Source organism: Pygocentrus nattereri, chromosome 16 (genome assembly GCF_015220715.1).
Source record: "Pygocentrus nattereri isolate fPygNat1 chromosome 16, fPygNat1.pri, whole genome shotgun sequence".
Classification (NCBI taxonomy): Eukaryota; Metazoa; Chordata; class Actinopteri; order Characiformes; family Serrasalmidae; genus Pygocentrus; species Pygocentrus nattereri.
This window is the reverse complement of record NC_051226.1, coordinates 25,794,049-25,938,227: the sequence shown is the minus strand read 5'-3', so window position 1 is coordinate 25,938,227 and position 144,179 is coordinate 25,794,049. Positions and strand designations below refer to the sequence as shown.

Genomic DNA, 144,179 nt, shown 5'->3' with positions numbered 1-144,179 from the left:
TATCTGAAAAATTCTTGCAAAATCCATCTGATGCTTCTAACTTATCAATTTCTATTTCAGTTGTTACAATTTGAACCAAAATATATTACATAGTGCAGCTTTCGTAAATGGTAAGTTTATGGTTTTCAGATATTACTTACCATCTCCTGGTTTTGTGCAGGATACCTGGAAAGTGCTAAACTAAGCAGTGTGAAAAGTCAAGTTCTACCAAAACAGAGAAAGCTTGAAAAAATGATGAGTAATCTTTTCACTTATGTTCAGATGCAAATGCTGGTTTGTTGTTTGTAGCTGTGAAAGTTGAGCTTGGGGTGGCAATGCTAACGCCAAATTGAGAGCAGGGAGCATTTTAAAGCCTCCTCGCCCTCAGGCGATGCAGGCCACGCAAGGAATTGTGGGTATGCAGAGTTCTTAACCTCCCTTCTCTTTTCAAAACCCAAAACTGCAGTTCTACCAAGAACCCTCTTCACTCTTCTCTCTCTCTCTTTCTGTACAAGCATGATAGAGACAGAGACACCTGTGTAGCAAAGCTTCCATAAGAACGTCTTTGTTAATCTTATCAGATGAATTTGTGTCTTTTTTTTTACACACATGGAGAACAGTGCCCTTGGCAATAGGACGTGTGCATATAGCGTTAGAGACTTGGCATGGGGGGGAGGGGTGCATTGCTGTGTTCGTGGTCTTGGTATGGAAAAACAGGAAAGGTCTTACCCAGCAGAACCTGCCCCTCGCTTCAATGTGCCACAGATTTCAGAGAATCCGACGTGAATCATGTATACGTGGCTTTAGATGGCAAGCAAGGCAGAACAGAATGGCCTGGGGGACTTCTCTGCTTCTAAATTAGTGGCCACTGAAGGCTGCATTACGGAAGACTGCATAATCAGCCTTCAAGAGCGCCTAGTTCAGTGCTGGCCATCTCTAAGAGGCAGCCGTGTGTGTATGTGTGTTCAGCGTGAGCTTCTATGTACCTACATGTGCAATAAATCCCACAAAACAGTGCCGATGTCTCCATATGCACTGACGTTTAAATAGATCTAAGCATTAAAGCTTGGGGTTCCCTGTAAATGCTGGAAAAAGCAGAGGTGGCAGCACTCGATAAATCTTGATAAGTGCAGCCTAGCTCCCAGTCAGTGCAGGCCACCTAAGCAAGAGTGGAGCAGCTGCCTGCAGAACTTGGCGCTCCCCTGGTGCAACGTTTTGCCGTCCCATGGCTCTGGCTCTCGCAGCTGTTCTTGTAGACCACCCGTGCCTGAGGAGAGGATGGCCAATGCATACAACCCAACCCCCCCACAGGGCATGCAGCTCTGGGCCAGCAGATGAGGCAGTGGAGCGGTAAACATTTACATTTACATATTTACAATCATTTCTCGCTGCCATCTCGGATGCCACTTGCTCTACCATAAGTCTGCTGAGTTGAATGTTGGTTGGCCTCAGATGGCCTCTAACTATTTACTGTGATGTCCAATGTCAGATATCTGCATGCATCACTGTGGTCTCATCATTAGATTCTTAATGAGGATATTTTTATTACAGCATAATTAAATCAAATAAGATTTAGAGGGGCTTCATGTGAAATTCATACCAAGTCAGAATTGTCCACAATGGTAGTGATAGGAACCAGACTCCCACAGAAAGCAATTACATTAAATTGTTAGGAATATGATACTTGATGCCTGAAACATTATTTTACATTACTTTTATGAAAAGCTTTGGCCTAAATCATATTTCTTTTAAATCTGTTCATGGTGGAGAGGTACATGTGGCTGTAAAACAAAAAGTCCTCAAAGATTTACAACTAATTTTCTCACTATCATATATATGAAAACTCAAAAGGCATGTGTAGGTTAACAAATATATTTGTATTTTGGACGTCATGAGCCCTGGTTCCTCCACCACTACTGTAAAGAAATTCAAGTCCATAAGTTTCTCTAAAATGAACCATGTCATAAATCATTCTGAGTGACTTTTAGAGACGGCAACTTGACTCACAAGTTGACTGACTCATGATGTAAGATTTAGGCTCAAGAAATTTCAGCCCTAAGGAAAAACTGAAGTAGCATCAGGTGTGATACAGCATTTTGATACAGCTTACAATTTGATACAGAGTAATAAGCCTTACATCAAGGGGAGACCTTCAACCTTCAGAGACAGAATGAATCCTTACATGCAGAAAATGGGGAGTTTAAAGGAAAGAGGCAAAACAGCTTAAAACTATTGGCATTTAGCTTGTCCTATAGAATGTCCTTTGGATAGTGGAAGTGCACTAGCTAATTTAAATAAATTACAGATCACATTCCTACAGAGCCCTACTGTTGACATCGTGTATAAATAAAAATAATGCATGACCACAACTTAGAAAATTGTGGGAACAAGATAATTACATTGTGGCCATGATTTAGTAAGGTGTGGCAACGAGATCTTAATGTGTGCCCACGACTTAGTAAGGCATGATCTCATTCCCACAGCTTACTAAGTCGTAGCCACAACTTAATTATCTCATTCCCATGCTTTACTAAGCCATGGCCATGCATTAGGATCTTGGTCCCACACATGAATAAGGCATGGCCATGCTTTATTTTTGTTATATGGGATGTCACCAGAGGGGTTCCGAACAGTCCCTACTAAAACTTACTAAACTTCAGTTGGATTGACCTTTACCTCTGTGCTTTTACATTCCAATGATTGAATTATGCAAAATGTGGATGTGTTTTTATGTAAAAAAAAAAACTTGAATTAGTATTGAATCTTTATATTAAGTTATGCTCTTGAGAGGTTCTTTAGAAAATCAAAGAGGGTTTATGACATCACTCCAAAGCACCCTTTTCTGGCACTTTAACTTTAAAAGTGCATGCAAAAATTCTGATATATAAGCAGCTAAAATAAACATCTACAGAACTTTTGACCTTCATGCAGCATTACTCATAGCTGACCTAATACATTCCATTCAACCATTCAGCTAATTAGCCAGCCATTCATGAGTCAAATCAGGTGTGGGCCTAAAGTGCAATTCTTGCCCACCCTCCCTCATGGGATGTGATTTGAGTTAAGCCTTGGAGGGAAATTAGCAATACCGGTCAGCTCTTTAACCGCTAAGAGTTAGATCATTTGATGTTATGGTAAATTTGTTATGTATAGTAAAATTCTTGGTCATTAATATGGAGAGTGTGTACAGTACATGAGCATGGAGGAAAAGGGAGAGACTGTTGAAATGGTGATGAACAGCCATCTCCATACTGTATAATGAGCCCCTTTATTTTCTGAGAGAAATCATTGAAATTCATCATCCAGGGCCCCATGGCCTTGTCTTGTTATGGTAATGACTTAACAAGGTTGCTGAGCAAGGAACATGCAATGATTCCTATGACTAGCCTTCTGTTATTACAGGGAGGTATAGGAGTCACCTCCGGCCACACCAGGAGGTTACTTTGATGATTGGTGAGGATCTACAACATGAGTTACCTACGTAATTTTAAAGCACGCCTCTTTATTGCAGAGTGAGCTGCCTCAGTCGTCCTTGAAGAAAGGGAAAGATTTATGTCTATTAATCTGTTTACGTTATGAGTCCATATGCCAATTTTACAATGTCCATGAAGTTTTATCAGATTTCCGGATGATTTGCGAATATTGCTCCTTGATTGGCCTCAGAACAGTCAAAGGGCAAAGTAATAAAAAAACTGGGTTCATCTCAGAGAGACACTGCTCGTCTGGGACCATCTCTCCCCCCTAGTTATCCAAGCGTACTGGCTGGGACATAAAAGTGAAGACCTGAGCAGGATTTAGCATGCTTACTCGGGCTAAACTCAAAGTCAAACTCAACACACTAATCTACAGAGCAGTCCCCATGGCCTCCAACGAGGCGACCCCAGCCAGAACCGACCGTCATTCCCGACATGGGCATACCTCCAAACACCTGTCCCTGCGCCCCTCCCCGTCTCTCGCATGCTATTTTTATCCTAATGTTATAGTGAGTAATTTATCTTTGGGAGTTTAATTGACCTTACGGGAGGGGGGTGTCCCAGGACAAAGTGGTAGTAAGATTAATGGGTCGGGATGCTCAGTGGGCTGACGATGGAGGACCCTCAAAGGACTTGCTGAGTCTCTACCTTGACCATTCCCATTTTGTTAGCCTCCCAGTGAGGCTGGCCATTTCTGCTTCTGTTGCAACCATATCACCCACTGGACTGAGACCCTATCCACATGTATGCTTTTATTTTTGACAGATCATTTTTCTGCATTTTGGCCTCTTATCCACATGAAAAAAGCATTTTAGATCACTGAAAACTGAGCTTTTTGCAAAATGCTGACCTTGCAGATATCATTTACCATCTCCTGGTTTTGTGCAGGATACCTGGAAAGTGCTAAATGAAAGCAGTGTGAAAAGTCAAGTTCTACCAAAACAGAGAAAGCTTTTCTTTTTGAGTGTGCTTCTGATATGGATTGTTTCTTTGTGGCTGATGATATCCCATCTAAAACAGCGTGCTCCATATTTTTCTCATAATAGGACTCATTCACCAATATCTTCCAAGGTTTTTGCTTTAATTTGTTCTTGAGAAAGGTTCTAAGAAAAAGCCTATGTCAGAACATAAGATGTATTCTTAAACAGAACTGTTCACACCTAAGCATTCTTGTGTGTTTAGATTATGTTCTTACCTAAGAATAACACAAATGTCTGGTTTTTACATGGTCCAAAAATGGTTCTTCTGTGGCATCACTCAAAGAGCCCTTAGTGCCAAGTTTTTTAAGAGTGTATTTTTTGGGCTAATGTGTTCATGTGAGTGTTTCAAATCGCTTTCGTGTTCTCCTGTGGATGAAGACTTTTTAAAAACCCTGTTGGTGTGGATGGTGATTTTTTTTTTTTACTATGGAAGACAAAAGATGATAATTTTAGAAATATCTGGATGAGCCTTTTTGGACATGTCTGAACACAGCTTTGGTCTCCATTGGTGCTGAAATTACCGCTGCCCCTCTCCCCTCCCTGGTTTCTTTTGTTTCTGGTTTAATTACACGTCGAATGAAAAGAAGCTTGTCAGCTTGCCGTTTTGTCCTCCGAGTGCCCTCTTGTTTGGGAATGCCTTTGTGGTCATCAAGCCCTTCTCAGATTTGCTCCTCATAACGAAGCACTAGCCAACACATTTCCAGTCTGTCTGGGAGCAACAATGACTGTGCTGTGGTCTTCAATACAACTTCAGGTTTTCATGCTTTTTTTTCTTATCAGGAACGGATGTAACAACTTCACCCCTGAGGTCTGTTGCTTACCTTAAAGATGACATCTGCTCACGAAAGAGCAAGTCCATAGTTTCAGAAGCTCACACGTCACATCACCCAGCCAAGCTTTTGAAAGCAGGTCATGAAGCGGGGCTTCTGAGATGAGAACCACTGGATAGGATCCCAAGTGCTGTGGGCATGGTTCTCCACTGCAAGAGCATCCAGCCAATTAGGTCAAGAGATCAGTCATAAAAATTTCAGAGAATGCAGAGATTGCACTTATGTTTGCATGGCAAATGGAGAATGAATGCATGGGGTGGGCTTGGGGGTCCAGAGGAAGGTTGATACTCCACTCAAATATAATAACATCTCACTCATTCATTCTCTCTTTTTCTGTCTTTCCTGTCTCTGTGTCCCATTGAAAAAGTGAAAGGATGGGGGCAGGTTTAATAGCATTCTGCAGCAGCTCAGTAAAAGTACACCAAACAGGACTGTGTCTATTTTTAAGTATGATTTCCACTCAGTAGACCAAGTGCCATGTTCTTCAGCACGTCACATTATAAAATAATTGTGCCAAAGCCAATATGTAGTGCTAATACTGTTATTTAAAAACTTCCTTGCTTTTTTCTTTCTTTTTTTTTTCTTTTTTCACCATTTGAAGACAGTAATACATGAATACAGCCAGACAGGAAAGAAAACTATTAAATAACAGTCATTAAGCTATTTTGTAAATGTAATTACTGTGCAGAACCTTACATTTTGTTTTTTATTTTTTGCCAGATTTTCTTCCACTTTAGTCATGGTCTATTACTAGTTAGTATTCCATAGATCATATAGTGCCTGAATTGCACTGGAGGGATTTACACACACAATATCATGATGATTGAGAGAACGTTTACACAATTGCACTACTCACAAACATCAATACTGTTTGTAAGTGGGAACAATTTGCCAAGAGCTGCAAGTAACATGTAAGTCTAATGTAAGTCTACATGCACAGCAAGTACCATTTTCAGGTTTTCATGCAAGTCCCATGCTGAACCTTAAGTTAATACAGATGAGTCTCCATTTACACTTCGTCAAGTCCTAAACTTTGAGTCCTAAACAAGTCAGTGTACATTCAGCAAGTTCATCAAAAATGATCACCAAACATGATGGTTACAGCAATGTGGCCTATTTAAAAATGTAGCATAACATCTAATACACACAATGGCTGAATATCAGATTCATGTATAACCATGTTGGACACAATGGTCCACACAAAAGGTACTGAAACCACATATTAAAAGATATCATTTTCAAAGTTGCACTAAATTTAATTGAAAAAACATCATAATAGCAGATGACTATGTTGATGATTTGTGCACCCTTTTAAACTTCCTCAGGAATTTCTTTAGTTACTTGTCTGCTAGTGTCACACAATGCTGCTTGTTCCAGTAAGTAATGCAAAAAAACAACATAAGCAATTGAAATGTGGCTTAATGGCAAAAATACTGCATATTTCAAAGTGACAAAAGTAGCTAAAAAGAAACTAAAAATAAGTGCTAATCTGAACTGATGTTTGGACAACTGAAGGTCTGTAAATGAACCTGGTACATTACTTTTTTAAAGGTGCAGTATACGATTCTGTGTTTATATTTGAATTCAACAGCAATCAAGTGCATTCCCACCTTCAGTCCTCCTTCGTTAGCCCTGCCCCCCAAATTCATGGATATGATAACAGATTAGCTATCATCTGTAAAATCTAAAAACTAAATCATTAATAACATTATTTCATCCATTAACTATTGTGAGTTATTGAGGAATAAACTGACACATGGATGTCTAACACTGGCTTCAACAAACAAACAAAAATACATTTGACTTCTATTAATTAACAGCAAATCACAGTTTTTATATATTTACGTTTTATTGCTGTTATATAAAAAAACAGTTTCAATATTTTCATCTGTTTTGTGAGATTTAAAAAAAAAAACAGGGAAAAAAGCATTTTGACTGTGAAAAGACATCATTTGGTATATGCTAACATTTCATAATGAACAGACCAGAAATGACATGGTATATCATTACATTAATGTACATTAAAGTGAAAAACACCTTCTCTTTCTCAATAGCAATATCTTGTCTGAAGATGCATTAATTTGTGTGCAGACATGTCCAGAAACACTCCAGCACTTTCTCCTTTCCATCTGTATGCCTTCGAGGACAGATGCTTCCTGTGATGGCTTCATACAATCCATCCTTGCTTAGAACCGCTTGTCAAATTAATGAATCATCAGTCACCAGGTATTATGTATGGGTGGAGATGGTCCCTTGGGCTTCTCTTCTCTTCCCTCCTCCCTCCTTTCTCGTCCACCCCCCTCTATCAATCCATTCATCAGGTTCAAACTGGATCTACTAGACTGGAAGAAGCTAGATGAACATTGCTCTGCATCTGGACTCTCAAACTACCAGCCCAGGGGCCACATCTGGCTGGTGAGACAGCTTCATATGGTTACTGGCAAGTTTAAAATTTTAAATCTTTAAATGTGGCTCGTAAATTTTTTCACTTTCTGTGTTTTGGTTTTATTTCTAATATGATGGCATAGTTTTAAAACACCACACTTTTAAAAAAGATGGTTCTTCAAGGGACCTTTAGTTAAAAAAAAGGTTCTATATAGAACCGTGAACACTCAAATAACTCTTTGCAAGATTAAAGTGTTCTTTGCATCATGAAATGGTTCTTCAGATTGATGGAGTATATTGTAATATGTCATACTGACTGCATGTGACCAGGTTTCATTCATTTGTTAAGAATGGAAAACAGCAGGTGTAGCTCTATGTTTGAGCTTTTTACTGAAAAAGTCAAAACAGCAGCATACAAGGTAAAATATATCGCTGCTGTCAGAACAAAACCTTGTATCTCCATTATTGTCATTTTTCAGTTTTTGGCCCAATTTGAAAAAGAGCATGTTGCTCTTTATATTGTGTCCCAAAATTATTTGGAAAAACGTCTTTTTCCATTGACTTATACTAAAAGTAAACTAAGTTTTTTCCTTCACCTGTAAGGTTACCATTACAAAATATCTGTGTTTACTGCCATCTGCTTAGCATTAATATACTTATAGAAATCCCACACTCATTTTCATTCTCATTTTTGGTCCAAACTTATGATCATTCATATGCCAGTATTACATGTAAAAACCACATTTTCTCCAAATGACCAGGTAATTTGAGTTTTTAACCCCTGGTTTACATACTAGATTACAGTCATGCAGGGTTACTACTCTAAATCTGTGGTGTTATAGGGGTTGAGTATCAATGTAATAGGTCACAAAAGGACATGCAGTACAGTGATCTCACTACAGTTTTGGAGGTTTCACATCCATAACATCACAGTAATGTGAGGTCTCTCATGGTTTATTGCTTGTGTAAAATGACAACAAAACACAACGCGATGAAATACACCAACTATTGTGCATTCATGTGTGTGTACTGAGTATATTCAATGTAGCTCAGCCAATCAAGTTTTAGAACTGGAACTATCCATTTCATACATGCTAAATAGACAAAGTCATAGCATTCACTATATAGTGTTTCTGTAGAGCTTATAGTTAACACATGGGAGATTCCTACCCTTTAAAAAATTACAGAGAAGAAGCGAACAACATAAGCTTTTTCTGGCTAGATGCCAGTCAGTCTAGCTCACCTCTCCAGGCCTCCTTCTATCTTTTCCTCCGTCCCTCTTCCCCTCCAATCCATCCCTCTCCCCCCCCCGCCCTCCATAGTGCCTGTGGAGAAATGTGAAAAGCATGTCATCACTGACTAACATCTCCAAATATAGCCGAGCTCACACTAGATGCAGATGCTATGGGAGAGAGAGAGTGAGAGGGAAAGAAAAAAAGAAAGGGAGATAGACAGACTGAGACAGGGACTCCGCTGTCATGAATGACCTCATGGTGAACGCAGGCCCTGGACTCGAAATCTCCCGCATACTGCCTGCCTATGACCCATGCACAGTGCACAACGTCAAGAGCGCTTGGTCAACAAATGATGCATAGCTACGGATGCATCTGCAATCACAATCGCATGATTGTGCACAAAATGTACCAAGAGTATTTATAGCTTCACTGGCGCACCAGAAATAGGTCCTCATGCGAGAGATCTGTGAATCTTGATGGTTCCTCTGATGTGTCTGTGTGCAACTGGTCAGATCCCATTAGACTGAGCTGTTCTGTAGGCTACTGTATGTTTATACAAGCCTCAGACTGAAAGACAATAAAAATACATTTCAAGTAGAAATACATTTGAAGCAGGAAAGCATTTCCAGTGCTTTTTCACTGCTATATATTTAGAAACAGTCAACACATCGAAACAAATTATTTTATACTGTGATAATACAGAATATTACATTACTAAAGCATTTTGACAATTACACAAAAATAGCCAATGTTCCTAACTAACTGACACTGCTGAAACACACATGCATGAGGGTATTAAGGGCTGTGTTACAGTCAATGTGCTGGCATTTTGGCAGAAAGGGACCCTCAGTCTTTCAGTCTTCAAGTCTGGAGTCTCAGGGGTTTTAGTCCTGAGTTTCTGAGGTGCTAAGCAAAATCCAGTCTTGGGTCTTTGAGGTGGAAGTCCAAGTCAAGATATTAATCTCTGGGATCTGAATCAAGTCTTGAATCTCTGAGGTGCGAGTCTGAGTCCAATGTTGGGTCTATAAGGTGCCTGTCCAAGTCAAGTCATGAGTCTCTGGGGTCCGAGTCAACTCTCAAGTCTCTGAGGTGCAAGTCCAAGTCAAGTCTCAAGTCTCTAAGGTCTGAGTCAAGTCTTGGGTCTCTGTGGTCCAAGTTAAGTTTCAAGTCACTGGGGTCCTCTGCAGATCTCCCTCTTTTGGACTTGTTGGCAAGTATAAAGTTTCTTTTTGTCAATATATGTACATTTCTATATATGGTACTGTGCAGACATCACTTCTCATTAATTTAACATAAATAAAGAATAATTAAGTACAAGTTGTCTATTTAGTTGTTGAGGATTTTGTGTAATTTTCTGTTAAATAAGTTAAAATTAATAATTTGCGCTTATTGGAAATTAAATAAGTATGCTCTCTCACATATGCACTGAACATATATTTCCTAGAGTGAAATAAAGGCCTGCTTTCTGTTGGTTAAATAAATGTACGTTTATAGTATTTCATAGCCTATAGATGTCACATTCATGTGAGTCACTGTTCCTACATATTTTATAATTAAAAACATTGCCTCATGCACAGTGTTTGACTACCTTTTGTTTTTTGGTCAGTGATGGATTTTATTCCTGCTGCAGAATTGTCAGCATCTTTAGAAGCGGTTGCCTCTTTCAAAGGCGTGAACTGAATGTTACATGATTAATTTTCTGAACATGTGGAACACTGAAGCAGTGTGCAGGAGTGAGTGTGTGTGTGTGTGTGTGTGTGTGTGTGTGTGTGTGTGTGTGTGTGTGTGTGTGTGTGTGTGTGTGTGTGTGTGTGTGTGTGTGTGTGTTTGTGTGCGCGCATCAGACTGATGTAGCAGGACAAACATGGCAGCGCTTTTACATTCCTCGCCGCCAGAAGTGCTTACTCTGCGCTCTTGCCATGGAGCCACGGCCCTTGTAAACAGGAGGACAGTAAACGCTACATTTTCCTGTTCATCTTCTCTGCCAATGAAACATCCCTTTAAAAAAGCAGACATACTGCTTTGTGAAGTTGTGAGGAAGAAGAAAGTCTACTGCTTCGCTATGCTATCTTGCTCGTAGCACTGTCAGTGTGCCTGGCTATAATGAATTAGAACAGCAACCGTAGGAAAACAAAAGTGTGATGTTGAGAAGTGTTCTTAATGAAGGGGACAAGCACACTGGTCAGTAAATTTCAGAGGATATGTAAATCATAAATAGCAATAAATAACCAAGAGTCCTTTAAAATCGGGTGGAATTTACAGTGTGTAGGCCTCATTTTACATCTTATTTGATTGTAATTTCCATGTCCGAAAGTTTATGAGTCCAGTTACAAAATGTGTTTTTTTTGTGACCCCTTTGACCCTGACTGTATGACCCTGGGGACCTTTGGAGACTGATAATGAATCTTTGATACAAATGAAATGAGAAACACACACACACACACACACACACACACACACACACACACACACACACACATACACACACACACTTTTAAATATAATTTCTTCACTGTCCGAACAACATCTAATGGTAACTTTACAGGAGAATGGATAAAAAGTTGATCTGTTCTTTATGACATTTTAATACAAGTCAAACTGGAGTTTCAAATTATGCAAAAATGAGAATGATAAAATTTGAAGATACAAGATTTTGGAATATAAGACTATATTCTGTATGTGTTACATATATGTATATCCATATTGGCCAGCCACTTCATTAAGTACACCTCCTTGTTTCTATACTCATTGTCCGTTTTATTAGCTCCACTTACATTTAGGTGCATTTGTGTGACTGTAGTTCGTTTTTTGCATACTTTGTTAGTCCTGATTTACCCTGTTTTTCAGTGGTAAGGACCCCAACAGGACCACCGCAGAGCAGGTATTATTCGAGTGGTGGATCATTTTCAGCACTGCAGTGACACTGATGTGGTGGTGGTTTGTTAGTGTGTGTTGTAATGGTATGTGTAGATCAGATACAGCAGTGCTGCTGGATCATTTTGTTGGTCTATTATTGTAGATAAACCCTGTTTTTCCACTTGTTGGCTGGGTCTCCTAAAGGTGAAGGGTAAAACATGATTTCTCTGAGATGTGATGCCACCATATCCATTCCACAAAACACATATCATTGGACAGTTAATCATGACTGGAGCAGAACATTAATTCTGTCACTGCAGCTAACAGATACCTGTACTGGCTGGCAATGTGCTGAGTGATTGAAGGGAGAGGGAGGACCGTCCTACACACCCAGGAAGAGTGAGGCCAGTTGGACTCTTGGACTCAGACACAGATGGATATGTCATTGTCGGGGATCAAACTTGTGATAACACCCAACAACCTGCAATGTTATTGGAAAATATACAGGCATGTGCAAATGTATAGGCACCCCTGATCAAATTACAAAATTACCAACCAATTTGTCTGACATCAATGAAATAAATTAGAAACAAAAGGTGCACATTCTCTACAGAGGACATACTTTTGAATATTTGAATGCACAATTACTGTTTATTTTATATGAGTTTAACATATTGGAGAAAAACAAAACAATGTACAAAGGCTATGGTATATGGAATTTGTTTTTTCGCCAATATGTTGAATTTAGCAAATAAAAAGAAATTTTACTGTAGAATTTACAGACAATTCCCATATTTTATTGTGTTCTCTGTAAGGCTTATGGTAACCCATTTTCATTTAGAACAACAATATTTTTTAGCATTTAAACTGTTGCATATGACTGTAAATGAATAGTGGCATATTGTGTGACTTTAATCTCCAGAGATGTACAGTTTTGATGTGTGTTTGGGATTAGGACTGGCTCGAGGTGAAATAAAGGATGTCAATGCAAAAAAACCACAAAGACAGGAATACAAATGTGTGTGTGTGTGTGTGTGTGTGTGTGTGTGTGTGTGTGTGTGTGTGTGTGTGTGTGTGTGTGTGTGTGTGTGTGTGTGTGTATGTGCGCGCGCATTTGTGTGTGATGAGCTAAGGCTTATTTTGATCTGGTAAACGTGAAAACAAATATCATTATGGTAAATATAACAAATACCATTAAAATGCATTGAAATCTAATTTTACCATCATGACAATGTGTTATTGTCTAAAATGAATTTTAATAGAAAATAACTGGAATGATGTTTTTAATGTCCACAGAAGCCTATAAACCACTAAGAATGCTAGGAAGTTTCATCTCTTCTAAACCAAAACTCTACTTAGTAAAAAGTAAAGAAATAAAATGTTGAACACACTTGATAGGTTTACTGTACAGTTGCTATTAAAGAATGCATTTGTAGGTGGAGCACAGTAAGGTCAAGCTTGATTAACCAATGATGAACCTTTTCCTCAGCTGCAGCCTCAGCATCACGCTAGCTGTACCCTCGTGCCTTAATGCCCATGATGAACATCATCCACGCATACACATAGTGTCCAATTAGCGTCAGATGATAGGCCTTAAAATAGACATGGAAGGGGCATTTCATGGACCACTGCCTCACTTCTCTCCATATTTGCCGATGGACTCGTCGTGGGTAAGACAGTGACATTTCTTGTATGATTGCAATCAATACAGGCGCCCTCTCAAAACACGCCTCCATTGACTCCCTTGACGTCATGCGCCAATGAGCGAAAATGAAGTTGTGAGGCAATGTCGCCTTGGCCCTTTAATGGACGCTGAACAAGACAAGACCCACTGGGGCCAATCCAGTGGAGAGATCGCATATGTCAGACAATGATGTATGACGGATAACAAGACACATGGCACAGCAATGGTGATTTAAGACCTGTACAATCCCTAAAGCGCATAGACAGTATGGTGCTCTGCATAGAGGAATACACAGGAGATATCAATGCCATGCCGCTCTTTTCTCCTTGTTATCATAGCTACGAGGAATGGTCCTTGTTGAGATATCAGTTGATGGCCACTATGGAGCAAGACAATATATCCAGAATGGTCTACAGTTATGAAAGCCCTCAGCACATGTTATCATCATCGCTCACGCAATATCAAATGATCCGTGATTGGAGCCCATCAACTAGTGCAGCCAATCATGTGATTTCTTACTGTTTTTGTGTCAACATACATTAAGTCATTTTCCCATGCATTGTCCCATACATTAATTCAGTGCATTGGTGAACACTCAGTCTTGTTTATGGGCCCTTAACACCAGCTCCACTGCTGAAGGTCACTCTGTATATGTGGGTGTGTATCATCTACTACTAAATGTGGCATAATATTACATACATCAGTGCTGTCATATCAAATTTAGATTTTTAGTTTTTGCAATCATTTACAAGTATCAGTTGCCTTTTACATTATGTGAACATTTCTCGATTAATATCCTAGATAGAAACGGCCAAAAAACTGCTTGGAATAAATATCATTAGATTAACATTACTTGTACATTAATCATGATTATAATCTTATACACACACCATTTTAGCAGTAAGAAACCCTCAGTAAAAGGCATATCTGTGATTTTTTTGTTTCTTTTCCATTTAAATTTAGTTCATTTCCATATAGAATCATCACACTTGTTATATTTAAACCTATTGTGGCATCAGCAAAGAAGAAGACATGGGAAGTATTGTGCTTTAAAGGCAAATGTTCTTTTATTGAACAGAAACAGAGAACTGCAACTCAACTTTACTGAAAGTGATTTCTAAACATACAGTTCCCCTTCATGGTAGATTCTAACCTACACAGATTACCCTACAACCCAACATAGAATAGCATGTACAACACAGGCACATCTTTAACCAAACCACAATTTATTGACAAAGAATGCCTCTCCTACTGTGACCGCAGCACCTCCCAAGAACCTCCTTGCACAGCCAGTTGGCATAGCCTTGCCACCTATTCTCCTATGCAGCATAAGCCAATACTGGAACACTACACTTTATTTCATGGTTACATTTTGTTTGTAAACAAAAGGGTTAAAATCTTTCCTTCTGCTTTTCCACTGGTTAGGCCTTGAGGAGCTGAACTGAAGGGCTAATGAGTTCAGCTAACCATCAATATAATTAAGAACTGACAGAAGAATCAATCGTGTTAATATTTTCAATCGGTGGAATCAAGTTTGTGAGAAATAACATCACTCTAGGTCTTCTGGGAGTAATAAATACATCTGTGACTGTGAATATAAGATGCAGATTAACCAGATTAGTTGTTAGAAATACAAAACAGCAGATCTTTACAGAAGGAGCCAAAAAACTCCAGTAGTCATTTCAGAGTTAAATAAAGCCATGAAATGGATACAAGTTTGATTTAAGCACAATATTTACCATTCTTTAACATACAACAAGTAAGTAAAGAGCTGAAAACAGAAAAAAACAGCCCATTAATGGGCAATATTAAACATCTCTAAGATCACACCTCTTTGGGGAACCACAAGTGATTCCTCTACAGCAGGGGAGTTCAGGCTTGGCGATCTATCACCCTGCAGAGTTCAGATCCAACACACCTATAGCCCTAATAGTGAGAACACCATAAAAGCCTTCTTTGCCTGGATAAGGTGTGTTAGATTAGGGTTGGAGCTGAACTCTGCAGCATAGTAGATCTCCAGGCCCAGGATTGGGCACCATCAAAGAATCTTCTTTGTCACCTTTATTTTTGAATGTACTTGCAAGCATGAGAAAATTAAAGCTAGGGACCACAGTAGATTCCAAGAGGGACCTCCTTATTTTGGTCAGGGAAGGTGAGTTGTAGGATATTTTCTGAAAGAGAACAGAAAAGGAAGAAAGACATCAGTAGTTTCTAATGCATTCATTCCGAGTATAGCATGCTGTATCAGCTGTGTTTGTAATGAATGGCGTTCCTGCACATTTTCCTAACGCATACCCCGCCAGTGGCCTCAGGCACAAACGGAGGGATTGTGAATGTGTCCAGGGTTCAGCTTCATAATGCTCGTCATTCAGGCCGAATGGCAGTGCAGCCTAGGCAGGAAGGAGAAGAGCAAGAGGTTGGAAGAAGATGGAAGGACAGAGAGAGGAGAAGAAGAGGAGAGGGGGATTCTCTGTGCTCCTTTTTTCCACGTCATCACAGCCCATGGTTCTTCCCCTGCCTCCTCTCTCTCTCCCTCCCTCCCCGTCTCTCCCCCTCTCCTGCTCTGTTTGTCTCCTTCTTTCTCTCTCAGTATCACTCTCTTTGTGAGTATATCTGTCTCTCTATCTGTTCTGCCCTCTCTCCTTTTTTTTCTATGTGGCTATCTCTCTCTCTCTCTCTCTCTCTCTCTCTCTCTCTGACACCATGCCTCAGGTCCTCCACATTGCCTGTTAATTCATATATTTATAGGTTTGTCTTGCTCGCTTTGCCTTGATTTTTTTCTCCAAATAAGCAGAAGCAAAGCAGTCTCAGAGCCAATAAGACAAGCCTAGTATCAACAAGACACCAGATTTCAGATTTGCCTTCTCCAGCAACGCAGCGTAAACCTGCTTTCATGAACACATGTTGAGCATATCTCTGGTTCATCTTGCAGAGAGAGAGAGAGAGAGAGAGAGAGAGAGAGAGAGAGGTAGAGCACAGATTGACTAAAGGGGAGCTGGGAAGGGTAGTATTGGGTGGCTACTTCTTTTTTCCCAGTGGCTCAGGCTTTTGTGGATTTTTTTCACCCACTCTCTCTCTCTCTTTTTTAATTCTTAAATACCAGCTATGTGTGCTTTGAAAGTCAGTGCTCTCAGAATTTTAAAATACCTCTCACTCTATTGTTCTCTCTCTCTCTCTCTCTCTCTCTCTCTCTCTCTCTCTCTCTCTCTCTCTCTCTCACTCTGTCTCTCACTCTCTCTCTCTCTCTCTCTCTCACTCTGTCTCTCACTCTCTCTCTCTCTCTCTCTCTCTCTCTCTCACACACACACACACACACACACACACACACACACTCTCTCTCTCTCACTCTGTCTCTCTTCCCCTCCTCTTCCCCGGGAGTACCAAATACAAGCTGCAAGCAGTCACGCAGCTGTTTCCATGGCAATATCTATCTGAGAGAAGGATTCGTTAACCCTTTCTAGAAAGGCTTTCCTTACACTGAGCCCACACAGTCTTGCATGCAGGCAAAGCAAAAATCAGAACTGCTGCTATTTACAGCCAGCAAGCCACACTTCAAACAACACAGGCTATACACACACACACACACACACACACACACACACACATATATATATATATATATATATATATATATATATATATATATATATATATATATATATATATATATATGTGTGTGTGTGTGTGTGTGTGTGTGTGTGTGTGTGTGTGTGTATGTGTGTGTGTGTGTGTGTGTATGTGTAGGGCTTTGAGTTTTACATTGTAAATATAGCCATTTTCTTTACTGCCTAAAACCACAAGTGAACCTACATTTTGAATGGTAAATAAAGTTCTTTAGTTCAAAACCTTATGACAAACCTATCACAAAACAATGTATCATCACACAGTAGATATCACATCATCTACTCATAAGCATTTCATGTTATTCCTGTTTGTTAGGGAGGCATTAAACACTATGGACATCTGGTTCCTATCATCACCACTGCAAATGATTCAGTCTCAATAAGGTATTCAAGAATGAATCATTTTACATCAAACCACTCTGAGTGAATTTTGTTTACATCATAACCATTTAATTACACAGAAAATTTGAAAAATCAGTGGGATTCCCCTTTAAGCAGAGAGTGAGTGAGAGAGAGACAGAGAGAGAGAGAGAGAGAGAGGGAGAGTCGCAGCCCAAAGCGGGTTTTCCCTGGCCCAAATATGTGAGGGGGAAATCAATTAGCGACAGCTTTATTTCAACACCACTAGCCCATTTATAAGAAAGAAAGAATGAAGACAGGAATTGTCTAGAGTGGCATTGCTTAATGAGGGAGAATGATGGAGAATGAGCAAGAATAAAGGAGAATGAGCAAGAACGAAGAAGAATGAAGGAGAATGAAGGAGAATGAGAGAGAATGAAGGAGAATAAAGGGGAATGAGCAAGAATGAGGCAGAATGGCTGAGAATGAGGAAGAATAAGGGAAAATGAAGGAGAATGAAGGAGAATGAAGCAGAATGTGTGAGAATCAGGGAGAATGATGAAGAATGAAAGAGAATAAGGGAGAATGAAAGAGAATTTGGCATAATTGGTGAGAATGAGGGAGAATAAGGGAAAATGAAGGAGAATGAGGGAGAATGAGAAAAAATGAGGGAGAATGTTGGAGAATGATGGAGAATGAGGAAGAATGATGAAGAATGAGGGAGAATGAGTGAGAATGAAGGAGAATGATGGAGAATGAGGCAGAATGGGTGAGAATGAGTGAGAATGAGTGAGAATGAGTGAGAATGATGGAGAATGAGTGAGAATGAGTGAGAATGATGGAGAATGAGGGAGAATGAGGGAGAATGAGTGAGAATGAGTGAGAATGATGGAGAATGAGGGAGAATGAAGCAGAATGAAAGAGAATGATGTAGAATGAGGGAGAATGAAGAAGAATGAATGAGACTGATGGAGAATGATGGAGAACGAAAGAGAATGAGGGAGAACGAGGGAGAATGATGGAGAATGCAGAGAATGAAGAAGAATGAGAGAGAATGTTGGAAAATAATGGAGAATGAAGGAGAATGATGCAGAATGATAGAAATTGAGGGAGAATGATGAAGAATGAGAGAAAATGAAAGACAATGAGGCAGAATGATGGAGAATGATGGAGAATGAAGGAGAACAGGTGAAAATGACGTAAAATGATGGACAATGAGGCAGAATGGGTGAGAATGAGGGAGAATGATGGAGAATGAAGGAGAATGAGGGAGAATAAGGGAGAATGAAGGAGAATGATGGAAAATGAGCGAGAATGAGAGAGAATGAGTGAGAATGTGGGAGAATGAGGGACAATGATGGAGAATGAGCGAGAATGAGTGAGAATGAGGGAGAATGATAGGGAATTAAGGAAAATGAAAGAGAATGATGAAGAATGAGGGAAAATGAAGGAGAATGAGGCAGAATGATAGAGAATGAGGGTGAGTAAGGTAGAACGGGTGAAAATGAGGGAAAATGACGGAGAATGAGGCAGAATGGGTGAGAATGAGGGAGAATCATGGAGAATGAGGGAGAATGATGGAGAATAAAGGAGAATGAAAGAGAATTAGGGAGAATGAGGCAGAATGAGTCAGAATGAAGAAGAATGAAAGATAGAGAGAGAAGGAGAGAGAATGAGGCAGAATGGGTGAGAATGAGGGAGAATGAGGGAAAATGAAGGAGAATGAGTCAGAATGATGGAGAATGATGGAGAATAAGGGAGAGCAGGTGAAAATGAGGGAGAATTGATGGCGAATGAGTGAGAATGAGAGAGAATGAGGGAGAATGAAGGAGAATGAGCGAGAATGAGGGAGAATGAGGGAGAATGAAAGAAGATGAAAGAGAATTATGGAGAATGAGAGGAAATGAGGGAGAATGTTGGAGAATGAGGGAGAATGAGGGAGAATGAAGGAGAATGATGGAGAATGAAGGAGAATGAGTGAGAATGAAAGAGAATAATGGAGAATGATGAAGAATGATGGAGAATGATGGAAAATGAGGGAGAACGAGGGAGAATGAAGAAGAATGAGAATGATGGAGAATGATGGAGAATGAAAGAGAATGACGGAGAATGAGGGAGAATGATAAAAAATGAGGGCAAATGAGCAAGAATGAAAGAGAATGATGGAGAATGAGGGAGAATGATCAAGAATGAGGGAGAATGAGCGAGAATGAGGAAGAATGATGGAGAATGAAGGAGAATGAAGGAGAATGAGGGAGAATGAATGAGAACGAGGGAGAATGAACGAGAATGAGGGAGAATGACGAAGAATGATGGAGAATGATGGAGAATGAGGAACAATGAATGAGAATGAGGGAGAATGAGGGAGAATGATCAAGAATGAGGGAGAGTGAGGGAGAATGAGGAAGGAAGAATGAGAATGAGGGAGAATGAGGAAGAATGATGGAGAATGAGGGAGAATGAGGAAGAATGAATTAGAATGCGGGAGAATGAGGAAGAACGAATGAAAATGAGGGAGAATGAGGAAGAATGATGGAGAATGAGGGAGAATGAGGAAGAATGATGGAGAATGAGGGAGATTGAACGAAAATGAGGGAGAATGAGGAAGAATGATGGACAATGAGGGAGAATGAGGAAGACTGATGGAGAATGAAGGAGAATGAAGAAGAATGAGCGAGAAAGAGGAAGAATGATGGAGAATGTTGGAGAATGAGGAAGAATGATGGAGAATGAGGGAGAATGAGGAAGGATGAATGAGAATGGGGGAGAATGAGGAAGAATGAATTAGAATGAGGGAGAATGAGGAAGAATTAATGAAAATGAGGGAGAATGAGGAAGAATGATGGAGAATGAGGGAGAATAAGGAAGAATGATGAAGAATGAGGGAGAATGAGGAAGACTGATGGAGAATGAAGGAGAATGAAGAAAAAATGATGGAGAATGAGTGAGAATGAGGGAGAATGCGGGAGAATGAGGGAGAATGAGGGAGAATGAGGGAGAATGATGGAGAATGAAGGAGAATGAACGAGAATGAGGGCGAATGAGCGAGAATGAGCGAGAATGAGGAAGAATGATGTAGAATGATGGAGAATGATGGAGAATGAGTGAGAATGAGAGAGAATGAGGGAGAATGAAGGAGAATGAGCAAGAATGAGGGAAAATGAGGGAGAATGAAAGAAGATGAAAGAGAATGAGGGAGAATGAGGAAGAATGATGGAGAATGAGGGAGAATGAGGAAGAATGAATTAGAATGAGGGAGAATGAGGAAGAATGAATGAAAATGAGGGAGAATGAGGAAGAATGATGGAGAATGAGGGAGAATGAGGAAGAATGATGGAGAATGAGGGAGATTGAACGAAAATGAGGGAGAATGAGGAAGAATGATGGAGAATGAAGGAGAATGAGGAAGACTGATGGAGAATGAAGGAGAATGAAGAAGAATGAGCGAGAAAGAGGAAGAATGATGGAGAACGAGGGAGAATGAGGGAGAATGTTGGAGAATGAGGAAGAATGATGGAGAATGAGGGAGAATGAGGGAGAATGAGGAAGAATGAATTAGAATGAGGGAGAATGAGGAAGAATTAATGAAAATGAGGGAGAATGAGGGAGAATAAGGAAGAATGATGGAGAATGAGAGAGAATGAGGAAGACTGATGGAGAATTAAGGAGAATGAAGAAGAATGAGGGAGAATGAGGAAGAATGATGGAGAATGAGTGAGAATGAGGGAGAATGCGGGAGAATGAGGGAGAATGAGGGAGAATGGGGGAGAATGATGGAGAATGAAGGAGAATGAACGAGAATGAGGGAGAATGAGGGAGAATGAGCGAGAATGAGGAAGAATGATGTAGAATGATGGAGAACGAAGGAGAATGAGGAAGAATGATGGAGAATGATGTAGAATGAATGAGAATGAGGGAGAATGCGGAAGAATGATGGAGAATGAGGGAGAATGAATGAGAATGAAGGAGAATGAGGAAGAATGATGGAGAATGAGGAAGAATGAGGAAGAATGATGAAGAATGAGGGAGAATGAACGAGAATGAGGGAGAATGAGGAAGAATGATGGAGATAGATGGAGAATGGTGGAGAATGAGGGAGAATGAATGAAAATGAGGGAGTATGAATGAGAATGAGGAAGGATGAATTAGAATGAGGGAGAATGAGGAAGAATGATGGAGAATGAGGGAGAATGAGGAAGAAAGAATTAGAATGAGGGAAAATGAGGAAGAATGAATGAAAATGAGGGAGAATAAGGAAGAATGATGGAGAATGAGGGAGAATGAGGGAGAATGCGGGAGAATGAGGAAGAATGAATTAGAATGAGGGAGAACGAGGAAGAATGAATGGAAATGATGGAGAATGAGGGAGAATGAGGAAGAATCATAGAGAATGAGGGAGATTGAACGAGAATGAGGGAGAATGAGGAAGAATGATGGAGAATGAAGGAGAATGAAGAAGAATGAGGGAGAATGAGGAAGAATGATGGAGAATGAGTGAGAATGAGAGAGAATGAGGGAGAATAAAGGAGAATGAGCGAGAATGAGGGAAAATGAGGGAGAATGAAAGAAGATGAAAGAGAATTATGGAGAATGAGCGAGAATGAGAGGAAATGAGGGAGAATGTTGCAGAATGAGGGAGAATGAGGGAGAATCAGGAGGAATGATGGAGAATGAAGGAGAATGAGTGAGAATGAAAGACAATAATAGAGAATGATGAAGAATGATGGAGAATGAGGGAAAATGAAGGAGAATGAGGGAGAACGAGGGAGAATGTTGGAGAATGAGGGAGAATGAAGGAGAATGAAAGAGAATGATGGAAAATTAGGGAGAACGAGGGAGAATGAAGAAGAATGAGAATGATGGAGAATGATGGAGAATGAAGGAAAATTAGGGAGAATGATGAAGAATGAGGGAAAATGAAGGAGAATGAGGGAGAATGATGGAGAATGAGGGATAATGATTGAGAATGAGGGAGAATGAAAGAAAATGAGGGAGAATGAGGGAGAATGATGGAGAATGAGTGAGAATAAGAAAGAATGAGGGAGAATGTTGGAGAATGAAGGAGAATGAGTGAGAATGAAAGAGAATGACGGAGAATGAGGGAGAATGATCAAAAATGAAGGCGAATGAGCAAGAATGAAAGAGAATGATGGAGAATGAGTGAGAATGAGGGAGAATGAGGGAGAATGAGTGAGAATGAGTGAGAATGATGGAGAATGAGGGAGAATGAAGCAGAATGAAAGAGAATGATGTAGAATGAGGGAGAATGAAGAAGAATGAATGAGACTGATGGAGAATGATGGAGAACGAAAGAGAATGAGGGAGAACGAGGGAGAATGATGGAGAATGCGGAGAATGAAGAAGAATGAGGGAGAATGTTGGAAAAAAATGGAGAATGAAGGAAAATGATGCAGAATGATAGAAAATGAGGGAGAATGATGAAGAATGAGAGAAAATGAAAGAAAATGAGGTAGAATGATGGAGAATGAAGGAGAATGAGGGAGAATGAGGGAGAATGAGGGAGAATGATGGAGAATGAGCGAGAATGAGTGAGAATGAAGGAGAATGATAGGGAATTAAGGAAAATGAAAGAGAATGATGAAGAATGAGGGAAAATGATGGAGAATGAGGCAGAATGATAGAGAATGAGGGTGAGTAAGGTAGAACGGGTGAAAATGAGGGAAAATGACGGAGAATGAGGCAGAATGGGTGAGAATGAGGGAGAATCATGGAGAATGAGGGAGAATGATGGAGAATAAAGGAGAATGAAAGAGAATTAGGGAGAATGATGGAGAATGAGGGAGAATGAGTCAGAATGAAGAAGAATGAAAGAATGAGAGAGAAGGAGAGAGAATGAGGCAGAATGGGTGAGAATGAGGGAGAATGAGGGAAAATGAAAGAGAATGAGTCAGAATGATGGAGAATGATGGAGAATAAGGGAGCGCAGGTGGAAATGAGGGAGAATGATGGCGAATGAGTGAGAATGAGAGAGAATGAGGGAGAATGAGGGAGAATGAGCGAGAATGAGGGAGAATGAGGGAGAATGAGGAAGAATGATGGAGAATGAGGGAGATTGAATGAAAATGATGGAGAATGAGGGAGAATGAGGAAGACTGATGGAGAATGAAGGAGAATGAAGAAGAATGAGCGAGCAAGAGGAAGAATGATGGAGAACGAGGGAGAATGAGGGAGAATGTTGGAGAATGAGTGAGAATGAGGGAGAATGCGGGAGAATGAGGAAGAATGAGGGAGAATGGGGAGAATGATGGAGAATGAAGGAGAATGAAGGAGAATGAGGGAGAATGAGGGAGAATGAGCGAGAATGAGGAAGAATGATGTAGAATGATGGAGAATGAAGGAGAATGAGGAAGAATGATGGAGAATGATGGAGAATGAATGAGAATGAGGGAGAATGAGGAAGAATGATGGAGAATGAGGGAGAATGAATGAGAATGAAGGAGAATGAGAAAGAATGATGGAGAATGAGGAAGAATGAGGAAGAATGATGAAAATAAGGGAGTATGAATGAGAATGAGGAGAATGAGGAAGAATGATGGAGAACGAGGGAGAATTATGGAGAATGAAGGAGAATGACCGAGAATGAGGGAGAATGAGGGAGTATGTTGGAAATGATGGAGAATGAAGGAGAATGAGGGAGAATGAATGAGAATGAGGGAGAATGAAGGAGAATGAGGGAGAATCATGAACAATGAAGGAGAATGAGGGAGAATAATGAAAAATGAGGGACAATGAGGGAGAATGAGGAAGCATGAATTAGAATGAGGAAGAATGATGGAGAAATAGGGAGAATGGGGAAGAAAGAATTAGAATGAGGGAGAATGAGGAAGAATGAATGAAAATGAGGGAGAATAAGGAAGAATGATGGAGAATAAGGGAGAATGAGGAAGAATGATGGAGAATGAGGGAGAATGAGGGAGAATGCGGGAGAATGAGGAAGAATGAGGGAGAATGATGGAGAATGAGTGAGAATAAGAAAGAATGAGGGAGAATGTTGGATAATGAAGGAGAATGACTGAGAATGAAAGAGAATGACGGAGAATGAGGGAGAATGATCAAAAATGAAGGCGAATGAGCAAGAATGAAAGAGAATGATGGAGAATGAGTGAGAATGAGGGAGAATGAGGGAGAATGAGTGAGAATGAGTGAGAATGATGGAGAATGAGGGAGAATGAAGCAGAATGAAAGAGAATGATGTAGAATGAGGGAGAATGAAGAAGAATGAATGAGACTGATGGAGAATGATGGAGAACGAAAGAGAATGAGGGAGAACGAGGGAGAATGATGGAGAATGCGGAGAATGAAGAAGAATGAGGGAGAATGTTGGAAAAAAATGGAGAATGAAGGAGAATGATGCAGAATGATAGAAAATGAGGGAGAATGATGAAGAATGAGAGAAAATGAAAGAAAATGAGGTAGAATGATGGAGAATGAAGGAGAATGAGGGAGAATGAGGGAGAATGAGGGAGAATGATGGAGAATGAGCGAGAATGAGTGAGAATGAAGGAGAATGATAGGGAATTAAGGAAAATGAAAGAGAATGATGAAGAATGAGGGAAAATGATGGAGAATGAGGCAGAATGATAGAGAATGAGGGTGAGTAAGGTAGAACGGGTGAAAATGAGGGAAAATGACGGAGAATGAGGCAGAATGGGTGAGAATGAGGGAGAATCATGGAGAATGAGGGAGAATGATTGAGAATAAAGGAGAATGAAAGAGAATTAGGGAGAATGATGGAGAATGAGGGAGAATGAGTTAGAATGAAGAAGAATGAAAGAATGAGAGAGAAGGAGAGAGAATGAGGCAGAATGGGTGAGAATGAGGGAGAATGAGGGAAAATGAAAGAGAATGAGTCAGAATGATGGAGAATGATGGAGAATAAGGGAGAGCAGGTGGAAATGAGGGAGAATGATGGCGAATGAGTGAGAATGAGAGAGAATGAGGGAGAATGAAGGAGAATGAGCGAGAATGAGGGAGAATGAGGGAGAATGAGGAAGAATGATGGAGAATGAGGGAGATTGAATGAAAATGATGGAGAATGAGGGAGAATGAGGAAGACTGATGGAGAATGAAGGAGAATGAAGAAGAATGAGCGAGCAAGAGGAAGAATGATGGAGAACGAGGGAGAATGAGGGAGAATGTTGGAGAATGAGTGAGAATGAGGGAGAATGCGGGAGAATGAGGAAGAATGAGGGAGAATGGGGAGAATGATGGAGAATGAAGGAGAATGAAGGAGAATGAGGGAGAATGAGGGAGAATGAGCGAGAATGAGGAAGAATGATGTAGAATGATGGAGAATGAAGGAGAATGAGGAAGAATGATGGAGAATGATGGAGAATGAATGAGAATGAGGGAGAATGAGGAAGAATGATGGAGAATGAGGGAGAATGAATGAGAATGAAGGAGAATGAGAAAGAATGATGGAGAATGAGGAAGAATGAGGAAGAATGATGAAAATAAGGGAGTATGAATGAGAATGAGGAGAATGAGGAAGAATGATGGAGAATGAGGGAGAATTATGGAGAATGAAGGAGAATGACCGAGAATGAGGGAGAATGAGGGAGTATGTTGGAAATGATGGAGAATGAAGGAGAATGAGGGAGAATGAATGAGAATGAGGGAGAATGAAGGAGAATGAGGGAGAATCATGAACAATGAAGGAGAATGAGGGAGAATAATGAAAAATGAGGGACAATGAGGGAGAATGAGGAAGCATGAATTAGAATGAGGAAGAATGATGGAGAAATAGGGAGAATGGGGAAGAAAGAATTAGAATGAGGGAGAATGAGGAAGAATGAATGAAAATGAGGGAGAATAAGGAAGAATGATGGAGAATAAGGGAGAATGAGGAAGAATGATGGAGAATGAGGGAGAATGAGGGAGAATGCGGGAGAATGAGGAAGAATGATGGAGAATGAGGGAGAATGAACGAGAATGAGGGAGAATGAGCGAGAATGAGGAAGCATGATGGAGAATGACGGAGAATGAAAAAGAATGAGAGAGAATGAGGAAGAATGAAGGAGAATGAGAGAGAATGAGGAAGAATGGTGGAGAATGATGGAGAATGAATGAGAATGAGGGAGAATGAGGAAGAATGATGGAGAATGAGGAAGAATGATGAAGAATGAAGGAGAATGAACGAGAATGAGAGAGAATTAGGAAGAATAATGGAGAATGATGGAGAATGATGGAGAATGAGGGAGAATAAATGAGAATGAAGGAGAATGAACAAGAATGATGGAGAATGAGGGAGAATGATGGAGAATGAAGGAGAATGACCGAGAATGAGGGAGAATGAGGGAGAATGATGGAGAATGATGGAGAATGAAAGAGAATGAGGGAGAATGAATGAGAATGATGGAGAAGGAAGCAGAATGAGGGAGAATCATGAACAATGATGGCGAATGATGGAGAATGAGGAAGAATGAATGAGAATGAGGGAGAATGATGGAGAATGATGGAGAATGAAGGAGAATGAGGGAGAATCATGAACAATGAGGGAGAATGAGGGAGAATGAGGAAGAATGAATGAGAATGAGGGATAATGAAGGAGAATGAAAGAGAATGATGGAAAATGAGGGAGAACGAAAGAGAATGAAGAAGAAGGAGAATGATGGAGAATGATGGAGAATGATGGAGAATGAAGGAAAATAAGGGAGAATGATGAAGAATGAGGGAAAATGAAGCAGAATGAGGGAGAATTATGGAGAATAAGGGATAATGATTGAGAATGATGGAGAATGAGCGAGAATGAGAGGAAATGAGGGAGAATGTTGGAGAATGAGGGAGAATGAGGGAGAATCAGGAGGAATGATGGAGAATGAAGGAGAATGAGTGAGAATGAACGACAATAATGGAGAATGATGAAGAATGATGGAGAATGAGGGAAAATGAAGGAGAATGAGGGAGAACGAGGGAGAATGATGGAGAATGAGGGAGAATGAAGGAGAATGAAGAAGAATGAGAATGATGGAGAATGAAGGAAAATTAGGGAGAATGATGAAGAATGAGGGAAAATGAAGGAGAATGAGGGAGAATGATGGAGAATGAGGGATAATGATTGAGAATGAGGGAGAATGAAAGAAAATGAGGGAGAATGAGGGAGAATGATGGAGAATGAGTGAGAATAAGAAAGAATGAGGGAGAATGTTGGATAATGAAGGAGAATGACTGAGAATGAAAGAGAATGACGGAGAATGAGGGAGAATGATCAAAAATGAGGGCGAATGAGCAAGAATGAAAGAGAATGATGGAGAATGAAGGAGAATGATCAAGAATGAGGGAGAATGAGCGAGAATGAGGAAGAATGATGGAGAATGAAGAAGAATGAAGGAGAATGAGGGAGAATGAATGAGAACGAGGGAGAATGAACGAGAATGAGGGAGAATGACTAAGACTGATGGAGAATGAGGAAGAATGAGGAAGAATGAATGAGAATGAGGAAGAATGAGGAAGAATGAAAGGGAATGATGGAGAATGAGGGAGAACTATCAAGAATGAGGGAGAATGATGGAGAATGAAGGAGAATGAGGGAGAATTATGAAAAATGAGGTAGAATGAGGGAGAATGAGGAAGGATGAATGAGAATGAGGGAGAATTAGGAAGAATGATGGAGAATGAGGGAGAATGAGGAAGAAGGAATTGGAATGAGGGAGAATGAGGAAGAATGAATGAAAATGAGGGAGAATGAGGAAGAATGATGGAGAATGAGGGAGAATGAAGAAGAATGATGGAGAATGAGGGACATGGAACGAGAATGAGGGAGAATGAGGAAGAATGATGGAGAATGAGGGAGAATGAGGAAGACTGATGGAGAATGAAGGAGAATGAAGAAGAATGAGGGAGAATGAGGAAGAATGATGGAGAATGAGGGAGAATGAGGGAGAATGTGGGAGAATGAGGAAGAATCATGGAGAATGATGGAGAATGAGGGAGAATGAGGAAGGATGAAAGAGAATGAGGGAGAATGAGAAAGAATAATGGAGAATGAGGAAGACTGATGGAGAATGAAGGAGAATGAAGAAGAATGAGGGAGAATGTGGAAGAATGATGGAGAATGAGGGAGAATGAGGAAGAATGCAGGAGAATGAGGAAGAATGATGGAGAATGAGGGAGAATGAGGGAGAATGATGGAGAATGAAGGAGAATGAAGAAGAATGAGGGAGAATGAGGAAGAATGATGGAGAATGAGGGAAAATCATGGAGAATGATGGAGAATGAAGGAGAATGAAGAAGAATGAGGGAGAATGAATGAGAATGAGGGAGTATGAACGAGAATGAGGGAGAATGAGGAAGAATGATGGAGAATAAGGGAGAATGATGGAGAATGATGGAGAATGAGGGAGAATGAGGGAGAATGATGGAGAATGAGTGAGAATAAGAAAGAATGAGGGAGAATGATGGAGAATGAAGGAGAATGAGTGAGAATGAAAGAGAATGAGGCAGAATGAGGGAGAATGATAAAAAATGAGGGCGAATGAGCAAGAATGAAAGAGAATGAAGGAGAATGACACAGAATGATCAAGAATGAGGGAGAATGAGCGAGAATGAGGAAGAATGATGGAGAATGAAGGAGAATGAAGGAGAATTAGGGAGAATGAAAGAGAACGAAGGAGAATGAACGAGAATGAGACAGAATGACGAAGAATGATGGAGAATGACGGAGAATGAGGAAGAATGAATTAGAATGAGGGAGAATGAGGAAGAATGAATTAGAATGAGGGAGAATGAGGAAGAATGAATGAAAATGATGGAGAATGAGGGAGAATGAGGAAGAATGATGGAGAATGAAGGAGATTGAACGAGAATGAGGGAGAATGAGGAAGAATGAGGGAGAATGAGGAAGAATGATGGAGAATGAGGGAGAATGAATGAGAATGAAGGAGAATGAGGAAGAATGATGGAGAATGAGGGAGAATGAGGAAGAATGTTGAAGAATGAGGGAGAATGATCGAGAATGAGGGAGAATGAGGGAGAATGATGGAGAATGAAGGAGAATGAGAGAGAATGAGGAAGAATGATGCAGAATGACAGAGAATGAGGAAGAATGATGGAGAATGATGGACAATGAATGAGAATGAGGGAGAATGAGGAAGAATGATGTAGAATGAGGGAGAATGAATGAGAATGAAGGAGAATGAGGAAGAATGATGGAGAATGAGGGAGAATGAGGAAGAATGTTGAAGAATGAGGGAGAATGATCGAGAATGAGGGAGAATGAGGAAGAATGATGGAGAATGATGGAGAATGATGGAGAATGAGGGAGAATGAGGAAGACTGATGGAGAATGAGGGAGAATGAGGAATAAAGATGAAGAATGAGGGAGAATGATCGAGAATGAGGGAGAATGAGGAAGAATGATGGAGAATGATGGAGAATGAGGGAGAATGAATGAGAATGAGGGAGTATGAACGAGAATGAGGAGAATGAGGAAGAATGATGGAGAATGAGCGAGAATGATGGAGAATGAGGGAGAATGAGGGAGAATCAGGAGGAATGATGGAGAATGAAGGAGAATGAGTGAGAATGAAAGACAATAATGGAGAATGATGAAGAATGATGGAGAATGAGGGAAAATGAAGGAGAATGAGGGAGAACGAGGGAGAATGATGGAGAATGAGTGAGAATGAAGGAGAATGAAAGAGACTGATGGAAAATTAGGGAGAACGAGGGACAATGAAGAAGAATGAGAATGATGGAGAATGATGGAGAATGAAGGAAAATAAGGGAGAATGATGAAGAATGAGGGAAAATGAAGGAGAATGAGGGAGAATGATGGAGAATGAGGGATAATGATTGAGAACGAGGGAGAATGAAAGAAAATGAGGGAGAATGAGGGAGAATGATGGAGAATGAGTGAGAATAAGATAGAATGAGGGGGAATGTTGGAGAATGAAGGATAATGAGTGAGAATGAAAGAGAATGATGGAGAATGAGGGAGAATGATCAAAAATGAGGGCGAATGAGCAAGAATGAAAGAGAATGATGGAGAATGATGGAGAATGATCAAGAATGAGGGAGAATGAGCGAGAATGAGGAAGAATGATGGAGAATGAAGAAGAATGAAGGAGAATGAGGGAGAATGAATGAGAACGAGGGAGACTGAACGAGAATGAGGGAGAATGACGAAGAATGAAGGAGAATGACGGAGATTGAGGAAGAATGAATGAGAATGAGGAAGAATGAGGAAGAATGAAAGGGAATGATGGAGAATGAGGGAGAACTATCAAGAATGAGGGAGAATGATGGAGAATGAAGGAGAATGAGGGAGAATTATGAAAAATGAGGTAGAATGAGGGAGAATGAGGAAGGATGATGGAGAATGAGGGAGAATGAGGAAGAATGAATTGGAATGAGGGAGAATGAGGAAGAATGAATGAAAATGAGGGAGAATGAGGAAGAATGATGGAGAATGAGGGAGAATGAGGAAGACTGATGGAGAATGAAGGAGAATGAAGAAGAATGAGGGAGAATGAGGAAGAATGATGGAGAATGAGGGAGAATGAGGGAGAATGAGGGAGAATGAGGCAGAATGAATTGGAATGAGGGAGAATGAGGAAGAATGAATGAAAATGAGGGAGAATGAGGAAGAATGATGGAGAATGAGGGAGAATGAGGAAGACTGATGGAGAATGAAGGAGAATGAAGAAGAATGAGGGAGAATGAGGAAGAATGATGGAGAATGAGGGAGAATGAGGGAGAATGAGGGAGAATGAGGAAGAATGATGGAGAATGATGGAGAATGAGGGAGAATGAATGAGAATGATGGAGTATGAACGAGAATGAGGAGAATGAGGAAGAATGATGGAGAATGAGCGAGAATGATGGAGAATGAGGGAGAATGAGGGAGAATCAGGAGGAATGATGGAGAATGAAGAAGAATGAGTGAGAATGAAAGACAATAATGGAGAATGAGGAAGACTGATGGAGAATGAGGGAGAATGAAGAAGAATGAGGGAGAATGAGGAAGAATGATGGAGAATGAGGGAGAATGAGGAAGAATGCAGGAGAATGAGGAAGAATGATGGAGAATGAGGGAGAATGAGGGAGAATGATGAAGAATGAAGGAGAATGAAGAAGAATGAGGGAGAATGAGGAAGAATGATGGAGAATGAGGAAGACTGATGGAGAATGAAGGAGAATGAAGAAGAATGAGGGAGAATGAGGAAGAATGATGGAGAATGAGGGAGAATGAGGGAGAATGCCGGAGAATGAGAAAGAATCATGGAGAATGATGGAGAATGAGGGAGAATGTAGAAGGATGAAAGAGAATGAGGAAGAATGATGGAGAATGAGGAAGACTGATGAAGAATGAAGGAGAATGAAGAAGAATGAGGGAGAATGAGGAAGAATGATGGAGAATGAGGAAGACTGATGGAGAATGAAGGAGAATGAAGAAGAATGAGGGAGAATGAGGAAGAATGATGGAGAATGAGGGAGAATGAGGAAGAATGAATTAGAATGAGGGAGAAGGAGGAAGAATGAATGAAAATGCAGGAGAATGAGGAAGAATGATGGAGAATGAGGGAGAATGAGGGAGAATGAAGGAGAATGAAGGAGAATGAAGAAGAATGAAGAAGAATGAGGGAGAATGAATGAGAATGAGGGAGTATGAACGAGAATGAGGGAGAATGAGGAAAAATGATGGAGAATAAGGGAGAATGATGGAGAATGAAGGAGAATGAACGAGAATGAGGGAGAATGAGGGAGAATGAGGAAGAATGATGGAGAATGAAAGAGAATGAGGAAGAATGATGGAGAATGATGGACAATGAATGAGAATGAGGGAGAATGAGGAAGAATGATGGAGAATGAGGGAGAATGAATGAGAATGAGGGAGTATGAACGAGAATGAGGAGAATGAGGAAGAATGATGGAGAATGAGGGAGAATGAATGAGAATGAAGGAGAATGAGGAAGAATGATGGAGAATGAGGGAGATTGAATGAGAATGAGGGAGAATGAGGAAGAATGATGGAGAATGAGGGAGATTGAATGAGAATGAGGGAGAATGAGGAAGAATGAGGAAGAATGATGGATAATGAGGGAGAATGAATGAGAATGAAGGAGAATGATGGAGAATGAATGAGAATGATGGAGAATGAGGAAGAATGAGGAAGGATGAATGAGAATGAGGGAGAATGAGGAAGAATGATGGAGAATTAGGGAGAATGAGGAAGAATGAATTAGAATGAGGGAGAATGAGGAAGAATGAATGAAAATGAGGGAGAATGAGGACGAATGATGGAGAATGAAGGAGAATGAATAAGAATGAGGGAGAATGAGGAAGAATGATGGAGAATGAGGGAGAATGAGGGAGAATGCAGGACAATGAGGAAGAATGATGGAGAATGAGGGAGAATGAGGAAGAATGATGAAGAATGAGGGAGAATGAACGAGAATGAGGGAGAATTAGGAAGAATGATGGAGAATGATGGAGAATGATGGAGAATGAGGAAGAATGATGGAGAATGAGGGAAATTGAATGAGAATGAGCGAGAATGAGGAAGAACGATGGAGAATGAGGGAGAATGAGGAAGACTGATGGAGAATGAAGGAGAATGAAGAAGAATGAGGGAGAATGAGGAAGAATGATGGAGAATGAGGGAGAATGACGGAGAATGCAGGAGAATGAGGAAGAATTATGGAGAATGAGGCAGAATGAGGGAGAATGAGGAAGGATGAATGAGAATGAGGGAGAATGAGGAAGTATGATAGAGAATGAGGGAGAATGAGGAAGAATGAATTAGAATGAGGGAGAATGAGGAAGAATGAATGAAAATGAGGGAGAATGAGGAAGAATGATGGAGAATGAAGGAGAATGAAGAAGAATGAGGGAGAATGAGGAAGAATGAGGAAGAATGATGGAGAATGAAAGAGAATGAGGAGGAATGATGGAGAATGATGGACAATGAATGAGAATGAGGGAGAATGAGGAAGAATGATGGAGAATGAGGGAGAATGAATGAGAATGAGGGAGTATGAACGAGAATGAGGAGAATGAGGAAGAATGATGGAGAATGAGGGAGATTGAATGAGAATGAGGGAGAATGAGGAAGAATGATGGAGAATGAGGGAGATTGAATGAGAATGAGGGAGAATGAGGAAGAATGAGGAAGAATGATGGATAATGAGGGAGAATGAATGAGAATGAAGGAGAATGAGGAAGAATGATGGAGAATGAGGAAGAATGAGGAAGAATGAGGAAGGATGAATGAGAATGAGGGAGAATGAGGAAGAATGATGGAGAATTAGGGAGAATGAGGAAGAATGATTTAGAATGAGGGAGAATGAGGAAGAATGAATGAAAATGAGGGAGATTGAGGACGAATGATGGAGAATGAAGGAGAATGAATAAGAATGAGGGAGAATGAGGAAGAATGATGGAGAATGAGGGAGAATGAGGGAGAATGCAGGAGAATGAGGAAGAATGATGGAGAATGAGGGAGAATGAGGAAGAATGATGAAGAATGAGGGAGAATGAACGAGAATGAGGGAGAATGAGGAAGAATGATGGAGAATGATGGAGAATGATGGAGAATGAGGAAGAATGATGGAGAATGAGGGAAATTGAATGAGAATGAGGGAGAATGAGGAAGAACGATGGAGAATGAGGGAGAATGAGGAAGACTGATGGAGAATGAAGGAGAATGAAGAAGAATGAGGGAGAATGAGGAAGAATGATGGAGAATGAGGGAGAATGAGGGAGAATGCAGGAGAATGAGGAAGAATTATGGAGAATGAGGCAGAATGAGGGAGAATGAGGAAGGATGAATGAGAATGAGGGAGAATGAGGAAGTATGATAGAGAATGAGGGAGAATGAGGAAGAATGAATTAGAATGAGGGAGAATGAGGAAGAATGAATGAAAATGAGGGAGAATGAGGAAGAATGATGGAGAATGAAGGAGAATGAAGAAGAATGAGGGAGAATGAGGAAGAATCATGGATAATGAGGGAGAATGAGGGAGAATGGGGGAGAATGATGGAGAATGAAGGAGAATGAACGAGAATGAGGGAGAATGAGCGAGAATGAGGAAGAATGATGGAGAATGATGAAGAATGAAGGAAAATGAGAGAGAATGAGGGAGAATGATGGAGAATGATGGAGATTGAATGAGAATGAGGGAGAATGAGGAAGAATGATGGAGAATGAGGGAGAATGAATGAGAATGAAGGAGAATGAAGAAGAATGATGGAGAATGAGGAAGAATGATGGAGAATGAGGGAGAATGATGGAGAATGAAGGAGAATGAAGGAGAATGATGGAGAATGATGGAGAATGAAGTAGAATGAGGGAGACTCATGAAGAATGAGGGAGAATGAGGAAGAATGAGGAAGAATGAACGAGAATGAGGGAGAATTAGGGAGAATGATGGAGAATGATGGAGAATGAAGGAGAATGAGGGAGAATCATGAACAATTATGGCGAATGAGGGAGAATGAGGAAGAATGAATGAGAATGAGGGAGAATGATGGAGAATGATGGAGAATGAAGTAGAATGAGGGAGAATCATGAAGAATGAGGGAGAATGAGGAAGAATGAATGAGAATGAAGGAGAATGATGGAGAATGACTGAGAATGAGGGAGAATGAGGAAGAATGATGGAGAATTAGGGAGAATGAGGAAAAATGAATGAGAATGAGGGAGAATGATGAAGAATGATGGAGAATGAGGGAGAATGAGGAAGAATGATGGAGACTGAGGGAGAATGAATGAGAATGAGGGAGAATGAGGAAGAATGATGGAGCATGAAAGAGAATGAGGAAGAATGAATTAGAATGAGGGAGAATGAGGAAGAATGATGGAGAATGAGAGAGAATGAGGAAGAATGAATTAGAATGATGGAGAATGATGGAGAATGAATGAGAATGATGGAGAATGAGGAAGAATGAGGAAGAATGATGGAGAATGAGGGAGAATGACGAAGAATGATGGAGAATGATGGAGAATGATGGAGAATGAGGAAGAATGATGGAGAATGAGGGAAATTGAATGAGAATGAGGGAGAATGAGGAAGAACGATGGAGAATGAGGGAGAATGAGGAAGACTGATGGAGAATGAAGGAGAATGAAGAAGAATGAGGGAGAATGAGGAAGAATGATGGAGAATGAGGGAGAATGAGGGAGAATGCAGGAGAATGAGGAAGAATTATGGAGAATGAGGCAGAATGAGGGAGAATGAGGAAGGATGAATGAGAATGAGGGAGAATGAGGAAGTATGATAGAGAATGAGGGAGAATGAGGAAGAATGAATTAGAATGAGGGAGAATGAGGAAGAATGAATGAAAATGAGGGAGAATGAGGAAGAATGATGGAGAATGAAGGAGAATGAAGAAGAATGAGGGAGAATGAGGAAGAATCATGGATAATGAGGGAGAATGAGGGAGAATGGGGGAGAATGATGGAGAATGAAGGAGAATGAACGAGAATGAGGGAGAATGAGCGAGAATGAGGAAGAATGATGGAGAATGATGAAGAATGAAGGAAAATGAGAGAGAATGAGGGAGAATGATGGAGAATGATGGAGATTGAATGAGAATGAGGGAGAATGAGGAAGAATGATGGAGAATGAGGGAGAATGAATGAGAATGAAGGAGAATGAAGAAGAATGATGGAGAATGAGGAAGAATGATGGAGAATGAGGGAGAATGATGGAGAATGAAGGAGAATGAAGGAGAATGATGGAGAATGATGGAGAATGAAGTAGAATGAGGGAGACTCATGAAGAATGAGGGAGAATGAGGAAGAATGAGGAAGAATGAACGAGAATGAGGGAGAATTAGGGAGAATGATGGAGAATGATGGAGAATGAAGGAGAATGAGGGAGAATCATGAACAATTATGGCGAATGAGGGAGAATGAGGAAGAATGAATGAGAATGAGGGAGAATGATGGAGAATGATGGAGAATGAAGTAGAATGAGGGAGAATCATGAAGAATGAGGGAGAATGAGGAAGAATGAATGAGAATGAAGGAGAATGATGGAGAATGACTGAGAATGAGGGAGAATGAGGAAGAATGATGGAGAATTAGGGAGAATGAGGAAAAATGAATGAGAATGAGGGAGAATGATGAAGAATGATGGAGAATGAGGGAGAATGAGGAAGAATGATGGAGACTGAGGGAGAATGAATGAGAATGAGGGAGAATGAGGAAGAATGATGGAGAATGAAAGAGAATGAGGAAGAATGAATTAGAATGAGGGAGAATGAGGAAGAATGATGGAGAATGAGAGAGAATGAGGAAGAATGAATTAGAATGATGGAGAATGATGGAGAATGAATGAGAATGATGGAGAATGAGGAAGAATGAGGAAGAATGATGGAGAATGAGGGAGAATGACGAAGAATGATGGAGAATGAGGGAGAATGAACGAGAATGAGGGAGAATGAGGAAGAATGATGCAGAATGAGGGAGAATCATGGAGAATGATGGAGAATGAGGGAGAATGATGGAGAATGATGGAGAATGAAGGAGAATGAAGAAGAATGAGGGAGAATGAGGAAGAATGATGGAGAATGAGGGAAAATCATGGAGAATGATGGAGAATGAAGGAGAATGAAGAAGAATGAGGGAGAATGAATGAGAATGAGGGAGTATGAACGAGAATGAGGGAGAATGAGGAAGAATGATGGAGAATGAGGGAGAATGATGGAGAATGAAGGAGAATGAACGAGAATGAGGCAGAATGAGGGAGAATGATGGAGAATGAAGGAGAGTGAAGGAGAGTGAACGAGAATGAGGGAGAATTAACAAGAATGAGGAAGAATTAGGAAGAATGATAGAGAATGAGGGAGAATGAGCAAGAATGATGGAGACTGAGGTAGAATGAGGGAGAATGAGCAAGAGTGAGGAAGAATGAATGAGAATGAGGGAGAATGATGGAGAATGAGGGAGAATTATGGAGAATGAGCGAGAATGAGGGAGAATCAACGAGAATGAGGGAGAATGTGCGAGAATGAGGGAGAATGAACGAGAATGAGGGAAAATGATGGAGAATGATGGAGAATGAGGGAGAATGAGGGAGAATGGACGAGAATGAATGAGAATGATGGAGAATGAAGGAGAACAAAGGAGTGTCATGAATGACCCCTCACTGTCCTGTCCTCGTGCGTTTGTTTTGCTTTTCTAGTCCTGCCCCCTTGTTTCATGACTCCACCCCTGATTGTCTCCACCTGTTTTTTCACCTGTCCCTTGTTACCCTTATGTGTTTACGCCCTGTGTTTTCCCCAGTCTGGTTACTGGTCTTTGTTTAAATCTCTGTCTGTGTTGTTGGTGTTTTATGCTGTGTTGGTTGTACTGGCGTTGTTTGTTTTATTCTGGTTTATGTCATGTCTGGTCCCCGACCTATCCGTGTTGGCTCATTGACCCTGGACTGTCATAATGCTGATAAATAAATAAATAAATCTTGCTTATCTCAGCACGTGCGTCTGCCTCCTTGCCCCCCGTCACCAGGAGAATGAAGGAAAATGAGGGAGAATGAGGGACAATGAGGGAAAATGAGGAAGAATGATGGAGAATGAAGGAGAATGAGTGAGAATGAAAGAGAATGAGCGAGAATGAGGAAGAATCATGGAGAATTAGGGAGAATGAGCAAGAGTGAAAGAGAATGATGGAGAATGAGGGAGAATGAGGGAGAATGAGGGAGAATGATGGGGAATGATTGAGAATGAAAGACAATCAGGGAGAATGATCGAGAATGAGCGAGAATGAGGGAGAATGAGGGAAAATGAGAGAGAATGAGGAAGAATGATGGAGAATGATGGAGAACAGAGGAGAATGAGGGAGAATAGTGGAAAACGAGGGAGACTGAGGAAAAATGAGGAAGAATGAATGAGAATGAGGGGGAATGAGGAAGAATGCTGGAGAATGAGGGAGAATGAGGGAGAATGAACGAGAATGAATGAGAATGATGGAGAATGATAGAGAATGAGGGAGAATGAGGGAGAATGAGGAAGAATGAGGGAGAATGAGGGAGAATGAACGAGAATGAATGAGAATGATGGAGAATGATAGAGAATGAGGGAGAATGAGGGAGAATGAACGAGAATGTGGGAGAATGATGGAGAATGATAGAGAATGAACGAGAATGTGGGAGAATGAACGAGAATGTGGGAGAATGAGGGAGAATGATAGAGAATGAATGAGAATGATGGAGAATGATAGAGAATGAGGGAGAATGGGGGAGAATGATGGAGAATGATAGAGAATGAGGGAGAATGAGGGAGAATGATTGAGAATGATAAAGAATGAGTGAGAATGAGGGAGAATGGGGGACAATGAACGAGAAAGAGGGACAATGATGCAGAATGAAGGAGAATGAGGGAGCATAATGAAAAATGAGGGAGAATGAGGAAGAATGAGGGAGAATGATGGCGAATGAGGAGGAATGAGGGAGAATGAACGACAATGAAGGAGAATGAACGAGAATGAGGGAGAATGAGGGAGAATGAGGGAGAATGAGTGAGAATGAGGGAGAATTAACGAGAATGAGGGAGAATGGGGGAGAATGAGGGAGAATGAACGAGAATGAGGGAGAATGAGTGAGAATGAGGGAGAATTAACGAGAATGAGGGAGAATGAGGGAGAATGAACGAGAATGAGGGAGAATGAGGGAGAATGAGGAAGAATGAGGGAGAATGATGGCGAATGAGGGAGAATGAGGGAGAATGAACGAGAATGAAGGAGAATGAACGAGAATGAGGGAGAATGAGGGAGAATGAGGGAAAATAAAGGTGAAGTAGATTAAAAAAGTGCTTCCTAATTAGGTCTATAATCAGAACTTGTAGCCGGAAGATAACACACGACACGTCCAGAAGGCATAAATAGAAAGAAGACAAAGCATCTCTGTGTAACAGATAAAAATAGGCATCCATGTTGGCAAGAACACACATGTGCATGTGTTTACACCCACCCAAGCATTGATACACGCTCGTGCATACGAGAATAGTAACACGCATGCCATAATATCCACACAATTGGCTACAAAGAAACATTAATGCAGCACACAAGTTCACCATCCATTCACAGCCACATAGCACTCCCTCTTACATGTACAGCTCTCTCTGTAATTCACACAAAAGTCAAACATAACATTGTGGCACATTCCTTTTAAGACGGCTCTGCAGATGTGCTCGCTTCAGCTGTGCTCGTACGCGTGTGAATGAGCTTCACAGGTATAAAGGCATGTAGTTAGCAGCCTAATTAAATGACATAAACCACATCTTGCGGATAGTAGAATGGTTCGATAATGCTATTATGTAAATGAACCTTCTTGGTGCTCTCTACAAGCACCTAATTGACCATGTGTGGTAGATTAATGAACGTCATGTACCTTACCACAGGTTAACAAATACAGAGAAGGGGAGCAAAAGACTTCCCTTTTCTACTGAGAATAATTGTCATGTACTCACTGTTTCGTATAAAGGCTAGATGTTCAGTGAATGATATTATGGTGGCATGATATAATTTGGATATTTATTCTCACCATAATTTTTAATTAAAAGTTGTGATTACTTAATAAGGAACATCTACTCCGACAGATTGGCCACTTTATTAAAACACTGTTGTATAGGTGTACAGATTAGGCTTGGGTGATATCTGTAAATAATCAGCATGATATTTTCTTTGTTTCTATTTTATTTGGATAGGCCCAACTCACAATATTTGATTACATCATTGAGAACACCACATTTTGGTAGGCAAGCAGTAACTCTGATAGAGTTCATCTTGTTGCTGTTGCTGCAGCTACAACCCTGCAGGTGGATGAAGCAAAACAGACAAAAATGACCAAGAAAAACTTGTAAAGATAGTTTCCCTGGCCATTAATGCTCTGAAATCATCCACTGATTTAATTGTAAAAATGGATAAAGTACATACACTTTAATTAAATTAGCCTTTTCTAACATGCTGATTATTGCCTCTGAAGCACCATCAAGTCACTTATCATTCATCATTGATATCCAATTACAGAGCCTAGGTCTGTTGCAGACTGTAGCCCATTTCTGGCCAGAGGTCTGCCAACAAGTCCAGTCAAGAGCAGTTAACATAAACATCACATAGATTTCAACTAAAGAATTCTGCAGAATCTTGTGCATTGTCTCAACCTACTGAGATCAATGGTTGGTGCTTAGCAGCCTTTTGTTTGTTTATTTTTTACATAGGTGTTTGTGTTTTCTGCAGTAATATGAAGAAATTCATTCATATTCTGTGCATTTTGTATTATTTGTATTTTACATTTAATATTTGTGATCAGTAAATGGCACAGCTGGAAAGCTTTATGGTCCTGAGTGGTTGTTAAGGTATTGCTAGGCCATTGCAATTTTATTCGAGGTGGTTGCACGGTGTTGTATGGCCATTGCTATGACATCCCAGGTGGTTGTTAATGTGTTTCCAGGCTACTGGTATGGTATCTCAAGTGGTTGCTAAGGTGTTGCTAGACATTTCATTGGTATCCCAGGTAGTTGCTAATGTGTTACTTGGCTGCTGGTATGGTATCCCATATATATAACATATGACCAAATTACAGTCAAAAATAGAAAGATATGCTCAGGTAGCCACTCCTGGGCTTAGGTCATAAAGGCTGAGATGTAGGTGGACCTGAAAGGTATTTCTCATAAAGTAGAAGATATGAGTATAAAATATGTAATACATCATGCAAGCACTATATTTCACACATGACAGCTTTTTCCACCAAAGAAAATCTAAGAGAAGGTTAATAAATTTGAGTATCAGCGCTGACACAGCAAGAATGCGTCCCCATAGAGCTCATTGGTTTGACCTGCCTAAATGGCATATCCAGCTGTAGCTCTCATGTCCCAGTGACCTCTCCTTTCCAAAGTTAAAGGATGTGGAACAGTGATGGGCTATGCCACATGACATGGAGCAGTGGTGGAGCTGTCATATCAGGATGCGCAAGGTGGAGGTGTGGGAGATATGTGAGCTATTGATCACCACCATGGTAATTGCATTTGCATGTGAGAATCAGGCCAGTTCTGCTACAATGTGTAGGATGGAGTGACATGAGAAAGAGAGAGCGGATGATAACTGGGCAGGTAGACACTGCGTGAAAGCTTTGATGAGAGGGAAAGTGTTATTATATGATTTGTAGGTCCTAATTCAATGAGATGTCTATGTCCGTTAAAGGTTCTGCTGAGCGCTGACATGAAATCAGTTTGTCATTTATTTCATAAAGCGGTTGTACAGTGTATACCATTGTAAACGTATAACATTATTACTTGGCTTATAAAACACTACAACATTAGATTAAATACAAAAAAATCAACAAGCAGCAAAAATATCTTTTTTTAACCCAATACACTACAATGTTTTCAGACATCTTGTTTAGAAGAACACATGTACTGATGTTTCACTGCAGTGATTTCCTTTTTAATTCCATCAGCAGCAGTGGTTTAATTCAATGAAGGATTAATTAGCTGATGCAGGTACATTTAAATGCATTCAAAAGTTAATTATACTTAATATGACATGTACATGCTTTTGTTCATACTTTAAACATGCTTTAATAAAAACTAAACCCTTTGACAACTTTTGTATATTCAAATTGTAATTAAGCTGCAGATAGTTGTATTAAATGCATTTAGTTGTGCTTCTAAATACTTTGCTAATACATTTGAAATTGATTATAAATATACTATTACTAATATAGTAATAAAGTGCATATAAAATATAAATAAAATAATATTCAGTGCTACTTAGTGAGTTATACTGCAACTAAAATACACTTAAATGCACTCAACAAGCACCTTATTAGGAACACCTCCTTGTATCTACACTCATTGTCCATTTTATCAGCTCCACTTACATAAAGATGCCTTTTGTAGCGCTACAGTTACAGACTGTAGTCCATCTGTTTCTCTGCATACTTTGTTAGCCCCTTTTACCCTGTTCTTCAGTGGTCATAACCCCCACAGGACCACCACAGAGCAGGTATTACATGAGTAATGTATCATTCTCAGCACTGCAGTAACACTGATGTGGTGGTTGTGTGTTAGTGTGTGTTGTGGTCAGAAACGGCAGCGCTGCTGGAGTTTTTAAACACCTCAGTGTCACTGCTGGACTGAGAATAGTCCACCAACCAAAAATATCAAGACAACAGCATCCTATGGTCAGTGATGAAGGTCTAGAGGATGACCAACACAAACTGTCTAGCAACACTTGAGCTATCATCTCTGATTTACATCTACAAGGTGGACAAACAGGGTAGGAGTGTCTAGACACATAGAGTGGGGAGTGAGCAGACACAACTTATGTTACAATGAAATTAATTCAATGTTAACTTATTTGATTGTTGATAGACAAATTCTGCTTCACTTGACAATTCAAAATTCTTTTGTTTAACCTCTTAACAGATCAGGGCCCACCAGCAAACCCAATGTTTTTTGCTCCCGCACTCCCTGATTAAAGCCATGGTGTTGTAACACATACAGAATATGGTTTTTGTTGTCTTGTTAATATAAACATGGAAGTCCTTGAAAAAACAGCATCTAAAAGGCAGAAATGTTGCTCCAAAATGTGGTCAGTGGTAATGGTTCCTTCAGAGATGTGAAAGTAATTTATGGTTATTAACCATGCCATGACATACCTTGCCTTTTGAACTTTACTCTTGCAACAGTCTAGATGGTACTTTTCTTCTTTGGACTAGAGAATACAATGTAAATTATTTTCATGAACAGTTTGAAAGGTTAACTCATCCGATAACAATATACGTGTTTCCACTGTCCATTTCAAATGAGCCCAGAGAAGTTGGCAGCATTTCTGGACGTTGTTGACATATGACTTCCACTGTGCATAGCACAATCTTAACTTGCATTTGTGAATGCAGCAGTGAATAATGTTTATTGATAACAGATTGTCAAATCATTCCCCAGCCCAAGTTGTGATATTCATCACAGAAAGGTAATGATTTTTTGATACATTCCAGCCTGAGGTCTTGAAGGTCATGGGCATTCTTATCCTTTATGCTTACATGTCATTTAATAAAATGGTTTTTTGAAACAATCATCCACCGAAAAGCTTAAAATACTTTCTTTAATGGAACTATTTTTGGCACCTTTATTTTTATAAGCATAAGGCCACCTAAAATGGGCTATCTGGACATAAAACATTAAAATTTTGAAAAAAGTCACACATAAATAAAAGGTCACAACCTGTATTTTTGCATCATGTTCATTTTTGACTTATTTAATCTGCAGGGCTCAATTGTATAGCAAAAATAACACTGACTTCAATGTTCCCAGCAGTCACAGAGGGCACACTAGGTGTTCTCTTACTTTTACTGAACTGCAGGCCGAATTTAATTTCCGACATGCCGATCGTCTTTCAGGACACAAGTATGATTTTCATCACTCTTCCTCGAGAATGGAACAGAACACTCTGGGGCAAAATTTGAAAAAAAAATATGCAACCTTCCCTGAGCCTCACCTTGAGGTAGTGTGGCATGGGAGATGGCTGCAGGATGTGGAAATCAATGGCTGTATAACTGATGAATGCGTGGGGCCTTCACTCCACCATCAACTCGCTGATGACTTTCTGCCAGGCTCTCACTCATCCGCTCTTCACCAGGCCTCCTTCGCAAGGACTGATGGGATATGGCCAAGCCGTATCAATGGAGCTCGGAGTGATAGAGTGGGTCGATATCTTCACGTTCAAAGCTGTGTAACTAGCAGTAACCTCATGAACTTTATCTGGGCAGCTCTAGTACTGACACTGATAATCATAGGAGGATAGAGGGCCAGTGTATTATGCTGTGTCTGCCCTGCTTAGATAGCGTGAACAATGTGGATGCTCAGTTAACCAGTGATGTTTTTGAAACCAGTGGCTTCAGTGCAGTACTGCAGACAAATGGCCTAGCTATAGTAAAGAGGGTTGAAAACTCAAAAAAATCTCACCTCTTAAAACCAGGTGTAAATTTGTATTAACGTCTCAAGAAGTGTGCTTTTGAGACTTCCTATGAAATTGGGAGCAGACAAAGTGGTTAGATGGAGACATGCACATTGAACATGTGATGTAAGAGTGTTTTCTATCAGAATATCATTGTTTAAATTCTTGCGACCAGATGTACATGTGTTAGAAGACAAGGTGCAAAACATGCCATTATCCATGATTATGTGGCTGCATAAAGTCTGCATTATCATTTCACCAACTCTTAGCCAAAGTAAAATAACAACCCATCGAATGTTTTGGTTTGTTTTATTAACATCACAAATGCTCAAAGTCTACTGAAATGCTCTTGTAACATAAATAAGCTAAGATCTCATTTTTACTTGGAAATGCTCTGTTTTGCTAACTATCCAGCCAGTGAAGTAATTAACATTGACACTGATAATAAATTCAAATTCACTCCAGTTCCCTTTATATGGCTCTATTGAGACATGTAAGACACAAAGACGTATGATACAAATTAGCACGTAGGCCTGTATAAAATGATCAAAATGTAAGTCGCTCTGGATAAGAGTGTCTGCCAAATGTCATAAATGTAAATGAATTAAGTGAACATGAACTGGACGTCATAGCTTTCCATATGACGTATTTCTGAGTGAACAGGTCATCAGGACGGGTCTCTAAGCTAAGAGAGCATTTTCGTAATTCACTGATAGGTGGGGATGTTGGGTGAGGGAGGTTAAACTCAATATCATTTTCCCTGCCTGCTGGTGCATGGTTACGTTTTTTTTTTATGAAAAAAAAAATGAAATATGAAATAACACATTTCAGGAAAACAACTTTGTCTTTTAAATTGTAGAATTTAATAAGTCATGCTTAATATAAACAGGGAACTTAACTAACAAGGTACAAAAGGTCACATTTGATTTCATATTGCTTTACTGAACGGCTAGAGGGTGGCTAAAACCCAAACTGTGCATCAACGGGTGGGCTACAGTCTCTAGCTGTACACCAGAAAGCTACAAAATAAGTGTTTTCAAAAAAGTGGCTGCTGACTGTTGATGAGTTGTATTGTTATTAGTGCACTCACTGTAACTTTCGACTGACCTCTGTCACCCAGCTAAATATAACTACAGACATGTACCCCACCTACCATCCTTCCTGACCTAAGCCTAGACTGAAGTGATGTGTTTGGTGTGAATGAACTGAATCTGTTAAGGAAGAGCTTATGGGGGCTGAATGGGTCTCAGGCATGGACACACTGATAGGCATGGACAGTCTGTCCAGAAAGAGTGCCAGGGAGATCCCTTGAGCCTGGTTCTAGCAGACCTCCGATCAAGCCATACACTTCCTTCCTGAAGCCCATTCATGCGCATTCTGACTCACTGCCCTATAGTCACCTGACCAGGGCTCCCCTCTGCTGATTGGCTCTTGAGCTGTGGACACAAGAAGCCCTAGAGGTGTAGGTATGCTCAGTTTCTGCACAAGCACCATGTAAACGATGACACACACACACACATATACACACATATACACACATGTTGCATAAGACATGGGAGTTACTAGGTCACTTTCACTTCTTTGATATAAATAGCATCACATGCTTAATGTATAGCTAGCTTTGAGACACTTGCCTGCCCTTTTTTCCCCTTACTGTTCGTCACTGACAAAGGCTTAAAATATCACTAGCTGAATGTTTGAAGGCCCACTGAAATGCATTTTTAAGTGCTATTCATGAACCAGGGGATCATAAACTAAACAATGATCAGCATGTGTGATAAAGGCCTGCAAGGACTGAGGCTATATAGTACATTCATGTTTTTTTCCACTGGATTCTTCCAGTAAATATCTCCCTAGTTGCATTACATGTACAGTGACAGGACAAAATGGAAATTCTAACATCATGAACATAGAAGATTTTGTGCTCACTGATCACTTTGTTAGAAACACTAATAAAGGGTCATATAGGCCTTCAAAGCATAATAACATGTGAGAATTAAAAAAAACATGTTGGTAGTCTATGGCTAATATCTTTGTTAATTTTTACTTTTACTATCATGATTGTTGTATTTAAAATGTGCAGGTACTGTAGTAATATTCTTATTTAATTTGTTAGGTTTTGCTAGGAATAAAGCAGTTTAGATTAAAAACTGTACAATTGGAATTTTTCCCTGAATGTATTTAAGCAGATGTAGCCAAGTGAGCTCTCCCATTACTTAGGTCTTCAGGAGCTGTACAGAAGGCATTACATATTAGATTAACCAGAGGAATCAACAACCACGTTTTGATTTACAACAGGTAAGACCAATTTCATGAGAAAAAGAATACTGGCTGTAGAATGAGAATCAGTCACTATAGAGTTCCAAACATCCTCTGGAAGCAACATCAGCACTAGAACTGTGTACCAGTTCATTGTCCTAAAATGGACAATGGAAATCCATGGATAGATGGAATATAATGATCCTCAAACTTGGATGTTCTGAATGACATTTCATCTGACCATGGCTTTATATCTTCTATAACAATGCAAAATGTATCAAAAAAAAGTCTCAAATCCTTGTTTGTGGAGCATTCCAAAAACTGAGCATATTTCATCTTATGCTGGACATCAAGGCTAACTTCAATAGCAAGACATGTACACAAGTTGCACTGTTTCAAGGATGTCCTTTCAATAGGATCATGCCACAGTGTTCTTTTGGGATCTGTACACAGGGACAACAATGAAAGCAAAAATCTTTAATTTGAACAAACCCTCCATTAAACTGCACATTGTGCAAGAAGAAGTGCATTATTGCCAAAAGCAGAGATGTATTACCACAGCACAAATACAGTACTTCATCAATGTAGCACAGTCTCATAATGGAGAGAAATGTCTATCTAAGCCGGTTCAGGCCCACATTCCTACAGATAAAGCAATACATCAAGCTGGAAAACCCAAAGGGAGGGAGCTGAGGAGGAAAAAACTTAATTAGCCTTCTACAACAAGAATGAGTGACATTTCTAATAAGAGAATTTGTTGGCAACAAACAAGAAAACGTAGCGTAGCACTTCCAAAGCGCATGCTCTGCGTTTTCTTACAAGTCAGCACAGGAAAATTGCTGTGCTTACTGTGAGACTCAATTTTACCTCTCGCTTGCCTTTAAGTTTCAGGACATTTAAATGGAAAGAGAGGCTCTTCTACTTTCCCCGTGTTTTGCAATATGGATATGACACTAGGAATAGGGAAAAACTCAAGTTGTTGATGATTGTGTTCAAAAAGCACGTAATCTATTGACTTTTACAAGCTTCTTTGACCAGTTTATTAACTGGAATATGACTTAATATGCAACTTACTTTTGCAAGTAATCAGAATTACAGTGCTGTGGCAAATTCAGTTGACCTTCATTTATTTAATTTCCAGTCAAAACATCATTCAATATAATTTATTGAATTTCAGGACACATTTTTGAGAAGATAATATCATCACTGTCCAAAGAAAAACAAGTATCACCAAAATGCTAACTTTGCAGGAGAAGGCAAAAACATTCTTTACTGTCAATGTAATGTTTTCACACAATGTTAAGGAAAGCAAATTTGCTGCTGGTGCTCTCAGAACAATGGACTGGCCATCCTAGAGTCCAGACCTCAACATCACTGACTATGCTTTGATTCGCTTGGATGGTGAGAAGCAGAAAATGCAACCAACTTCTAAGACTGAAATTTGGAGGTGTGATATAATGTCCCAGCAGATTTCTCTGAAAAACTGAAAGCAAAACACCTGAAAATAATGAAAGCTGTAACAAAGATCAGTATCTGTCCACAGAGTCACTTTTGCCAGGACATTTTTGAGTCATGGACCAAACCTAGCAGGAACCCCAGCAACAATACTGCACTATTTACACACTATCATACCACTACAATGTCAATGTGGAGAATTATCCACCATCTAATGCATATCTGGTTGGTGGTGGTCGTATGGTGGTCCCTGTCCATAATTGGAGAGGAGGTGGCTAGGGAAAACTGTGCAGCAGTAGTGGTACCCCTGAATCTAAATGTACATCTACATATTGGACCGATAAAGTAGGTGGATCTCATGAAGCAGCCAATAAGAGGAAGAAGGTAGGTGTTCCTAATAAATAGATAAGAAAATAAAAGATTCTTTATCCTTTCTACTGATATGCCTCAATATCATAGCTGCTGTTCTAAAACATTAACATGGCTAATAGTAGCTGGACAGCCTAGAGCTCTTAGTAAAGCACCTCCTCGTAATGACATGATCATAAAGATGCCTCTCATTGTCAGTATGAGGTCACACAGAGTGTGAGGGACAAGATGGATGGACAGTAGTATCTCACTGGCCTCCTATGTTCTTACCCGCCATGCACTAGAAAAGACAATGTCACCTGTTTCTCAGCCCATTTTCATAGTAGTAACTAAATAATTAATGCTAAAATGAATAGGACTCATGGCTAAATAATAAGGCTGAATTTTAGGCTTTACCAATAAACTCTAAGAGACAGGTACTGTATGCAGGTCCACACTTCAATTCCTCTCTGTCATAACCACATAACTTACATATATGTACAAAGTAGAAGTGACCAAATAATTTATAAGTTACCAAAAAATATACAAAAGATACTTCCAGTGCTAAATCTGATTGGCTGACAGCCATGTTCAAAGCTACAAATTCTGCACCCATATGTTGAAAATATTTCCCTTTCAAACAATTATAACCTTTTATAAACAAAACAAACCTGCAATGAGAATGGTGTTGGTAGTAAATTAGTCAGAATTATAATAAAGGACAGTAGAAAAGGGGGGAATTGGGGAAAGGCATTGATAAGGAACTTCTAATCTACACTCAAGCTCCTAATTCACAGTGGGGAACCCAAGAGGCCTTCTAGGACTTCAGAGAAGGTCTAATTACTTCTGGCAACTGAAATATAAATGTGTGTAATTTTTTGTTCATTTTATTCAGCAGAATCATGTTCACATTTAAAATCTGCAAGTTTAAAAATACTACTTTTGTTTCATTGTTAAATACAGGATGGAAACAATTGGGTTAAATTCTTGAAATGCATACAAAAAAATTGATCAATCAGGAATTGTTTTTCTTCATGGTATAAAGGTAGCTGAGCAAGCTCTGCCTTTGGGCTAAAGAGAGCCAAAAGTACATGGACACCCCTCCTAAGTGGTGAGTTTAGGTGTTTCAGCAACACTCCTTGTTAACAGATGTGTAAAATAAAGCATAAGCCGTGCAATCTCCATAGAAAAACACTGGCAGTAGAATGAGTAGCATGTTGCCTTTGCCAATTGCCTTTGCCTGAAATTTCTGTCCTGCTTAATATGTCCTGGTCCACTGTGAGTGTTATTATTGTGAATTGAAGCAAATGGAAGCAAATAGAAACAGCAACTATGTGTCAGAAGTATCATGAATTGGGACTCCAGGGGCCGAGCAGCTGTGCACAAGCCACAAGCTGTGCACGAGTTCATCACTGTGATGGTCAGCTGTGCATATACTTTTGGCTATTGACCATATAGTGTATATGAATTGGAAATTATAAAAAGGATATTAAAAAGATTATTAAGACAGAATTAATTTAAATTCTAATGACACACTCATATCAAAATAAGACTGAGTTGTGTGTTCGCTAGTTGGTCAGTATCAGCATAGCACAATTGACCTGCTGATAGCTGTGCTGTTGTACTTGCAGTTGGCTTTCAGAATTATGCTGGCCTACTGCATCTAACAGACTGGTTAAACATCACCCACAGCTAATCAGATAATGACTTCCCCACACCAGTGACCCTTCTGAAATTGTCCTGAGGTGAAGTCAGACATCTGGAGAACTATCAGAGGTCAGTTGAGACCAATTTCTTTCATATGAAACATGTCCTTATATGATCACCATGGAATTAGTCCTACATATATACTCCCATATTTTAACAATAGAGTAAACACAAACTTTAAAGTGAAAGCACTGTGGCCTACAAATGCACATTTTTGCAACTTCCATGATTATTACAGTACATTCATGAATACGCATGAAGAATGATGCACCAGTGGCATATAATATACTAAAATCAGGGTGTGCAGGGCAGCAAGACTGACAATACACTGTCCTTTAGTTATTTTAATACATTTCCCATATCTGTTGCACTTCATTGTGTCCAAAAGGCCACATTTAGAACAACAAGCACAGCACAGCATTGATATCAGATGCACTGCAGGAAAGAGAGATCCATTGCAGTGTTGGTTTTCATCAGTGAGAGCTAAACAGTCTCTCATGCAAACTGATATGAACAGGCTTTAAGATTAAGACTATATTAATCTTATTTATATGCATCTTTTCTAAAGTAAGGATTGTTATTTTGTTGGGTACACATGGGGGGCCTTCAGTTTTATAGTGTGATTGTTGGCTCTATCAGAGGTCAGTCACAGTGAGAGTTAGTGTTGCCAGAATTGTTGTCATCCAAAGTTGTGAATACACATTTTAGATGGATTGTTTTGTGCATGAAATATGGCTGTGGTGCTGTACATGGTACTGAAGCCTAAACCGGATGCTGAAGATTACTGAAGTTGGCTCTAAAATTAAGTCTAAAGATTAGAAACGGCACCGTCAGTGGTACTCAAAACTGAAGCCAAGGCTAAGATGCTGCTGTCCGTGGTGCTGAAAAACCTGAGCTGACGCTTAAGGCTAGAGGTGCTGCTGTCCGTGGTGCTGAAACACCGGAGCTGACGCCTAAGGTTAGAGATGCTGCTGTCCGTGGTGCTGAAAAACTGGAGCTGCCGCTTAAGGCTAGAGATGCTGCTGTCCGTGGTGCTGAAAAACTGGAGCTGCCGCTTAAGGCTAGAGATGTTACTGTCCGTGGTGCTGAATACTGGATGCTGGAGACTGAAAGTGGTGCTGACCCTGGTGCTGAACATGTGCGGTGTCCATGGTTCTGAACAGGAAGCTACCTTACTTTCTCTCAAATTAACTTTCTGTCTATTCACATAAACAGGTCTCAGGTTTTATTGACACTTATATTGTCAGTTTTATTGTTCTAGAACACAGGTGCTTAGTTCTGGGAGAGATCAAATCCAACACACCTGGCTCTGAAATTAAGATGTTCATTAGCTGAATCAGGTATGTCCAATTTGTACTGGAGCTAAACTGCTCCAGGACCAGAACTAGGCACTCCTGTTCTAGAAGGTTAAAAAATACAGGTTTAAATGATCACAATTAAGAAAGAGCATTGGACAGGTCAGGCCTGACTGATACCTGAGATGTTAAACAAGGCATCAGCACCCACAGTAATCCATATCAGCTTGTTGCATAACTACTACATTTACATTTACATTTGCAGCTACTACTAATAGATCGAAGGCATTCAGTTTGTTTTGACAGCTGAGAAAGCATATCTTTCTGACTGTAGGTCTGATCAAAGTGACCACAGTCTAGCAGCACATCTAAGCCCATTGTTGCTCTGCATCACACGTTGTGCAGTAAACATATGATGTACAGTGAGTGGAATGTGAACATGCTGATATGGCTCGTAATGCCTCATTAAACTAATCTTGTAAAGCGCCCCTGAACCACTGTAGATAGCGTTGATGGCCGTCTGTCTCTGTCCCGCGTATCACACGTCACCTCTATTCCTGCAGGAACATTATCGGTGAACGGAAGGGCGCAAGCCAAGCCAGAGCGGGGCTGGTTGTCCTATTAAGACAGTTGTCTTTTTTTGGGGGGGGGGGGGGGGGGTTGGGGCGGTTATTGTGATGAAGGAACAGCTGCACACATGCAGACATCACCGTTTGCCCTCCTGTCCCGCCTTAGTTCCTTTAAATGTGCCATATCGCGCGCAGCCCCTTCCCCTCCAAACGCCGGCGCTGCATCACTGCTCGCAGGGTTGCCTAGCAACTAGGCAGCACACAGATCCCTGCAGAAACCCTCGTCTTCAGTGGAGAAGAAAATAAAATAAAATAATAATAATAATAATAATACAAAAAAGGTCTGTTTGTAGTATGTGTGTTTATGAGTTTGTAATGTGAATTAAAGGGACGAGGTTTTGAAGAATGAGCGCCACATTCGCTCCTATTTACACGTGAACATGTGTAATTGGATTGGAGGAAATTTACGGACATGCTATGCTATGAATGTGAATTGAATTCAAAGTGGTGTGCGCTGTGTGTGTGTGTGTGTGTGTGTGTGTGTGTGTGTGTGTGTGTGTATATATATATATATATATATATATTATATGTGTGTGTGTGTGTGTGTGCATAGCATGACAAACTGTAAACTAAGCATGAAAATATGAATCGATTTTTGCTCGCGTGCTGAAATCTGTGCCAGAATGCTGGAAACGCAGCGGAACGCGCTCGGCGCATTTTAATGTGGGTTGTTGCGGGAGAGAACTGGCTCGTGCAGACATCAGTCCCCTCAGCGACAGGGCGCATGCGGACCTGCCTTCTCCTCTTCGGTTCTCTTTCGCTTTTATTCGGTTTCTTTCTTTTTCATTTATTTATTTTCATTTTTTATCCTCCCAAAAAAACAAACATCTAAAAACCGACCGGTTCGTGTCTCTCACCCACTCTCTCTCTATCTCTCCTCCAAGCTCGAGTGAGCTGGACTTTTTATCTCTCACTCTCTCTCTCTCTCTCTCTCTCTCTCTCTCTCTCTCTCTGTCTCTCTCTCTCTCCTCGTGTCGGTTCCTCCCCACTGAAGTGTGTCATCACTCGGGCTCCGTCTCTCCGCCAAGGCGAGCGAGCGGGACATGCAGGACTGACGGCGCGCGCATAAAGGGATTCTGGGGGGCTTCTTCACAGCAGGGCACAATCTTGGACTTTTCTACCTGTTCCTTCTTTTTGTATCGCGACCATTTGTCCGTCCGGTCTTCTAAGTGTTTTTCCTCCTCTTTCTTCTTCTTCTTTCTCGCGCGCTCGTCATTTGCGCACAGTTTGTTTTTGTAGCTAACGCCGACATTTCTTGGTCGGTCGCGATTTTTGTGAAAAAATCTTTTTTTTTTTTTTTTTTTTTTTTTAATTTGTTTTGTTTTCAACTTCATAACGGGGGCCACCACAGACTCCACTCTCTGACGTCCGCATCTGGCTTTTTTAATGTGCATTCCTCACTCTCCTTCTTCACCATCATCTTCATCATCAGCGAGGAAACCAATCTCGAGCATCGAGAGCGACTGCGAGGGGGATGCAGCTTTCATTTTTCTCCCTTTTTGCTCACCGCACCCCCTGACACCCACCTCTCGACACCAGCCCGACGTTTCCAGCTGAAGGAGGTTTAAAAAAGAAGGCAAAGGAAGAGAAGAAAAAGCCCTTAAAACAACAGAGAGAGAGAGGAGCATCCCCCCCCTCTCTCCCTCCCCCTCCTCCTCCTCCTCCTCCTCATCATCATCATCATCACCAGCATGGCTCATCCGCACCTTCGGACTGGGAATCCGCAACAGCGAGAGTAAAAAAAGGGAAGGAAGAAGAGGAAAAAAGAAGAAGACGGTTCTTTTCTTTCTCTTTTGGTTCTTTCCTCTCCCTCTCTCCCCCTTTCTTCCTCCTCACCACCGCTAACCCCCCCCCCTCCTCTTCCTCCTTGATTTGCCTTCGTGCTTTGGCTCCAGGAGACTTTTTTTTTTCTTTTTTTCAGCACTTTTTCAAAACTCCCCTCCATTTACCACCCCCCCCCCCCCCTTCAAAAAAGGAAAAAAACAACAACAACAGAAGAAGAATCTGAGGAAGATGTGTAATGCTGCTGTGGCCGAGGGGGTCTGGGACCTGCACGGATTTCCATAGCCGAGGAAAGGAAAACATAAAAAAAAGAAAAAGAAAAAAAAAAAACAGCTGGGACCCATCACACCTCTGTCTCCACTCCAATGCCTCTTTCTGTTTTTTAATATTTCCTTTTCTTTCATGGCCATCACACATGTGTGTGTGTAGTTGCTTGGGTTTTGATTTAAGCTCTTGATTTGGCCTCTTTTTTATTCTCCTTCCCACTGTGTGGATTTTTTTTTGTTTTTGTTTTTTTTTTTTACTTTTTTTTCTCTCATTTATTAGTAGAATTCCCTCTCATTTTGGAACCACTGGAGGCTGGATTACTGAAAGTGCATTAAACGGATTTTTGTGGAAATGTTGGGTCCTCAGGAAGACAAACTATGTGGATTGCTTTCTGCTCTGACGGTGCTGTCATCTATCTGCTTCATACAATGGTAAGAAAAAATGGATTTAGTGAACAGGGCTGGTGGGATTTCTTTTTTTCCCCTTTTTATTGAAACACATGTGGTCATTCAGCGCTGATCGTTCACTGATGGCCAGTGGCACATAGCTGTCACTGGCATAAACACTTGAGATGTGCATTTGTATGTGTGTGTGTGTGTGTGTGTGTGTGTGTGTGTGTGTGTGTGTGTGTGTGTGTGTGTTTGTGTGTGCTCACACGCACCCATCTGTGTGTGAAGGGAACATGAGTGCATGCACCCTGGATATCTTCTAAATCTACATAATGCTCATATTTATACGTGAACATGGTGCGTTTCTTTAAGAGCTCTGGCTGCATCAGCATACATGCCATTTCCACAAAAAAAGAGCCAAACATACACGTTTTTGATTACATTTAGTGCCATTCAATCAATGGAGATCAAACACTGACGACGCCTATCAGCAGCCTAAATAGGCCTGTTGCCTCATGACACGGAGGCCTGTCTGTCTGAACGGCATCAGAAAGATTCTCACCCTCTCTGAGATTTGTTAGTACGCAATCTTTGCTCCTTTTCCAGTGAGCTGATATGTGGGCCACCTGTGGACGTAATAAATAGCCAGCTAGTGGCCATCATAATCTGGTGGCCATCGTGAGGCGTTCATGCTTTGTACGCCGTTTTGCTTTTTATTTTTAGCCCGAAAGATAGGAGCTGCCGGCAGGTGGGCCACAGTCTGGCCACCGTGATCGATCAAGGGCTATGGCTGAAGCTGCTAATCCACATCCCTCTCAATGGTTCTAACGGTTCAGGATGTTTTCTCATGATCTCATAGGGGAAAAGCTTGATTTTCAGTCACAAACCATGTCAGCTAGGTTGGGTTTAACATGCATGCTTTATGGCTGAAACACCCAAAGTGAAGCAAGCTAATGAGCCATGGCTTCAATGAAAGCTGACAATGTGGTGATGCTCTTTAGACCACATCAGCAACTGAATATAGATGGTCATTCTGGGGGTTTACAGTAGTTATAATAAGCCTTTCATAACTGACACAAACCTTCACAAATCTTAATAAAGTAAAGGTTGCTTTTGTCCAATTTGATGCCATTTCACTTTAGCAAATGAGACTCATTGGAATACACATTTATAAATGGCTATATAGGTTTGTCTCTTGTCAGACTTGTACAGGTGTGGCTGCCACACTGTAAGGACTTACCCAGGGTTTATTGATTTGCATGGTAAAGAGACCAATAGAGCTCAACAGTCCACTCAGTGTAGGTGTTATTCTACACGTTTGATGGTCACTAATATTTTTTTATCATCTTCATCTTCAGTTTGACACTGTGTCTTTTTCATGAAGTGTCACACTTATAGGTCAGTTTTCACTCTCTTTCTCAAAACAATACCAAAAAAGTAGTGGACAGCTGCTCGAGTCCTGAGTTGACCTATTGCCCAAGCAAGCTCAATTTCTCAAGCAATACTGACCACTCATTTGAGAAATATTTCTATGTGGTGCCTCTATTATTATAACTAAGTGATCTGAACTGTCTGTCCTATAGCACATCCACTGGATCTGGAATATCTGTGGCCAAGTCAACAGTGGACAAACTGCTGAAGGGGTATGACATCCGTCTGCGGCCAGATTTTGGAGGTATGTCCACTTGTCTCATCACCATTCTGGAGCTTTTCTGCTTTACCTGTCATTGGTGATTTAAACTAAAAGTCCATGTTAAATGATGCTAGGTTCTACCAGATGCTGCTTTCACTGTGTAATCAATGGATCTTGTGATTCTGAGTGTAGCTCATGTCACAACCAAGTGCCACAAGAACTGAAATATAGAAGTACTGTGATGTGTTTTGAATGTGTGATGTTGGCCTCACACTATGGCAGAACCAAACCAAAGATTAAGATGCAGCAGAGGTCAGGAATGTTCTCAGGAGGGTTCACAGTAAGAAAAGCTCAAAACAGACTGCTTTGAAAGAGCCTCACAGCAACATTTGGTTGATCTGCCCTGCACCCCACCAATTGCCATTCCAAGGATATAACAGTACCGGTGGAATGTTTGGTTACACTGACTCCACAGTCTTTGTCTTTGCCTTCAAAAAAGGCAGAAACTGTTGAAGGACTTTTAAAGGCTGAGCACACTGTTTCAACTCCATAGTTCTGTACACGTTCACAACTTTAAAGCACCCCAGAGATGCTTCTCCAACCACAGAACACAGAAAAACTTTGCATTGCCCACAAAAATGCGTTGTTTGAAGGACACTGTGTCCAACCATTCATCACAGGTCTCCAGTTCACCTCCTGATATTGCAAAGAGGCTGTAAATTTGCTACCGAAGGTGCTTTTTTCGATTTAGCCATTCAGCTCACCCTCAGCAAATTAGCCTGTATTTCACCAAAGAAGCAAATCTATGCTGGGAAGTGTACAGAGCACAGCACTATCAAATTCACTAGAGGTCTGAGCAAGCTGAATATTCGTACTCGCTAGACAGTTTCTTTTTCTCTATCTATCTATCTATCTATCTATCTATCTATCTATCTATCTATCTATCTATCTATCTATCTATCTATCTATCTATCTATCTATCTATCTATCTATCTATCTATCTGTCTACATACACATATCCATCCACCCATCCACCCATCCATCCATCTACCATCAATCCATCCCTGTACTATTCCAACTATTATAGTACTATTAAAAATAAAAGTTCCTACATAGTTCTTAGCTTGGAGGGATAAAACTTTAATTGGTGTAGACCCTTTACATTACGTTTAGGTTCTTTAAATGTTAAAAAGGTTCTTTAGAAGCACACATTTCATGTACTAAAATGTCTCTCTGAAAGAACCAAAGTTATTTTTTGTGGCATCTGTTTGGAACCATTACTTTTAAAAATGCATTAGTCTTCTACTTTAAACAATTATTCTTATATCATTCATTTTTTATTCACAGCTGATATTTGATTTTATATAACTCTGTCTTCACAATATGCCAGCGCAGTGACCATGTGTGCATTCATCCTCACTTCAATTTGAATTGGAATTATTTATTGAATTTTTCTAATGAAAGCAAGATTACATGGATGTAATAAGGGAGCATAGTACATTAATTAAGTTATTACACTGTAATTAATATATAAATTCCAAGCGCTCTCAATCATGTACCCAACAAAGGAGATATAAGACGTTCTGCTTGATGCAGTGAGAATCAAGAACTATTGGTGCCTTGTGTTTTGTGGTGGGAGAGGCAGCTGATCTGGCAGTAAAATTAAGCTTCCTAAATGGTTCTAGGATTAGATGCTTGGTTCTAGGAAAAAAGGTTAGTTGGGATAGAACCTCTAGATTACACTCTTACCAAGTGGTCCTTTAAACAATGCCGTAGAAGAACTATTTTAATTCCCTAATAAACTATGTTTGTAAATGAGATTTGTGGCTGTGAATCACCTTTTAAGTGTATGAACTTCTTTACCAATTTAAGGGTTCTTTCTACAACAAAGGAGGTTCTTTAAACTTTAAAAAGGTTCTGCACAAGGACAGATTGTGTTTATAAAAGTGGTTCTCCAAAGAACCATCCACTGAATGTTTCTTTAGGGTACTAAAAATGTTTCTTCTCATCTTGCAAGGAACCTTTGCTGGTGCCTTTTATTTTCAAAAGTGTTTGTGGAGGCTCTTCAGCTCTCCATGTTCAAACATGGATAAGGAATCATTAATTGAAAGGTTCTTTAGGAAACCTAGTGGCAATTCAAAGGCATCACTCTAAAGAACCCTTTCTGGCACCTATGGTTTTAGTGATATCACACTAAATCATTCCATCATCATTCAAAGCTCAGTTTTCCTTAAACAACTACTGACCACCTTAGTTGGGGACCATGCATGCATTTTAATTGGACTGGAAATGTAGCTGAACTGGCCAGAGAGAGAGAGAGAGAGAGAGAGAGAGATGGACTAGGTAGTGGAGAAACCAAACTGCCATGAAAGTGCTCAAGCTTTCCGCTGGGCTGGGGGGAAGCAGCAGGGTCCGGTTAATGTGAGTATGTGTGTGCGTTTATGAGTATTTGTGAGAGTGAGGGACAGAGAGTGTGTGTGAAAGTGTGCACACAGGTCTAACATCAGACCATACCATCCGTGTGAAATCCAAACCAACCATGCTTTTTCTCATAAACAAACAAATACATGTACACACAATAGGGGTCACATTTACTAGTTGACAAGTCGAATAATAAATCCACTGTTTGGCACTGTGGGCAGCAACTGACTAGTTCAGAACAGAGCCTAAAATACAGCTGTGGTAAAAAGTGCAGTGATCAGCCAGGTGGAGCAAAAACAATTCTATTTTTCTGCTAAACACAAAACCCGAAGTACTTCATTAGAGTGGAAATACTACAGAAAATTAAACCAGTTCCACAGCAAGCTGACAGTGCAAGTTCCGGTTCCACTGCAAGATTACAAGTACCTTTCGAGAACCATTGTCCCCGATTAGAAGGAATGATTTAACTGACATGCACATTGACACAGAACATTTATATTAACAGGTGCACAACAAAAACAAACTCATGTTAAATAAAGTGGAGTACCAGTTGCAAATGAGGAGATCTTGTTTATTTGTTACATATGACTTCAAACTAAATTCAGGAAGCGCTTCAGAAAACAAGATATCGTAAATGTGTCTTGGCGTGCGACAAGGCCTATACCTGGCTCTGAAAGGCTTATTGGTGAGAAACGCACTTGCTACCTATTTGCATTTAGCTTGATATGCAGTTGTTTGTTTTCTATCAAACTGATAAAAGAGAGGTAAGACTCCAAGGGCTCTGGTGATTTTAGCATGCAGTTTACATCAGACACTCTGCGTATTTCTATAGAAAGTGTCCAAGGCTGAAATCCAACAAAAACTCGTACTCAAGTACGATAGTGGCATAGTAGTTGGAATAGCAGAAGGATGGACTGATGGTAGATGGATGGATGGGTGGATGGAAATGTGTATGTAGATCAATACTCCAGTGGTTTGATATCCATGGCATTGCTGAAGATATTAGGCCTGAATTCTTATTTGATCATCACCATTGTCATTCCCCATGAAACATAGCACATTATAGCAATGGAATTGTCTTCTTGACTTCAGTTTGCTGTGCTGAAGAACGTGAGCACCTTGTTTGTGAATGATAATTCTTTACTTATTGAGATCCGATTTCTAGACCTGTCACCTTTTCATTATGATAAGCAATCTTACATAGTCTTAAAGTGCTTTGCTTGTAATAAGTAAACATCTGCATCATGCAAGTTGTAACCTCATGATGAGTTCAGATAGGCCAGGCTCAACCTATCTGACACAGCAGCTTTGCTCTCATGTCTTGTGCGCTGTTCATTGTTTTGCCAGTAGCGAATGATGAGCCTTCGTGTTTCGTCTTTGCTCTGCTCTCGTCTTTGCTCGGCTTTCTTGTTTGCGCAGTAGTTTATTGGCTTTGGCTCCAGTTCCTCAACAAATAGCCCATGGATGGTAGTGTGCTATCTGAGCTTGAGAGAGAGAGACAGAGAGATGGAGAGAGACAGAGAAAGAGAGACAGAGAGAGAGAGAGAGAGAGAGAGAGAAAGAGAGAGAGAGAGAGAGAGACAGACAGAGAGAGAGAGAGAGAATGTGTGAAACCTGGCTGAGCAGAACTCCAAACCACCAGGGTCCTCTACACAATTGCAACATGATGAAGAGGATACAAAGGGCTTATGGGATTCATGATGCGAACTATGGTGGAGATGATGGCCCACATGATGATAATAATGATGACCATGATCATCATCATCGTCATCATCATCATCATGCTCAGTGCAGTTTTTATGCTGACTTTTTGAACGCCTGATTTCTCGGGAATCATCAAATAACATCAGGCGAATTTTAGGCATTGCAACTCCACAGTCTGAAAAACAAATGGTTCTTGGCTTTCTGGTTCAAGGAAAAAAATTCTCTGGTGTAGAACATTTATACCATGTAGGGTCTTTAAATTTTAAATATCGTTGTTGCCCAAAGAAAAATAAGTATCTCCAAAATGTCAACTTTATAGAAGAGGCCAAAAACGTTCTTTACTTTTAATGCAAGCTAATATAAAGACAAAAATGGTAGTTTAATGAATTATCCACCGAAAGGTGATTTAGGGAACTTAAAGAACCTCTATGGTATCACTCCAAAGAACATTTTGGTATCTGTATTTTTAAGAATGTATAAGCTTTAGGATGGCAAACTGTTGAAACCCAGCAGTTCCACTTTTACCATATTCTCCAGTGCTGGTCCTGATGTGATGTTTTAAGTGTAAGGGCATTTTCTTGGCTCTTGGTTTGCCTTTTGGTCTGTAAATGGGGACACTTTTATGTCTGGCTGTTAAAAGTTATGGTATGGACTTCATATTCATATCTCAGCATTATTTAATAGTGAAGTATAGCCCTATAATGGTTTATTTGGTTTATCATTTTATTTCAATTATTAACATTTCAGAAGCAATGCAGATCCACCATGGACACAATATCAAGAACAATTAAAACATATTGGTATTCAAAGGCATTTTCAACATCTTCCTTGTACATCTGCTGTTATGGAGGTTCTTCAGTTTGTCTGGCTAAATAAAGTAGGAATAGTGTCTTCTGGTTCTGGACATTACATCTCATATGCATATATATTTGCTGATCTTTCAGCTGAACTAATTGAAGGTTTCTATGTAGGTTTCTCAAATTTATGGAATTATTTTATAGTTAAGCCAAAACATTACAGGTGAAAAAGATTTTTTTAAATAATAGATATTGTAACTAATATTTTACTTATATTCTTACAAGATATTCTTACAAATACATTTAAATGCAAATGAGATGTTATTTAATTGAATATGCTTACATTTGCATAATTGTAAAAACAAAAAGTAGCCACTGGACAATGTTAGAATTAAAGTGTGTAAATCATTTTGAAAACACACTCTGAGAAAAGATTTTATAGAACAAACTGCTGGAACCTCATTGTTTAAATCAAGAACTGATTTGCCAGGTCATTAGTACAAAATCTAGCATTAATCCTACCTGCAGTGCTTTCAGTAATGTCCTTCAGAATAAGCTTTAAAATGAACAGGTACCATTTCCTGAATACAGATATTCTAGGAGCAGATTGTTTTGTTTCTGAAAGTAAAGAAATGCTGGTTTCAAAACATCCACATTAAAAACCAGCCTGAGAATTGCATCCTCCAGTAACATGTCAGAAAACATGTACCTTTCGTGTGAATGTTAGCATTACTACAAAGGAAATAAGATACATTTTGACATGCTTGATAGATTAAAGTTGCTAACTTTTGGAAAAGACAATCACAATCAGACAAGAATTGGTGTACAATGCTTAATGTTTTTTTGTTTTTTTTTTAGCTGTGAAATTATATCATTTGAGTTTAAGCGCAGACATGCAATTTGCCCAAAAATCTGAAAAACTGACAGGGTCAAGGTTTTTTCTGCCTGTAGGATCTTGACTTAAATTGATTACAAATGACATGATTTTGGTATCTTTGCAACTGCTTTCACTGCTTAGGAAACCCTTATATTGCTGAACGTTATGCTACAGTAGCAACTACTTTATTAAGGTATGGAAGGTACACTGTGCAAGATTGCTTTGTAAAACTGAAAGAAGTAGCATTATCGAGTCAGGAGGGGAAAAAAGCTCAAATATATTGCGGGTGCGCTGCTGCGAGTCACCTGTAAAGACAAAAATCGTATATTTAAATATTTAAAATGTTTAATCATCAAGTTGGATTTTGCATGGATTTTTTTTTTAGATCACATCATACATCTTTAGGCACTAACATCGCACACACACAGGGTCAAAAAGAAGATGTGGCATGATGTTTAGGCCTCAAGTGCAAAATCAACATTATGCTCAAAAGGATTCCAGTAGATCATTCATTTACATCTTTGGAAGACAATCAGCAAGTTTTGACTGAGTCTTCTTTGAATACTCATTAACGCACTCACAATCATCAGATTCAACCACACACAGAAGGGGTCTGAATCACAACCAACATTGCAAAATGTTCTTTAAATTTCAAAATTTCCACCAAAGTGGTCTCCAAATCCCCAAACCTTATATAATGCAACTTTTATTTTGCTTTCATTGGTGAAAGTGAGCCTCTGTTTTTGAAATATGTCCATCACATTTGTTTGACACTGTTGTTGACCCTTTGCCCCATAAGAAATAACAGCGCTACATCCCTCTATATGTTTATTTAATGCTACCACCATCTGTAAATTAAAAGTAGGAAGGTGGGAAAATTCTGGAACAAGATAGGATCGAGATAGTGGAGCCAGATGAAAGATAAATATTTTGATTTCATTATAAAACTATACGTTTCAGGGATGTGTACAGGTGCTAGAGTACACAGTTCACTTTGACGTTCCATTATTTTAATTCTAAAAGCATGACTCTAAATGTGATTCTTTTGCTCATTTTCGCAAACATGTATTGTACTACAATAAAAATATCAAGCATGTTAATGTGAGCATATTGTCAAGGATACATTGTTAAGGACATGACTGAGACAGAGAAGCAGCACAGCGTTATCACTGATAAGACCAGATGTGTTCGTCTAGTTGATGTTAGCTAATTCCAGAAAACAACAAAAATGCTATTTCTCTTACACACTGTTGGCACATTGTCCACTGAAGAGAAAATACCACATGCAGATGATGTAGGTCTCTTCAGCATCATCTGACCATGTACCTGTCAGCTCTAATTTAACTTATTAGCTCAAGGCAGCCTCTTTTACTCATACAAAATGAAAACCAACCTCAATATTTTTGAATAGCGGATGCTGACTGTTAAATAACAGTACTTTGACAGTGTTGAGTAGTTAGCCTAGTTGGCGACAGCTAATAGCTGGATGCACATTCTGCCTTCTCAATCACATCCTTAACAACACACCTTTGGGAACCCACTTGCATTTTGTAGTAGCAGAGTGTTAAATAATGTACTGACTCACAAATATGAGTGAACTCGCGTTTCACTGAATGGTGTGTATATCTTCCACACTAAATCAGAAGGAACGTCTGAGTAGTGATTTCAGTTTACTGGCATCTTGAAAGGTTAACCAAGTATTTGAGTACCAGTGCACATCATCACTAGTACTGACAAATTGAAGTTTGACAGAAATTAGATTTCTTTTCACAAAACAAGACTATACACAAATAAATTCTCATAAATTTTAAATCATGATAAGATATCTCCTATTTACAAAGACAAAATGCCTTCTACTTACAGACACAAACGTGATTTTGATTGAAAGTCCACATTTTTAAAAGATGTGTTTCAATCATCTACACAAGAAAAGTAATTCATATTACACATTACACCATGCTTTTGTTTTTGCTGGCGACAATTCTGACTTTCAAACTCTCATATGCTTATAAGAGTAGTATCTGGTTTTCATAGGTGTATTTCTTATTTGTGACTCTGATAGGCCTTAACTGTAGTCAATGACAGTAACAGTGACTGTAACAGTAACACTGAAACACTGTTACTAGTCAGTAACAGTGACCAGTTTTCATGAAGCAATTTCGTCTTTGCTACTCAGACAAGACTCTATCAGTAGTCAGTAACACTAACTGTAACAGTACTGCTGTAGCACTGTTACTAGTCAGTAACAGTAACAGTACTGCTGTAGCACTGTTACTAGTCAGTAACAGTAACAGTACTGCTGTAGCACTGTTACTAGTCAGTAACAGTGACTAGTTTTCATTGATTTATTTCCCATTTCTTACTATGATGGGCCTCTAACAGTAGTCAGTAACTATAACAGTAACTCTGTTACTAGTCAGTAACAGTAACAATAACAGGACTACTGTAACACTATTATCAGTCAGTAACAGTGATTAGTTTTCATAGATCTGTTTCTCATCTGTTACTCTGATCGGCCAGTTGTCATTGGTTATCAATGGTAAATCTAACAATGTCTGACAATGACAGGCTCATTTCTTTTTTCTCTATTCACAGATGTATATTATCTGTCAAATCTTTCTTGCCCTCTTGTCAAATTGTTTTTTCATGTTATTCTTATTGTATTATTGTTTTGCTTTTTAGTTTCAACCAGAGGAGGATGGGTGCTCCTTTTAAGTTTTGGCTCCTCTCAAGCTTTTTTTCTCTTGCTGTTAGTCATTTTTTGTTTTGCCACTGTCACCACAGGCTTGCTCTTTTGAGGCTTGGACTCATATTATTATATGTATAATCACCAGTTTATTTACAATAACCAGTGTAAAAATTGCTTTATAAATTCATCTTGAATTAAGCTGAATAAAAAGTGAAGTCAGTCAATATTTTTGTTCTGTTGTTCACCGCAACCTGTGAAACAGTTTGTACCTGCCAAAGAGAACCAGCCATTTTGGTTCATGTAAATGAAACAGAAGACGCCGGAAGAGGAAGACACAGGATTAATTACACCCGCAAGGGTCTTATTTACGACCTCAATAATCAAGTCAGCCTCCAAGGACCTCGATTTTACGAGATTGCGGTTTCTCATTTCCAGTCTTCCTTCAGCGAGAGGCACCTCCGTGTGTCCAGGTCCTGCCTCAGCCCGGGCCCGTCCATTTATGTTCCGCCCATAAAAATCACGTTGAAACTTTAATTAACGGAATGGAGCAGGGAAGCAGTTGCCTGGATACGAAACATGTCACACCCGAGGCCATGAATCATCAGGACTCCATGTGGCAAGATGTTTTTTTATTTATTCATTTTTTCATCTTTTTTTTTTTTAGGTTTTCCACTGATTTATGTTTTTTTCCTGTCTTTGTTGCTGTTTGGGTGGTGGTGAGAAAGATGTGGTGTGATTTTTAGCTGTGAGTAATGAGCCATGCTGCGGTTCATTTTAATTTCCACAATGTGAGGACACATCGTCAGCCCACTGTCACTGCAGGGAGTTTACAGTATTGTGAGCATGTGGTCAGCACTGCAGCCTTGTGCCAACACATATACAAACACACAGACATACCTGCACACATACATATGCATTTTCACCAAGGCCAGTTATTGCTAAGCAATAAAAGCAGTTGCTTAGGGTTTTATGGTCACACTTCATTTGAATGGTCCCCTATAGATGCTCTACAGAGATTTAAATCATTAACAAAGTTTCTGGTGATGTTCACTTGATTGCCAACAATGTTATGGTTAGGGTTAGAGTCAGGAATATGTGTAGGTTTTACCTTGAGGTGAAGGTGAGGGTTAAGGTGAGGTTTAGGGTTAGGGTTAGATTTAATACATTCTTTCACACTAAACCTGAAGTTCAGTTGAACTTAATGGATATTTAATTGAATGTTACTTAATGGCCAACTGAGCATTTGCAAAGCATCTACAGTGGCCCATCCAAGTTACAAGTGTACCATCCAAGTATAATTTCTGTTCCATTTTCACCTGCAAAATAATATGACTGACATCAGTAAAAGGGCGTCCAAGTAGCATGATGCTTAGGGCCTCCAGATTTTCAGAAACTGAGCTAATTCTCACATAAACAATTCTCTGCATATGCGCATGTGCAAAAAGACCCCTGGTCATATGACACAAAAAAAAATTGAAAAGAAAAAAAAAAGGTTAACGGAGCATGACACTTGACAACGGAGCATGACACTTTTTAGTGTGCAAATTCTGCTTATTTGCTGAATTGAATTTCTTGGGGAAAAAACATAAAGGGTAGCCTGTGCAAAAGTTATGGCACCTTTTATATTGCATGTTTTTTTTTCGGTAATATGTTACACTCAGCAAATAATACAAATTGCAAGAAAATATTTGCAAAAAAAATGCCATATTTAAGTTTGTTCCCTGTATTTTCACCTTGAAAATCAACAAAATTCATGTAATTTGACAGGGGATGTTCAAACCTTTGCCTGTGACTTTATATACCTTCACATTCCCTAAACAGCAGGGGTGAAACAAAAACATTTTCTAATCACAACACTAACAGTGTAGCAGCCAGGATCTGTCTGGTTGTCATCAAAAAGGAAAGTGGTTAAAAAAAAAAACAAAGACGTTGCAAATTGATGCACTTGTTTTTTGAATGTGGGGCTATACATATAGATCTCTGAAGTTGTGTGTCATTCTGTAGTCGGTGCCATGCTCATATTATAAACTGGGGGTCTAACTGCTGGATGTCTGTATGGTAAAAAATGAATGGAAAATGATGTTATGATGCTCCCTGGTACACAAAAGGATCCCTGATAAATTTTGTCTGCTTTCTTACTGAATGTCACTGGACGCTCTGAATTATGAGGGCATTTGGAGTCAAAATATGACTTTTGTTATATCAATGCTAATAGCAAATTACCACTTTGGCACACTCAAATGACATGAAAATAAGTCTACTGTTAAATTTTAACACTTTTATACACTAAAACCAGCTACTTGTGTTGTATGCTACTACTGCCAAAGCAATATAATTACCACATTTGACAAAGCTCACTGGTTTGTGAGGGGTATTTTGGTGAGGTTGCCAGTGTTATGGTGTCAGTTCAGGAACATTACCTCACATGTAGCAGTAGTCAAACTTTTTCCTAGCAGCCGCACAATTTAGAGTATCTGGCATCATTCAGAACTATGTATCTAGGAATCATTTTTTTAACCACAAGACCTGATAGCAATTTTCAAAAATCCCATTCTTTTTTGCCTTAGAGAAATCCAGCTTACTCCATGCTCCACCTGGAGTTTCTAATATAAGCATTACTCTGACGACAAAAATTCCAACATGACTCCATCTGTGACATTTACTGTAAAAGATGCCAGCTCAACCTGGTTTTGTCACTTTTAAGGCTCCCTATTTTGCAAAATACACACGATCACAATGTTCTTCTTGAAGCATATGTCATTCAATTTTATGAGGTCCTTTTGCCGTCCACAGGGCTGGCATGTTCATGTGAAAGTTTCTGAGTCAAATTTCCAAAAAATGCTATTTGTTTGAAAAAGGAGAAAAAACAGAAAATGTTCAGATACATGTGGACGAGGCCATGGTCAGATATCTTGCCCAAGGAACTGTACACACACACTAACTCCTGCACACATCTCTTACCTCACCCCACCCCCAGAGATCTATCCACCTATGCTGTGGTCAAGTGTTGTAGCGGTCAAGTATCTCCCTCCATCGCACTCATTGGGCTCAGTCTATTGCACTGGACTGTTGTTGCACAATTAAAAGCCTCTCAGGCAGTGAGCCTTCAGTTTTTCATCCCTGCTCAGTATGAACAACGTCACAGATGCAAATGGCATTATAACGACCTCTGGAATGCACCAATGAATTCTAAACAGCCAGTGACTAATACAGTGACCCTCAAATCCGCATTGAGTGGCAGGCTGTGATAAAACACTAAATAGCTAATAAATGTCTTTTACAGTGTGATGTATTGTTTTTATATGGGATGGGCATCAAAATTTAAATATAAGGATATTTGAGCTCCACTTAGCCTTTGTCTACTTAATGCAATATTTTATCATCATCATCATCGTCGTTAACTGCTTAATCCAGATACGGTTGCGGTTTTATTATATATTTATTATAATATTTTGAACTAAATTAATATAATACATTAATAAAAAGTCAAATAATTGTGTAATTAATGTGTAATTACTTATACATTTAAATAGCATAGCAAAATGTATGAAGTAATCACCTGAATGGTAAAACCTTCTGTGCTTTCATTTATTATTCATGATATCGAATTTCTTGTCACTCAATTCAAAATTGAAAATGCATGTATTTGAATAGCAAATGTCCACCACTAGTTTTCACGTCTCAGATCTTTGCACTGAGCTTCACCGCCAGTCGTCTTAGATCCTCTTCTTCTCAGAGCTTGGGTTCCTCACCCTCAGATTGCAGAGGCACATAACCCTGGTATGGAGAAGGAGGATGTAGGAGTCGATGGCTGATGAAGTACTAAGCCCCTGGTTTTGGAGGGGAAACGCCACCAGAGATCCCAGTGAAATTAAAGCATGAACTGAAAGGCCGCTAATTACATTATCTTTGAGGAGCTCACCATTTCAACTGAGTTGTAAGTGGCCTCTGCGGACTGCAGGGAAATCTAATAAAAAGCAGTGGCCTGTAAATTGTATCAGTAAGTGTTTTTTTCTCCCTTGTTTTCTATGTTATCTGAATTTCTTACAACTTTAATGCCTTTGGCAGTGCTTTAAAAGCTTTGTTAAATGAATAGTGAACAAATCAAGTTGGTGTGAGACTAGAGGATTTCAAATTGGGGCTCGAATATGTAGTAAATATATAATAACTTGATACAGTGTCACTTATAAAGCATTTATAGATGGTTTGTGGTCTGGCGTGTCCTATGTATGGATTCATTTTATAGCACTTTCTGTCAAAAATGAAAAAGACACTGAATCTAAGGCTCTATCCACACACATATGTCCATCTTTGAAAATAAAGGGGTTTTTGTCTGTGTTTTGGCCTCCTATTCCATGAGTGAAAACACTTGTCATGGTGACTTTTGTTTAGCACTCAGTTTTCAATGTTTTCATTGCACGTAAAGTGTATCTCTTTAGAAACACTGATATCAAAGCCTCAACTTGCACATCATCATTTCTGTTTTGCTGTGTTGAGAATGCTTCTCTACATATCTGACATAGGTGACGACAATTGGTTCTGTGTGGCTTAGATAATTGCATATTTACTTATAGCTTCATTTTATACCAGTCCACTGATAATTATTATATATTTATCATATTATATTATATATAAATATTTTATACTTTTAGGCCTGTGATGGTCTCTTGATGGGCTAACCGTTTGAAAATTAGCCACATTAAATGATTAAACCAGCTTGAGGAATAGTACCTTTTCCACTGTTTTACATTTCTCTCCAGTATTTTTACTCTAACACTGAAGCTAATGTACACAATAATACCATTTGTTAATGCTTAACATTTTTCAAATAAAAGAATGTGTAAAGTTGTAGTGTGATATTATCTTAAATTTGGCCACAAAACTGTAAATAATGTGAGAAAAAATGAATTGCGAATGTCAAAATGAGGTTTCATATCAGACATCCAAGCCTTCTTCGCCGAAGCCATTTCACCATTTCAAGCAGCCCGTTTTGCCTGATATGAGACGTTTTTAATCTTTCAGAAGCTTCAGTTTTGTCTGATGTTTAAAAGTTGACACTATGGTCTGAGGTTTTTCTGAGATGTACAGAGTAACACAGATGGCTTTTTGTACATGCATGATATCTGCTTGCAGCACAGAGCATCTATGACCAATGAAGTCACTTTTAAAACAATCTCATGTAAGTTAAGTACAATAAATGTGGCATTAATGTAGAACATCACATCTCCCAACATGTGTTCAGTTGTGCTCACATTTCATAATATTATCAGCTTGCTATAGTTGAAATAAATCAATAAATTAAAATTTTTATAATGGGCACTGTTACCGTGGTAACTTTGTTAACCTTCACTGGGCATAGGACTAAATACCTCTTAATACTTTTAAACATGGCTTTTGTGTTAACAGCATATGGTCCTCTCAAATACTTGCTCCAAACTCTCCTCTATGAATTTGACATCAAATTTTTTGACACATAATTGCAATTTGCTGAGATTGCATGCTTTTGCATTGCAATAACTCGCTTTTGCATAATTATGCACAAATTAAGTTAGTATTTGATTGTATTTAATGCACAAATCAGTTACATGTGTACTGAAGCCTTCCTTAGTACAGCATTGGTCATGCAATGAAAATGTCTGTACAAAATTTTCATTAGCATATGCCATTTCAGTTTGACCTTCGATTGGGTCTCGCTTAAACTTGCAGTCATATCGTCTATAGTCACAATTCTATTAAGTGTAGAAATCCAAAAACTTACTTAAAAGAAGTGAAGTGAAATATTGGCTTTCAAGCTGCAGTAAAACCAAAGGATAGCATTCAGCATTGATCAGATGTCATAATTTCACCATCATTCAGTAAACAAAGAGCTGGGTTTGGGATATAATTGAGATTCAATACATTTTTAAAAGTCTGTAATATTCTCACATTCCAAGTACATGCTATAAAAACATCATCTTGTATCTTCAAAAAGGTAACTTTACAGGAGAAGCAAACCTGTTTTTCACTTTTCATAGTAAATGTAAAAGGGAGATTTTTTTTTTTTCGATTGGTCTGTTCATCATGAAATTTTGCCACAACATAAAGGCATAAAGACAACATAAAGAGTGGCCTTTACAGAAATAAGAAAAAGGAAAACTTACAAACAGTCAATAATAAACAATGTAATTGGAAATCAGACACATTTGGTAACATCTGTACGGTGTGTCATAAAATTTGTCTATAATTTTATTTTGAATCATTGAACCAGCTACAATTTTAGAGTTAAATGAGATTTTAGAGTTTCAAAAGCACTTCTATCATGGAGGAAAACGGAAAGAAAAAAAATGTATATTTAGAAATATCCACGTACATGTAGATGAGGCCTTAGTTAAGACTGAAGGATCAACATTGTGTCCCAAAGCCTTGAGGCATATTTGACCTGTAACTGCAGTTCCTCATTCATTCCGTAATGCCTCTAGAGGTCTTTGAAGGACAATAGAATTGAACCTGGGCAAGGCATGACAGCACATGTTGGACAAATGTGGTCATTCACATTGTGGGGCTCAATATGTTATCCAAAAGGTTGGCAAGTCGCTGACAAATAGAAGTGTGGAGTGGCCAAAGGGCAGACCATCTCATTAACAGGGTGATTTAGTAGCACCAGGCTTAGTTGAGACTGTGAGCATGTGCATGTGTAAGAGAGCGTGTGTTGATAATCCCTGTGATGAAACCTGAAGGCTGACATTTATCCTTTTTCTTTTATGCTTTATTGTGCGTTACATGTGACTGGCACGGTCAAGGGGGCTTGGAACGAACTCTGATTTGACAGGATGTTCATGTCTGTGGGATGTCTAGTGCCCGGTCACATGTCGTGGTGACACACCGCTCCCCGTGACTCATACTGGCTGGTTAGTAATAGCTAGTGTACAAACATTTTGTCTTAATTGGTAAACATGGTCCCCAGTCTATCTTGTGCATTTAGTCAGAATCATCCAATACTTGCCAGGACGGAATTAGAATCAGATTCGTTGTATTAGCCAAGCATATTTGCATGTGAATTTTTCTTGGTGGATAATAATGGACAACACAGAATGCAAACAGTAAATGCATTATAAAAAAACACAAAGGCACAGTCAGATCCTCAGAGACTAGAAACTGTGATTTCCTGATAACTGGACAAAGAACGAGTCTTTTTTTCTGCCTTCCTAGTGTTATCAACCCTATAGGTGTCTTATAATGTATATTCCTTGAAATGCCATATTTTACATTTTGGTTAATTATTTATCACTTACTTCTCATTGACAGAAGTGTAGAAATTCTGTTGAAATTCTATGCTTTCAATCAATACCACATTCATGTTCATGAGCAGAAAATGAGAGCTGTTTTATTATGACTTGAATTTGATGAAAAGTTATTGTTGTGTATATGGTCATTTAATGATAAAACACATGCTTTGTTTGTTATTTCTTAATATCAAAACAAATGAAAACACTGCTGACCTGATATAGAATTTTAATTGATTGTAAATACAGCTCTACGTAATCAATAATGTAATCATCATGTAATTATTATGTAATTACACTATTACATTATATTAAAGCAAAATATTCATCTTTCTAGATACACTTATAAGGGTGAATAGTGACTAATTCCAAGCAACAGTAAAGCAGCATCTGCTCGACAAAATGGACAGGTTCGTTGGTAGCTAAAACAGTGAAAGGCTGTTGCTCCGTTGTTGCCATGTTTTTCTCAGGCTCCTCTGGGCTATGCGGCATAAGCAAAAGATGAAGGGAGAGAAGCAAGGGACGAAGGGGTGAAAGCGTGGCCCCCGTCATTGATTTGTGCAGGCAAGGGGAAGCAGTGAGTCACCAGCCAGAGATGGAGCTCCCAAACCCCAAAGAGTGGGGGGGGGCACTGTATAATGATGTTGCGAAGAGAGGCTTTAAACAAAGCTAGGAGTGAGAAAGAAAGAGAGAGAGACAGGCATATAGTATGACCCCCCCACCATAACCTCCTCAACCCCTTCCCTTTTCCAACACCACACCCTGGAGACTGCACTTTAAATCTAGCTGTCATCGCCACTGGAATTGAGGTTTTATTGCATCGGCTCCCGGCCGTTAACAAAGCTTGAAATAGCCGCCACATGTCCGTGGGGCTGTGAACACAGGATCTCTTTACCCTGTAGGCCTTTCGGCAGCCCCTCCCCACTCAGTATGAGGCTGTGCAGGTTCCAGTGCAGGAATATAGTCATTTTATTGGAAGATATTAGATTTGTTGCTGAACCTTTGTGGATGTCTCATGATTTTATTCCACTTTTCAAACATTTCTAGTGGTTCATTCATCACAAGATTGATTATTATATGATTAACCTTTTTGCAGGAACTTTAGTGACCATTCCACCACCAGAATTGAAATTGACTCAGATATTTTGAATTTATAAGATAACATATTTTCCCTTAGAATCATCAGAATAACTGAAATGCTGTTGTTCTGAGTGTGTAAACTGTGACACTGTTGAGCTGCTAGTGAGCAGTGAGGGTTACATTAAATAATCAAACTATTATGTTTTCTGTGATTTCTTCTAATTTGTCTTATCACAGCACCACCGTCATTGGTGTGCATATGTAAAAGGTTATTTCCTCTTTTATGGTGCAGTGAAGCTGTATAAACCATACCAATGCTTTCTGTAGTGTATTGCAAACTGTCAGAATAACTATATCCATTAGATTAACATTATAGGCCATATTAGACTAAAGCCAGGCTGAAGTGGCACAAATCAGATTTTTTGCCCTAATGTGACACCAATCTGATGTTTTCAGAGCTGTGTGGACATTTTAATTTGAATTTAATTTAATCTAAATTTGTTTTAAATCCAAACTGAGACACTTTCTAGATTGTATTCTTAGATTGGATACATATCAAATTCATGCTCGTGCAACCTTATTGAGAACACTCAGATCAGAATTCATGAATTTCTTTTTCACTGTGCTTGCGGCATCATTCAGCGTTACCCTGGCACCAGCGTCGAACCAGAAGTTCGAGCCAGTAAATGCTGCAAAAGCATCTGACTCTTTTCCAGCTTCACCCAGTGACAGTAAAGAAAAGCTGAGAGGTGCAATTTATCTTTGCAGTGAAGGCTCATTTTACTGTTTACTTAGTTTGTTGTTCATGACACACATGATTCATTCACATGACTATTGATTAGAATGTGTATATGAGGACAGATTTGAGTCACTTACAAAGACGAATATGAACCATTACATTAGAAAAATTGGATCTGAGCAAAGTAAACTATGTGTGGATGCACCCATCCATTATTGACACTGATTGCTAGTTGCTACTAAGTGCTGGTTGCTACTAATAGCTAACAACTAACTTTGAGTAGTGATGCATTAGTAACAGGTTAAGGTGGTAAGTTATTAATGATACTATTTTTTGTGACATTAATGCGTATTCACAGTTTAATCATTCAAGCCATCCATAAAGGTGGAAAACTACAGTTCCCCACAATACAAGATGTAAAGTGATGGTACATGAGCAAGAGGGCTGAAACCACTGAGAAGATGGAAGGCACCTCTACTGACATTCTTGCTGGAAGTCAGTGATGTAAACTGCATTATCTAAACTGGAAACCGCATTGAATTTCTGAAGGTAATAAATACATTCTAATGACACTCACAGCTATAACAAGATATGCTGCTCCTTAGAAAAGCATTGCCAACACCATGCTTAATACTAAGAGTTAACCAGAGGGGTATAATGCCCCCCAGTACTGGGAAGGAGCAGTGGAATCATGTTCTCTGGAGTGATGGAGCACCATCTCATACCTCTGGGATAAGCTGCAGTGGTAATATCATTACCTGATCTGACTAATGCTCTTGTGCCTGAAAAAGCATTCAAATCCTCGCAGGCGTCTACAAACTTTTGGACATTTTTGGCATAATTTAAATAAAATACTGTGTGAAGGTTTAAGGCATCTAAACAAGTTTTTAAACAATTTACCTCAGCAGTGAGTTTATCACAATATACATTAGAATAAAGTCATGTTCATAATTCAAATAAACATAAAAACAATGAAAAGTAACAAGAATTTCTTGGGTCCATATTTTTCCAACACCTTCACAGCCACCACAGAGACTTGTTAATATCATCAATTACATCATGAGCTCAATTTAATGAAGCACTGATTGATCAAACCATCCATCCATCCATCCATTTTCTAAGCCGCTTCTCCGTCAGGGTCGCGGGGGGTGCTGGAGCCTATCCCAGCAGTCTTCGGGCGGAAGGCAGGATACACCCTGGACAGGTCGCCAGTCCATCGCAGGGCTGATCAAACCAGCAGTTGCTTTATAACTACATATAATACTGGGTAAAATCACTATACATATATATATTATATATAAACATTATTAATTTTCTATGAATTTTGTTTATTCAAATATTATTTTTTTCAGCAAATAAACACATACTAGACAAATAAATAGATTTTGAAAGTGTGTCTTGGGTGCCTAAGACTTTCACACAGTACTGTAAATCCTTTGTATTAATTCATTCATTTCTGTTTTTTTGAACAGCCACGTTGTAGTGTCTTTCCCTGTGAGTCTGCTTATGTGTATGTGGGAGTAGATGTATACATGCATGTGTATTTAAAGTTATGTCAGCGTCTGAATTTATGTCTAGCCATTTAAGGGTAACGCATAAAGAGCAAGTGCTCAATTATACATACGCATGCTGTAAAACATCCAATCCCATGTATTCGGCCATGGTCAGTGAGCACGGCACTCTTTGCACGTTTTGTGGAGCACGAGCTTATGACAGTTCAGATAAGCAGTACGAGACAGAGTGAGAGAGAACAAGAGAGAGAAAGAGACAGGAAGACATCAGAGAGGGGAAGAAACGTAAAGGACAGAGGAAAAAGAAGGAAGAAACGCAGAGGGAGGAGTGAGAGAGTCAGGCTCTCTCTGATGTGTTCCCCATTACATCATGTTGCTGCAGTCAGTTCACTCCCACCTGAGCTTTAGGTTGTCATGGACACCAGCGCCTTCTCTAAATACCTTCCGCACAGGCGCTAACGGCTAGCGCAGCCATCTTACACAGCGGGGCCCTGAGTTGTGGGTCAGGCCGGAGGCAGGCGACCGAGGCTGTGATGGAAAATGCCCAAAGGGCGAGGTGGAAGGGAGGGAGGAGGAGGGCACTGGGTGTATGGAGTTTGCATGTGTTTAATCTAAGGAATGGTTTTGCCTAATATCTTTCGTTTATACAACAGGAACTGTCGTGAGCCTGGGAAAGCTTTAAGGAATGGTGACAAACCATGTTCAGCCAAACAATGTGATCTTACATAGGAACTGTTGTGAGCCTGGGAAAAGTTTATGGAATTTTGACCTTTCCATATTCCATCTACAAATGCAATCTTTCATAGCAACTGTTGTGAGATTGGGCAAACCTGAAGGATCTGTTTCCCTTAAAAATGCAATCTTTGGTAGTAACTGTTGGTAGGTTGAGGAAGCTTTACAGAACGTCAACCTATCCATGTTCTGCGCACAAATGAAATCATTTGCAGCAATTGTTGGGCAAGCTTTTAAAGAATGTTGGCCCATCCATGCTCTGACAACAACTGTGATCTTTCACAGGGTGGTAGATTGTTGCTAGATTGGGCAAGCTTAACAGAATTTTGAGTTGTCTGTGTTCGGCCCAAAAATGCAAGATTTTGTAGTAATTGTTGCTGTATTGGGCAAGCTCTAAACAATTTTGGCCTTTCAATGACCCACCCACAAATTCAGTCTTTTTCGTAACTGCTGTTAGGTTGGGAAAGCTTTATGGAATGTTGTTCTATCCATGTTCCAGCCATAAATGCAATCTTTTGTAGAAACTATTATAAAATTTAGCAAGCTCTGTGCAACACTGGTAAAAAATGCCTTCAGCCTAAAGGGAAACTGTGGAGCACAACCCAGTTTTTTTGTTAAAATATAAACATATAGAGTTTAATATGAATTTCAATTTATGTTTATTCCATATGCTTGTGAAAGGTATAACAGTGGCATAGCCATGTTTTGAGGGTGTAGGATGCTGGTTTGGGGGGGCCAAAAAGCAAATAGAGACATCGCTACGGTGAAGCTGACAACTGCAAACTAGCCAACTTCACTGTAGCTACCATAACCGGGGAGAAACCTTTAAACTAACACAATTACTGAACTCACATTTAACTGCCTAGTCGCTATAACAAATGACAGGTGCTGGCCATTTAACTTAACAACTTAACTTAAGGGTGAATGGTTAAAGACTGCAGTTTTATCTTTTTTCCAGAGAAGTTCAGACAATCTGCAGAAGTAGTAAAGCAGGGTGATGCTGTGTTTAAACATTGGCATTAAAAAAATAGTTTGATGCATTATTGCAGAATTGGTTTAAAATTGCAATATTACTTAACCAACGGCATTACACTGCCATGGTGATGACGGCCACTGATGATCAGTGCAATTTAGTGCCACTCACTTCATCTTATAACAGCAGAGGACTAATTGCAATTTGCATTTTCATTGGCATTAGAGGCTTTTTTTCAGAAATTTGGGCCCCCTGCATGTACTCCCCTGGGGTTTAGCCATGTAAACGAGCTAACAATAACTATGGAACATTTATCATTAAAGCTTTCAACATGCACAAACATAAACTAGAACAATGTAGTCCAGTTCGGGCACATGAAATTCAAAATTGCAAGGACTAAATAAAACCTCTTCAATTTGAACAAGATTTTTGTAAAGCTTGTCCAACACTTCCTATTACACAACATTTGTGGGTGAAGCATGGGTGTATCAATTCTGATAACCAGTGGCAACCAGAACAGGACAAGTTCATCATGCATTTTAATGAGTTTTCCTTGTACTGTTGCTATTGGCTTGTTCGTTGGGACTTTCAGCCCAGATTTCTGTAAAGACACGTAAGGCAACATTTAAATTAAACTGAACTGAATTGAAGAAACAATGTGAGTACATTATATGGAGGCATACGTGGAAGGGCTTGCTTTCTTTCAAGGGTGTTGAGCATAATGCAATCAGAAAAATATTTCATATGTTTTAATACAGTAGGAATCTCAGTCCCTGTCCTACAAGTTACATGTTTGTGTTTTCCTGATTTAAAATTTGTGAACTAACTGCAAAGACCTTTATGAGGGCTAGTTAGAATTAGCAGGAAAAACAGACAAATTTACAGGGCACTAGTCTCCAAGACTGGAACCAAGAAAAACTGTAATGTTTTGTTATCCATGTTGTAAGACCCAATCACCAGATTTTGCGAGAAATCACAGTATCATAATATGGTCATCATGTGTGTGATGCAGTGCAGTCATGTAGGTGGCTTAAAAAGCATATGTGATGACATTGATTCATATAGCCATGACAAATGGTGATTGAAGGAAGTCAAGGAGGATAACTAGTAATACAATCTGTATCCTAGGTGAAAGAGGCTTCTCTCTGATCATCGAAAGTGACTGTGGTGAAAGGAGGATTAAATAGACACTAATAAGGAAGACAGAATAAGGAAGAGGTGTACCACTCTAGAACACACCAATGCCTGCTACAAAACAGGTTTACAACTCATTCAGACCACAATCTAAACATAACATTCTTGGCTGCAAGCAGAAGAAAAGGCAATAACCAATGACAAGCTATACAAAAGTGATTTTGTGTGGGATCTGTCTGGGGTTGCCACCCATTGAGAATTTTTCTAAATTTTGTCCTAAATTTTGCTTGTCTGTCCAAGAACAAAATGAATTCCATTCCTGGAGAGAAAAATGTTCCCGGAATCCACACATTAGCTTTTCTTAAAATGTTCACACCGCTCCCTTGTTTTCTAATCAGACCAGATGTTTATAAAGAATGGGTCTGATTGGTTCAGACTGCCCTCAACATTGAGACAACTGTTTCAGAAAGGTACACGTTTGTAGACACTTAAGCAATAGGCAACACTGCAGCCTGATAGCAGAGGTAGATTAGCTTCTGTAGCTGAGTTGACATCTATTTGCATCATGAGTCAAACTACCCTTCCACTGAATTTACTGAAGAGAGCTCAAGTCACTGATGAAGTGTCCAGTGATGGAGATGGCAACCCTAGATCTGGAATTTTTGTTCTGTTTACAGCAATGAGTTTGTCATAGAAGACACACAAATATCAATTTATTTTCCTCTGATTTTATTCCCATAACATAGAATAACAAAATAATATCACTCTAAATCTAAAAGCGTTTTATTTTTGTATTTCCAGAAGGATTCAGACAAGTCCAACCCTTGAGGGTTAAGGTTATTAGGGCAACTCTGCTACAAAAGTGGGAAATTCATCTCACCTTTTATTTGTTGTTGCAACATTTGCAGACAAACTGCTCCCAGATTTGTCAAATGCAGCAAAAGTGCTGCAGCATTAATCCACTCTACATTTATGCCGCCACAAATGCCTGCATATCTTTCAGTTGGATAGACATCAGCTCCTGCAGCACACATTCCACCAAATGAGGAGAACTCCCCTCTTCGCTGCCTCCCCACTAGGCCTCCCAGCTGCTGACTTCTTCCCTCCCACCTTCCACAAACCCTGTCTATTAATAATAAATGCATCCAGTCTACCTGTGAGCTTTATAAATTAACCAGACAGCTGCCGTGCAGTTGGGCCCCCCAACGCTCGCCACCACCTGAAGGCCATTTTGCACACATCTAGCCGCATAAGCAAAAAAAGGGAGCGTTGTCAGAGGTGGGAGAGGATGAATGGGCAAGCAGCACAAGAACGATCTGTATCCTGACGAGGAGAGAAAGCCTCGCTGATTTATGAAGCGAGCCAGGGACCCAGGCTGGAAAACGTTTAAGGAGGCAGGCTTGGTGCTCGGCCTTTTCTCAACTCCATCTATGCATTCAGACAGTATGACTGCGTCTCCTTCAACTCATTAAAATCTGCTGCCAGAGAAGTTGGGATGCGTGTCCACATTGGGCAGTAAAATGTATCAGCATGTGGAATTGGAGCTTTCTGTGTGGTACCATGTTCCCTATCACAGTGTGAAAGAAGCATGATGCTGTCTTTATTGTTGAATGCACTGTCATAGTCTCTGAGTGTTTTTAAACATTTTTGGCAAAGGGTCAATGAGATAAAACAATGGTTTGGCCAAAAATCTCATTTACAGTTCTACACTAACCTCAGTCATAGTCATTCAGCCAAGACATGTGTAGGGTTCAAATTTTGCTTATTATTTTGCTACAAGGCTAATGTTGCTAACAAACACTAGAAATTAATAGTCACCCAAATTGTTTTCATAAATCCATCCCTAAAATGTCCAGCTCTTTAAGGTTGCACAGACTTGTAGATGTGGTATAGGACAAACTTTGGCTTACTGTAAAACGTAAAAATGAACAAAACTTCACTGTGTAGCTGAACAATGTAGGCAGCCACTTCAGACAGTAGGGGTTGTCCTGAATTCTGACTCCCCTTTGTATGCACATGTGTGACGCAGGCATTTGGCCAATTCCAGTTTTCCTATTTATAAATAACTGTTCAATTGGAATTTTTGAGCTAAAGATGTATAAGTAGAAACAGGAGAAATTGCTAATGTGATGTAGCATCCATATGCCAGTGCATAAAAATGTGTCTCACTGCGTTTAGCATTCTGCCTGCCTTTATGGCAAGTTTTCAGAATCAGAATCAAGCTTTGATTACATTATCATGTCTTGGTGGGCGGGGGAAAACAAAATGAACTAATATCTTCCACCACCTCCACCTATCATTGAGCAAACACGCTCAGCTAACTCAGAGACCCTCCCAGATCCCAGTGTTTTACTCAGAATTATGTCCCAGTACAGAAGGACCATGCATTATTATGTCCAATACCGGTTGACTTTACATTGTGCCTGTGAAGTGCTTGGAAAGGCAATCGAGAGTCCAGTTTTGCGTGTACAGGACCAGAAAAACTGGGCTATGCTTTTCAAAAAACTGCATTTTTCAGCATCTTTGCAGAGTCAGAGTAGAGCAAAGGGGGGGAAATGATGCTGGGTGAAGCAAAAAAATGGGCCCCGGAGGGGCCCCGGGGGGCCCGGGGTCGGACGCGGTGCGAGGTGTCCCCTCTCACGTGAAAGCGTTTTCCCCTCCACTGCTCTCCAGGTGCCCCATGGGTGATTGATGGGGCAGCATGTCCTTGGGAGCCAGGAGGGACCTGCCAAGGGCGGCATGGGCCCTGCGATTGTCTCAGATAAATAAACACAGGACAAAGATGTCATTTATGGCAGGGGCCCGAGATTGATGCGGTCCTGCCAGAAAGTATGTTTAAAAGCCCATCTCATTATTGCACCTCAGGAGAGCGAGCAGGCCGAGCGCCGAGCCTTTGGAGAAGGAAAAGCTTTTGGTTTTTTGGCTGGGCTTAGAAATTGCTCACTGGAGGAACGGCAGTCTCCAGACACCAAATTATATGACCCAGAATTCCAACCTGAGCCATTTGGGAACTGGTTAAAGTGGTCTCAGATCAGTGGAAAAGGCACTTTCTCTATCTCTGTCTGTCTCACTCTCTCATTCTCTCTCACTCTCTCTCTCTTCCTCCCCCCCCCATGTGCACACACACACACACACACACACGCTCCATCTTTCTGCTGTGTCCTCTGACCGGTGACTCTGGAGTAATGGTCTCCCTTCATTCTTCACGCGTCAGGAAGTGTCAGAAGCCTCTTTCGTCCACCGCAGAAATGCTAATTACCGTATCCTTTAGCGCCCCAAAGCTGATGTATTATTCGGCAGCAGTAACTAAGGCAATTCTCTTGACCATTCCCTCTATCGATTGCCAAAAAGGATGATAATGACTAAATAACAAAAGGCATGTCTCTGTTATTTGCATGAGACAGTGTGATGGAGAATTTCAATTTAGGAGCCACAGTGGAATATACTTCATTCAATAAATGTCCACTAGAAAGGTCAACCATATAGCTGTGAGGTTTTTTTTTTTCAAGTTTTTGATTATGTTATTAAATGAACATAGTATCAGCTAATTTAGATTTTCAAATCTGGTCAGTTTTGATAGTAGAATTACATTTTAGATGAATATTCAAACCTGTATGCTATATTATTAATAATGCAATAATTACTATTATTATGCCAAAAAGCAACAATAATAATAACAGTTATAACAACAGTTGCACTGTGTTGTGTGTAATACTAATGGTACTATATGATTTAATAATTTATACTTTCAATTATTTGAAATATTATTATTGTTGTTGTTGTTGTTGTTAATGTATCAACAACAACACTAATAAAAATAATTGTATGTGATTATTTTATTTTAGTTTACTATTACTTAGGACCCTTATTGTTGTGTGGTGATGTGCCCCTTCATTATCTGTCTGCTTCTTTAGGATGGGCAGTGCTCTTGTTAGTGTGGTTCCCATTGACCATTAAAGCATAATGAATAGGCCGTTAGTTCTGACTCACCGCTTCCACTGCCACATTTATAAATGTCAAGAATGTGTTAATAACTAAAAATGTCAGGTAAACGAAAGTATGAATATCCTAATTTCAGCACAGCTCAGAAAAATGCTTTTTGCATCAAAGATGCAGTGTTTGCTGCATGGCTCCAAAGTGTGTAGAAATATGTGGATGTGGCGCAACCTCTAATCATTCAACAGTGAGGAGCCTCACACTATGACCTTATATAGATGTTCCTTGCTTGAGAAACAAGACAAAAAAACAAAACAATAAGATACAGTGCCAGGATTTGTCCATTGAAGATGGGAGGGAAAAAAATGGGAGGCAGATTGAACGCAGCATATGAAAAGCAGTGTGTCTCCCTTTGCAATGTTAAAGTGACAATGCCGCCCTGTTGCTATGGAACCCCTCTGTTGCTAAGCAATGAGTTGATGATTAGAATTTTGAATCCGGAGGAAGAGTGTTATTTTCTTTTTGCTGCTGTGTTTTTAGCCAGCCGTTGCCTTTGCCGGGCTTGCTGTGTGTGACTGCTTCAGTGGAACGCATGTGACCCCAGCCTAACCCTAATCCGTGTGGAATTAGCCAACCGCAGCACAGAATAAACACATATATTATTAAAACCTATTTATAGTGTCAGTAATATAGAATGGTGCTTGTGCGCAAATATGGATTTTGAAACACTTCCAACACCAGCTGGATAGAGAGATCTTGAAAACGATAGTTAGGATCCTTGACATGGCTTAGGGCACAAAGAGGACTGATGTTCAAATAGCTTAGGAGAGATTTAGGGATTTGGAGTCCATACAAGGTTTATTAAATGCTCTTTGAGTGCCAGTAGAGGGCACCCACCTGACGTCACCCAACGCAGATGGAGGCCCCTGCGCTCAAGGTGTGTATTTGTTTAGCGCGATGTCAGGCATACTTATATTACTCTCCCCGATGCCATGATAGCTCATCAACCCTCAAAACTAATTGGGGTAATAAATCCTTGGCAATCCACTGCTAGGCCCGAGGGCTTGCAGCTATATATCATACAGATGGATGCTGCACCTTCTCCCTGGGCCCCCCTACCGGTAAGCACTTTGAGCTCCCTCCCTCTTTTCCCAAAGACAAGGTCCAAACACAAATGCGAGGCATTAGAGTCATCATTACCTGCAGGAAAGAAACATTGCAGTGTCAGTGGAAATGTATTTAAGGAGGGAACTGCTGGCCGGTGAGGATCAGGGGCCCAGGACAAAGCATCCTCACCGTTATTTCTTTGTTTGCAAGTGTCGCTTACCACTGCTTTTCACTGGCAGCTTATTTATGGCTCAACATAAATGTCCAGCAAAGACAGCTTTCAGGGTAAGATTCCAGGTGAAACCCCAAGCTGCTTTGGCCCAGTTTGAGGTGACATGATACCTCTCTTTATTTTCCAATGTTGCGATACTAATATTGAAATCATTACTTTGCATATCAGCCGATTCGATATTTCTTCCTTAAAAAATAATAAGCTTTAAAATGAACTATTTATAAGGGAAGTGCTTCGACTCTACGTAAGATTTGGTGATTTGGAAATGTCTCCAGTGGAAATGTGGAAATGCATGCAAGGTGAAGAAGAATACTTTGTAATGTGGGCTGTGCTTTGGGCCCCTTCCCTGAGCGGATGAATCTGAACCCAAGTTAAAAGACTTTTGAAAGAGATCTCAGTCAAAACTTGATGAACAGCACATCTTCCTGTTATAAGTGAATTACTTGGTTGGTTTCAGAAAGCCAATTTACTGCTCTTTGCTTTTCTTTTGTGTCTTAGTTTGCAGATCAGTGTTGCCAACTTAGCGACTTTGTCGCTATATTTAGCGACTTTTCAGACCCCTCTAGCAACTTTTTTTTTATAAAGCGACTCGTGACAAATCTAGTGACTTTTTCTGGTGTTATTGGAGAGTTTTGGAGACTCTGAGGTGAACTTCAGTTACAGTCCTCAGCGAGCAGCGGGTGCTGCCGTGAGCCACAGCTCCCGCTACAGTGCTCAGTCTCACAGTCAGAGCAGAGCCACACCGCTCCACGTCCACACTGCAAATGAACTTCGCATGCCCAAAGCCTCCACTGACATCACAGAGCGGGATGTAAATATAAATAAAAAAGTTGAAGAAGGAAAAAAAAAAGACAGAAAACAAAAAAAACTAAGTAACTCTGCCAAAGTGTCTCTTTAAGGTCACTTTGCTGATCCCAAGCCTGAATAAAGGAGGAGGGCTGAACGTAGAGTAGCAGTTCCACCCCACATAACAGTATTTTAATGAAATTTGATATGCTAACATTTAACAACACAGGACAAAATTGATTTATGTAATTTACGTAAAAATTATTTATGTAATGTGGGTCTAGACAAAACACTAAAGTCATGAAGGTTTTGAGAGTTTGAGAAGTGACGGCCTGTTTCAAAAAGGCAAAAAAAAAGAATCAACAGAAAAAGTTCATTTATTCAGAGTTCATTTGTAGTTCTAACATATTTGGGGTGTTTTTTACTCACTTTTTTTTCTCCCACAGCGTTATTCCCTACAGCTTCAAATACACGCAAACGGACCATTATGCAAATTAGGTGATGGCGTCATTTGGCGACTTCTAGCGACTTTTAGGACAGCCAATAGCTACTCTCCTTACTGAGGCGCTGGCAACACTGTTGCAGACCAGTAAGCGAAAAGATCCAAACGCAAACGTGAAGCATTAGTGTCACCATTACCTGCAGTAGAAGAAAGACTGCTGTGTCAGTGGAAACACACATAGGGAGAATCCCGCTAGGCCGTGAGGATCGGGGATCTGGAACAAAGCATGCCTGCCGATCTTTCTTCGCTCGCGAGGGTGGCTTTCACTGTTTTTCCCCTCTCTAGCACTCCACTCTCTTTTTACCCCTCCCCACCGCGTTGGGCTCTCTTCCGTGGGATGGGCTCCCGGTGATTTGCCCGCTGTTTAGGAAAACAATGGCATCGGGGGAACGAGCCAGTAGTCTGAACAGAGTCAGCACCTCCAGAGATGCCACCTGCCTTACATTTGTCATTTAAATATGTACACAGATGATAGTGCCATCTGGCTGCGGAGGAAAAGAAAGGAAAAAATGAGCGGAAACGCACAGGATTCTGTGGGAGGGGGGGTGACGGAGCAGCTCGCAGGGATCCCAAAGCACTGAGCAAATAGATGCAAAATGTCAAAGTATGCAAAACGAGAAAAGGCACAAAGAATAATCTAGACATTTGGGGCTCCACGCACCACGATTTGTCTTAGTCAACTAGCTCAGGAATGCTGCGAGTCAGGGTGGGACACCGTGGCCTGGTGGCTTTTTCTCCTTTCCGTTCTATGGATCTTTCTGAATTTCTGCATGATTAAATTGATAAGATGTAAAGAGTCATTCGGAATGGTTTGATGTGAAATGCACCATTCAAGTCAGAATCGTTCATGGTGGTGATAGGAACCAAACGTCTGAAGGGTTTAAGGCTTCTAAAAGCTCGCTCACTGACAATAATTCAATGATTGATTTTGAGCACACTGAGCCAGGCCTGTGACATTGCTTTGCAATAGTTCTGAGATAAGATTGTGGCCTAAAACATAATTTTAGAACACATTCATGGTGGAGGGATACATACAGGGTGTTGTAAGGCAAAACAGTCCACACATAGAACCTGCTTTTCAGATTTATCCTTCTTTGATCCTCATCAACATTATTCATAAAAGCTCAGAAGGTTCACTGGTGGTTTTGGATTGTAAATAAAATGGCTATATTTGTGTTGTAGGCATAGAGATCCCTGGTTCCTATCACCACCACTGTAAAGAAATCCGAGTCTGTAGATTTTTCTAGAACAGAGCATTTCTCATCATACTATATCGATACACTGAAGACTTTTGATTTTACATTTCAACCACTGAATCATGCAGACAATGTAAAATATCAGTCAACTGCCTTGCCTGTAGATGATTTAACATTTTAGATTAGGCATAACCTAATTAAATGATACTTGAGGGCTTATTGCTTATTCTGTGTATGTCAAACCAGCCAGAGTGCTGAGCTTGACAAGCACTCTGTTGTCTTGATGTATGTTCTGCACATTAAACTAATAGTCTTATATACTTGTTGCACTTAAAAAAAGTTTCAGATGTTCTTTTGGAGCCAGTTTCTTAGAGTCCATATTTCCTAAGTCATGATAATAATCAAATAAATGAACCTTATTCAGTGCATGCTGATGAACACATGTCATTCAGTTTGTTCAACTGAAATAGTATTTTGTGTTTCTAGTCTTTAACAAACGGATAAAGTCTGAGGCAGCAGCAACTAAAGAGCTGCAATTTTTGCAATCCACATAAAAGCTGATTTAGCATAAGTGAGGTTCACAGTAGGGAAAACAATGCCAGATAACAGCGCCATTTGTCTTTGTGTATATGTCTTAAACAGCAGTAGCAAAAAGCTAACTCACACACACTTTTATTGATTTGTTAGCATGAAATTCTAATCTTGTCCTATGGGACACTCCAGCACTATAAACATGCAAATGGAGGGTTACCAACAAGCTCTGAGGAAGTTGGAGCTGCCTCTAAGTCTTACCTTGGTGCACAAGCATTTCCATCGAGTGCATCAGCTAGAATCAAAGAGATGGATACAGACAGTTCGACTCCAGATTAAGCCCCATGTTCCATGCTTGTGTTTGGGTTTAGATTAAAACCTCAGCAAATTGGAAGCGTTTGCCGAGGCCTCCTGCGAGGTAGTGTCTCCTCCGGCGGCGGGAAATGGTCGAGATCTGAGGAGGAGACTGGCAGACAATCAAAGATCAAGAGATCTTTCTGCATGCGCCGAGTTGCCTCAGCACTGAGCTTGAGTGAGCCGGACCTGAGTGAGCTGGAACCGAGCCCGACTTTATTAGAGGCAACCCCCGTACTGCCCTTGTCCTTTGCACTTTAACATGTCTCATCAATACTCAGCAAGTTATCTGCCTTGTGCTGAAGCAAGCAAGAATGGGGTCAGGGAATGAAGTCTATGATCAGTGTTGGGTCACTGCACTCCTCACTGGCAGCTAATTTCTGGCTCAATGTAAACATCTCGTAATGAAACGACAACTTTCAAGTTAATGTTCCAGGTGAAACGTACACAGCTGCTTTGGCCCAGCTTGAGTTGCCATTAGAGATGGCATAATACCACATTTACTTTTCTGATACCGATACCAGTATTGAAACCTTAAATATCAGCGATTAGATTTTTCTTCTTCAAAAACTTAATAATCTTTAAACTTAGTTACTTTAAATATTAATCATTCATTTAAAGCAACATCTAAACATTGACCCAGACCTTGTTTTCGAGCCTGTGCATTTGATATGAATACATATAGATGAATGATGTGATGCAAAATGTCCACATCTGACCCAACACCTGACTTTTAAATGACTAATTCCAGTTTTACAGGGTGATTCATAGCGGCACACACCAAATATTACCATGTTTTTTTCTTTAAAAAACTTTAGCTTTAAGATTAGTTTCTAAATGTAGGCTCAAACTACTCAAACTTTCTACTGCCAACAGGTCACTGCTGTCAGAGGAAAACCTTGCATCTCCTATTTTTGTCGTTGTTTGGTTTTTGACATAATTTGAAGATACCTGTTGCCTTTTACATTGTGTGAAAATTTCATGAATAAGAATAGGCCAAAAGAAACAGCCCAAAATGACTCAGAAAAAAGGTCTGGTTTCATTGACTTACATTAAAAGCACAGTAGGTTTTTCCTGTAAAGTTACCATTTTAGAGAAACAAGGTTACAGCCTACAACATCACAACATACAGTGTGAGGGTGCAGCATTCTACGCTGGATTTGTTCCATGATTGGATCAGATTTTCCTTTTCCTTTTCCTTCCAATACCCGACCTAGCATTTTCGGCTGATATCAGCCTGAAACCGATATGCCATCTCTAGTTGACATTACATATGAGCATCCACAACCACATGGAAGATGATGCCACCCCTCATACAATTACATGGACAAGGCAAGAACATAGGCAACTCATTCAGCAGCCTCAAAATGGAAGCTGTTCTGAAGGTGGGGAAATCTATAGAGCAGAGCTTTCAGTACACTATAAGAGGCTCAGATGCAGGTAAGTGGTTTTATTTTGAGCCAAATTGTGGAAGGCCTGAGGGAGCGAGCACATTTCTCCCTCCGTCTCATGGAAGCCTATGCAGGAATATGCAGAAGGAAGAGCGGCCGAGAGATCCCGGGGCTCTCACTGTTTACAACAGGCCGATGAATGTACTTTGACATCTCCTGGGAAAATTGTTGCTGGTTGCCTTCACTACAGCGCAGTGGAAAATGGCTCCACTTATTTTTCCACTGCCTTCGCTTTTTCTCCCTCTCTCTCTTTTTTTCAGAAGGTAGAGATGGGTCTCGGGATGATGGAGATGCAGGGCGTTTGGGAGGGAGGTGGGCTGCCATGTCAATGTGCCAGCAGTAGGTGAACGCGAAGAGAAGAAAAAGACAAAGAAGCATTATAACAAAAGGTCTAAGAGGAGGGCAAGCAAGAAAAGAAACAGAATTATGCAGACCCAGGAAATCCCAGCTCTGAATGTGCTTTATGGTTAATGGGATGGCAGAGTTAAATTGTGACATATGAGAAATAGTATGACTGTATTCCTGGGTTTAGCATGAAGTGTAGAATATTATTTCTCAATACAATGACTGTATTAGTTGTAAATTCACAGCAGTATGGTTGAATTTACATGTACACTTACCATCCAATTGATCAGAAAGACCTACCTAATGCTCATTGGTCACTTTGTGTGGTTTACATAAGGTCTGTCCACTGTCATGCACAATGAGTCTCACACCATTAGAGGTGGGAAGATTTCAGGATTGTCTGCAAATGTTAAAAAAATGGTAACATGATAATCAACTGTTGCTTTTAAATAACATTCAAGTAAATATTTATTAAATTCACTTGAATTTTCCCTAAATCCTAAGCTTAACCTAAACCTAAAACCTAATCCAAATCCTAAACCTGGTCCTAAACCTAATCCTGGTACTAATCCTAACCCCAAAACAAAATCACTGTTGAGAGTTTCACCAGATAGTTTATTAATACTTTGAACACTATAGAAAATCTAGCAGGGGTCTCCAAATAAACTGGGAGCAAAATAATAACTAATAAAACAAAACTATAATAATAATTTGAGCACATTTATGTGGGCTTGTTTTGGGTAGAGTTTGCATTTTTCTAGCAGGTAACTGAACTATTTTCCTTACCAATTGTTGGCATTTTTGAGGTGTGCTGCTAAAACACAAGCCAGTTGAGCTGTTATAGTAGCAGTCGTAGGCTAGTTCATGGCCTGATTTTGCTTTGTCAACTTAAAAATTCCACTAGCACAATAATGCACCATGTTTTCAATATATTGCCAACATGTATTTCAATCATTATATCTCTTGCTTGATTTAGTGTGCATTTGAGTATTAAATCTCAGCGTGCAGCTTGATTAATGGCATGACACAAGCGGTTACTGTGCCACATACCAATAATCTGATTGGTCACTGCTCATCTTATTTGCACAAAGTTCATCCAAAAGGATACAGAGCAGAGCGAGCAGGATGTTAGTGGTTTAATGGCTTGGTTATATGTGCACACTGTTGTCACATTCTTGCACATTAAGAAATCCAAAAACGAGTAAATAAATAAATGACTAATAAACATTGCATGCCATCACTATGTTTTATAAATGTTGCTTACAATTTTAACACCCCCAACTTTCAACTTAAAACAGTGTGTCAAGTCCCTGCTATCTACCTCATTCATCATTGTTTAGATATTATTTGAATAATAGACCATTCTAAACACAGCAGTAACACTGATATGGTAGTTGTGTGGCAGTGTGTGCTGCCAGTACAAGTGTATCAGTTTCTCAGTAAGTGGTGTTGCTGCATTGTAAAAAATAAATAAATACATTTGGTTTTGGTTACAGGAGTTCACAGTGCACAGTATCAGACAGACACTCACATGTAGAGAATAAAATAAAATAAATATATAATCTAACAAAATAAAATGAAATAATACATGCACAGTCATACCTGTAAACCTTACAATGTGCAAAGTATGGGTCTAAAGTTAAAGTGCTGAGTGCAGGGTGTACAGTGGCAGAGAAAGGGATCAATGAGGTGACAGTCAGATAAGTGGGGTCATATGGCAGGTATTTAGGTGCTAGTATAAACACTGGTTTGAGACGGCAGCTCCAGAGGATGGAGTTGAACTTGGTACTATATACCAGTATTTTTGAAGTGCAGTTTGAAGCTGGAATATTGTTTCAGTGTAATATTTTAACTGTTCAAGTGATGGCTTGTGGGGAAAAGCTCGTTTGTAGCCTGGATGTCCTGATCCTCATCTGGCTGAAGCGCTGGCCTGAGGAAAGGAGCTGGAACAGGTGGTGTCCAGGGTGAGAGGGGTCTGTGGAGATCTTCTCTGCATGCTTCCTGGTTCTAAAGGCATGCAGTTCCAGCAGTGTAGGCAACTTAACCCCAATTGTCCTCTCTGCAGATCTGATGATGCACTGCAGTCTTGAGAGGTCATGCTTGGTGGCTGAGCTGCCTCACACAGTGATGGACGTGGTGATGACAGACACTATGATGGTGGTGTAGACCGCACCATCAGCTTCTGGGGCAGGTTGAACTTCCTAAGCTGACGCAGGAAGTACATCCTCTGCTGGGCTCTCTTCATGATTGAGCTGATGTTGCTGTCCCACTTCAGGTCCCTGGCGATTGTTATGCCCAGGAACTTGTAGGACTCTAATGCCATAACAGTTCTGTCCAGGATGGTGAGTGCTGACAGGGCTGGAGGGCTCTTCCTGAAGTCCGCTGTCATCTCCACTGTTTTCACTGTGTTCAGCACCAGGTCGTTGTGGCTGGACCACCTGTTCAACCACCCATCTGTAAGCAGACTTGTCACCATCTCAGATGAGACCAATGACTGTAGTGTCATCTGTATACTTCAAGATTTTGACTGAGGGGTCCATGGAGGTACAGTCATTAGTGTACAGCAAGAAGAGCAATGGTGAGAGGACAGAACCATGTGGAGTGCCTGTACTGATGATCTGGGTGTTTGATGTGAACTTTCCCAACCTCACCTGGTGCTCTCTGCCAGTGAGGAAGTTGGTGATCCACTGGCAAGCGGGGCTTGGATTAGTTTGTTGTGTAGCTGTCCTGAGATGATTGTATTAAAGGTTGAGCTGAAGTCCAAGAAAAAAATTCTTGCATATGTTCCTGGGTGTTCAAGCTGTTGAAGAATAAGCTGGAGTTCCATGTTCACTATGTCGTCCACCGACCTGTTTTCCCGATATGCAAATTGCAGGGGGTCTGAGCAGAGGATATGTGATGTTCTTCAGATGGGAGAGCACCAGTCTCTCAAAAGATTTCATGACTGCAGAGGTCAATGCAATGGGTCTATAGTCATTCAATCCTGTGATGGTTGCTTTCTTGGGAACTGGTACTATGGTGGACCGTTTGAAGCAGGAAGGTACGACACAGCTCCAGTCATTTATTAAAGATACACACACACATGCACATACACATACACATACATATATATACACTGCTCAAAAAAATAAAGGGAACACTCAAATAACACATCCTAGATCTGAATGAATGAAATATTCTCATTGAATACTTTGTTCTGTACAAAGTTGAATGTGCTGACAACAAAATCACACAAAAATCAACAATGGAAATCAAATTTATTAACCAATGGAGGCCTGGATTTGGAGTCACACACAAAATTAAAGTGGAAAAACACACGACAGGCTGATCCAACTTTGATGTAATGTCCTTAAAACAAGTCAAAATGAGGCTCAGTATTGTGTGTGGCCTCCACGTGCCTGTATGACCTCCGTACAACGCCTGGGCATGCTCCTGATGAGGTGGCAGATGGTCTCCTGAGGGATCTCCTCCCAGACCTGGACTACAGCATCTGCCAACTCCTGGACAGTCTGTGGTGCAATGTGGTGTTGGTGGATGGAGCAAGACATGATGTCCCAGATGTGCTCAATCGGATTCAGGTCTGGGGAACGGGCGGGCCAGTCCATAGCTTCAATGCCTTCATCTTGCAGGAACTGCTGACACACTCCAGCCACATGAGGTCTAGCATTGTCCTGCATTAGGAGGAACCCAGGGCCAACCGCACCAGCATATGGTCTCACAAGGGGTCTGAGGATCTCATCTCGGTACCTAATGGCAGTCAGGCTACCTCTGGCGAGCACATGGAGGGCTGTGTGGCCATCCAAAGAAATGCCACCCCACACCGTTACTGAGCCACTGCCAAACCGTTCATGCTGAAGGATGTTGCAGGCAGCAGATCGCTCTCCACGGCGTCTCCAGACTCTGTCACGTCTGCCACATGTGCTCAGTGTGAACCTGCTTTCATCTGTGAAGAGCACAGGGCGCCAGTGACAAATTTGCCAATCCTGGTGTTCTCTGGCAAATGCCAAGCGTCCTGCACTGTGTTGGGCTGTGAGCACAACCCCCGTCTGTGGACGTCGGGCCCTCATACCATCCTCATGGAGTCGGTTTCTAACCGTTTGTGCAGACACATGCACATTTGTGGCCTGCTGGAGGTCATTTTGCAGGGCTCTGGCAGTGCTCCTCCTGTTCCTCCTTGCACAAAGGCGGAGGTAGCGGTCCTGCTGCTGGGTTGTTGCCCTCCTACGGCCTCCTCCACGTCTCCTGGTGTACTGGCCTGTCTCCTGGTAGCACCTCCAGCCTCTGGACACTATGCTGACAGACATAGCAAACCTTCTTGCCACAGCTCGCATTGATGTGCCATCCTGGATGAGCTGCACTACCTGAGCCACTTGTGTGGGTTGTAGAGTCCGTCTCATGCTACCACGAGTGTGAAAGCACCACCAACATTCAAAAGTGACCAAAACATCAGCCAGAAAGCAGAAAGGTACTGAGAAGTGGTCTGTGGTCCCCACCTGCAGAACCACTCCTTTATTGAGTGTGTCTTGCTAATTGCCAATAATTTCCACCTGTTGTCTATTCCATTTGCACAACGAGCTGTGAAATTGATTGTCAATCAGTGTTGCTTCCTAAGTGGACAGTTTGATTTCACAGAAGTTTGATTTACTTGGAGTTATATTGTGTTGTTTAAGTGTTCCCTTTATTTTTTTGAGCAGTGTATATATATATATATATATAAAATGTTCCAATCAGGCATACCATTACAACCACCTCCTTGTTTCTACACTCATTGTCCATTTGATCAGCTCCACTTACTATATAGGTGCACTTTGTAGTTCTAAAATTACAGACTGTAGTCCATCTGTTTCTCTGCATACTTTTTTAGTTACCCTGTTCTTCAGTGGTCAGGACCCCCATGGACCCTCACAGAGTAGATACTACTGGTGGTTAATTTTCAGCACTGCAATAACACTGATGTGGCGGTGGTGTGTTAGTGTGTATTGTGCTCGTACGAGTGGATCAGATACAGCAGTGCTGCTGGAGTTTTTAAATACCGTGTCCACTCACTGTCCACTCTATTAGACACTCCTACCTTGTCAGTCCACCTTGTGGATGTAAAGTCAGAGAAGATAGCACATTTGCTATCTGTGGACTATTCTCAGTCCAGCAGTGGCATTGAGGTGTTTAAAAACCCCAGCAGCACTGCTGTATCTGATCCACTCAGTACCAGCACAACACACACTAAGACACCACCACCACCACATCACTGTCACTGCAGTGCTGAGAACGATCCACCAAATAGATGGATTACATGCTGTAATTGTAGAACTACAAAATGCAGAGAAGAGCAGAGCAGATATAGCCATGTGCTGGCCACACATTTCATCACATAGCAATGTTTAATGCAGTCAATTCACTTTTTAAGTTCTTCATTCAGTTAACCCCAGGTCATTTCATGGCTGTTGTAGTTAACAGAGTAAATTGATGACTAAATAATTCCCAATCCCAGTGCTGCTTACCCCATGCATGGCACATTTTTGTGTTTTCCCCAACCCTACATACCTGACCCAGCCAACAAGACATTTGTTAATTAGGTAATGAATTGAGTCAGGTGAGAAAGCACAAAAACGTGCATAGTGTGGGGTCATAGGACTAGGTTTGGAATAGACCTTAATGCAACATTTTTACTTTGTCTGTTGCCATTGTATTGGTGATTGTTTCAGCAAAGCGTTACTGCATATTTTTAAAGGTGCCTATTAGTATCATTAGCATCTGCTGAACAGGTCAGCCTGTTTTTCAGATGTTTTGTTCATAGTTAATTAATAATGTCATCACTTGTGGAATATTATATCTTATAATTATCTACAATAATTGAATTAATTCAGAGACAAATGCATATTTTTGTGAAACTATTTTGAATCAAGGAGCAGAGTGAGCAGTTGGTGCTCACTAGCTTTTACCATGCATTGTGGGAACTTTCAGGGAACCACGGGACGGATTTTGCCAATAAGACATAGAAAATGGTTGCTTCCTTGGGCAGTACCCTTATTTTTGAACAAGTGAGCTCTTTGAGCTCCCATAGAATCTGACAATTCTAAAAAACTGAGAGATTAACCAGTGTGAAGGCAGATAGCAATGGTTACTAAGCAGTGTTTAGAGAGCTAAGAAAATAAACTGGGGCTCAGGTTGGACTACAGAACTGAGTAGAGAGTGCACACAGTGCCATGGCCACAATGGAAAGTACAGAAAGCTAAAAACTAAATGTCTATATCTTAAAAAAATATATTGTCTATTTGAGGATAACCACTGACCAACACCCTAGATGCTACCCCAAAATTTCTACCATCTCACTGGCTTCTACCCCACACTCAACAACCCTGCTCCAACACTCAACAACCCCCACTTCACACTGCTGCCCTATCAAAATTCCCTGCCATCCCTTTGCCACCCTTAGTAAAATTTCTAGATACGCCTATGCATTGAAGAGATATTGTCTACAGATGCCAAATCCCATATCATCCCCAAGAATTGGCATATAGCAATAGTCCCATCCTATATCATTAATTCTTACATCCCCAATTTAATGACTGTTAATACTCTCCCGAGGGGAAGACTGACTAACTCCTCAATCGGCAAATGACAAATTCGGTAAATTAGTCATACTCCATGAAGGAGATGTATTTTTAAGTAGGTTTTAAACTTCCCTTGACCTCGTACTGGTGTGAACTTGCGTTTATTGGTTCTACATGTTTTGCTTTGTGATTTTTTTTTTGTATTCTCACATCATATAATTTAGATAAAATCATTGCATACATGCTTACTCAGCCTCTTGTGTTGAGTCAAAACACTGGCGTGTCAATCATCATAACCCTATGTCATTTATGAATCTGTTATACTGTGTTGGGGAGAAAGTCTGAATTGGTGCTCTTAGAACTTATTGTTCCCAGTGAGGATCACAAAACACGATGGCTACTTTTTGAAGAGTTTGCATTTTTATTTATATGACTATGTATATGTGCCACAGAGACAGTGCACCACTCATATAGCGTGTACACACTACCATCCAACCCATATCCCATGGAAATATGGCCAGATATATTCCCCAAGGTCCCTCAGCCATGAACACAGAATAGAACACCTGGGATTCTACCAATTGTGTGTGTGTTTTTTTTTTCTGAAAGTACTGCTCAGGAGAGCAACACTCTCCTAGAGTTGATGCAGCTTCATCCCTCTAGTGATAGTCAAAGCTTTGCCACCAGATTGCTGGTCTTGCACAAACCACAAATAGGAATGCTGCTCCTTTGCTATTTTATCGAAAGCCGTTTCCCTCAGGAGGTCACCAAGGACAGGGGCGAGCACTAGTGAAGTACAAAGTGACTCGTAATGAAGCAGAGAGCGCAGCTCCAAACGCCATATGGAGCAGGCCCTGCACTCACTAGGGCTGTGAGATCGAGAGGAGAGCAGAGGAAAGCTTGCACTTCCGTACTCATTTAATACTCTGTTTCCACTCCAGATTCACACAGACACAACCTCAAATGGAGGCCACTTACTTTTAGGCACATGTTCTATGATACTATGCATTGCACATTATTAAGGAATTGGTTTTGGAGACCGTGATGTAAGTGTGGCAAGGTTGGAATGCCATTCAACACATTAGCGTCTAATGTTAAACTTTATGTTTATTTATGTTTAAACTTTATAATGAATAGACAATGTTTCAGGTTGTGAAGTGTCTGTTTGAAAATGGTTACCATAAATGTGTTACATTATGAATAAGAAGGACATTAATAGACACCAAGGCTGTCTGTGTAGTGTTGACTGGAGATAACTGCTGAGTAATGTTGTTAAGATTTTGGATCTCTTTGAATCATTGGTGTACAATTGTGTCAGTATCTACACTATATGCACAAAACTGTGCAAACACCACTTCTAATTAGTGAATTAAGCTACTTTAAGGTGCCCCATTACTGACACAGGCATTCAGTTGTGTACACACAGCATGTATAAACTCCATATAAAATGGGATGCTCTGGAGCAACCACACATGAGCCTAAGATTGCTATGCTCAATGCCAAGCATTGGTTAGAGGGGTATAAAGCCCCTCAGCATTGGACTGCAGAGCAGTAGGAGTGCACCCTTTGAAATGATAGAGCACCATACCTTTAGGATATGCTGGAGTGGTGTTTGCGATCCAGACCTAGCATCCTGACCTCACTAATGCTCTTGTGGTTGAATGCAATGAAATCCTGCCAGCAACGCTCCAACATCTAGCATAAAGCCTTCTGAGATCAGTAGAGGCTGTTACTGCAGCAAAGAGGGACAAACACTGTTAATACTCATGATTTCAGGAGAAACAGTGAATGAGCAGGTGTCTACAAACATTTGGACATATTGTTTAAATAAGGGCCCAACAAATATTTTAGATAACCTGGTTGCTGTGGGCCCTCCTGCACCATGGGCCCCACTGCAAATGCCATTGCCCCAAGTCCAGAGCGCAGGACTTCTAATTTTTTTTGTAAAGATTGTTGGGCTGGACAGCAGAATTAATATTATTTGTATATGCCAGTGTATTAACTGAATGTACAATAACATGTTTCTTTCTGTAGCATTTATCCACCAATGGACTGATCCATCCAAAGGTCCAGAAAACTCAGTATTGATTGGAACAGACTGTTCCCAGAATTGCTGTCTGTAATCCTCCTGTGCTCTAATGCGCACCAAGAAGACTTACCATCATTCAGTGGGAGAATGTTACTGTAAATGCTTAGTGACCTTGTGTCAATGTCATTACAGCTGGCCTCTAGCACTGAAGGGCCTAACTTACAGTGAAGGGTATTTCTTGCTCTGTGCCCAAGGACTCAACTAATCGACCTCTCTTTGTTTGCCTCTCTTTTTTTTCTCCAGGTCCCCCAGTCATTGTGGGAATGAGCATAAACATCGCCAGCATCGACTCAATCTCGGAGGTCAACATGGTGAGTTTTGATTCTACCACACTTACTATGGCTTTGCATTTGAAAAAGTCATCAAAATGTCACTTTCTTTCTCCACTGGCACCACAGTACCCTCCTATCAAGGCAGAATAACTTTATTTATTTAGGCAGGCTTTTTAGGCTTGCATTAGTGATAGGGGAGGCTGGCATCATGTGTTGCAAAACCAATTCAAGTGACTTGCAGTCACTAGCAGACATATTAGAACCCTTCTGACAACAAAATAACATGTGATTTAAACTAGCTTTCCTTTACATGAGATTTAAACTAGCATTCCATTTTATAGGTTAAACTGTAGCCCCCTGAGCTGTTGGCATACCTAGATATGCTCTGGGTAAGGAGGCTAAGGATATGCAAAAACAAAGAATTCTATTGAAGCTGTGCAAAACTGTGTGCAAATGGCAACTAATGACCTTCTTCTTCAATAGTATGAGTCACCATTTGGAAAGAGCCACCGAGGCTTATTAAAAAGTAAATTTCTGCTTTATTGCATCTTGCTGCTCATAATGTATCCATAATATGCATTCGTGATTATGCAGAGCCGACCAATTATGGCGGGCTCGTGGACCTTTTGGCTTAAGTTAACCACCTTAAGATAAGCATCACCCAGGAGCCCTTAAAAGGCAGTTTAAGAGCCGCACTTTGCATTTCTGCTGACAGTACACCCTGCACTCCCACCATGGAGACCCCATGCAGCGTTATTGCATTCATCATTTCCCTACGCCGAGTCAGGGATCTTATGATTTTATGAGAGCCTTAGCCTCAATGGCCAGGGTCTGCGCTCATAAAGCATCTCAAAGGACGACCACTGCCTCTGGATCAACTTTTGCTTTGGAGTATGTTGGAACTACAACCAGCCTGGACAAGGGAAAATTGATTTCAGGTCAGCGCTTCTCCGCAATGGCTTCTGAATGCAGGGTCAGCCTTTTCCGCTTAGGAGCACTTTATGTGGCCTGTGATCAGGCCCCGCACAGCAATCGGATGGCTGGAGTTACTACGCCTCTGGGGAGCGCAGTTCCCAGAAGCCCCTGAGGCGAGCTGTGACCTCATCATCAGAGAGAGTTCTGGCGTGCCTCCTGTCCCAGTCATCAGATTGCAGCCTAGACTCTTTGAGACAGCAGTCTTCACACAACTAAAATAAACCCTGCCTAACAGATGTGTGAAGAAGAGGCTGCGGATTGGAAACACAATAGCTCCACTCGCTCCTTTAGCAGTTCTTTCGCTTCATTCCCGACTGTTAAAAAATCGCAACACCGACAGACTCCGTTTTTATAGAAAGGCAGTTTGAAGATGAAGTCTTGGGGTAGTTAGTTTTACAGCTCTGACATTTCTCACCGTCCAGTTTTGCCTCGGAGAAGGAGATGATGAGGGCAATCAAAATGGAGTTATCAAAAGTGCTCCCAGGGTGAACTCAACAGCCAATACATAGCATAGCATCACTCTTCCCATTAACATCGCTTTCGACTGTGAAGCAGATTATTTGAAATCCCCCACGCTGAAGAAGCATGACCAATCATCCAATACTTTCATTACAACCATTTTGATGGAGTTTGGTTCATGTTTCCATTTTATGCTCTTGCGCATTGTCTTGTACGAATAATGTGTGCACTTCAGCATCATCCTGCAGGTGTGTGAAGTAGCTGTAGTTGCAACATTGCACATCCTTATGATAGTTACATCCTTAACCAGAATCCACAGCACTGTTCTTTGATGCAAACTTTATGTGGGACTGCTACAAGATGTTTGAGGAGACAGCACACTAATAGGAGTACAAATGTGTTTGTGCCCTTTAGACCAAGTCAGAATGTTTTTTAGTATAAAGTCTGGCTCTATATCCAGGTGGATAACTCACATCCAGTCAGCATGAAGCAGCTCAGTTTCCAACATGATTTACAAGAAATACAAATTTAACAGACAAAATACTGGCAATAACAGTGAATTGTGTTGTGTTGGAGGGTCTAATGTCAAATATACCCACTTATGTAATGGATTTACATTTTTCCAGTCTTTCTATAAAGATGGATGTCCAGCACTATTATATAACCAACAGGAGCACCAGAATGATGAGTAGGACAGTATGTACAGAGTTTGACAGAGTTTGACAGAGTCTTCACATTTGACAGAAATGTGAAAAGGTGTCAGCCAGTACGCTAACTGGCAAGAAATTTAACCCTGTTGAAAAAAATCACAGACTATTCAGAGTTTTTGTTGGTTACTGATGCTGTCCAGTAGTCACTAATGTCAAAGTTTATTTTTATAACCCTTTGTAAAAAAAAGGCATTGTGAAAGGTATTGTATTATTGTGCAGCTAATGGCATTTTGTGTTTTGCCTTTGGGTTTATATCACAGTGTAAAGAATTATAATGGTTTAAAAGGTGCTGTGGGACTGATACCAGATGCATCTGATGGTCTCCTAATGGGATCTAAAGTTGTCCTACAGGAAAGGGGTTAGGTCTTGTTTTTGAATGTGAAGCACCCTTTTAAAGTGTATATTTTGTTATTAAAACCTGCAAAAACTAACCACACAAAGTCATGAATTTATCAACCTGGGATGGCTACCTGCATGTCACTGGTACAAGAAGTAAGTTCTCTACTGTGACATAAAACTTTTCATTATACGTTCTATTGTAAGACTCCTTATCCATGTTGTACTTATGCACCACAATGCTTTGGGTGACTTATGGACAGAAGTTCTGGTGAATAGACAAAGGTTACATATGAACAACATCCTAACACAATTTGTTGGAATACTTGAATGCTGTGAAGTGATGGCATTACCAGTTTCATGTAGAAATCTTTTGAACTAGCATTACAATAATGTTTAAATATGCATGGTTTAAACTCGTCATAAGCATCCATGTGATATTTTGTACTTTGTATGCATGTGTTTTTAAGCAACTCCTGATCACCTGTAAAACCTGCCTGTGTTGCGATTTTGGATGCTGGTATGGATGCATGGCCATGCTGGGTGACCAGCTGAACTAGCACCAGACCAACACTAGACCAGCATTTATCCACATTTCAAATTCATGCTGGACAGTGCAATAACAACAATAACAATTTCAAGCAGTGCTTCAGAAGCAACACTTCACTTGTTGTTTGAAGCACTGAACTTTCTTAAAAGGTTAATACTCATAATGCTGATGTTCTTGCCATCTTTCAGCCACACTTTCAGCTTTAGTGACAGCCGCAAAGTGCACGTTGTCTCAAAATGCCTCAGAGCTTAGCTTAGCTAAAACAGTAATGACACTTCCGTTACAGATCTGGATATTTTGACCGAATTCTTGAAATGCAGAGGTCATGTTAAAAATAACTGGTTGATAAAAATAAGCTAGTTTAAAAATAGAGTTAACAGCATGAATGTAGCCAGTCCCACTTCACACATAAGTTCTCAACATCTCTGTTAAATTAAATCATTTACATTTAAACAAGGTCTTTCAGAATGGTTTGATGTGAAAGGTGGCATTCTAGAGAAATTTAAAGGACTTTCAGAACTGTTTACAGCAGTGCTGATAGGAACCAATTGTCTGAAGCGTTTAATCTTTTTAATAAGTTTTAAACTTATTTTTTAAATGTACACTATATTGCCAAAAGTATTCACTCACCCATTCAAATCATTGAATTCAGGTGTTCCAATCACTTCCATGGTGTATAAAACCTAGGCATGCAAACTGCTTCTCCAAACATTTCTGAAAGAATGTGTCGCTCTCAGGAGCTCAGGGAATTTCAGCGTGATACCATGATAGGATGCCACCTGTGCAACAAGTCCAGTTGTGAAATTTCCTCGCAACTAAATATTCCACAGTCAACCATCAGTGGTACAAAGTGGATGTGATTGGGAATGACAGCAACTCAGCCACAAAGTGGTCAGCCACATTAAATGACAGAGTGGGGTCAGTGGCAGTCATGTGACCGGAAGGTTGCCGGTTCGATCCCCTTGGCTGACAGTCCATGACTAAAGTGCCCTTGAGCAAGGCACCTAACTCCCAATTACTCCCCGGGCACTGTGGATAGGGCTGCCCACTGCTCCAGGCAAGTGTGCTCACTGCCCCTAATGTGTGTGTTCACTAGTGTGCATGTATGTGCATGTTTCACTGCACGGATGGGTTAAATGCAGAGGTCTAATTTCACAGTGCGCAAACACAGTGACAAATGGTTCTCAATTCAATTCAGTGGATGCTGAGGCGCATAGTGCACAGAGGTCGCCAACTTTCTGCAGAGTCAATTGCTACAGATCTCCAAACTTCATGTGGCCTTCAGATTAGCTCAAGAACAGCGTAGAGAGCTTCATGCAATGGGTTTCCACGGCCGAGCAGTTGCATCCAAGCCTTACATCACCAAGTGCAATGCAATGTGTCTCGAGTGACGAATCATGCTTTCTGTCTGGCAATCCGATGGACGAGTCTGGGTTTGGTGGTTACCAGGAGAACGGTACTTGTCTGACTGCATTGTGCCAAGTGTAAAGTTTGGTGGAGGGGGAATTATGGTGTGGTGTTGTTTTTCAGGAGTTGGGCTCTGTCACTTAGTTCCAGTGAAAGTTATTCTTAATGCTTCAGCAGATCAAGAGATTTTGAAAAATTTTGTGGGAACAGTTTGGGGATGGCGCCTTCCTGTTCCAACATGACTGCGCACCAGTGCACAAAGCAAAGTCCATAAAGACATGGATGAGTGAGTTTGGCGTGGAAGAACTTGACTGGCCTGCACAGAGTCCTGACCTCAACCCGAGAGAACACATTTGGGATGAGTTAGAGTGGAGACCGTGAGCCAGGCCTTCTCGTCCAACATCAGTGCCTAACCTCACAAATGTGCTTCTGTAAGAACGGCTACATATAAAACAGCTTTCCATAAACACACTCCTAAACCTTGTGGAAAACCTTCCCAGAAGAGCTGAAGCTGTTATAGCCGCAAAGGGTGGGCCGACATCATATTAAACCCTATGGATTAAGAAAGGGACGTCACTCAATTTCATATGCGTGTGAAGGCAGACGAGCAAATACTTTTGGCAACATAGTGTATTTTTAAAATATACATGCATACTTGTAAAGACATATAATAATCAAAAGAAAGCTTTTTTTTCATATTGACTACTAATTTACCATTATCAAATTTATATATGAAAGCTCAAAAAACTCACTGGTTGGTTTGGATAGCAAATAAAATGGCAGTATTTGTGTTGTACACACAACCCTTGGTTCCTGTCACCAACAGTGTAAAAATTTTGAACAATATAATTTCACCTGAAACCACCCTGATGACTTTGTTTGCATCTCAGTAATTGGGTGATTTTGCAAGGCTGATAAATCAGTGGAATTCCTTTTTAACAAAGTGTCACTTTAGATGTCAGTTCATACCAATTCAAGCCAGGCTTATACATTTGAACCAAGCTCTCAGGTGCAGTGTGCACTCTTCTTTGCATTTGAACAGCATTTATCATTTTATGTCCATATGCTGTGTAGTATTCTTGTTTTTCCAGAAAGGAAATGACTACTTATAGTCTGAGTAGTGTAATAATGCGGCCTTACGTGTGTCGTCAAGCAAAGCAATATGGGCAACGTCTGACTGATGACATCATACCATCGTCATGCTCTGTACTCTCATTCAATGTGGCAGAAAGAGAGAGAGAGAGAGAGAGAGAAAGAGAAAGAGAGAGAGAGAAAGAGAAGAGAGAGAGAGAGAGAGAGAGAGAGAGAGAGAGAGAGAGAGAGAGAGATACAGGCAGAGGGCGATATCCTTCTTTGTTTTCTCCTGCAGCCCTTCCATTTAGGGCCACTGGAGGCTTTTTGTCATGTCTCTGGCAGCAGATTTTATTTTAATTTGTTGGAAGAAGTCACTCAAGTATGAAGTTGTTTTTTCTGCCCCCCCCCGCCCCCCACCAACCCCTCCCCTTCTTTAAGAGCAAGTGTGCCTCTTTGATTTATTCATCATGAAGTTACTGCTGAAATTTCTTTGTACTCGGGTGTTTTGAAGACACAGCAAGTTCTATCTGATGTTTTACGTTATTTTTGTTTCCCTGGACATTTCAGAAGTGTGGAATAAAAGGACCACTAAATCAGAGCAACACAAGGCTGCAGAGAGAGAGAGAGAGAGAGAGAGAGAGAGAGAGAGAGAGAGAGATTCACAGACTGTAAAGTGCAGCTACACCAATGCAAAAAATTAAAACATCATAAATCTAATCAATCTATGTCATATTTCTCATTACGACTTACTTTTAGACATTTTTTCTTGTTTTACATGATTTTATATTACTATCTTACTCCATTTGCAAAGAGTTTTATTTGTTTTAAGCAGTTTTAAGCAGTTTCTCAAAATAAGCAAAATTGTCTATACTATGGCAAATGATCTCTCAGTGGAATAAGTTGATTTTAAATCCTTGAAACCTTATACTAAACTTGTAATAGTCTTGCAATAATCATAGAAAATGGAATATTAGATATATTTCCTACATTTGAGATGCTTTGTTTACCTAAGATATTCTTTTTGCAGTATATTTCAACTACTCAACCGCTTAATTATTTATTCACAATTACACTTCCCCAACCTCTCTTACACTCAAGTACATTTACTCATGGTGTGGCATTCATATTTTCACATATTCACTTTACAGAACTATATTTTTACATGTACATATTAATAATTCTATAATTTTATGGCACATCAGTCACTTTTATAACCAATGTCGTTTGCACCTTGCACTTTGCTCTGTGAATTTATTTATTGGCTGTTAGAAAAATCTACTGCAGTGCTCCATCTACAGATAGTTCTTTACCTTGTACAGAAAGTTCTTATACCCTTATATATTTTCTATTGTTCTGTGTTTGATAGATGTCGAATATGTTTCCTACTGTATTGTGTTGTTGCTGCTGGATGCCTAAATTTCCTTCGGGATCAATAAAGTATCTATCTATCTATCTATCTATCTATCTATCTATCTATCTATCTATCTATCTATACAACCAATATGCCATTTTCATTTTAGCTGGAGAAGCATCTGCAGAATTCCAGCAGCACATGACACTGTTGTCTGTGATACTTTTATTTTTGATGACACCTAAAAATCCAGTTCTTAGCTATGGTGTGTTCTTGCAGGGATTTATGCCCGCATAAGTATAACCACCCTCCGTACTCGGCTGTGCAGAGGGAGAAGCATGTAAAACAAAGCTACTTGGGTGTTAATATTTAATCTTTCATTCTATCTTTCATGATGCCACAAATAGACGTTTTTACGGAAAACTGGAATCCCCCTTCGCCATCTCATGGAGTGCACGACTCCAGGAATGTAGGTCATTTTAGATCCAGCTGGATGACCATTCCAATCTACTGTCCCATCCACTCATGAAATGTGCATTCTGCTTCACTTAGGTTTTGAAACAATTAGGGATATTTTGGACACTAAGGAGGCCACTGCAAAAAGCACAGTCATCAAAAGAGATGCAGAACAAGCTTGGTCTCTGCTTCACCTTTGACAGTTATTCCTTCTTGCTTATTGTGTATTAGTTTAGATTACCACTGTGATTCTGTTTGTAGCATTTTTGAATATTTTACATACATTTAGTACAAAATGCACAAAACTCAAAGATTTTGTGCAGAACAGAGCACATGATATTATTTAAGAGTATTTATAAACTCAGGTTCATGAATAAACTTTCAGCTGGCTTGACAAAGGTGCTGCAAGGCCATTGCTATGGTATCCCAAGTGGTTGCTAAGGTGTTGCTAGGCCATGGCTATGGAATCTTAGGTGGTTACTTGTTGCTAAGTCATTGTTATGGTATTCCAAGTGGCTGCTAAGATGTTGCTAGGCCATTGTTATGGAAGATGGTTACTAAGGTGTCGGTAGGCTGTGGCTATGGTATCCCAGGCAATTGCTAAGGAGCTGCTTGGCCATTGATATGGTATACCACGTGGTTGCTAAGGTCTTGTTGGGCAATTGCTATGGTATCCCAGGTGATTGCTATCCTAGGTGATTCAGCTAAAGATCACATATCATGCTACACATGACATATTCTTACAGACTTCCTTTAAATCAGAATGATGCAATGCAATCTGTAAAGCAGTTAGCAAAGACATAGAAGCATCATTCTGTTTCATTGACATCTGATTTCCGGTAATAACTAGCTCGACTTGTTCAAAAGATGTATCCTAAATTAGTCACAGAAAAACGAAGAAGAAAAGTAATATGTCATAGAGAGATGCTATCAATGCAAATAATGACTGACAGCTGGTAGACAGACTGTTAACATCATGTGACAGAGATCATGCTATTTGTTTCCAATTAGCTGTTATTCATAGTTAGCCACATGAGCATTTTGGGGCACCCCTTATCTAGTCAACACTGTTTGTGGGCAAGTACAGAATGTCCAGGCCCAATTGGATCACACTGATCCACTGCCAGGCTGCCATTATACCTGTGCTGAATGCTAAGAGAGGCCTTGGCGTGCAGCAGCCTCCTCTCTCTACATAGTAGGTACATTAGCACAGCCCACTGAGTTCCCCATTTCCCCTTGTTAAGATCCCAGTGTGTTCTTAAACAATGGAGCGTGGCTTATTGCATTAGCCTAGGCTCACTACATGAGCCTAGCTCCACCACTGCTGAGTGCTAATGCTGTTTCATAAAATATGTCAGTTCAGGTCTAGAGTCAGTGCCTATATACAAATGCGTCATGCTAACGTCATTCATAGATGGTTTCCTTTATCGCTAAGATAAAGCACAACAAATTGGCCCATGCACCGATTTTGGGCATGATTGAGTACAAGGGGTTAATTCAGTCAACATTTAATGGTGGAGGTTTTATTAGTAATCCATATTCAAGAAGCTTCTAAGAGTAAGCATGCTGAGCTAAAAACAGTTTAGGTCCTGAGCTTAACATTAGGAACGTGACGCTATATACTGTAAAAATTACTGATATGCTTTATGAATACCAGATCAGATCCCCATTGTAAAAATGCTGCATGAATAATTCAGTGTAGTTTTGCCTTTTGTTAGATGTGGAAGAACATTCCTGCCAGGCAGGGAAGAAATGCTTAGCTTTTGACTCTCTGTCTGTTTCTGACAGCAGTCTGTCAAAGTTTTGACTCAAAGTAATGATTTACTTTCTACAAAACATTGATTTATTATGTTAAAATACTATACTTTTTTATTTTGACTCATTAATAACTTCCACAAATAATTACTTACTTTCTTAAAATTTCTTTAACATATGTTGGAACTTCATTTTAATTACTCAGAATCTTGAGATAACAAGTCAAAATTCTGACAATTTTGTTTTTGTTGAGACACTAATGCAAAATCTCAACAAGAAGCCAGAAATTGTTCTGAGAAAATGTGTAATTATTCTAAAATACAAGGTTAAAATCCAGAGAAAACACAAAATTACTTCAAGATAATTAGTAAGAAATAAGAAATCTTTCGTAATCTTGAGATAAATTGAAATTTAAGATAACAAGAACTTATTTTAAGGTACCAAGTCAAAATCTCAAGCAAATAAGTAATGATATTGAAGTCAAAATCTGAGAAAATCTGAAAAAAAGTTATAATTTAGAGAAATAATTATTATTTCAAGCTATTGCATCAAAGTCTCGAGACGATATTCTACAGAAACAGAAATGGACTAAAAACTTGCTTTTTTTGTCTCCACCTGGTGGGAATGGGCCTCCGTCATTTGATTTGTGTCAGATAATGACATTTCTGTTGAGTGGCTGGCCCTAAAACAGGTGTTACAGCAAATGCAATGTGTGTAGTGGTCCAGACTTTTCAAGAAGCACATGTTCTTGTTAGTTTTGTTTGAATTTATTTAAAACATCGTTTCAATTAGTGTTGACATATAATAATGAAATTCTTGTTTAACTGATCAATTAACTTATTAACCAAAGTCTCAGTGGGACATTGCCTCACTCCCTAGAGAAACCTTGGAAACTTTATTAAATGGATAAAAATTACATTTGCATTTAAATGGAGCAAAAACATGAACACATCTAGAAACGGATAAATTAACAATCATTATGCACCTCTGTGTCTGTAACATTACACTGAAATTACAAACATACACGCTTGCTGAACTGATTGTTTGATCAAGGGTTACAGGATATACAAGATCAAGTTTTACTCATCCCATTAAGCCTATTGCATCCTAAGCAGATCCTACCAAGGAACGCCAACATCATAATTATTGGCATCCTCAGTAAAAATAGGTAAAAAAAAAAAGAAATTAAAAAAATTATTTTTAATAAACTTACACATTTAGTCTGAGAAACAATTGTTGTTTCAGTTATTGGCACCACACATTTAGCACTTTGTGCAGCCTCCATTGTCTAATATTACAGAAACAAGCCTTCTGTAACGCTTGATGAGACTAAATACAGAGCAAAGTATATAGACCACTCCTCAATACAGGATCTCTCTAGAGCCTCCAGGGTCCTAGCTTATCTTTTTTAGACTCAGCTCACTTCACAGGTTTTTAATGGAGTTTATGTCAAGGACTGGAATTGCTATGTCAAAAGCTTGTTTCTGGAATCATTCAACCATTTTAATGTGGATTTGGGTGTATATTTTGTGATCACTGTCCTGCTTGGAGATCTAACCACAATTTAGTATCAGCTTTCTACCAGAGGCAGCCAAACTTTCTCATTGTGATCTCCTGGTACTGGATGATGCCATGTAGCCTAACCAGGTTTCAAGGTCCTTTGGAAGAAAAACAGCCACAAAGCCTCAGAGATTACATCACTATATTTAACACCAAACATCACTATACTACATCACTTAAATATCACAACCCCAAACTCTAATCCTCTTTATACACAAAATCAAAAGTGTTTGTTCCCAAAAATCTCTATTGCGATGTTATCTGACCCTGGAACCTTGTTTCAGTCAAAGTTCCAGTAGCATCAAGCGAAGTCCAGGTGCTTCCCATTGTGATTAGAAGCAAGAAAAGGCTTTCCCCTGCCATGAATTTCCAAGTGCTTTGGCATCTAGATGGTAGTTTTGAAGACTAGGTGACCCCTAGTGGGTGTTTTGAAGACTAGGTGACCCCTAGAAATGGGGTCCATCTTCTGCAAATCTCCAACTGTGATCCTTTCAGAAATTTTCAACTCTGTAATTGCCCTCCTTATTGTGAATAAGCATGAAAAATATGCACATTCTTCCAGATCAACACACTCGTCACAATTAATGTATGTATTCTATGATCTCTGTCATGTTGAATCAATAAGGGAATTTGGCCTCTGTGTGACCTCATATTTATATTCTGTGATACAAACCCGGGGGGGGGGGGGGGGGGGGGGGGGGGGGGGGGGGGGGGGGGGGGGGGGGGGGGGGGGGTGTCAGGCTTGATTGTTAGATGCATCACGATGCAGACAATGAATGTGGACTGGACGAGGCAATGTGTGCATTATATGACCAATACAACACCTGATAAGACTACTGCAGCTCTTTCTATGGTTTTTGCATCCTGGAGAGATCTCAGTTTAAACCCTGAATTCTGTTTTTTTCTCATCCTTCTCCAGGACTACACCATCACCATGTATTTCCAGCAGAGTTGGCGGGACAAGCGACTGGCCTATGTGGAGATGCCGCTCAATCTGACCCTGGACAACCGTGTGGCTGATCAGTTGTGGCTGCCAGATACTTATTTCCTGAACGACAAGAAGTCCTTCCTGCATGGCGTGACGGTAAAGAACCGTATGATCCGGCTCCACCCTGACGGCACGGTTCTGTATGGGCTGAGGTAAATATCACAGTCATTTCTCAGTTTGAAAGCATTTCAATGAAATTTAAGACCACTTTCTTTGTAGCACTCAGACTAAAACTCTCAGACTAAAAGGTTCAGTGCAAATGTTCTGAATTCAAACCAGTAGAATAACATGCTGCATATTGCCTGAATTTTAGGTTATCATTGAGATACACTATATTACAAAAGTATGTGGACAATTGAACTTGACAGCTATATGGAGCTTGTTACACACTGACACCTGGCATTGTGCATAGGTGATCTTAGGCTTGTATGCAGCTGCTTGGCTACGGAGTCTCATTTCTCTTGAGTACGGCCCATTGTACTGCCTTTTTACAGTGGGTGTGATGGAAACACCTGAACAAAATAAGTATGAGCAGTGTCCGTATACTTTTGGCCATATAGCGTACATAACATATGGAATAACATAACAACTGGAACAAAACATTAGTTCCTTCTTATTCCTATTTCACTTTCTTGTCTAATTTTTGGTCACAAGCACAAATTAAAGCTTCCTTTTGCCAACATAATTCTTTTCACAGTTAAGAGCGACAGGTTGTCATGTCTATGAAAAGCGTTCTATTTGGAGTGTGTTAAAGACATCTGCTAGCAGTTCACAGCACAGCCAGTGCTTGTCGGAAAAGGAAGGTGATAATGGTATTAGGTGGAGAAGGGGGCAAACAGAATCATGTGCCTAGACTCTGCCTTTTTAAGTTGTGCTATGTCATAAACCAGAAATATATTTGTCTTTAACAAGGAGTGTCATCATCTAGAGGTCTTTTCCTCTTATGATGTGCTCTTCTATTGTTAGCAGGGGCTTGTTCTTGGGAAATGTGGTCTGTTTATGTTGCAAAATGACAATCATCTAGTTATCCACCTCAGCCAGTCTTAAAACCTGCGACAGTGGAGAACCTATTTTAGTCTAAAACCACTGATAGAATGTTTAACATTTTATTCACTCTTCAGAAATAAAGGTTCCAAGATGGATCTTGATTTCTTTCTTTGGTAAAGAGTCATTTCATTATGTAGAGGTTTTTGTAATGCTGCACTATGTAAGATTATTTCTGAGTTCTGAGTACTGGGCCAGGAATACTACTTTGTCTTGCTCTAATAATAAACAGAGTGCAGTCCAAAGCAAATTATCTTTGCAGTGAAGGCTTGTTCTACTGGTTAGTTTATTTGTTGCTCAAGATGCACATGGTTCATTCACTTGGTGTTATTGTCAGGTTTGTTCACATTAATGGCATTAATGGAGCCACTTGCCTACAAGAATGTAAACCAGGCTTGTAATGTGAACGTGGCCTCCCACACCCTGTCTGCAATTATAAATTTCCACCAGAGAGGTCTCCAGATCTCCAAAATGTACATATTGTAGCCTTAAATTTAACACCAGCATCTCAAATGGTTCTCTAAAGCCATCAGCTGAAATGTTCTTTAGTCAAATAAAAGTCGGTCGTCTATGGCACTGGCAAAGAACCCTTTTTAGAACCTTTACTTTTAAGAGTATTGATAAGTAAATCTAATGATGCTTGAAGGATGCATGGCACCATTACAACTTTCAAATGATGAGTTTGGCCTTTGTACAGTGCAGCCTGATGTGAAGTAGTATTTTCATTAATAAACCATGAATGGGCGGTGTCCTAAAACCTGGCTACCAAAATGGCAGAAATGGCTACCAAATATAGAGAAAAAGACTACTTTTACATGTGTTGGCGCCCAAAGAGCATTAGAATAGGCTCCTGCAACCCAGGATGATAAACAATCTGGATAGTTTGTGTGTAAAAGGAGTGGTTTGTGCAGATGTTTGTTGTACCTTGATGTAGGACAGTTTCAGGCCATTTTGTGCTGTTTTGGGGAGCAAAGATTTGCATGAGAAATGGGCACTACTTGAAACAGGAGATGATCTGTAAAATGGACACAATGACTTTAAAAAATCAGCTGTCATAACATGCTATCATTTGACTCCAGGAAGTGTTATGAGCACATCCAAAATGTCAACAAAAACCTGTGTCACTCGACGTACATGTCATGTCAGCTTGACATTGAAACTGACAGAAGCAGCCTTTATGACAACTGCCAATTATTGGAATAAGCCCTTATAAATGTTTATGCAGGTTTATGTCAGATGTCATGAAAAGCTTATGTAACTGTCAAATAACCCTATGAACATCACATACAGTTAGCTATTTTTAATGATGCTGTGTCTATAGAATAGGGCTGAGCAGGGTGTGCTCAGTATGTACAAATGATGACAGTATTTTGAAAGGATGATGGTTTTTTGTAATTATGATGTCAGTTTTTGATTCCATGCCTGAACAGATAAATAAACACATCCCATCCATTTATTTTTTAGAGAGCTCACTGACCAGTGGTGTGGAGCTCACTGATAGATGGCACTAACAGAAAGGGGGGGGGAAACCTTGGAAAAACTAAGCATGATCGCAGCTCAGTCACAGCTGCTCAGAGCAGCACATGCTCTGCACAAACCACAGAGCATAATTCAGCTTTCACTCCAACACAGGTTACTTGATTTGCACTATCCTGTAAACAGGTGTAATTTTAGCATCATTTAGCTAGAACCATACTGCGGTCTAGACTGCTAATTAAGCTCCCACTCAAACACTATAGAACAGGTTTGATTTTGGCTCTCTAAGATTTTTATCATCCAAATTTGTGTCAATAGAGCACCATTTCTGAGAATCAAGCCTGTACTGTGATGGGTAGCACTGTTTTGGTCTGTAGCTCGCTAACATTAAGATAGCCTATCAGGCTACATATTCAAACACCAAAGAACAGGCTTATTTTTTTGTCTTTCTGTCCTTTCAACAGGTGCTCAAAATTTTCTCATTATTTTTAATTATCTAAACTTGTGTCAGCGCTTTAGTTAGCTAGAATTGAACATGTTCTGTGGTGGGCAGAGCTGTGAGCATGCTAGCAAAGCTAACACTAACCAGCTCCTCGCTCCCAGTTAGCAGCACTGTTTAGCATTAATGAATGGTTCGATAGATGATTTGACATTCATTGAATGATGGCTTGAAAATCATGTTCACTTATTTAATAACCATGTAAAGTGAACTGAACATTTTTTATTTTGAAATAATGCTAGACGAGGTGGCAAAATGACATGGTATGAAAAAATGGATCAGCCTAAGCCTGCTACAGAACGCCATTACACCTAACAGATGAAATTGAAACTGGAGCTTATTTAAGAGAAACTCGATTCTCCTTGCCTTGGACATTTCACCCGCTTTAACATGCTGTATCATTCCATCGGCCTCCACTGCTCCACCCAGACATCTTGCATCCACCATAGACAAACAGAAAGACAGAAAAATGAAATAAATAAAAAAATAGCCAAAGCGGGCCCTCGTCCTCGCTCTGCCATGCATTAACCTGGGGCTGCCTCGACTGGCGAGCCAGCGAGGACACTCTGAGCGTCCCACTCAATCAGCCTATCAATAATGAAAGATGACAAACTGTTTCCTCTGCCACGAGGCTCTGGCACAGGTGGCATCACGGAGGGGGAGGAGGAGATGGAGGAGGAGGAGGAATGAGGCTATGGCTTGGGAGCTTTTCCTCCCCGAGGTCTCAGCAAACGGAGGGCCTGATGAATAGAAATGTGATAGGGGGAGGGACACGCTGCTTGCCTTAGCAACAGGACCAACATTTCAACTGAATTATAGAGACTAAGAATAGCTATTGGCATTTTATCAGTTGTATTATTTATTAAACACAAATATAAATGTCTATTAATATGTAATGGCGTTCTGGTTTTGAAAGGGGATCTCATGAGTTATTGGAGGCACAGGCTGAAGCTTATAAATACAGAGACGGTTGTGCATTTTCAATCAAGGTCCAAGTGCTTCATTGGTGGAATTTATGAAGAGATGATGATGCTTATTTTTGAACACTGAATATGGTTTTAGATAATAGAGTGCATGCATTTGGCAGGGAATGTCTTTCTTTTTCAAGGAAATATGGAACGTTTTGGGAGGAGGGAGGAACAAATAGAACAATAATAATAATAATAATAAAAATAATAACAATTATATGAGCAGCGTAGGAGGAAGGGAATGCGGGCTGTCCTTATCCTGCAAAGTGAGTTATATAAAAAATGATGGGCTTTTACTAATGTTGTTTGTTCCTTGGTTCCACAGGGTACTCGCATTTGGAAATGTTTCAGAGCTAAAAACAAACGCAACTCTAAATGTTAATTATAGGACGCTCACAGTTAAATGCACAGAAGCCAGTGTAATGGCTACATTACTACGTTACGCCTATGCTCCATTACCTAATTTAACTCCACAATCGGCAAGTGTGGCATTTGCTCTTGTCATGCTCATCGCTGTTGTCTGCAGGGATTAAAGATAGCAGCACATTCTTAAATTCCAGAATATGTTCTCGCCCAAGCTGAGAGTCTAGAACAGATTTCCCTTGCAACACAATGCAAACGTCAATAATGGAATTGTTCGTTTTGATTAAAAAAACCTGAATGTAAAAGTAAAATTAACTTCATATCTGAAAGCCAGAAAAAACTCACTGTTTTTCTATATTCTTTCCAAGGATGCAACTTAATAAATGAACAAATTCAATGCAATACAATAGGGTACCACTTTACTGTAGGGCAGTGTTCATAAGGCTACATGACACCTACATATGCCCTTCATGACATCTTACATACATAAACGCTTACAAATACATAGATAGTTATAAACACTTATAACTATGAAATAGACATGATTTGTCATAAAGGCTGAAATTGCCAACTCTGATGTCGTTGACAACAACTATGTCAGTTAATTGTTTCTTTCTGACATTACATGACATAGACAAGTTAAAAAATGCTCACATTTTGAACTTTTAACTGACATAGACTTTAGACTAAAATTCTTTTGCTTTGAGTGACTCTATAACTTAATTATGTTTATTTTAATAATATAAATGATAAAAGATTCCATTTTGTCACTAACAACACAATCAAACCACTGAAAAAGTTTACTAAATTGCAGGAAATATGTGTTTCAGCAGTAATAGGTCTTGATGTCACTGACTTTGGGACACATTTACTACTCAACAGTGGGATCTAAAGTGCTCCCATGTGGCCATGAGGGACAGGTATGCACTTTCACCTCCGATTCTAAAATGCAGGAGTGTGGCTAAAATATAGCTCCGCCCATGGACTAAAACTCTTTTAACAGTAACATTAAAACATGGAATAAAACTTTTTTATTAAAAAAAACATTTTTAAAGTTCATTTTTTATTTTAAATATTTTATCTTTACTTAAAAATAAATGAAAAAGATCTTAAAAAGCATAAAAAAGCCGTGATTTACAGCAGCAGTGATTTAAATTTTAAATTGTCAGTTTTCAAATGCAGAAAATAGCTACTGAATTACAAACTCATCCATTTCAATTAAAACTACATATAGTAAATGTTAAATGAAGACATAATTGAGTAAATACTATTGTTATTTTTTCCTGAAATTGTGTCTGTCCCACATTTGGCACTGACAGATGTATTTTAAGCCAAATAAACCTAATTTTAACGAAACATGAGTTTGGTAAACCTAATATAGGATTCACAAAAGAGCAATGTAAATATTGTTTTTTCATATTCACTGTTTTCTGCATGTCCCTACCTTAATGCTTACAACTAACGTGTTTTGAATTAGTCAATTTCATAATCATAATGAAAGATTAAACTCAAATATATCAGCATCTTCTGCTAAAGCTAATGTAACAGGCCAGGCCACTCACCACAGTAAACACCCCTGGTCAAATGATCTGAGTTAAACAAGTCCATTTTCTAAAAATGTGGATGTTTATTGCATGTCTTACTCAAAAACTATAAACTTTCATCATCATTACAAATCAAAACTAATCTGAGGTCAATCTTGGCCCCAAATGTCTGTCATTAAGTGTAACAAGGCCAAACATCTCAGGGGAATTTGAAGAAGCCAGTAACTTAGTCAAGCAATATGAGCTGAGGTGAAGCCAGACATCTGGACTGGGGAGACGGGGGGATTTCCAGCTATCATATTAAAAGGCAAATGTGATGATATCTAGGAGCAATTGGAGGAATTAATGGTGTGTTAAATGCTTACTTAATACGTCTCCTGATGAAATAAGCCCTGGGTGCTGAGGAGGGGTTTTCCAAATAACAGCTCACACGAATCTCAAGGTGCCCACCAGCAGCTGTAAAGAGCATTGAGACTTCCTTGTTTTGAAGCCTTACTAATGTATGGTGCAACGCTGCATTGTGCAGATGCATTGCTCTTGAAATTGCTTTGAAATTTTGCACACCACAATGTTGAGATGACGTTCTACTGTATCTTGTGATAAATGAAGAAAAACTCCCGTCAAACACCGACATGTATTTGATATGGAATTGTCATGTCTGGTGTCACCAGCTTTTAAAGTAACAATGAACATTTTTCCACACCATCAAAGTTCAGTCTTAAAAGTTGGTTGCACTTGTTTCTTCTTATGAACCAAGTACATTCAGTTATGTTGAGGCCTGGAGGTGGTCAGTCTATTGTCCTGAGAACACCAACAGCTGTTCTTTTATTTTGTCTATTTCCTTTTCTCAGTAATGGCTTCTTAAGTTAACATTCTTTCAGACTCATAATGTTGAGTTGTCTTGTCACAGTAAAGGGATGGACACAAGTACCTGAGAATTTTTATTTGATCTGAAGCAAGAGTGGAGCTTAAGACTTCAAAAGTGAAAGCATTAAGAACTGTTTATCTGATAGTGGCAGTTTAGGTGGCCTTTCTCCAGTTTTGGAAACTCACGTTTTTTCACTTATAGCTCTTTGCCCTTCCTTATGCCAGTGGATTATCTTATATATATAATGTCAGAAATGTCTCCTGAGAAATGAACCACTTGTAGTTAATGGCCTTTTTCACTGTAAATGTAAAAAATGAAAGTTGGTCTCAGTACTGTATTTACCGTAAATGTGACTGCACGAGAAATTGCTTTGCGCAGGCTCCTGTCTCCAGCACGTCCTAGATTTCCTTCTAAAGCTGATATGACACCGGCTCTTTAGTGGAGCGCCGCTCAGGGACCGACCCAAAATGGCTCGAGAGCCGCTCAGGAGTCTCTGACGACGCAACCAAACACGAGCCCTGAAGCCACAAACACTCCACGTCTCTCCAGCTTCCCTCAGAGGAGCTGCAGTCCCGCTTCCTCTGCACTCTTAGACTCTTAGTTAAGACTAAACCTCTTGATCCAAAATCACGTACTTTAACAGATCACAACTGGATTCTGTGGATGCAATTTTGCTGAAAAGATAGAGAGAAGGAATAGAATATCAATCCAGCCTTTGCAATTTGATCCCTGAAGCCTATTTACTTCATACCATCTTCACAAGTTTGAATGGGCCATGATCATACATGTGAGTTATAGCGCAAGGTAAAATTTCAAACAATAAACAGACCAATAAAATTATGACTTTTTTTAACTGTCAAGCACTCACCGATATTTCTTGAACAAAGAGCAAGGATGCAAGAACAATATGTTTAGAATCTCATTACATTAACACTGGACATTTCAGAGAGTCCAGACATTGTATTTAAGTCTGCATTCGACTAAATTACATCTTAAAAACATGGTTGTATTTAGAGCCATGAGTTCTATACGGAACCATGATCTCATGCTTAAATGATTCTTTGCATGGTGAAATTGTGCTTCAGATTGATTCAGAATGTGTATAGGATCTGTATAGAATCTGTTTGAAAATGGTTCTATAAAGCACTTAAAAAGGGTTCTGCTATTGTTACAAGCCTGACAGTGTAATTCTGGTGCTATACAGAACCATATACAACATATTGTTGATCAGTCTGAAGAACCATTTCACCATGCAAAGAACCACCAAATAATCTAAATTCAACTATCCCCTTTTCTAAAGAACCCCTAAAACAGCCACCTATGTTGAGTGTACAATTAATGGGAACCTTTTAAACTAGAAATAGACTGTGTTTGGATTTACAGAGTCTAATGCATTCTGTTTGTAGTGCTAACTGTTAGCTTAAGCTTTCGGTTCTTGATTGTGCCCCTACCAGTTTTTATTGCAAACCCTACACAAACTACAATATAAATGTGGACTTGCATACCGGCATGCAAAAGCTTGCAGTACCTATCACACGGCTCCCAGAGAGTGCATCTACATTCCTGACATAGTGGGGTGATGAGCCGAAACTCAATTACTGTTTTTGTTCCTCCCCTCCCATTCACGCAAACTGGCGAATCCCATTTCATTTACACAAAACCAGGGAGGGAGCTGCTGTGATTTAACATGGCAAATGCAATTACAAAAATGTGTCGTGGTAGTAAATTTTTTAACATTGAACACCACCGACACCCACACTCGTACATCATTTTGCTGTGGTTTTATTCAGTGTGTGCGCTGAGCTCACATGACATCTTTAACCAATAAGTGGTCATTTCATGATTTCTGGATCATGACATTTTTTTAATACATCCTTACAATATCCAGTGTTCATTACACAAACACATTATGCAACCATTGGCAAAAAGAAATCAGGATACTGAGCCAAATGTATACATATAGAGCTTCCAAGCAGTAACGTTAGATGGCTACCTCCTGCACTGGACAGCAAAACATCTCACCCTCAAAAATCTACCCTCCTCCCACCTTCAAGACTCATCATCAGAAGGGGATTTTCCCATAAGTTAAAGTGGAAAAAGCTCAAACTAGAGATCATTCAGTGACGTTGAAGTCTGTGCTCTAAAGACTAATAAATATATAAGAACAAATGTAGTTTTGAACATGCCTTGCACACAGATGCAAAGTAAGCACTATCAGCATTCTTATTGCCAGTATTCTTATTGCCACTTGAAAGTGAATCACACAGTGGGATATGTTAATGAAGTGACAACTGAGCAGACGTTCCTGTCAGACATATAAAACTGACCCAGGCTAACGCTGACCATGAGCTGTGAAGTACACTATGACTGTTAAGGAAAATCTGTATTTCTGTAAAAGATGTAGAAAAGCACAGTTTTGTGTTTTAAAGACTTTGATTGATGCTTTATGTGTGACTGACCAGTGTTGTTTGAGTAATATGTAATATGGTTTTAACATGCATTCAGGAGTAGTGGTAACCCTATTCATATTTGAAAAGCCAATGTCTTGTTGGCCTGTTTTGCTCTACATGATACACATACACAGTAAACAGCCTAATTCTGCACAAAGAAGAATCCATAAAGCTGTCTGACAAAATGGCCTTAAAGGAAGACTAAAAAGCGAGAGCTGCTGCAGGTACTGCAGAGGCAGCATGCTGCTAAACAATCCAGCCCCCTCCTCTCTCTCTCTCTCTCTCTCTCTCTCTCTCTCTCTACCTCCTTCTCTATCTCTCTCTCTCCAACCCTCCCCTGTCAGAAACGACGACAGTCTCCATACAGCATTCACCTACCAATGATTGCATCCCCCCCTCACTTTTTTTTTCTTTCTCTTGGCGCACGACAGCGGCTGCCAAACATTACTCATTTAGAGATTCACATGGCGCAGTCAAGGCTAAGCTACGATTTCCTAAAGGTTACCAAGGTAACAGTTGCTCTCCTTCTCTTTCTCTCTCCCTATCGCTCTCTCTCTGCTCTTCCTGCCCCTCCCTTGTTCCTGTCCTCCTCCTCGCGCTTCTGTTTTTCTAGAATAACCACCACGGCTGCGTGTATGATGGATCTGAGGAGATACCCCCTGGACGAACAGAACTGCACCCTGGAGATTGAGAGCTGTAAGTGGACTAGTAAAACGTACATAAACACAAAACCTGCTTCACACACACTTCTACACAGAATTCACCAGGGGCATAGCTATGAGAAGGCCACCCCACTGGGAAGCCAGCCCTCCCCAGATTTCTGACCTGGCAAAAGCATAGATTTCTTACATCCTCATTTTTTTTCATCTCAAATAAATAACAGAGACTGTTAAAGCTACAGATGCTATCGACATGGCAAAATGGCTCTCACCATTGTTTATGCAAAATGCACAGAAAGACCCTTTTCCCCAGAATAGATGCTGTTTGTTAACACAGCACTAGCTTGCTCCACTGTTTCCCTTCATAGTGAGAACCTAGCTGAGTTGTGGTTAGTCCTATAGCCTACTTACCTAACTAATATTTAGCAGTGGATGATTATAGTGAAGAATAAGCAACATGAACACTGCAATCTTCAACCATTCAATGTAAACATCTACCCCTAGTGTAGTAATGTAGCACTCTGGTTAGTTGGCTTTTAACCACCATATTATACTAGGCTTCTTATTCACCAGCTTCTTAATCAAATTTTCTGTTCCACCTTAAATAGTGTGAGAGTTAACTGCTCTACCATTTAAGATAGAATGGAAAATTTAAATAAGAAGACGTCAGCTTCATCCATGGCATACTATTAGATGTTATATTAACTACCTTTAGCCAGTTAAAATTTGATGTAAGCAATCATATGTTTTGTTTCATGTTCAGAAATGTTTGCCTCTCATTGTGGTTACTGGGTGAATAGTATGATTTAGCTGAAATGAAGTTGAGTAGTTGTTGGTTGTCTCACTAATAGTGACTGGGACATAATGCTTGCTAGCTGCCCCCCTAAACCTGTAATGAGCCCCACCACAATGAAATTCTGTACTGGAATACATTCTCAGCATGTCAGTCCTGCACTTTTATGTTGGTGTTGCATCAGCTCCACTAAGTAAACATCCATATGCTCTTCACAGATGCCTCAGAATGAGCATCTTTTTTGAAAGCACCTTGCTTGCTAAGCTGATTCCATACTGCCAAGGAACAATGAGACATGTACATATTGGTGACTCCTCAATTCCTCAGATTTCTGCATAAAACCTAAAGAAATAGCTGCGACAGCATTTAGCCACAGTCTAAATGGCACAGCAAGTGCACCAAGCCACCTTAAAGCTATAGTCATTTACACAGGGTGCCTCAAGATTGAAGGTTCCAAGAAGGGGAGATCTTGCTGTATTCCTAAAATGTTCCAAATGACACTCAACAGCACCATGCCATCCATTTTTCATTGGTTTTAGACGATTTCATTGTTAATCAAGATTTTTAAAAATGGTAAATTGTAAACGGGGAAAAATCAGAATCGCATAGGCCTAATGTTTAGTTAATATTACATTTTATAAAAGCAGTATCTACAAACTTGTAACTAGGATCTCAACAAAAAAACTAAAGCATGAATAGACTGATAAATCAATGAGTCCCCTGGTGCATTTGTCAAAACATTTCCCACTTTTGCTTAGTTCATGAGACACGCGGTAGTTGAGGGATTGTGGGCTGAAGCTATCAATAAAAAACATTGAGAATTTCAGAACTTAATTCAAACAAGCAAATATTTCATAGAACAAATTAACTGCTGGACTATAACAGCAAGAAGCATTATGATGTTTTCCCTGTGTGCTTAAAGAAGATCTATTATAACCGTGTTCTTAATGCATTCTGAATATGCTACTTTTTATGCATTGTAACAAAATACTGACTGTCTTGGACAGTGAGTTTAGCTTTCATCTTTCACTGCTTTTTCAAAGTATTCTGTTTACATTGTTTCCAACAGACAGACTCAAAAGCTATTTTGGATCAAAGTAGAATCATTCAGCTCAGACGTGGGGCATCTAAGAAGGGTAATTTTTCTAGAAACAATGTATGCTAAATCTCGTCAAAAAAAAAACAGCTTTCCAGATCCCCGAATGGCACTTTAAGTACGAGCCCCTCCACTTCCTTCCTGAAAACCAGATGGCAAGTTTAGACCTGTCCACCTCATCTCTTTGATGTCACACCACAGCCCAGAGAGACCTAGTGTCAGCAAGCATGATCATTACGCTCATTTACACCAATCACCCATAACCACGGAGTTGCCCACCCAGCCATTGGGAGCTGGTGGTGATAAATGCTCGGAGAGGGTTTTCACTCAGGGGCCAAGTGGCAGCATTGACAAACTGAGGTAAGATTGAATGGCCTTGCCTGTTCATCAATGAGGTTCCCCATGCTATTGACCAGCCAGCCTCCACCAGGCAGGTGAACCTTGTCCATCACCAATGCAGCAGTGGCGCACAGAAAAATGGTAATGGCTGGATTTCAAATGAATGCCTTTGCTGGCTTTTGCAAATGCTAATGGGAAACTTATGTACTACATTATTTTTATTATTTGTTTGTAAATACAAATAATGAAACAGTAAGATTTTTTTTACATTTTATTTAGCCTTTAATTTATCCAGGCAAACTATTAAGAACATATCTTATTTACAATGATGGCCTGGCAAGCACCACAAGACACTTATAATAATGATCAGAAGAAACCTTAGCTCTTTATCAGCAACTCAGGGCCAAAGCAAAGGATAGTATTATTATAACACTCTTTAAAACAATGTTGTCTTTTTCCTTTCAGCTCCTTTTCTGTCTAGTTTTTAAGCCTTAAAGCAAAACAGTCGTATACAAAGGTCTGCACACCCCTGGAAGCGCATATTTTTTGGTTTTCTAAGTAAAAATAAGTACACATTCTTTAAAGAAACAAGGTGTATGTATGGCATTTTACTTTACAATTTCAATTTAGTTGCCAAGTTTAACATGTTCCAAAAAAATAATAGAGCATGAAGTAAAATGTGCCATAACTTTTGCACAGGCTACACTTTTTGTTGTTTTTTTTCCTCTAATATATTAAATTCAGCAAATGAACAATAATTGTAAAGCACAGTGCAATTCAGTATTAGTTCTTACACTGGAAAAGCAGAGAGAAATTCTATAAGAATTTGAAAAAATAATTGATATAAGGATACATGCTAACTCTAGACTTCAAAGGGTTAAAGCCCACCACAGACGATACTTCAATCTACTTCCCACATTATCCTAAGGAATTCTCTGTGGAATCCCCTAGAAGAACTCCGCTGACAGCAAGGCAGAGCTGCTGGGATGCTCAGGAGAGATCTTTCTGACCAGCTACTCAGTAATACTGGCCTAGCACTGGGCAGCAAGGGAAACTAGCTGAGCTATAGACACCCCAACATTACAAGGCAAAATGATTAAAAAGGGATGAATTCTAATCCAGGCAGGGAAATGATATGACCCTTGGCAGAGCGCTGGCACACTCAAGGGGCGAAAGGCGTAATTAAAATATGAAATATAGCCCAGCCAACCCAGAGCCAAGTTATATATGGTTCCTGGGAGCTCCAAGAGAGCAACATAAATGCTCCAATGAGGCGTAAAGGGGCATGGAGGTCCTGCACATGGCTGGAGAGGTCTTTAGAGAAGATGTTCTGCACGATATACTGTAGCTCTGCTTCTTACATGGCTATAAAAAACCTTGCCATAACTTACTATTTTAATAATCTTAGTCATATTCATGATTAATAGACTCATTCAGTTTCACAGTTTGATATAACTTGATGTTAATATTGCTAATACTTAATGCAAGATTACTGTCGGCCTAAAAACCTGATCGAAAATAATTATCGCTATTATATTATGTAAAATTGAGCTCGTTGTAACTTCAGCCTTCTGTGTCTTCTTCCCCATTTTCTCCACAGATGGATACACCACAGATGACATCGTGTTCTTCTGGCAAGGCGGGAAGAACGCTGTAACAGGTGTGGACAAACTGGAGCTGCCGCAGTTCTCCATTGTGGAGCTACATCTTGTCTCCAGAGAAGTGAGATTTACCACAGGTAAGGAACGGGATACTCACTTTCCCAATAAGAAGTGATCAAAAGTGATCTACTCCTTAACCAGTTCAAGCTCTAACAGTCAAATATCCTCTAAAATTTTATTACTGATTCAAACTTGTACAGTGATCAATAACCTTTAGAAGCCACAGTTATCACTGGTAATAGCAAAGGCATAATGTAGTTTGACATTAATTATTTTTCACTCATTGACTATTGAAACAAGCAATCCAGGACTACTAAAAATAGGCCTTTAGGCAATAAATGTAAAAATGAAAAAATGAATTGATGAAAATGCTCATTTCTGCTCTATAAAGGATTTCTTATATTATATTAGCTCTAAGCTAATACTAGCTAGTAGTAGACATATAACGACATATATTTTACCTTGTATATTGAAGTATTACACTGACTCAGTACAGCACCCTGACGTAGAGCATGCACTGTTTTCCATTTCAAACAACTGACCAAAACTGGGTTAGATCACATCTCGTACGTGCAATCAGTGACGTATGTAGGGCTAAAATTTACATCTAAATCATCTAATTACCTCTAAATCATTAAGCCTTCTCTGAAGTCCCAGAGGGTTCACCACTGTTTGAATTGCTTGATTGTTGATTGTTGCGAAATTTTACATTTTTGCCATGTTTAGATTTTTTTGATATAAACAAGCAGAAAGCAGATCCAAAGCTGAAAGTACAGCTTTTAAAATGTTTTTAAATGTTTTTTTTTATTTTTAAATTATACTAAGTATGCAAGAAATCAAGTAAATGTATACATCTCAGTAGTATAGCAAAGACTTCTAAGGGTTAACACTGGTGCTAAGTTTCTACTGTGAAGATGAGGAAGATGTAGGGTCATCACCTGGTGATGTTCTGCTTAAATTTTAGGAAATGTAACTGTTACTTTAAGCGCTCTTGCCCTTGTGTGCTCTTGTTTTTTCAAACTTAGTGGGAGTCTACGGAACGAGTGTGAATAAAAAATGTGTGGAGGACTATTGATTCATGAGCTTCACGGGAAGCCAGATTGGGTCATCTCTCATTGCATGTTGCTTACAGCCAATTGCAGTTTAACTCCAGGCTTGATGAAGTCCCTTCCCTCCTTCCTTGATAAACTTGTAGTCAAAAGGCTCCCGGTGGAATACGTTATGCCTCCTCAGCCGTAAACATCGCAGTTAAGCTGAAGTTGTGGGAAGTAGGAACTGCAGGGATCAGGAGTGGATATTACTCTGGCATTAATAACTTGCTGATGCAGAGATGTGAATAATCAATAAATTCAAAACAGCAATTCATTTCATGTGCCAAGATTTGGGACAATTGGATCCCAAAATGCATCATAACTTAATTTCTTTGCATGTTTTACAAAGTAAAGCAAGTCATATAGGTTAGGTGCTTAAGAATAATTATATTGGCATGATTTCAGTATAAGTGGACTTTATAATGATCTTGTAATGTTCTTATTAAGCCTTATTGAGTTGCTGTTAATGAACTGGCTTCTTTATTACGCAATAACTAGAGGTAATTAAGCATCTTCCAGAGGACTTTTATTTGTATGTTATACATGATCTTGTGCACAACCACTAACCTAAGCATTGGGTCCATTATGTGCTTATTTTCTATAGAGTCATAGCAATACCTTAGTAATAAATCACCACTTACCTAATAACAGGTTTGGAAAATACAGGAAAACAATGGTGATTGTTTCCTTTGATTTGTGCTTCTGCAGTTTGCAAGTTGTAGAGAATGTATTGTTTTCTCAGAAAGCCCAGAAAAAAGAGCATTACAGTTAACTGTGAGTAACAATAGCATGGACCAATTTTTTCATCGGTCTGGGATATAAAAAAAGCCTAACTGTAACAACATTTCTCAAATAAGGAAAAGCTACTTTAGTGAGTGTGTTTACATGTGGGATGAAATGAAACTCAGATTCTAAAATTACACCCAGGTTTCAGACTTCACATTTGGTAGGCAAGTCTACATTAGAGCAATACAGCCTCCTCTGAATTTTAGTACCATCAGCATTTCAATTTTGTCTTGATTTAGTTTATTTTAAGACATCCAATAAGAAACATCTGATGCACAGCTGATTAGTATGTCAACAGAGTCTTGTAAGAAATAACAGTAATTATGAATCATCAGCATAGCTATGAAAATACATTTATATGTATAAAGAGAAACACAACGGCCCTAAAATGTAACCTTCTGGGACTCCAGAAGTAATGTCAAAAAATGTTTTTGATGAATGATTTTTAATAGGACCAAAAACTGTCCATTCATTTAACATGATTGAATCCATTCAAGACTGTGCCTAAGAAGCTGACCCAGTTTTCAAGATGGTGGATTAGATGCTCACAATCAATGTAAAGAGTACAGGATCCAAAAAACGAACTGATCCAACAAGATCAAAATAGATGGATTTTGGTTAATCACTTTTGACAGAGAGCAGTTTATAATAGTTGAAACATCATTTTGCACACAGTCAAAAACAATCGTGTAGTAGTAATGGGAAGCCAGTTGATTAGCAGTTACGCTTGATAAGACTACCAGGTTGGTTATCAGATATTGGCTTGATAAAGCATAATAATAATAAGGGCATAATACTATAATATAGTATGTTGTGCAAAAGATTATAATGTATAACACACAAATAAACAGACTTATTCATTCATTCACTGTAGTTATTGCTTGATAAAGAGACAATGAGCATCCCAATAATAAGCAGCTTCTGACTTGAAAAGGCTTAATAAGAGCATTACAAATGCATTATAAGCCCCTTTAATTTTTTTTGTGGCAAATTTTATAAGGCAAACGTTACTTAACAAAGTACAGTTATAAATATCAAAACCATAAAAAAAGCAATTTAAGAAAAAAATGTAGAGTAAATATATGGGAATGCTTTTAGATGATTAGTAGGCGCTGCTTAAAAATTAAATTTAAGTAAAAGACAACTTTGTCAACATTTGAACATAGCATAAAGAACTTGACATTCATTTTGTAAGAAGAAATCAAGGCAATATTGTACATTGTTAAGCATCTACCTGCATATACAGTTACCTTTAGTCATGGTCTAATTTGAGACCAACACAATTTATGTCAAATGCTGCATGATTTCCATTTTTATATGGAAAGAAATGTGATGAATGTGTTCCCCTAGTACATTAATCTATATTTACTTGTAAGTAGTGAACTGTACTGTTTGATTAACAACTAAGGTGTAATTGAATTCATTGCATTGCATAATTACATGTTTTACAATAATTCAATTCTTTTGTAACTATGCAAATGGCCTTGTGAAAGCATAAATAATGTATCTCTTGCCATGCCTCGCATTTACTATATCAGGATCAGTGTAAGCCAGACCTATCTGAAAAGCTCTTAACTCTTCTTGTCTTCTTTCTCACAGCACACTAGACATTAAATACAGTACAGAGTGAGGGGACATGTTTTCCGTTTAAAAGACTTTTTCCTCTTTTCTCAGATTCCCCTTTGGTGATATTTAATGGACAAAAAAGGGGGGCACAAAGAGAACAAAAAAAGGCACAGCGGTTTTATGTGGCAATTCTCAGAGGGCCAGAGGAGCCACCTGCTGAGAAGGGGCTTTCAGAAAAAATCTGCCATGCTGGTGACTTTCAGCCATGTTTAACTGGATTCAAACCTGTCCCCGGGAAGGAATCCATTGCTTTGGGGAAATTAAATGCTTCATTCGAACAAATGGAGAAACAACCGTCCTGCACACTGACAAAGTGTAGTCTTTGAAAGGCCCTGTTCTTTCCTGTACTTGTGTCGTGTTCGCTAACATGGCTTATCTGTGCCTGCTCCCTCTGTCCGTCTGCTCAGGTTCGTATCCCCGGCTGTCGCTGAGTTTCCGCATCAAGAGGAACATTGGCTACTTCATATTGCAGACCTACATGCCCTCTATCCTGATCACCATCCTGTCCTGGGTCTCCTTCTGGATTAACTATGATGCCTCCGCTGCTCGGGTGGCCCTGGGTAAGAACCCTCTGACAGCACTGACTGCATAAAAGCAATGATTAACAATATGCTGGATTAGAGAATAAGGTTTAATGTTGAAGTGCACTGAAGATCATGTTCCTTTCAACATAGCAAAACTCTTATATAGTCCAATCACCCTTCGTATCCTGTCAACGTCATTCTTGATATGCTTTTGAAGGTGAATGTTAAAATCGTAGCACATTTGGAAAGCCTTTTCTGGAATGGACCAAACACAAATAGAACATTTGATTTCTGAGAGCTGTCCAAGTTTAGAATTACAAAGTTCTATCAGTGAATAAACCCATATTGGAAAGTTCGCCACTGTACGAGATTCAAACTGCAGCATCATAATATTTAAAATTGATGAAATGTGATGCACTGCTTAGTATTTGTTTTATTTTAAGCAGCTACACTGCACAAGGTGACATCTTAGCAAGTGTAAATATCTAGTAGCAAAACAACACATGTAGTTAATATAGCTAATATTTCCTATCTTGAGAAATAAATATACTTTGTATGTACTCTGTATGTTCTATATACTCTATATATTCACTATAGAAATATACAACTTATCAGTCAACGATCAGCTAATGTAGACATCTTTGGAGGTTATTAGTTGCAAAAAATGAAATTGAGTTGGTTAACTCACCTTCCTTATATAGCCAGTGTAAATCACCTACTATGCAAGTGAAAACCTCTTAAATGTTTAAGAATTAGTGTTTTCAAGAAATAACTCTTAATACAATCTGCTAATAGAATAAGACACTTTCATAAGATAAAATCAATTATAACAAGTACAAAATGTAAAGAAAGAAGTTAAATAATCTTACAGTATTCTTACAGCAATCTCATTATGAGAAATAGATATATTGACTAAATTTAAGATGTTCTCACTTGCTAAGATATTTTGTAGTTTGTTAACTAACACTAGCTTGATAAGCCACAGACATTTAGTAAATTAATTTCATTTTCTACCAACTAATAACCTCCAAAGATGTCTATATTTGCTGATCACTGACTGACCCTTAAACTCATCATTTGTTTGGATTGTATATACTTTGTTTGGTAGGAAGGATCATTTAGCTAGCTTGCTATACCAAGCTAATTGCTAGCAATCACTAGCTAGTTGTAACTGCTACTAACTAAAAAAAGGCCATATTTTAGATGAGTTGGTCAGCTGGTAGTGTTACTAATATTTTCAACTTACATTGTTTCTATGATTTCTTACAAAATGGTTTTAAAAAATCTCAAGGTTCATATAAGTAGGCTTCATAGCAAAGCTACTAATTACTGTGAACAGCTTATTGCTGAGTATGTGGACATAAATAAAACATGAATTTTGAATGGTTAGCCAATATTCATCGGCTGCACTGATTAGTTATAACACCTTACAACACCATTTTCATGGAGGCATCTTTTACATTTTTAAAATACAGACTCACCACAGTAACAATAGACAGCACTAAAAGATTATGCACTATGCACATAAATCAAAAATAACTCAAGCAAAATGTCAGATGGAACCTTATAATTCCCACAAATTTTCCTTTATAATGCCCTATAAGCCCACAAAAAAGCTCCAACACATTATAAAAACTATCATCAAAAAATCCAATTTACACAAATGTACATTTACCCCGTATTTTGGTGATCAGCCAAGACATGTTTGCAATCCAGTTTTTGCTTCTTTAATTTGTGCTAGAGCTGTGAGACGAACCTAGCTAAAAAAAAAAAAAACTTAAGCTTATAGCCTTTTAATTAGCATTGTGCAAAATGCTAACCTTAATCACACACTCTATCACAAATGTGGTTTATCAGGTGACTGCTATCAAAACAAATGGACAAAGGTACATGGCCTAGATAAAAGCAGCGGCAGTCTGATTTTTGCCTGTACTGTGGTTGGTAATTGATGTAGTACATGCTTCCTTCACTTGTTAGCTACATTAGCCTTGTAGCTCCAGCACAAAGTAAATAAGCAAAATGTGGAGCTGTGATTACATTTGGGATAAGGGTAAAATTGATTGTTCACTAAATTGTTGCTTTAATAGGAAGGGATGTCGCATTGCTATGCATATGAAAAGAACTTTAAATTAAATTATAGTCTGATTGGATTAATTTGGGTGCCTGGGGTAATTACCTCTTTCACTGGTGCTACTCTGACTTTTTTTCTGTCCAGATTGACTATTTTGGTGTTTGGTCTTCACCCTCCCATGAGGAAATTATACTCCTAATGACCTACTGTTTGTGGTAACACTTTCTTTTATAGTCCCCTGTGTTCTAGGTATGAACCAGGTTAATTGGAGGTACAAAGTCCAAACTATAGTGTATCTATTTTAGGTAAAAAGAGGGTTACGTACCAAGACAGTCCAACTAAATTACACTGAAAAAAGAATATAGTTAGAATATATTATAATGGGATAACTGTTAATGTACCAACTTGGACTTAATTCCCTCAAATGTGCTGTGTTTAAGTAGGAAAGTAAATCAGAAAAATAAAAAGTAAATGGTAAGGACCAACGGAAAAACATTGAAAAAATTATTACTGTCTTTTACAACCCAGGTTCTGAGATATTTTCTTACATCCTTGATCTGCTTAATAGCTAGAACCTGTTAGGTGTTTCAATGTAATTTAGTTAGGCTGTCTTGGTACTTCCCATTGTTACCCAAAATAATTACCAACTACTTTGGATTTTTCAGCTCACCCTTAGCCAGTAAATAGCTAGAACACACGGGACTGTAAAAGAAAGCACTACCTTGTTTCACTAAACTGGTTGTATTTTAGTCCCATCTGAATACAAAAAAGTGATTTTCCATGCAGATGTCACCTTGCGTTTTAGACCACTTGGTTTCCTGGCACACTTATCCATAATAAACAAACACACAGTATCATAAAACATGTATCAATCATGAATGTTTGGATGAAAGTGTATGACATTGCGTTCATAGAAAAAACAACCCACTAGAAACTGATATGTACAGCTGTAATTTTTCTAGAATTTTATCATTGAGGAATTGTGTGAAATGTATAAAAAAAAGTCCAATTGGGATAGGGCTTATTAATTCTTTCTGTCAACCATGACAAAAAACATCAAAGGAAAAAATAAATGTCTGACTTGTAGTCTTGCTCTGTCACAGGGGTTACCACGGTGCTCACTATGACAACCATTAACACCCACCTGCGGGAGACCCTCCCAAAGATCCCCTACGTGAAAGCCATCGATGTCTACCTCATGGGCTGCTTCGTTTTCGTGTTCCTGGCCCTGCTCGAATATGCCTTCGTAAACTACGTGTTCTTCGGACGAGGACCCCAGCAGCAGAAGAAAATCAACGAGAGGCTCAACAAAGCCAACAATGAACGTTCCCGTTACGAGGACAAACGTCTGAGAGAACAGGTTGGCATCTTTTCAACACTGGGCATGTTGTTCCGTTCATATCCGTGTCAAAAGTCCAAACTGAGCAAATTAAACAGAATATTCAAATGTCATGCACACGTTTTAGCTGATTGATGTTCTGTACCATTGTGTAAACATCAGGTTCTTGACAGCTAGCTAGTGTTAAAAACGGTTTGGCTCCACCAGCTGAGATTGCATTCAGAGGTCCCATTGCCCATTGCTTCTCCTAAACCGATGGCTTCTTTTATTTGATCGAAGCTACTTTTTCATCATTAAGAGAGGCTCATCTTGTTCTGAACTTATATAAGATTACGACATTATCAGGTTTTCGTCTAGGTTATTGCTGCAGGCTTGTTTCAATCTAACTGCAGCAACGTCACAGTGGGCTGCTTTTTTCCAGCCTAATTTTTTGTGAACCATTTTATTATATATTTATCTTCAATAATCATGATCACACTGGATATTACAGTAATTGTCTTATATCACAAACTATGTTTGTCCATGATCTAATGATTTTGTGGCTTCTTTCCCTGAAAGGTATTAGATATCTTTCATGGGTAGCAGCAATCAATCACATGTTCATTAAAAGTAGATTGAATACCAAGCATGAAGTGTGGTCCCTTTTTTTAGCACAACCGATTTGTAACATCAGCCGATTCCATACTTAAAAAGACCTAGAGGAACACAACTTCCAAAATATCAAGAAGGGACAAATGACATGACAGTCAGATTGAATGAAGCCAGATGTCTCTGAATGAAAGATAACTTGCCAAGCTTTATGCAAAGTTTCCTTGTTGACCCTCATGTTTATGCATTTTTGTATTTTTAGAAAAATGTTGCTTGATTGTCAAAGTTTTTCTGGGCGTTTTAATGTTCTTTTCATCTTTTCTTTCACATCGCAAGGACTCCATTTCAGCGCCGTTTCAAACCAACACCCTCAGGTCATATACACAACGAAGAAATCTGTATCTCGAGGAACAAAGAAAAGTCGGGGTACATGCATTTAGAACTCATAATAGCTGCAAGACTGCAGATTTGGGTCATACAATGCCATTAGCAAATGTGTTGTGTGTTTCAGCCATTACATTGAGCCAAGGCTCTGTAAAGTTTCTCTAGTTTCTTCAAAAGTAGTGCTTTGTTGTAAATGTGACGTCACATCACCATTGCATCTTGCATGAGCAGTAAGAGACAATTTTGTACAATTTTGCCAGAGATACTTTAGGTGACCTCTGGTGACCGTCGCTCTGTGTCTTTGATCTCCTCAAGGTGGACGCTTACGGCAACATCCTGCTCACCACCCTGGAGATGAACAACGAGGTGATGCCGTCGGACGTGGGCAGCAGCGTGAGCGACTCGCGGAACTCCGTCATGTCCTTCGACAGCTCTGGCGTGCAGTTCCGCAAGCCCATGGCCTCGCGGGACGGCTTCGGCCACCACTCGCTGGACCGCAGTGCCATGCGCAGCCGTGCCAACTGCCGGCTACGGAGGCGCTCGTCCAAGCTCAAGCTCAAAATCCCCAACCTGACGGATGTCAGCACCATTGACAAGTGGTCCCGGGTGATTTTCCCCATCACGTTTGGATTCTTCAACCTTATCTACTGGTTGTACTACGTGAATTGATGCGCGTCCTCCTAGGAAACATGGGCCATATTTTGAGAGCACATTGAATTGGCTTTGATACAATTGGGAAAATATGTATACACATATAGGAAAAAGTTCATACATATGTATATGCATATTTCTATATATTATATTTCTATATACACATGCGTGTGTAAAATTGAAAGGACTTTTCTGATGTAAAAAAAAAGTATTATATAGATTGACTTGAATGTTTAAGAATAATGCGAAACAAACATTTGAAGCGTTCGAATTTCTTTTTCTTCTGTAATTACAAACAAACATACAACCATGAAACCCCCTTCTCCTACCCCCCATCCCCCAGCGAGGGTTTGGAACTAAAGACTGCATGATATTTTTGCTAAAAGAAAGATTTGCGAGATACAAAAAAGGACATCATCAGAGCGTCTCATTGGCTTTTTATTGATACACACTGTATTCAGCCTTTCCCAACTGCAGCTCGTGAAATCAGCGGTGGCTTGTGTGCTTTTGGGCGCCGACGGGGCAGAACACCCTACTCCCCAAAACCCAATTCACTGCGCCGCCTAGCACCCCCTCCGCTGTCTCCCATGGAAGAGACTTACGGAAATTGTCCGTTTCTACACTGTACAGCAACCTCTTTTGGATTATGTGTTGTTTTCCTTGATTTTTGCGAGAGAATGAGTTTCTCTTTCTCAGACATAAAGCTCTGGTCAATGGTTTACACTGGACGGCCATCACCGCGCGTTTGAAAACCACCCAAGAGTCCCACCCAGAGTCTTCTTTTTCATTTCTTTCTTCATGATGTTTTCTGAGAGTGATCTCCTTTGGGGTATATATTTTTCATTATGGTTCTAAGGATTCTGACAACTCTGGTTGCTATTATTTTGTGAAAATTCTTTCGGGGGAGAGCGTTACTTAAACATAGAGTTCTAGAGTTAGCGCATTGCTAGGTAATGAGCCACAGATATGCATTGTTCATTTGGTTTCTTTATTTCGTTTGTTTCATTTCAAGAAAAGAAAAAAGGCTTCAAGTGTACATTCACTCAGTATTCTCATTGACATGGTTAGGTAGTATAATTGTACTCTTGCTTTATTCTTGTTCCTAGTGCAATCCATCTGTTTTGTAGATACAGCTTTCATGAGCATCATATACAGCTTTGTGTTGTCTGAGGACATAAGGGGGACCATGGTGAGCTATGTTGTTTGTCAGAGCTTGGATTTAAAGTTAGTCCATCAACTATATGATGTAAAGAAAAAAGAGAAAAAAGAATATTGTGTATTTAAAAACAGGAGAGGTGGGAATTGTTTTTTTTTTTATCTCATATTTAAGTCAAGAGATCAGCCCATAGTGTTACCTGATATTGTATGTAGTAACTCGCTCATTGTAGTGGCCCATCCTGAGAACGATTCATGCTGTTGTTTTTCTGGTTCCTCTAACGTGCCTGTCTGAAAACCTGAAGGAGGTGTCCTCAGTCGATCATTGAAGTAAAAGAGGGTGGAACAGCCCTTGACTTTTGACGTTTCACTTTACTGCAGACCCACCCACAGCCCTGATGTTACGCATCTTAGGATTCAATCCCAAAGACTGATGACATCAGCACGATCAGGAAAAAATAAAAAGAGCTTCTGAGTCTTTTACGGGGCGAAATGAGATGTACGATAAAAGCCATGAACTGAAGTGACAACCAAAAAGGCCTATAATCCATTCTTATTTCATTACTACTTCTTTTTTCTTTCCTCTGCCTCAATTAGCCGCATCTTTTTAGGGTTCCATGCACCATGTCATGCTGCACGGCCTCCACCAAACCTCTGCCCATCTCTACATGATCACAACGAGCCTACTGCACGTGCTAGTTGCTTCAAAATCCATACAAAGTCCACAGACCTACCACCCATGGCTCCATTCGGTCCAAATTCAGAGGCATTCAATCTCTCCAAGACCCCGTGCTCAAATTGCTCAAGCTGCACACGTAGACGAACACCAACTAGACATCGCTTCTGTCGCAGCAAGATTGGGTCAGCCAAGGAGGAAGTACAGAATGCAGATGTCTTGGGATGGGAGGTCCGTTAGGAGGTCTAGTGGACCTTCAAGTGATGTGGTGGGTTGAGACCTGTGAACTCTGCTGTAGTCCATGTGGAGGACATTCTGAGCAGGTCTCAGTCCTCAGAGCCAAGCAGAGTCCCCTAGCTCTCAACTCAGATCATACCACACCATTCTTCACAGAAAGGACTTATAGAGAGAGACTGAATGCCAGACCATTAATATGCTACACTTACTTTAAGAGGTGAAGGAAATGAGGCAACAAAAACTTTACTGAGCAGAGTAAAGAGGCCACTAGTCTTCTAACAGCCGTCAAGTAAAGTTTTTTAGGACTTGAGGTTGTTAGAACTTGACTGAAAATGCCTTTTTATGTTAGTTCTTTGATATCCAGCAGGACCATAGTCAGTTGGTAGTAGGTGCAAGCTGGAAAATATCTAAAGTGTAGCAATGTAAATTCAGTGAACCTGCATTAAATGAAAGAAAATGGGGATGAGATGTGAAGTAATCAATCTGATAAAGGCTTATTAGAATTTCTTAATAGAAACCAATGAGATGACATTCGGTGTGCTGCAAAGATCTGTCAGAAAGGCAAAGTGTAAAATTCAAATGGATTAGCTGGTGAATAAATTGCGCTGCATGCTATGGTTAACATCAGGCTAACATCTGAATGCAAACTCCATCACTATGCTCAGCGCCTGAGGACTAGTGACTTGACAAATCACATCATAGATGGAGCCAATGAGTTTGAAATCAAAAGCCAGAGATGAGGAAACAGGGTCTTAGGCCATCGCAAACATGAACATTCCTTGAATGCTTGGTAGCATGCACCCATGCAAGCACTCTTTCATGTCATTTGAATGCCCCTGCCTTTAAACAATATGACTGCACAACCTGACAAATAAGAGGAGAAAATATATTTTTACATCTGATAAAAGTGCACTGTAGATTTATCAATCAGCTATGAACTTAACTAAGGTATGGTATTTCTCTTTCATTGATTGACCCTAGAACGATAAGTAATCATTTGGTAGCGCAGTAGATTGTCTGTAAAAAAACAAAGCTTTCCTGAAGTAGCTAGTACAATTTGTTCAAATGGGGAAATGCACAGATTGCACCTAGTCAGGGACTAAAATTTAGTCCATAACTTGGCTTAATCTGCCCTCACTTTGTGTCTTATGCTTTAGAAGTACATGACGTACAAGTTTTCTATAGTATCTGTTCAATTACTCATTATTTAACTACTACTTGTTTCCCACTATATTTGCCGTTTCTATGCACTCTTACTCTGTGATACTCTGAAATGTCATCGGTTGGGATGCATCTGTGCTCGGCCTATTAAGGCTGAACAGTGAACAGAGCAGAGATTTGCTGCATAGCAGTGCTGTGTTGTTCTGTGCCATACAGATATGGTAACTAAGAACAGATAATAGGAACTTTGGCTTTGCAGTTTGTCAAGCCAGTAAGCATGTCATCTCCAGATATTCTGTTGCTCATCAGCATGTTCTTGTAGCACCAGCACACAGCTAATTTACAGTGATCTTGGTCAAATTTTAGGTAGAATGCTGGTTTGTTTGGGATCATTTGTTGCCCTCCAAGATCTGCCTTAATTAGATCATGAAAGTGTTTTTACACAGTGGAGTATATTATCAGAGCAATACAATGCAAATACCACGCAGCAAGTTAATTCAAGCCTTAATGGTCACAGTAGTCTTTATAATCATGATTAAACATTGATTATGAATCAGTAGACTGAGGTAAATCAAAGACAACATTGGTTGCTGCAAACATTTAAAACAGGCATTCATTTTTAATCAATGTAGATCTCTTTTTATCTTATAGTGAAGTTCATACACCACAGTAAGTATCCTGTACTGGTAAAAGTATTTCCCAGAAAAGTGTTACAGTGCTAAAGTGTTAGCAAAAAGCTATTTAGCTGGTTAGCAAACCCAGCTAAATCACTAGATCCATGTCTGAAACTCATTTAGTGCAGTACTGTTGTTAATGCTACCAAAATGGAATAGCCACGTGAGATAGCTCTCAATTTACTCTTATTATTCACTTAGCTAACTGTTCCAGAAATGTGTTAGGCTATTAAAAGGTTAGCAAATGCTAATACTTTCCCAACTTAGCAAATCACATTAGCATTTTGACTTTATCGTGAAGTTTACAGTTTCATGCTAGTGCTGGAATCAACATTGACATATTTTTAAGACCGATATGCTAGTTTACAGTGGTCGACTGGCCAAAATACTCAAACATGTAGCAACACCAGGCTGGAAAGGTGGTGTTTGTCTTGTGGCAATCCTTGCGGATTAGCTAAGCACTGTAGTCATGTTTCCCTGTTTGTTTTTGCTCGTTTTTCAGTCGAAGATTGAACAGTGTGAAAAAAATAGGCCTACTCGTGATAAAGCTTCAGAAATGAGCTTCTGAAAAACACACTTTCATTTGTTTAGCACTACTACCGACTACTGCATCATGTCTTTGTCATGTTGTTGAGTTTGGTAATGAAGAACCCCCATCTCTTTGCCTTGTCTCAGACATTTTGGTCAATAGTCCTGCTCTCCGGCAAGATCACAATGCTATTTTGATGGCGAGTTAGTAACCCCGTTAGCATCTCTGAGGATGAATTACTCCTAGCATCTGAGAGTACTGTCGTGTTGCATACCATAAAAACTGTGAGTTAGAGAGGTAATTACACTTCTGATGCTAAGCTAACCTCTGTATCGAGCATAACATCTTATCAGTTCAGAGTACATAGGACTTATATATGGATTTTCTTTCTCTGACTAAGCTTCAGTTCTCTTTGGGGAATTATTCTTCAGTTGTAGATATTATTGCAGGCGCCATCACGGATTCCTTCTGCAATGATGGACATGCCATGCTCAAACAATATTCATGTAAAGAGCATCTTACTAAGAGACTTACGAATGACATTACGTCAAGGTAGCACTCTGGTCACTGAGGTGATTGTTGGCCTTTTCTGGAGAATGTGTCACAGTGTTAGACTCGGTTCACTGAATTGTTCTGTGTCTTAATGGTTTAGGAATAACTAAGATCCTAAGATCTATTTGATTTTGTTTATCTCTTTGTTAATATTCACTTATATATATATATATATATATATATATATATATATATATATATGTATATATCTATATATATATGTGTGTGTGTATATATATATATATATATATATATATATATATGTTTGAGAGAAAGCACGAGAGAGAGAGAGATAGTGAATGAGAGAGAGCTTTATATAATATCAGGGATGGGGCGGGGCGAAAAAAAAAAAACCTGTGACAATGGAGGACATCCGTCAATCTTGTCATGCACTTCATTCACTTCATTCCAATCACTTTTAACAGAATCACCTCGATATTCCCATGCCATTGACATGAACACTAGAAACCATCAAAGAGGTTTTAATTGAGTATCTTGTTTTTTTTCCGTCTTTCACCACAAAAACATGAGAAAAGGAAGTACAAAAACTGTTGAACTGATTTCAATGTGAATTTTTCTTGCCTCTTGTGTATATGTGTAATTACATGTGAATTGTATTGTAAATATGATATCTTTCACTTATATTTCTTAATGCATGAACTAAACAGGGCAGTTGGTAGTAACAGCTAGCCTCACTGCGACTGGCATGGACAGCTTTTGCAGCACCTGCATAACTTCTGCAAACGAAACCTCTGAAAAAAGAAAAAAGGAAAAAATGACAGAAAAAAGATACCAGTTTTGTTTTGCATGACTTAAGTTTTTTTTTCTTATTTTTTTTTTTTTGTCCAAAATTTTTATTTTCATATTATTTTGTATTCTAAACTGGTCATATGTTCACCCTCACGTGCAAAGAGAGAAAGGACTTAGTGTCAATGTGTTTTTTTTATGTTGCACTCCTTGCCGGCAAAGATCTAACCTAAACACTGTAACGTTTGAACGGAAGGGTGGGGGGGGGGCTTGGGGGTGGGGGGGTATACAGGAGTGCAATGGACAGAATCATTAATGGGAAATAAAAATAAGGGATACGCACATCTTCATCCTTTCTTGCTTTTTTATGTATCACATACAATTACAAGTAGTTAGATTTGCACCTAGTAAGCCATTAGATCAAGGTAGACTTTTCTGCTAACATCTCGTAGAACTGATTAGAATCTAAACGTTCATCAGTGGCACCAGAACTTAAGCCATGAGAATGCAAGACTGGTACAATGTACTTTTTTTTTTTTTTTTTGGCCTTTGCCAGATGACAAAGCCTCCAGATTAGAGGCCACCGATATTGGTCATTTTGAACCATTATGGAGAAAAATGCTTGTAAAACTGTGAGGCTCAGTGACTTTGGTTTTGCTGAGCACTAGTTCTGTGGTTCAGTGGAATATTCCATTCCAATTACAGTGAACTTCATCCCGAGAAATACAACACCAAAAAAACTTGCCACTAAGATGAGAAACCTTCAAAACAATTGGCAAATAACAACTTCTCAAAGGCAACCAATCCACAACTGATTCGGAGATTAAATCATTCTTCAGTATTGTTTTGTTTCATTTCTAGTTGCCTGTATTTGTTGTATTTTTTAATGACTCGTTAACTCTTATCGTTGTTGTTTTCTCATAGAAAGGGAATATATTTCTACTTTACATCCTGCCCTGAGAGTAAAATGCGTTCTGTTTTTGTGTTGTACTGGTTCCGTTCACATTAATCTTTTGGTTTGAATTCTGTTGCTATATTGAGGTGTTATGGTTCATTTCGGGGTATGATTTGTCTTCATGAGATTCAACATTTGTAAAGTATAAAGTTGTATTTCCTTTTTTTTGTCAGTGCCAATTAATGTAATGGTGTCAGTCAGCTTTTCTAGGTGTTTGAGCAAAATGTGTTTTTTACTAATACAAAATGTAACAGTATGTGGTACAAAAAAGGGTTATAATTAACCAACTGACTTTTTACAAATAAAGGCTTATACAGTAAAGAACGACAATGCAGAAGTCTTTTCATTTGCCATTTGTGGACTAACGGTTCCATTTGATTTCTTTCAGCTTGACCTATTTCTTTGAACTGATTAGTCCCCAAATGGCAAATCATAACTTTCATCAAAAAAAATGTAAAGAGAGACTCTTTTTTCCATTTTGGATTATAAAAAAACTGCTGCAGGTCTTCACCTTGTATTTTTATTTCTTTTTCTTTTGTTCTTGTAAGGGCTGCTGGGTAGCAAGGTAAAAAATAGGTTAACAGGTTAAAACTGAAAAAAGAGCAGAAGTAAGAAAAGACCATAGCAATGTCTTGTATAATCAATCTGGATTTGATTATAATCATGACACATTACTAAGGATATACCTCCCTCCCAACCCTTGGTCCTGAATAAAGAACCATCAGAATCCCTGCTGGAAGAGTGTTATCTTTGCCCCGTATTGAAGCCAAGCCCAGGCACAGCCATCCATTTTACAGCGAGGCGCAGCGAAATGAAAAAGCTTTGAAACTGAAAACTCATTATGAACGTTTGCTCAGTCCTCAAACAGCTTTTACTTTCTGGAAACAGTATATGGATGTATTTGGGTGTGAAGAGTGCATGTTTATTGAGAGGTTGAGTTAAAGCATGCTGAAAGACATTTGGCCATCAGCATTGTTGATGTCTTAAAAGGGAATTAATGTGCCAACAAAGTCATTCAGAACAGTCTGATGTGAAATGTTACATTCTAGAAAAAACTCACCAAATTGCTCATAGCGGCACTGATGGGAACCAGATGTCAAAATGGCCTCAAATATCTCCCTCATATAAAAACTATAACATGACATATTTCTGAACAAAATTGCCTGATGTATTGCTTTGTGATAGTTCTGAGATAAGGTGTTGACCTAAAGCGTATGCTGGCGAGGTACATGCAGGGTGTTGTAAGGCAAAATAGTCCCAAAAGAAAACATATTTTATCAAACATATGTCTGTTTTACCATAATCAACAGTGCATATAAAAATTCAGACGGCACCTGTAGGTTCTCTGGTCCTTCTGGATAGCAAATGGTGTGACTCCTGGGGTTTCGTTTACAAAATGAGCCAGAATTTCATTCTAAACTTGTTCTCAGTATATGCGTATGACTGAGTTATAAAATGCAAAACATATGACATTCAGAAATTGCAAACTGTAGTGCCTGTAGCACATTCATGTGTACTTCAGGTTTGAAACGTGCACATCTGAACACAATTTTACATCAAACCTACATTTTTACTGTCATTTTAAGCAACAAATTCTGTGTGTGTGTTTGCAAGAATGCTATATGAATAAGGCCTCAGGTTCCAATCACAATGATTGTATAGAATATCTGAGTTGTTTTTCTACAACACCCCATTTCACATCAAACCACTCTGAATGGCCTTGTTTATGTCTCATGACATGGTTCAGACATATGGTTCTAGGAAAAAAAATGTTTGTACACAACCTTAAACTTTACAAAGGTTCTTCAAACATGTCATTCCTTAAAGAACCACTCATTGAAAGACTCTTTAGGTAACCAGAAGAGGTTACACCCTTTTTGGGCACCTTTATTTTCAGAAGTGTAACATTAGTAAAGGCGAGTGTGGAAGCAGAATTTGTGGTATATGTAAAATATTCTAAAATATCCTGTTATGTTTAAAGTTGGCTGGGAATTACACCAGCGAAGGGTTTTTGGATAGTTCACGGAACATACGTGGGCAACATACTGACCATTGATCTATCCAAATCCTTCTGATGCCACTGGTCATAGTATGAAGGCCTTGAGAAAAAGAAATCGTGTTCAGAAAGCAGATATCATTTCAGAAGCTGTCTAGCCCCGGTTGAAAGAAGCTTAGAAGCTCAGTTCATGCATCTTCTGGCAAGTTAAATGACCTGTGTGCAAAAAGCACCGCCCTTTTCTAGAAGAGTCACTGCTTCTGTCTGTCTCTCAACCTAGCAATCTCACCTTGATGTTCATGTGGTCTACCAGTGTTATATGAGACGAGGTGAAGCTTGGGGAAGGTAAAAAGAGATGAGAAGAAACTGGATGGGGAAAAGGCATCTTTCTTGTTTTTTCCCCTCTTTTTCTTGCCTTGGTAAACTTTGAAAATGTTCCCAGTGGAGAGGAGGCACTTACAGAACTCTGTTAGGAAGATGGATGCAGAAGCCATTGAACTAGATCAGCGAAATGTGCCCGCCATTTCCTTGTTCTATTGTCAGCACTCCATATAAAAACATCAAATATTGAAAGGATGCGTTAACATGGGCCAGAAATTGATGGCTGCTCTAGTGGGGTGGGTAGTCAAAAAAGGAGGAGGAAGCAGCCGGGGCTTTTCCTCTTTCCTCATAGCCATGGGCTTCTTCCTCCTGCTGAAAACCAATAGCAATGGTCCTCCCACTCTGAGGCTAAGGTTCTGACAAACGTATGCTCTTTTGAAGTGTAGTACCTGAGATCACCTGAATGTTTTAAATCTGCAGAATGAACAGTAGCTTTTCAGGAAATTTTAGGTGGATATTCGAGTTAATGTTTGATAAGGTCAATCACAGTATATGTACTCTAAAATTTTCAATAACAACACTGATTTATATGCATACAACTATGGATGTTCATCAGTTGACATACTAATCAGTTACAATACATCTGATCCTTTATTTATTTAATTCCCAATCAAAACAGCCATTCAGAACAAGTTCATTTTCAGTCTCAGGAAACAAAATGGAAAACAGCAGAAAATTACACAAAAGCCTCAACAATTAAATACTGTAACATCAATTATTTCACTTACTTGGTGTGTGCACTGTGCACTGCTGTGTCCATTCTTCTTGGAAGACTTGCTTTCAGTTTTTCAAAGGAAATGTTTTTACATACCTCCAAAGTTCAGTATTAGAAGTTAGTTGCACTGTCTGCTTCTCATGATCCAAGTAACACATTCAATGATGTTGAGGTCTTGAGTCCATTCTTCTAGGACCCCAGCATTTTCAGAGTTTCATTTTATCTATTTCCTTTTCTCAGAAACAGCTTCTTGACAGCTACGTATCCTTTCAGTCCCATAGTGTTGTCTTCTCGCAGTGGAAGTTTGGCCAGAAACACCTGTGGATTTTTTCCAAAATGAAGCAAGAGTGGGGCTTGATTTTCTACTATCTCTCAAAGATCAAAGCTTTGAGTACTGTTCATCTGATGGCTGCAGTTTTGGTGGTCTAAGAGTTCTTGCATGGTTGTTAGAGGCCCATTTTACTCGACATACCAGTTTGACTTCCCCCTTTCTTAGGCAAGTAGAGTATCTTGTCAGAAACATCTCCTGAAGGGTGAAGGGTGGCCGCCGACTTTTGCACAGTACTGTAGGTGCGTGACAGTACTAGTGTTCACAATGGCTGTCAATAAAAACAGACAAATCTTTGATGTTCTTTCAAGTTATAAATAGATGTGGGAGACTGCTTGAGGGAATGTGATGTCTCATTAGAGGCCAGACATTTTCAGGGCCTCCAAAGGTCTTTTAATGCAGGTTTCAACTGGGTTGAGGGGAGTCTAATGATAGTGCCATGTAAATAAGACAGTGAGCGCTTAATACCAGCTGATCCAGTGCTGTTAGTAATGGAGCTTACTGATGACACAGGGAATCTCTTAATAATGCAGAAATCAAATTAGTGATCCACAGATGCATCATGGATCCACACTTGAAGTGTCCTCTCATGACTACAGAGAACATTGCTTGGGAAGTCTAATATTGCAACTGGCAGAATGTTGTTTAGTATATCTGTACGGTTTGTTTCACATGTTCAAACAACTTGCAATGATGCAAAGATCAAATCAGTGGTCTTGAAAACCAGTGGTGGTGTTTTCATGCACTACCCAAGATCCTGGGGTATATGTGTGTGACAGCAGCTGTATGTATAGGATAATTATTCCACTTGCAGTACAGTGAGTGCATGCATAGTATAAACCTATTTAGTCCAAATTTGTACAGCAAAGTATCCATACAAGCTCTAACCACTGGGGAAAAAACAAAACATCAGCAGCCAACATGTATAGTTATAATAAATGACTACTTTGTGTAATTTGATAGATTGTACTGCATGGAATCTTTTGCCAAGTATGTCTACAGTAGGCTACATTACTCTGGCTACATTAAAAGGTTACATTACATGTAATATATGTTGTGTAGGCCACAGTAGAACTAAAATAGCTCTATAGGCTAGCTGTAAGCTTCAAGGCAGCTGATGAATACTGCTCCACTGTAGCCATCATTGTTCATCATGCTAGCTGACAATTTAGCTAGACAGCTAAAGAGTGTGTGTTCGTCGTATAACTACCTTCTGGACCACTGTACATGTAGTAGTGTTATGATGTTGACAGGCCTGTCACAATTATTACTAAATCACTTTATCGCAATTATTTGAGATTATCACAGTTATTTGAGATTATCACAGTTATTTGAGATGATTGCAATTATTTTGACTGCAATTACATTCTACAGTCATCAGATTTCACAGTTCTATTATACTGCAACGAACAAAATGTGAATTGTGTACATTAAATTGAAGCAAATAAATGTAAATACTATATTATACTATACTATAATAAATATTAACTGAGACATTATGGGGCATATTAAAACCAAAAGCGATATGTAGCCTATTCAAATGTTTTTAGCATGTATGTGAGTATGTATGTTGTTTTTTGCTTATATTTTCACTCCCATGGAGAACATGTATCTCTACACATAATTCTGTGGACATTTGTTGGAGTGCGTACGCATAACAGTGCAAGCGCAGTATTGATTCACCAGTACACCCGGTGTTAGATACTAAGTAAACAGAGCTAACAAATAAGGTGGCTAATCAGCCAATTTGGTCACTTTAGCTTGTTTTTTAGTAGGTGCAAACAATTAACGAGAAAAGACAATTAAATCATTAATCACAGTTAAACATCAGTTAAAATAATCATGACAGTTCTACACACTTAAAAAAAGATAATTCTTCTAGGGTTCTTTTGTAAAGAAAATGGTTCTATATAGAACCATGAACATTCAATGGACCCATTCAATGGAACATTCAGATCAATAGAGAATGTGTTCTAGATGGTCCTATAGAACCTTTCTATGGTTACAAGCTTAAGATCATTATAAAGCAGAACGCTTTTTGGTGCTATCTATAACTCATTTTAAAAAAGGTTCTATATAGAACCATCCGCAGTATGTTCTCCATCAATCTAAAGAGCATTTTCACAATGCAACAAACCCTTTAATCATACAAACAGTTCTTTGCATGTTCATGGTTTTAAATAGAACCATTTTCTTTACTTGTAGAACCTTCTTTTAAGTGTCAAGGTATCAATATCAATTGCTCATCATTCTCAGGTGAAACTTTACACAGAAAAGGCTGCTGTTTCTACCC

The 144,179-nt window shown here is 39.6% G+C and overlaps 1 protein-coding gene across 2 annotated transcripts; it reads left to right on the top strand.

Annotated features, from left to right (window-relative positions):
- The first annotated feature begins 53,314 nt into the window (after nucleotides 1-53,314).
- Nucleotides 53,315-136,915, top strand: gabrb4 (gamma-aminobutyric acid type A receptor subunit beta4). 2 transcript variants are annotated; one of them, XM_017701097.2, is made up of 10 exons: nucleotides 53,315-54,477; nucleotides 56,019-56,110; nucleotides 97,311-97,378; nucleotides 108,892-109,112; nucleotides 118,786-118,868; nucleotides 122,660-122,797; nucleotides 126,631-126,783; nucleotides 129,922-130,178; nucleotides 131,082-131,171; nucleotides 131,445-136,915. In XM_017701097.2, exons 1-10 carry the CDS (start codon nucleotides 54,398-54,400, stop codon nucleotides 131,796-131,798), a joined length of 1,536 nt encoding a protein of 511 aa, XP_017556586.1. In that variant the 5' UTR covers nucleotides 53,315-54,397; the 3' UTR covers nucleotides 131,799-136,915. The 2 variants fall into 2 exon arrangements, with proteins under 2 accessions (XP_017556586.1, XP_017556587.1); XM_017701098.2 differs by lacking the exon at nucleotides 131,082-131,171 and having other exon boundaries at nucleotides 131,445-131,798.
- Nucleotides 136,916-144,179: the final 7,264 nt, after the last annotated feature.

What these genes read in the sequence shown, in the direction of transcription:
- gabrb4 (XM_017701097.2), top strand. Translation starts at nt 54,398, where the DNA reads ATGTTGGGTCCTCAGGAAGACAAACTATGTGGATTGCTTTCTGCTCTG. An exon ending in CACCCTGGAGATTGAGAGCT is followed by an intron (nt 118,869 to 122,659) that starts GTAAGTGGACTA and finishes TTTTCTCCACAG; the next exon opens with ATGGATACACCACAGATGAC. An exon ending in CGCTGCTCGGGTGGCCCTGG is followed by an intron (nt 126,784 to 129,921) that starts GTAAGAACCCTC and finishes GCTCTGTCACAG; the next exon opens with GGGTTACCACGGTGCTCACT.